Raw genomic sequence first — 144,179 nt, 5'->3', positions numbered from 1 at the left:
TTTTGGAAAATCACAAAAAATAAGCTCTGTGTTTAACAAAGGGTTATGACACTTACAGGTTTTGTCTATCAAGATAGTCTTTACAAGTTAACAACATTTATACATTTTGAAGCCTAAATAAAGCCGTCAGATATAAAAAGCTAACAGCTATAAATGGACTACAGCACACCATGGTCGCGGATCAACGTCACCACCACCAAGCTTACTCAATCTTTATTTAAAAAACAACTTCATTTAAAAACATGCTCGCTGATTATGATCTGCGCTGTTTATGAATACTTATCTACTTTTTCATGAGAAATGCTGTTCAAATGTCCCGTTTGTCATGATGACGTCTAAAGTCCCTGCCAAAGGAAGTAGTCCCTTTTAGCAACTTGTTAGCAACCGCCGTTTTTAAGACACAATAGAGGTTTAAAAAAAAAAAAAGTCACTAGTGGGTTTTAACTAGTGTGTTTTATGTCATAGATCAAAACATGAAAAATATTTAGAGGCTTTGTTAACCACAGACCTTAATTCAGGCTATTTAGCAAAAACCCATTCAAAAACCCACAGACTTCGGGGCGATGGAACCAGAAGCCCTAAAATGCTAACTCGCTTCCAGGTTTTGCATACAAAAACACGTCATTTCGGAGGTAATCTATTCCCATTGGTTGTTTGTTCACAGAATTCTGGGAAATTACATTAAGGTAACCTGGGATCTCTGGGGGAAAAGAAAGAGGTCTCAAAAGCTACTTTAATAGTGCTGAGGTATTGGTATGTCAAGTCATGTCACATTTATATAGGTACCATATATATATATATATATATATAGTTATAACAGAGACACCGGAGGCAGGAATAAAAGCAGTTAAGATGTTTATTGAGCAAACAGCAGAGCAAAACGGGTGGTGAATGAAGTGGTGGAAGATCTCAGAGGTGGAATGAGAGATAATACTGTCCTTGTAGTTGTTGCAGATGAATGAAGATGGAGACGCTGGAGAAGGTAGATGGAAACACTCACACACACTGGCAGGTAGACACACGAGGAGACTGGAGACAATGGAGACGAAGGAGATGATGAGGTTGGGTAAGTATCGCTTTGGGAGTCCTTGAGGTAAGTTTACAACTGGTGTAACACAAACGAGACCGGACAGTGAGTGTGTGTGTGAGTGTGGGGTTTAAGTGCTGGTGTTGATGACTGATGTGATGAGCTTCAGGTGGCGGTGATTAGTACGCTGGTGATTGGGTGCGCGGGTACTGAAGTGAGGTGGAACCTGACGTGTCTGTGACAGTACCCCCCCTCCCACGGCCCGCTCCTGAGGGCCGAGGACCCCGACGTCGTGGTGGTCGTCCTCGAGGTCGTGGGGCAGGCCTGTCTGGGTGGTTGGTGTGGAAAGCCTGTAACAGAGCAGGATCAAGGATATCATTCTTGGGGACCCATGAGCGTTCTTCGGGGCCGTAGCCCTCCCAGTCCACCAGGTATTCCAAGAGACCACCACGGCGCCTGGAGTCCAGGATCTCTCGTACCACGTAAGCAGTTCCATCGTCCAGGATGAGTGGAAGGGGGGGCTCGACGGCTGCCACGTCAGGTTCTGTGGAGGGAAGAACAGAAGGGTGGTGAGGTTTTAATAGTGACACGTGGAAGGTGGGATGAATTCTTTTGTACTGTGCAGGGAGTTGTAACCGGTAGGTGACGGGGTTGATCTGTCGCAGGATGGTGAATGGGCCAATGAAGCGGGGACTCAGCTTCTTGCAGGGCAGGCGCATCCTGATGTCCCTGGTGGACAGCCAGACCTTCTGCCCCGGTTGGTAGGTTGGAGCGTGGGAGCGCCGAAGGTCGGCTGTCATCTTGCGCCTGCGCAGGGCTCTCTGCAACTGGTGGTGAGCTGAGTCCCATACCCTCTCGCCCTCCCGAAACCAGTAGTCGACGGCAGGAACGTTGAAGGGTTCCCCGTTCCAGGGGAACAGTGGGGGTTGGAAACCGAGTACGCATTGGAAAGGTGTTAATCCAGTGGTGGCTTGACGGAGGGAGTTCTGGGCGTACTCGGCCCAACCCAGGTACTGGTTCCAGGAGTTCTGGTGGCCGTGACAGAAGGTACGCAGGAAGCGGCCGATCTCCTGGATCTTCCGTTCCGTCTGCCCGTTCGACTGAGGATGGTATCCAGACGATAGGCTGACGGTCACACCCAGGAGCGAGAAGAAAGCCTTCCAGACTCGGGAGATAAATTGAGGTCCTCTATCAGAGACAATGTCCTCGGGGATTCCATAATGACGGAAGACATGGTTGAACATTAACTCGGCTGTGGTCATGGCTGTGGGTAGACCTTCCAGGGGAATGAGTCGGCAGGCCTTTGAGAAACGGTCTACGACGACTAGAATGCATAGAATACTAGAATACTTACTAGAATGCTCAGACTCTGGGAGGTCGGTGACGAAGTCGACCCCCAGGTGTGACCAGGGCCTCTCAGGAACGGGCAGAGGATGGAGCTTGCCGGTGGGAAGATGGCGTGGGCTCTTGGAGATGGCGCACTCCCTGCAGCCCTGAACGTACCTTCTGACGTCGTTGGCCATGTTTGGCCACCAGAAGCGCTGTTTGAGCAGCGAGAGGGTCTCATTGACCCCCGGGTGACCAGTGCCAAGTGAAGAGTGAACGGAGTGCAGGAGTGGAGTGCGTCGTGTCCGGGTGATGTAACGCAAGCCCTGGGGGCAACCCGGCGGAGTTCGTGAGGAGGCATTGGAGGAGGGGAGTGTCTCTTCTGACCACTCGATGGGACTCATAAATATGGATTCGGGCAGGATGGTGTCAGGGTCTTCGTTCCTTTCCTCGGGTGCATGGAGACGTGAGAGAGCGTCAGCTTTGAGATTTTTGGAGCCTGGACGGTAGGATATTGTAGTTGAATCTTGAAAAGAACATCGCCCATCTGGCTTGGCGAGGGTTGAGTCGTTTGGCAGCCTTTAGGTACTCGAGGTTTTTTCAGTGAGTACCTGGAACGGATGGTTAGCTCCCTCCAGCCAATGCCTCCACTCTTCAAGGGCGAGCTTGACAGCCAGGAGTTCCCGGTCCCCGATGTCGTAATTAACCTCCGCCGGGTTGAGCTTGCGGGAGAAGAAGGCACATGGATGGAGCCTACTTGGATTCCCCTGCTGCTGTGATAGGACCGCTCCCACTCCGGTGGTGGAGGCGTCCACCTCAACGACGAATGGCAGGTCTGGATTGGGGTGGACGAGGAGGGGTCTGGATTGGGGTGGACGAGGAGGGGAGCGGTGGTGAAGGCTTTCTTGAGGTGTTCAAAAGCTTCGTTGGCAGGTTGGGACCAGGACAGAGACTTGGGCTGATGACGGAGTAGGTTGGTGAGTGGACTGACGATGGTGCTGTAGTTCTTGATGAAACGGCGGTAAAAGTTGGAGAAACCTAGGAAGCGTTGGAGTTCTTTTATGGTACTTGGGGTTGGCCAGTTCTGGATGGCGGAAACCTTCCCCTCGTCCATCCGGATGCCACTGTGATCTATCACGTATCCCAGGAAGTGGACAGAGGGCTGATGGAATGAGCACTTCTCTGCTTTCAGGAATAGATGGAACTGCCATAAGTGTTGGAGGACCTCCGCAACGTGGTGGCGATGTTCGGCCAGGCTCCGGGAGTAAATAAGGATGTCATCTATATACACTAGGACGGACTTGTGGAGGAACTCCCGGAGCACCTCATGGATGAAGTCCTGGAATACGGAGGGGGCGTTGACCAGGCCATACGGCATAACGAGGTACTCGTAGTGGCCGGTGGGCGTGACGAGGGCGGTCTTCCACTCGTCCCCCTCGCGTATCCGGATGAGGCTATACGCGCTGCGGAGGTCCAGCTTCGTGAACACAGTGGCACCACGGAGGTGTTCCAGGGCCGCTGGGACGAGGGGAAGTGGGTACCTGAACTTGACGGTTTTCTTGTTTAAGGAGCGATAATCGATGCAGGGCCGCAAGCCTCCGTCCTTCTTGGCCACGAAAAAGAAGCTTGAAGCAGCAGGGGAAGTAGACGGGCGGATGTATCCTTGGTTAAGGGCCTCTTTGATATATTCCTCCATGGCCTTCTCCTCCGGTACTGACAGGGGGTATATGCGTCCCCTAGGCACTGGTTCACCCGGCAACAGATCGATGGCGCAGTCCCATGGCCGGTGTGGAGGAAGCTTGGAGGCGCGTTGCGGGCAGAAGACGTTACTGAAGTGGGCATAATCGGGTGGAATGTCGACGAGCGCTTATTCACAGGACTTTCGATGGAGGTTGCGTTAATGGAGATGTCTTTGGAGAGAGGAGATCTTGGAGTAGGAAGGTCTGGGAAGCAGCTGTAGAAGCAGTGGTCGCCCCACTTCAGAACTTCGCCCGTGCGCCAGGAGATGGTGGGGTTGTGTTGTTCCAACCATGGACGCCCTAGAACCACGTCAGCGGTGGATTCCTCCAGAACCAGCAGATGGATGTTCTCAGTGTGGAAGATACCCACTTGCAGCTGAAGCGGTCCAGTCATCCGTCGGATCATCCTTCGGCTCAGGGGTTTGCCCGTGATGGAGTGGACCTTGTAAACATTCGGAGAAGGCGAGGTCTTGAGCCGAGGTGTCGACAGAGGGCGCCGGAGATGAAATTTCCTGCTGACCCTGAATCGAGGAGCGCCACCACTGAAATAGAAGCATTAGCCGCAGTAAGGTTTACTACAGTAGAGAGTGGTTTCATTTTTTGGATTGAGGGAATGATGGCACTCACCACGGGTCGAGGAGGACGAATTGGGCATGTGGAGATTACATGCCCAGGGGAACCACAATATAGACATAGATTCAGGGTCAGCCGTCTCTGTCTTTCTGTAGAAGATAAGCAGGAGTTATCCACTTGCATTGGTTCACTTGCTGGTTCTGGGGAGCTGACGGGTTCGAACCGACAGAGGAGTGTGGTGGTTGGTGGCTGGCTCTGGTGCTCTAGGAGGCACGACTGCATACGAGAACCCACGCGGATGGCGAGTTGGATGAAGCGTTCGAGTCCTAGGGAGTCCTCGTATGCAGCGAGATGCAACCGCACGTTGGGCTCCAGCCCTTGTCGAAAGGTGGTGATGAGGGCTTGTTCGTTCCAACCACTGGTTGCGGCTAGCGTTCGAAACTGCAAGGCATAATCATTAACACTCTTATTTCCTTGTTTAAGGTTGTACAATTTCTCACCAGTAGACGAGTCGGTCAGGGGTTTTCCAAAGACTTCTCTGAAGTGAGAGACGAATGCAGGGTATGATTTTACGACAGAGCTTCCTTGAGTCCAGAGAGAATCCGCCCATAGAAGGGCCTTACCTTGCAGTTGTGATATTATAAACGCTACTTTAGCCGTGTCGGTGGGGTAGAGGTGCGGTTGCATCTCCAGAACCAACTCACACTGCAGAAGGAATCCGCTGCAGTGAGGGCGCCGGTTTGGCCATGGGACTGGCGGTGAAGACTGGAGAAGCAGCCGTGGCGGTGGATGCGGAAGCGGCAGCGGCGGTGGGTGCTGGTGATGGTGATGGTGGTTGTGAGGTGAGTGCTCGACGTAAAACGTCCACGAGCTCCTGAAAGGGATCCTGTTGGCTCATGCTGATGCTTAGCTGTTTTGGTCCGGTCTTCTGTTATAACAGAGACACCGGAGGCAGGAATAAAAGCAGTTAAGATGTTTATTGAGCAAACAGCAGAGCAAAACGGGTGGTGAACGAAGTGGTGGAAGATCTCAGAGGTGGAATGAGAGATAATACTGTCCTTGTAGTTGTTGCAGATGAATGAAGATGGAGACGCTGGAGAAGGTAGATGGAAACACTCACACACACTGGCAGGTAGACACACGAGGAGACTGGAGACAATGGAGACGAAGGAGATGATGAGGTTGGGTAAGTATCGCTTTGGGAGTCCTTGAGGTAAGTTTACAACTGGTGTAACACAAACGAGACCGGACAGTGAGTGTGTGTGAGTGTGGGGTTTAAGTGCTGGTGTTGATGACTGATGTGATGAGCTTCAGGTGGCGGTGATTAGTACGCTGGTGATTGGGTGCGCGGGTACTGAAGTGAGGTGGAACCTGACGTGTCTGTGACATATATACCTTTATTATATATATATATATATATATATATATATATATACACCTTTATTTATATATATATATATATATATATATATATATATATATATATATATATATATATATATATATATACCTTTATTATATTTATATAATATAGATTGTTTCAAAGCAGATTCACAGTAATAAAGAATAAAATAACTGAATCAACTTCATCAAATATGAGTAATTCAAATTTTACTGTAAAGCAGCTCTAAAAAGATGACAGTGTATGTGCATGAGCAATGTAAGGCAATCAATTGCCATACAGTACTCCACCACTGAGGGCATTTAGAGAGCTCAGCCACAAGCACTCATAGCATAATGGTATTTGATTTCAGTTCTGCATTTTCTGAGCTTTCAAAGTGCTGGTTCTTTAAAGCGAAATGAAAGCACCTGTGGAGTTGCAGTGACTAGGGTCAGGAACAGTAGTTTTAAAACTCCCATGACCTGTGAATTCTGTTCGGCAAAAGCGGCTAACGTGGAGTGAATGATGGCGTAAGAGTTTATTAAAGGTGCAGTAAGTGATTTCCGAGAAAAACTGTTGATATTTGAAATCATCCCAAACAAACACACCCCTCCCTTCATTGCTCTGCCCCCCAAAATACATGAACACGCAATGTAAGAGTGGATGTCTCTTTATCAGAAGCAAAGCAAAATAAAGCTTTGCGAAAAGTAAAGCAAAGATTATGAATGAACCACAAGGAAGAAAAAAAATGAACATACAGTACACAAGAGTTTATACAAGCAAGAGTTTGTTAGTCACCAGCAACACACACTCAAAACCAGTGTTACTCAGAGCAGAAACGACGCAACCTCTGCATCCGTTTTCAGGCCTTCCCGCTTAGGTCTCTCCTGCGCTGAAAAGCTTTTCTAATATTAACGCGGATCCTAAAGCTCTTGTCTGATCATAACCCTTTCTTTTTCCAGTGACCTTTTCTCTTTTGTAATGTCTCTCAGCCATCTCTCTTTCTACAGTATTTTTTCAAATCTCCCTGTTGCTCACTCTCTCTCCTCCCCTATCATGAGTGGACATGCCCCCTACTGCTGCTTGGCTACATGCGTGTTGTGGTGCTCATTCCAATCCACTTTCAACAGTGCTTTTCAGAAATTCCTTACTGCACCTTTAAATGACTCACTTTCTAGCTGTTGCAGCAGGAGCATATGGTCTACCTAACAATGTTCACACTTGCCTTCTAAGAACTAACGAGTCCACCTGTGACTTGGTGTCACCATGGTGACAACCTTGTTACCCATTTCTGTAATTGCCTAGTTGTACAACCAGCTGACATATCTGCCCTCTAGGGAAAAGGGTTTCAAAGGCTTTTTGTATCAACAAAAGAACTGTTGGGAGTGGCACTAACTGTCAGGTGCAGGACTGTCACTCACAGTTGTTTGCGGGGGTTAACGGAGCCAGCATCAATCTCTCTGTCAAATTCAGTGCAGAGGTCATCCAGGGTGCCATCATTGCCGAACGCACCCCACTCCATGTTCACACACATGCGACCCTCGTCACCATCCACCAGCTCCAAGTGCCGCATCTCCTCCATGTAGCACACATTGGTGCCCGTCCCTGTAAAACACACTAATTTGTTTACATTGAAGATTCCTGTAAATTTTGCATGTTGCATGCAAACATGTGCTGCATTTTAAAGGAGCACCCAGTAATTTCTCCCTCATTAAAAATGTTTACACAAATAATTAAAAAAAAAATAATAATGTACACTTCCATGAAATTAAGACTCCAGTCATATTAGTAGCCTAATAATAGCAGTTTTGTCTTATTTTAAATAAACAAACTGGAATTTCTAACAAGATTTTAGGCAGTTTTAAAGCCCTATGGGTAACATTACTTGAAGAGAACTGAACTGAGAACATAACAGGGTTTTCATCCTATTTGACCAATGTATTTCCATGACATTTTCAGTAGAAAGTAAGTAAATTTTATTTATAGAGCACATTTAACTTCAGCTTACACTGACCAAAGTGCTGTACAAAACAATCATAAAATACAATAAAATATAAATGAAATAAAATAAATAACATTAACAAAGAAAACAATTACTAATCCATAATTTAATAACCGGGAAAGGCTAGGGAATAAAAGTAGGTCTTAAGTCTAGACTTAAAAACAAAGATAGAGGAAGCACTCTTAATGTCAGGTGGCAGTTGATTCCATAAATGTGGAGCAGCAACTGCAAAGGCTCTGTCACCTTTTGATTTTAGACGTGACCATGGGACATGCAAGAGAGCTTTATTGGCAGATCTGAGGGAACTAGGAGCTGAGTTCAAATAAATAAGATCAGAGATATAGGATGGTGCTTGTCCATTAAGAGCTTAAAAAACAATCAGCAAAATTTTTAATTGAATTCTAAAAAAGACAGGAAGCCAGTGAAGAGAAACGTACTCGGTTACTAACGTAACCTCGGTTCCCTGAGATACGGAACGAGTACTGCGTATGGGGAAAGGTCTCCCTTTTTACCCCGCTGCTGAAGCCTTTTTCAATAACGCAGTGTAACTGCATCGTCATTGGTTCACTCATAGACAAGTTGTTGAACCGATGACGACGCGGCATAGCTGCGCGGCCTATGGCGACAAAGCGCGCGAATATTCCCGCCGAAATGGGCGGGGTTACGGGCTATATAAGCAGGCGTTTCGCCATATGATTTCAGTGTAATCGACTGAAGCGACGACCCTGAAGCCGCAGCCTCGTGGCACGGCAAGTGACGCAGTACTCGTTACGTATCTCAGGGAACCGAGGTTACGTTAGTAACCGAGTACGTTCCCTTTCGATACTTCACTCGTACTGCGTATGGGGAACGAATTCAACCACGCCGTGCCACGGCTGGGAACGATACAGCCTGAATTTGGACACATGGAAGGGGGTCCAAGAAAACAAGTGAGAAGGCAAAGCCTTAATCGAACCCTCTGGTTACACTTTATGGAAATAATTCCTGGGGTTGTGTGAGGCGGAACTCACTAGAGGCCGCTAAATCACACTGAAAGAACACGAGCTTGCAAGGTCGGGACATCGAGATGATAGAATCTGACAAAAGTGGACGGCGAAGACCAGCCGGCCGCCTCACAGATGTCTTGAATGGAAACTCCGTTGGACCAAGCCCACGGGGAAGCCATTCCTCTAGTGGAGTGGGCCCTGACTCCTATGGGGCAGTCTGCACCCAGAGAGGAGTAGCACAGGTTAATAGCGTCCACTATCCAACGGGAGAGGCGCTGTTTTGAGACCGGAGACCCCTTGGTGCGGCCACCAAAACAGACAAAGAGCTGATCCGACTGCCTGAAAGGCTGCGATCGCTGCACATAGGTCCTCAATGCCCTAACTGGGCAGAGTAGCTCCAGCTCTCGTTCGTCCGCCGAGGGAGGAAGAGCAGAAAGCGAGATGACCTGAGCTCTAAACGGGGTTGAGAGCACCTTAGGAACGTAGCCATGCCTAGGTTTGAGAACAACCTTTGAGTCTCCTGGCCCAAATTCAAGGCATGCAGGGCTCACAGAGAGGGCATGCAAATCGCCAACGCGCTTAACCGATGCTAGTGCTAACAGCAGATCGGTCTTCAGCGTTAAGGGTCTGAGATCGGCTGAACCCATTGGCTCAAAGTGGGGTCCCTTTAAGGCTCTGAGGACCAGAGAGAGGTCCCAAGTGGGAACGGTGAGGGGGCGAGGAGGATTCAATCGCCTAGCGCCCCTCAGGAAACAGATCACAAGGCCGTTACGTCCCACTGATTGGCCAGCAATGGGAGCATGGAAAGCTGCAATAGCTGCTACGTAAACCTTAACAGTAGAAGGGGTGCGCCCCATTTCTAAGCATTCTTGGAGGAAAGACAGTATGGAGGATTCGTCACTCTCCACGGGGTCTATGTTGCGTGAAGAACACCAATCAACAAAGACCGCCCATTTCTGGTCATAGAGGCGTCTCGTGGACGGAGCTCTAGCCTGAGAAATGGTATTTAGAACGTCCCCGGGGAGGCTGGACGGCTCCCATCGAGGGACCAGAGGTGCAGAGCCCAAAGCTCTGGCTGTGGGTGCCAGATCGTTCTGTTTGCCTGAGAGAGGAGGTCCCGTCTCAGGGGAATAGGCCACGGGGCTCTCAGGGAGAGCTTGAACAGCTCTGAGGACCAAACCTGGTTCCTCCAGAGCGGGGCTACCAGAAGGACTCTGTGTTGGTCTTCTCTGATGCGCCTGATAACCTGAGGGATCAGTGCGATCGGAGGAAAGGCGTAAAGGAGCGTGCTGGGCCATGTATGGGCCAGAGCATCGACTTCCTTCGAGAAGAATGTTGGGCAATGAGAGTTGTCTTCTGAGGCGAAGAGGTCTATCTCTGCCTTCCCGAAGAACTCCCAAATCCTGAGGACTACTTGGGAGTGGAGCATCCACTCGTCGGAGGGGACGTTGCTCCGTGACAACATGTCTGCGCCCAGATTGTTCCTGCCAGGAACATGAGTGGCTCTGAGCGACTGAAGCCTCGGAAGAGCCCATTCCATCCAGACGTTTCCAAGAGCCCATTCCAGGAACCCGGAACTTCAACCAGTACTGAAGAGGCCGCATCCGAAGAAGGCCGAGCTTCAGCACCGGGGAGGCGGAAGCCATCAGCCCTAGTAGCCTCTGGAAAAACTTCAGAGGAAGACAGGCTTTGTTCTTGATTGAGGTCGCGAGCTGCTGAATCGCTAGAGCACGCTCCGGCGAGACTACTGCCGACATACGGACTGAGTCGAAAACTGCCCCCAGAAACGAAATTCGCTGGGTAGGGCACAGCGAGCTCTTGGCTAGGTTGACCCTGAGACCCAGACATTGTAAATGGCTGAGGAGCACGGATCTGTGGTGTTCCAGCTCAACTCGCGAACGGGCTAGGATGAGCCAGTCGTCGAGATAATTCAGGACCCGGATTCCCATCTGCCTCAGAGGGGAAAGCGCCGTGTCCATGCACTTGGTGAAAGTGCGAGGAGCCAGAGACAGCCCGAAGGGCAGGACCGTATATTGGTACGCCACCCCCTCGTATGCGAATCTCAAGAATCGTCTGTGACGGGGGGCTATCTGGATGTGAAAGTACGCATCCTTCAGGTCCAGCGAGCAAAACCAGTCCTCGGGGCAAATGTGCGCGAGGATCTGATTCAGCGTCAGCATTTTGAACTTCCGTCTCATGAGGGAGTGATTCAAAAGTCTGAGATCTAGAATGGGTCTGAGACCACCATCCTTCTTGGGGACCAGAAAATAGCGGCTGTAAAAGCCTGACTCGCTCTCTGTCGGGGAGACTATTTCCACAGCTCCCTTCTTTAGCAATGTCATAACTTCGGCCCGGAGGACATGTGCGTCGTCTGGATTGACCGAGGTCTGAAGCACCCCGCCGAAGCGAGGGGGCCGTCTTGCAAACTGGAGCGAGTAGCCCTGGGTTACGATCCCCATAACCCAATCCGACACATCGGGGATGGCCCTCCAGGCCTTGGCCCGAGTGGCGAGGGGTTGAATGATATCGGATGACGGACCACCGTTGAGGGGGTCGTACACCGAGAGGGGTGGAAGAGGAAATTTGCTCTTTTTGAGATGAGGTAAAATATTGTTCGCCGTGAACGGCGTTTGGGGCGAGGCGAGGCGGAGGGGAAATTACTCGTGGGAGCTTTTGGGGCTGTCCGGTCGCAGCAGGACGATCCCCCATCCTCTTCCTTCCTGACGAATCAGGATGACTTCGGAGGCACCGGGTCCAGCACAATCTTGGGCCGGGGTCCCTGGTGTCTCGGGAAGGGAGGGCGCATCGCAGGGCGTGAGCGCTGACGATGCTCCTGGGGCGGCGCCGCCTGTGTTACGGGTGGGGCTGGCTTGTTCTGCTGAGCCGGCGCAGTCCTGGGGCGGCTGGACGCAGAAGCAGAGCTGGAGCGCTTTGGCAAGAAATGTCTCATAGCCTGAGACGATTTCTGCGCAGCAGTAAAGCGCTCAGTGAAGCCGTCCACTGCAGGCCCGAAGAGACCAGAGGGAGAGACCGGGGCATCTAAGAAGGCCGTCTTGTCTAGGTCCTTGATCTCCGTTAGGTTGAGCCACAGGTGGCGCTCCAAAACTACCAGGCTGGCCATGGAATGCCCGATGGCCTGGGCCGTGGCCTTCGTAGCTCGCAGGGCAAGGTCGGTGGCGCTGCGAAGATCTTTGAAAGCCGGCGCGTCAATCCCAGACTCATCCAGGGAGCGGAGGAGTTTGGCCTGGAAGACCTGAAATATGGCCATAGTATGAAGCGCGGAGGCAGCCTGGCCCGCCGAGGTGTAAGCCTGTCCGGAGGAACGCGGGAGCTGGGCCGGCGTGAGCTCGTCTGACTCCGGGCGCTGAGTCGCTCTACCCCGCTGTCTCTTCCTGGCCGGTTCGCGGGAGGAAGAAGACGGAAGGGCGCGAGCGGCGAGATCGCCTTCCGTGTAGAAGGCGACCCGCGAGCGCAGGGAACTGAGACTCATGCACTCGCAGTGCGGGCATGAGTCCCCAGCAAGCGCGCCGTCCGCATGGGGCTTGCCCAGGCAGGCGACGCACTCGGCGTGACCATCGCTATCGTGCAGGGGGGCCCTGCACGTAGCACATGAGTGACGGGGCATCGTGAGACGCCGGTGCCGTGAAAACGGCAGTTGGGTGGCTCTTTTAGAGCGGCGAGGACCGCGGAAGCTCTTTTAGGAGCGGTGAAAACCGCTGAAATCGCTCTTTTAGAGCGGCATTAAGCCGCGGGTGAAGCTCTCAGGCGGCGCGCCGCATGGCGGCAGGGGACACACAGGAAGCGGCCGGGAGCGGGAAGCGGGAGGCGGCGGCTCAACGACGGCGCTGAGGCTGCAGTCAGTGAGGGCGCCGCCGCTGTCCTCAACTGGCGAGTCCAGGCGAGTCCGCTGCGGGAGCCTCTTCAGACGGCGGCGAGAGCTGTCAGGAAGGCGGCGAGCTTCTTCGGCTTCAGGCGGAGATCAGCGAAGAGATGTAGAGGTCGTCGCTGAAGGAGAAAACACTGAAATCCTATGGCGAAACGCCTGCTTATATAGCCCGTAAACCCCGCCCATTTCGGCGGGAATATTCGCGCGCTTTGTCGCCATAGGCCGCGCAGCTATGCCGCGTCGTCATTGGTTCAACAACTTGTCTATGAGTGAACCAATGACGATGCAGTTACACTGCGTTATTGAAAAAGGCTTCAGCAGCAGGGAAAAAGGGAGACCTTTCCCCATACGCAGTACGAGTGAAGTATCGAAAGGGAACTAAAATTGGACTGATATGATGACGTGTTTTTGTACTAGTTCACAGTCTAGCTGCTGCATTCTGGACCATCTGCAAACCTGTCAATGAAGATTGAGGAAGACCAAGGTACAGCGAATTACAATAGTCCAGTCGTGATGTGATAAATGCATGAATAACTTTCTCCAAATCTTGAAAGGAAAGTGTTGATTTAAGTCTGGAAATGATTCTCAGTTGATAGTAGCTGTTTTTAACAACTGAGCTAATTTGTTTTTCAAGACAAAGCTCAGAGTCAAAGATAACACCTAATTTTTTTGCATGTGACTTAACATATGGAGTAAGATTGTCTAAGCAATTGGCTATAGAATTCCTGTTTTTGGAGGGTCCAAAAATAATCACCTAAGTTTTCTCATTGTTAAGCTGGAGGAAATTATTTGCCATCCAGCATTTAATATCCTCAAGACAGTCCATGAGAGGCTGCAGAGAATCTCTAGTTTTCAATGGAAGGTACAACTAAGAATCATCAGCATAGAAATGAAATTTTGTATTTTCTACTTATGTTGCCAAGAGGAAGCATGTACACTTTTAACAAAGCTGTTTCAGTACTATGATGAGTTGTGAAACCTGATTGAAATGGTTCAAGAACCTGAGTCAATTTTAAAAAGGAAGTAACTGTGATAGGACAACTTTTTCCATAACTTTTGAAAGAAATGGTAATTTTGAAATAGGACGATAATTATTCAAACACTTCACATCAGCATTGGGCTTTTTAAGCAATGGCTGGACAACTGCATGCTTTAAAAACGCAGGGACATTGCCAGAGACTAAGCAGGAATTAATTATCATTTGAATGCTAGGACCAATAGTATCAAAAGAACCTTTAATGATGTCTGAGGGAATAACATTGTGGGGTGAAGTTGTAGTTAATGATTAAGTACTTAAAAGTATTTCATGTATATGTAGGATTTAATGTATAAGTACTTAAAAGTGAGATGAGACGCCAAAATTAGAAACCCAACCCTCTGGCCTTCTTCGTTTAGGTGTCACACTTACCTTCTTTACGGTCAGAAGTGACCGAAGCCTTGGAAAGTAACTTTTTTGTTCCTCAGGAAAACCAATGTAATATATTCTTGTTCTATAATATTTTTTGATTATTATATAAAATTTTGAGGGTATTTTATGATACTATGCAATATTTATACAATTTTTATTAACTATTTTTCCCCATTGAAAATAATACAAAATTATTAATATATGTTAATTAATATTAATAATATATGTTATTTCTAACATATTTTTAAATTATTTTTCAATTAAAGCAGTATTCCATGTTAAAATAGAGACAAGGCATTTAAAATAAAATTTTTTGAAGGTAGATTAGTGCCATTTGGTGAGAGTAAAAAAAGAAAAACTTATGCAATGCCATGTCGTAACCACTAGATTCCCATAGAGCTCTATATAAAATTCTCTAGTGGTTTTTGGACACAAACACTTATTTTTATTAAGTTTTGGATATGGATTTAAACTTAGACATTCTCAAAGACTACTTTTTGTCAAGGTTTAGATTTTATTTTTTTTTTTTATGTTGATTTGAAGCGTCGGTTTTTGCATTAATTTTACTACAGTCAAACCTGAACATAGAGGGCGCCATTTTGTTACACGTAACATCAAAATTCAATAAAAAATAACAAAAATGAACAGGTGTGTTTTATAACAGCTTAAAAAATCTGTGTTTGATCTGATTTCATCCTCTTATTTGAGTTTTGGCTCAATTTTACCATACTATTACAGCCACACTGTGTCTATTTTGCACTCTTGGCATTTCAGAGTGTCCCCCCTTCAGTGCTGCACACTTTGTTTCTGCACAGTGTCTGATTTGTAGTTTATACCAACAAAAGATTCTCTGAGTTGTTGTATTTTTTCGTATTTCCCATTCATTTCCTATGTCGGTCATTTCTGACCGAAAAGAAGGTAAGTGTGACTATTTTTTTACGATGCCTTAACATGTCCGAATCATGTCCTTGATTTTTTTGTGTGTTCATATTGGTAATGCTACAAAAGTCACCAAGTGTCATCTCATTCAGACAAAGCTACAATTTTTAACAATTCAAAATATAAAATCTTTCGGTCAGAACTGACCGAAGAAGGCCAGAGGGTTAAAATTGCATAATAGGGGCTCTTCAATTACATTTTTAAAGTATAATGCAAAAGTATATGCCCTTTTCACTGAACCATACTTCAAACAAACATCATCTGATAGTCTCTTATCCAATGGGAAGAAACCAAAGTAATTGAAATGTCTTGCAGAGTGAAGTGGTACAAATCCATCATCATGTCCCGTGATAAGAATGACCTTTATCAGTTGTCTTTGCTTTACGTATTTGTACTAGTAAAGCAGATAACAAAACTGGGAAGTTCAACAAAATGCCAAAGGTATGATGCATGTTGGGTGGGTCTGTTCTGATCCTAATCCTAGTGATACAATATAACATTCATTTTTCTCTATTACTTTTACAAAGACTTGAACGGTGCAGTCTATTCATGATTTGTGATTAGTGACATTTCTAGTCAAGGCATTTCTTTCTGTTAATATTCTAAAATGAATGCAAATGCAAACAAACTAAATACCGCACATCTTCTGCAATGCAGTTCCTCTTAAAAATCCCCCGCAGTCTGTGTGTTTTCTAAGCACTATCTCAACGGATTCCTACAAATCCTTAAATAATAAAAACACATGTTCAAAGGTGCAGGCAGGAGAATTTACTTCATTAGATCTTCATGATGTTCAAATATATTATATCAATTGTACGCTCAACAGTGCTGGTCTGGCTTTGTGGAAGATGACAAGGTAAGTCTTGGGTAAGATTGTTTTATTAGCCCAGCTATCATAAGCCGACTGCAGTCTCTCAACACTGTCTTTGAATTCAAAATAAACCTGCTGCCTTCAAATATGCATTAAAACTTAATGAATTACTGAATAAACTATATTTAAATATATTAAATACTGTGGCTCCGTTGCGCATTCCTCTGCTAGCTATACATATATATATATATATATATATATATATATATATATATATATATATATATATATATACAAACGGAAAATAAACAGAAATAAACTCCAAAAATTCAGCTGTTCCCACTCTTCAGCTGTATTTCCACATCACCATAATTTAGCCCACTGTAATTTTCATCTAATGTGAGAGAGTGTTAAAATGATGTACAAATTAGAGTACAATATCTGAGGCTGTGCATGGCACACAAAGTTGTTGTGAAAGACACGGGGGACACCCGCTCTAGCCTCTATAATTACATGTATTTGACACACTATTGGGGAAAATGAATCAAAACAATTAGTTAGTGGAGTGTAAGGATTGTAATTTTCAAGATGCCGCCAAAATAATTTTTGTTAGGCAATAATAATAGGCCTGAGCAGGCTATAAAATGTGTCCTTTAGTATTCCGTCAGCCAATAACCTGAACAAATGAAATGACAGAACAAATGGTCTGTGTCTGAATAAAACAACTTTCATTCACACCAAGCAGATTATTTGCCTGACAATAATTGCTGACACCCTGGTTCAGAGGAAAAAAGGACTACTTTCAAATAACTATAAAGAAATTAAGAAGAAATAATCAAACTACAAGGAATATAAATACAATAGTGCAAAGATATAAATAAACTTGTTTTTTGATAGGTCTAGTTTTCAGGCACAGAAATTGAATAAATTAATCAAATGTAAAATGACACTGCACATAATCACTGTACAAATTAAATAAAGATTAATCCTTGTTAAAGTTACAAACGTTATTCAGTCAAGAGCAGCGAGTGATTGTTTTTGTCTTTTGTTGTTTGATTAACATTAAAAACACAGACAGGAGCAGGAATATTAGGTTACTGTCACTTTAAGGCGTAATGCACGGATCCAGTACTGATACTATACACATGCATTGTCTCTCTCGACTATTTACATTCATTTATGACATAACTTACTATATTTGTATGTCAAAACGGGAATGTTGGCATGATTTGTGCGTGCAATTTTTAACTAGCCTATTATTTTATTGCGGTTATGTAGCAGCCAACTTTGCATGTGTGGATGATACCACAAAATAAAATAAAATAAATAAGCAAACAGATAAACAAATAAATTTATTAAATAAAATCTGTAAAATTTTAAAGCTCAAAGTTCAATGCCAAGCGAGATATTTTATTTTATTTAACAGAAGTCGCCTACATCGAATGGCCAGTTTGGACTACATCCCTCTACTTCCTTCTTTAATGACGTCACTAAAACAGTTTTTTGACTAACCTCCGGCCACAGGAATGCACAAAAAAGGGGGCGTGGTCTTGTTGCGCTCCCACGGAGAAGAGCAAGAGTTGCGTTTGTAGAGTGTGTTTGTCGCCATGTCGTCGAAACGGTGTTATTTTCATCCCACAGTCCAATCACCTTTGTTTGGCCTTCCTGTACTTAGAGATCAATGGTTACAATTTATGTTTAACTCGGTTCCCGAAAATTATAATTGTGGTATCCTTACTGCAATAGTTAAAGGTGCCCTAGATTGTTTTTTTACAAGATGTAATATAAGTCCTAGGTGTCCCCCTGAATGTGTCTGTGAAGTTTCAGCTCAAAATACCCCATAGATTTTTTTAAATTACATTTTTTAACTGCCTATTTTAGGGCATCATTAACTATGCACTGATTTTTTCAGCACGGCCCCTTTAAGAGATGCGCTACCTCTGCCCCACGAGCTCTCGAATATATATACATCGCATAAACACAGTTCACACAGCTAATATAACCCTCTAATGGATCTTTACAAGATGTTCGTCATGCATGCTGTATGCATGCTTCAAATTATGTGAGTAAAGTATTTATTTAGATGGTTACGTTTGATTCTGTGTGAGTTTGAGGCTGTGCTCTGTGGCTAACGTCTAATTCTACACTGTTGGAGATATTTATAAAGAATGAAGTTGTGTTTATGAATTATACAGACTGCACGTGTTTAAAAATGAAAATAGCAACGACTCTCGTCTCCGTGAATACAGTAAGAAATGATGGTAACTTTAACCACATTTAGCAGTGTATTAGCAACATGCTAACGAAACATTTAGAAAGACAATTTACAAATATCACTAAAAATATCATGATATCATGGATCATATCAGTTATTATTGTTCCATCTGACATTTTTCGCTTGTTCTTGCTTGCTTACCTAGTCTGTGCACAGATCCAGCCATTAATACTGCCTTTCCTTGTCTAATGCGTCGAATGGGCTGGCATTATGCAAATATTGGGGTCATACATATTAATGATCCCGACTGTTACGTAACAGTCGGTGTTATGTTGAGATCTGAGTGTTTTCCGGAAGTCTTTTAAACAAATGAGATTTACATAAGAATGAGGAAACAATGGAGTTTGAAACTCACTGTATGTCTTTTCCATGTACTGAACTCTTGTTATTCAACAATGCCGAGGTAAATTCAAATTCTGATTCTAGGGCACCTTTAATGTTGGACTGCAGTGCACATAATGGCCACAAGAGGGGACTATGTTTATGTATATGGCTGTTTTCCGTATGAGGTACTCTTCTGAGTGAGTGCTAACGTTGTACATTTTCTGTCGCTGCTTGTGGAGATTAAAGAGTTCAGTCTCTCGGGAATTATTGTCTTTTGTGTTCATTCGGCACAACACCACAATAATCCACATGTAAAACTATGTGCAGCACACGTTATGGTAAGAGGCGTGACCTTTCCGGGCAAGATGCGCTAAGCTGCTGTCGAATCACAACACAGGAACCGCTGGCACAATCAGAACTCATTATGTATTTCTGAAGGAGGGACTTCATAGAACAAGGAAGTCATCAGCCCGTTTTTATGACAGTGGAAACAGCGGTATACAGATAAGTAAATTATGTTTTTTTACACACGAAACATGAACACATGTTATATTGCACACTATAAACACATTCAAAGCTTCAAAAAAACACGAAAAACAGGATCTTTAAAATGTGAAATGGTATTACAATTTAAAATAATTGTGCTCTATTTTAACATATTTTAAAATGTAATTTATTCCTGTGAAGCAAAGCTGAATTTTCAGCATCATTACTCAAGGCTTCAGTGTCACATGATCCTTCAGAAATCATTTTAATATGCTGATTTGATGCTTAAGAATGTTAATTTATTTATTATTATCAATGTTGAAAACAATTTTTTGTGGAAACTGTGAAACATTTTTTGGTAACACTTTACAATAACAGTACATGAATAACCATGAACTAATACCTGAGTTAATAGTTACTTCAACATGAACTCATGATTAGTTAAGATATGAACTAATGAAGAGTGATCCTTAACTACGACAGGAGTCATAGGGATTCATGCATGAAAACAGAAGCTTTAACTATGCGTTAATACATGTTTGATAATTAATGCATTAATTAACATTTAGGGTAAACTAAATCAGTCTCTATAAGAAGGAATAATACATATTTGGACTTTGAAATAAATTTAAACAATTTATTATTGTCAGAATTTAAACTATTGACATCAGCAGCTTCATTATAAACATTACTGAAAGGCACAGGATTAGTTTGCCATTATTTTCACTGACCCTCCTTATTAAACATATAAAATACTAAATACACTATTAATTTATCTTAAAAGGTCTTAATTAGTTTTGTGATATTCTTTCCTATCAAACTAAACTACTGTGACTTACATCAGTTCCTGAGGAATCGGTTCCCAAAAAAATAACCAAACAGGAAACATGAACTAAGGTCAGGGAACGTTTGCTGGGATCAGAATCAGAAGTTCACTCTCCATCCAGACGCAGGCCGTGATCATACTGTACCTCCATTCTCTGACTTTTTGAAAAGTCACACAACATCACTTAACTGGGCTGAATACTTATATAGTTGTGTTAGTACAAGTGTATTTGATAGTAAGTTAATGATAATCATGAGCTGAATTTGGTAAGTAGTTAACAGTGAATTAATTATGATTGTGCCCCCTCAAGTAAAGTCATGACATAAGTATTCATTAACAAGCCATTAGTTGATGTTAGTATATGCTTAGCTAATAATGAGTTAATTATGATTGTGCCCCCTCAAGTAAAGTCATGACATAATTATGCATTAACAAGCCATTAGTTGATGTTAGTATATGGTTAGTTAATAATGAATTAATTATGATTGTGCCCCCTCAAGTAAAGTCATGACATGATGCACATATCACACATCATTAACTAATATATGAATAAATACTATAGAGTGCCATCCTTATTCCTTTACACCCCGGTACAAAAAACTAAAATAAAAAGTATTTGTATTTTATTTTTATTTATTTAATTAAACATATATGGACTTGAAAGCAAGCCATAAACATACCTGTAAAGACACAAATAAGGCACATTTACATGTAAAATAGCGCATGTCCACAAGCTAATGCTAATCAAAGCATATACATTTAAATGACAAAAATACAAATACAGTTAATAACTGCACATAACCTCCTGAAAATCCCAATGAAACATACATGTAAATATGTCTTTAATTATTAATTCGGCTTACCAAAGCAGTCAACATTTATTAGTTTAAAATGCCAGCAACACAACAAACGTGCCAAGAGAACACCTTGCGTGCGCCACTAATGAGTGTCCCGCCAGAAACAAACCCTTCATACTTTAGTTCCGGGAATAAACTATGACTATTTAGCTATATGACTAAATATAAATGAACTGTAAAAATCAGAAAACAGTTTAGATCAAATTAAATTTATTAGTGGTAGTTAGTCTATTTTCCACATTTGATTAGACAGATCTATGTAATTAATGGCTAAATAATCATGTGCCATTGCAATTATTTGTCACAAAGCTGCAGATGGCAGATTATGATATTACAGTGTAAATTATGACAGTATTAAATCACGTTTAATTCAAATTCAGAGTACTTCTTGTTTACTCTTATGGAGGCTGATTTATTTAGTTTACCCCTAAATGTTAATTAATGCATTAATTATCAAACATGTATTAATGCGTAGTTAAGGCTGCTGTTTTCATGCATGAATCCTTATGACTCCTGTCGTAGTTAAGGATCACTCTTCATTAGTTCATGATTAGTTCATATCTTATCTAATCATGAGTTCATGTGGAAGTAACTATTAATTTAGGTATTAGTTCATGGTTATTCATGTACTGTTATTGTAAAGTGTTACCCATTTTTTAAAAGAACAACATTTATCTGAAACAGTAAAGTCTTTCAGTGTTACAAAAACATTCAGTCAATTTTGATTAACTTAACGCATCTTTGTTGAATATAATAAAGGATTAATTTCTTTCAGAAAAAAATCCCAACCCCAAACTTTTGAATGGTAGTGTATATGCTACCAATGAGTATTTGCATCTATCAATGGATTCAGTTGATAAACCTTTTTTAAATGAAAGTAGAAGCACAATTATATATACTGCCTTACAGACATTTTAAGCATCGTTAGGACTGTACAAGAAAGACTATGGCCAAGTCCCAAATGGCACCCTAAACACCGTCTTCCTATGAATTCAAAGGTGTGTATCGAGAGTGCATATTGACCCCAAAGGGGGCGCTTGCGAGCAGCCTTCTGAAACCTGAAATGACAAATGAGACACCCAATGGTCTTGTGGACTTCGCGATCACATGCATGCAGTGGCAATTGTAAGTAAGTGCATATGTGTGTGTAAGTGCATAAGAGTGCTGTTTGGGACAGGTCCTATTAAACCAGTGGCTTTAGCATATAAAAGCATGACACACTGACTCATACACTCACCCCTCTCTTCTTGATGGCTTTTCTCAAAAGGCCCACAACATCTCTCCCCTCCACTCCACTCGCCTTAAATCCTTTGGTCCATGACACCAGAAAACTCTGTACAGAAATAAGGGCAACCATGGAAACATGGCATTCTCTGTGAAGAGCTGCTAATTTTAGTGTTTTCTTCCCCCTTTAATATTTTCGTCTCACCTCATCTAGTTTGGTCTGCTGGCAAGGAAATGAAAATGTAAAGCCTAGTGGCAGCTTCCTCTCTTTGATGCCCATTTTTTTAAGGAAATTGAACAGGCATTTAGCTATGTAATCGAAGAGCTGGAAAAGAAAAGAAAAAAAGAAAGGATTATTTTAAAACTGATTTAAATACTCTGCATAGCTTAGATTAAAGGAATAGTTCACCCAAAAATGAAAATTCTGTCATTAATTACTCACCCTCATGTCGTTCCAAATTCGTAAGGCTTTCATTCATCTTCGGAACACAAATTAAGATATTTTTGATGAAATCTGAGAGCTTTCTGTCCCTCTGTTGACAGCTACACAACTACCACTTTGATGCTTCAAAAAGTTCATAAAGAGATTGTAAAAATAATCCATATGAATTGAGCTGTTCAGTCCATATTTTCTGAAGAGACTGTCACTTTATATGATGAACAGATTAAATTTAGGATTTTATTCACATACAAAACAATGATCAGCGAATATAAACAGAAGCCCAACTGAACCTGCTTGTACGTGAGAAATCTCTTGCGGAAATTCAAATGTGCTGCGTAACGCGAGAATGAACCTCATTGGTTCAAGCAAACATTCTTGAGCTTCAGTTTACCACAACTGATGTATGAGTTGATGAATGTTTATATGTGAATAAAAGCCTAAATTCAATCTGTTAATCTATGAAGCGATTGTGTCTCTTTAGAAAACTTGGAATAAACCACTCAATTCATATGGATTAGTTTTACAATCTCTTTATGAACTTTTTGAAGTGTCAAAGTGTCAGTTGCTTAGCCGTCACCGGAGGAAAGCTCTTAGATTTCATCAAAAATATCTTAATTTCTGTTCTGAAGATGAATGAAAGTCTTACAGGTTTTGAGGGTGAGTAAATGATGACAGAATTTTCACTTTTGGGTGATCTATCCCTTTAAGGATCCGTTACAGTCAAAAGTGACCTTATGTCTAAATGTAGCCCAATATGTTCAATAGCTAACTAATTAGGTGGATAAAAAGTCTATGTACAAGAACCAAGGTAATCTTTCAAAGTGCAATTAGTCCAAAGGTGTCATTTTTCATCTCTTAATTTAACTCATATTTAACTAAATCTCATCTCATATTTAACTAAAGTGGAAACAAGCCTCAGAGAAGCTCTTGAAAGTGAAAAGTTCCCATGTGAAAATCTATTGGGTACAGACACTAAGTTGTGCAGAATCCTCAGGTCATACATTCCATTTTGAAATTACAAAGCCATAATGCCATGGAGTGTGAGGAGCCAGGTGCAACTCATCATCTTCTGCCAGCTGTACCTTCCCCCTCCTGGTCATGCACTCTTATAAAGGACTCTTGTGGCTGAATTGAAATGTCCAAACAGTGAACACATCCACTGCCAAAACTAACACAGAAAAGTAGGGATGAAGTATGTCGGAAAACATTGGTCTTTCACCAGATATGATTCAGTTCCCAGCTACCTAAGAGACACTTTTCTGCATTTTTCATTCAACACAACAATTAATTTATTTAGTTTTTAGCCTAAACTAAATTGCATAACACATTGCATAACAGCATATTTATAAAAAATAAAACATAAGAACAAAACAAATTGACATTGACAAATTTTATAAATTTAGGATTGAACCATATGAAATGTGTTTGAGTGTTAAAGCTGCTGTCCACAGTTTTTCCTCTTTGTCGCCATCTCTGTTTGAAACATGCGATTGCAGTCATATGCGGAACAGTTATCTGTACGTGCGTTGTGCCTCAGCACAGCTCGTCAGCGCGGATGAATCTAATGCTTGCTGTCAGTCAGCGCACCAGTGTGGATGCTGAACTTCAGAATCACAGATTCTACGTCTTGAAAGTATGACCAATATAAGAATTTTCACGGGTAAATATCATCTGAACAAGTAAGTAACATTTCTGCCACTTTTGTTTTGACCAACTGAGGAAAAAAGTATTAGGCCTACAATAAATCACGCTGCCAATGATGATTAAATCTAACGATCGCTTAGCTCGGACAAAGTCCCTTTAAGAAGTCATTTCACTCGGCGGCCATCTTTGAAATGCCTCTCGGGCATCCTGGGCATCATGCAGCTCCTATCTCTTTGAATGGGGAAACATCAGATTCTCCAAAATTGTTCGTCAACCTTACGATTAAATTTGATATTTGAAATCACCAATGAAATCTAACAACAACCGACTCATAAATTTAGTTTCTAAACGCTCGAATCATGACAAAAAAACTATTTTTTTTTTCAGGCTGGATCAAGCTAATGCGCATGCGCAGACCTAAATGCGCGTCTCTTGGGAGGCGCGCGGCTGACTGTTTCTATAGAAACCGGTGATTCTAACGGCCGCTGAAGTGACGCGATGACTTTACCAGTCGGCGATTGGCTCTTGGCTTTAGAAGGCGGGACTTATTCCGCCATATTGCGCGTTACACTTTCTCCCATTCAAAACAATACGAGTGACACGTCTTGTGTTATTCTATAGTCTTTGGCTCGGATCATGCCAAACCGTGCAAATTATTATTACTGTTATATTGTTCTCAAATTGTTATTGTTAACAACATCAGCACTGCGTGACTGTGTATTTAGTGTGTATTAGCGTTACCTGTAGATTTCAATTTCTGTATCCACACCACAGTCCAAAGTCTTTTGCTTTTCGTCTACGGCTGAATCTCGATTGTCACTGATGATTGTCATTTGGACCTTTCTGGATTACAATCCACCATCAAAATGATAAGTTTAATTATTTCGGCTGCTGTGAGAAAAGGCTATAAATGTGCCGCTACCGGCGGCTGATATATATATAACTGACTAGCCTCTCGACGGGACTCCTTCCTTTGTTTATGGACGTGACGTAATCTCCAGTGCCCAAGGAAGTCGACCGGAAGTTGAAGTCGGCTGCGTGCCGCCATCTTGTAGCAGAACTTCACTTGCGTTAGCATCCCATTGACTCCCATTCATTTTGGCGTCACTTTGACAGCGAATAACTTTACATCTGAGGCGTTTAAAGACTTTTTAAAGTTTTTGTAAAAATAGACTAACGATTGCGTCATAACCACTCGACTCTCTGTCGCACAGTAGAGAAATTACCGTACAGACAGGAGGAGAAGCTCGCAGGCAATAGTATGCATTAACTTAATATGGCGTACTGGTGTTACATTTTAAAATACTATACAAAATAATTAATCAAAATACTAACTACTGCTCACTCACGCGAAAGTACTCCGCACTCAAGCTCGCCGTCTCTGCAAGATTAACAATGTCAGTTTGCACGTACAGCTACTAGAAGATTTACATCTGTCAGACAGGTTGCGGACGTCATCAAGCTTAGTGTGAGTCTGCGTGTCAGAAACGGAAGTGCTAAAAATCGCTAAAAATGGGCTTCCCTTGTCTCAATTGAGTTCCAATGGGGTCGCTGTGTCCATTTCTTTTACTGTCTATGGTAAAGACGCACAGAGGAACTGCTGCATGCTTGAATTTCCAGCAGAAATCCGCCATGTCGCTCTTATTATAAAACATTATTACAAGCTTACTGTTCTGAATCGAGATAATTAGATCGTTTTGAACACTGGCTGGTTATGTACTTGTTCAAAGGTTGATTTTCGATCATTTTTAATCAAAAAAAGTTGTGGACTGCAGCTTTAAATAAAAAATATTCATTATGTGCATTAAAATGATTTTCTTATGATGCACATTCATTTGGCCTTTGTCTAAACTGGTCATTTTATGCAGACATATGGTGTTTTGCACTGCAAGCGAGTAGAACAAAAGTATTCAATACATCTTACCTATTGTAAGATGAAATATGAAAAATATTGAAACCTTTAATTAATTCATATGAATCCATTTCTACATCTTCATAATCAGATTGAAAAAAAAGGTATGCAGTCAGAGTTAATGCAGTTAACTTTGCAATTTTCAATTAACTTAGAGTTGGTTGAACCTCCTTATTGAAACAGGCCCCTGGTTTCACAGACAGAGCATAGATTAAGCCAGGATCAGGCCTTAGTTTAAGTAGCTTTTATAAACATGCCTAATTAAAAACATTACTGGTGTGCATCTTCTTGAGACAAAACAATGGCACTGACATATTTTAAGATAGGTCAGTGCAAGTTGCTTTCAGTTAAAACAGCTCAAACATACATTTTAGTCTGGGACTAGCTTAAGCCATGAAACTGGGGCGAATAACATGTAGGTTTTATAAGCATAGCTTAAAGGGTTCACCCAAAAATGAAAATAATGTCATTAATTACTCACCCTCATGCCGTTCCACACCTGTAAGACCTTCGTTAATCTTCGGAACACAAATTAAGTTATTTTTGTTGAAATCCGATGGCCCAGTGAGGCCTCCATAGCTAGCAATGACATTTCCTCTCTCAAGATCCATTAATGTACTAAAAACATATTTAAATCAGTTCATGTGAGTACAGTGGTTCAATATTAATATTATAAAGCGACAAGAATATTTTTGGTGCGCCAAAAAAACAAAATAACGACTTATTTAGTGATGGCCGATTTCAAAACACAGCTTCATGAAGCTTGAAAAGCGTTCATATCCTGTGGGAATCTGTTGGCATCAGGTTCCATGTGGGTCAAGTCATGGGTGGAGGTATATTGTTGTCTTTAGCTTGACCCAAATAGTGATTATCCTGTGGAACACAACTGTTCTGTCCTGGAAGTGTTGTTCCTTTTTGTTTGAGATGTGATGAAGAAATGATTGATCCAGGTGTGTTATTATCACCCGTCACTGTTTCAGCAAGTAATTTAAGATACTATTGAATATAAATGTGTATAATATATATATATATATATATATATATATATATATATATATATATATATATATATATATATATATATTATGCAATTTATATAAGAACAGTTGTTTGTTCAATCACATCATTTTTAACAGTTTGATATTATGGAAAAGAAATGACAAAATAAAAAAAAATACATATATACGGCAAATGATCAATGTAAAACTTTAATCACAAAATAAACAAACAACAAAACGAAAAGTAAAGCAGCAGTCAGACGACTGTCGCATACAAACAAAAAATCACCATCATAAAGTCCAGGCCTGGTCCTCTCTCGTCCTTCACTGTCATCTCTCCTCCTTTCATCATTCCGAAGCTCCTCCATGTTTTATGACATTACTTCCTAAAATTAGGTCAGCATTTTGTATTGAGTGAGTATTCTTGCTTCTATGAGTTTGGACAGGGATTGCGTACTCATAGTGCAGGCCATAGACACACTGTCAAGAGAAAACAAAATGGCAGCACCATGGGTGAAAACATACAGATTAAGGGGCGGTAATATTATAATAAGTTCCCTTTCCTGCATCACAAGGGCGGCGAAATCGGAGCAGCTCTTTTTTCACATGCTTGCAGAGAAAGGCTTACCAAAACAAAGTTACTGGGTTGTGCTTTTTCACACTTGCAGGCAGAGAGCACGAGCTTATTTGTATTTAAAGAGACATACACCAAATCAGTGCACTTTTTTTCTCTCTTTTTTTCCTCCCACCCAAAAATAGGCAGATAAATCATGGTATAATAAAAAATAAAAAAAATCCATGGGGTATTTTGAGCTGAAACTTCTGACACATTCTGGGGACACCTGAGATTTGTATTACATCTTGTTAAAAGGGACATACTAGGTCACCTTTAAAAAAACAAAACAAAATACTGTTCATGGTCTACCCTATTGTATTCATCAGGGCTGTGTTTCCCAAAAGCATTGTGAGACCAGGTTGTTCCTCAGCTCCATTTTCATTTTATTTATTTGGCCCAGTCAAAGGTGTTCTGAATTTTTGCCTGTTAATGGTGTCATCTGCTGCTCCGCTCAGGTGAGGAGCCTGAACAGCATGTTTTCATACCTTCGCCGTATTGTGCCAGTGATGCCACGAGATCGAAAGCCCAGTAAAGTGGACATGCTGAAGGCTGAGACGGAGTACATCCGGCTCCTCTCAGCAGTCCTCAATCACTCCTCTGCCACTGTGAGTCAAAACCCCATGTCATTTCCTTTTGTCCTAGAAGATATTACAAGAATGGTCTTGCCATATGCAGTACGAGTGCAAAATACATGATGCCTTTTTTTGTTTGGTGTGTGTGTGGCAGGGAAATGGAAATGCAAATGTTTTCCTCGACACTGGAATCAACTACTCAAGCAGTGAGACTGACTGTTCTGATCTCTGGAGCATTGAGGATGTGAGTTCACTTTGACCTTTTTTCCTTCAATCCTTATTTTGCCCTGCATGCTATCGCTGTATCGTTTGCCTCCATCTCCTTCTCAGGCGCTGGAGTTGAAACCCTTTCTATCTGAGGGCGTGAGCGTGGCTACCCCACTGGTCACCATGGCGACAGGAGCGGAGGATGACATTGATCTCAACAACATGACAGTACAGTGTGTCGTACCAATGTACATTGTTCAGGTTGGCTCAGAGCAAACCGTAGTAACAAGTACAATCTCGTCTTAGACGCACACCTTCTTTTGGTGCCTTGAATCACTCACTTTTTTTCTATATGTGACTTTAAGGTCTTCAGTTTATGCTATTTGTGCCCTTTATCTCTAATATTACTAAAATATTTGAAATGTCAGCCAAGATGAGGATTGATAGCTGACTTGATGCTGAGCTCTCATGAGACTATTTCGTTGGATTATTTATTCATAAATGTAAACTCCTTTAATTATAGGAGTAAAATCTATATAAAGTTTGTTTTGAGTCTTTTCAGCTGCTTTATGGTTTACAAATTTGAATAAATTGTAAATACTAATTGTGTGAGGAATATACATTTTTACAGAAAATGAATTTTCTTTTTAACATGAAGATTAAAAGGCATATGTCAATGTCAAATAAGGATGTTTAAGATGATCTTAGATTACAAGTCTTTGCAGGTTTAATTAATATTGCTTTAAGACTTTCTATGAAAAAGTGCTGTAAATCTAAATTATTGTGGTGGAAACAAGATTCCATATGTTTCAGCTTTGTAAAGCTGTTTGTGTTTTTTACATTGATATGTCTAAGGAAAAGTTTTTGTTTTTGTGACTTCACAATTATGCATGATTACAAATCTCTTCCTCCATTTTTGTACTTTTTAAATTGGGGAAAATGGGTCCTCTATAGGCTGTATGCAGAACGTCATGAACAAACAGAAAAACAGGTCTCATTGCATCTGTTTGTCAGAGAACATGTTGACAGTAGTAGCTTATGAACTGATGGCAATAACTTAAGTCCATAGATAATCAGCTAACCTAGTTAGTTATTTTTTATTTTTGGTGTTTTATTTGATTTAAATATCTAAATGTTAGTGAGAGGAAGGGGGAAAAAACAATCTGCATATGCAATGGACATCATCAGTTATGTTTGTTTGTTTCTTTTAAAGGTATCTTGAGCAAAACGGCTCTATATTTAACGAAGCCTGTTCAAAAGACCTGAACCAGAAGCCATGCGACCGGTTTTACAGAATCCGGAAGTTTGTTGTGCATATACCCAAATAGCACCCTAAACCCTCACAGTCTTCCTCTGAGTCCGCACTTTCGTGACGTAATGCCGCTTTGACTGCCGGGTCCAGTCCTTTGCGTAGCTCGTGAACTTGTGGGCTCACCTGAAGTGTACATTGAGGGCGCATAGTGTCTGCAAAGGGGTGCTCACAACCACCCTTCTGAAACCTAAAATGATGAATGGGACACCCTATGGGCTCGTGAACTTTGTAAGTCCACAAGACCGAAAGTGCTATGAAGTGTTCCATTTGGGATTTGGCCTACCAGCGTCAGTTGCATCACTTCACTGTCATTCATAAATCCTCCCCTGTGGCCTTATGGGATAGGAAAGTATCCATCATATGTGGTTGGAGCTAGAAGGGATACAGCTAGGGGCCAGATTGTCCTACTAGGGCTTACTGGGCGTGTGCACGCGGACATTAATATTGTGTCATTTTTTCTATGCTGAATAACAGTTACATTAATGCAAAAACAGTAGTAAGGGTAGGTATAAGCTTGGGGTAGGTGTAGATGTTAAACACAACCATCTTTCATCAATGCACTTTTACGTCGCCCTGGTTGTTTTTGGCGATTAGGACAATTTGAAACATCGAAAATACATTTTGGTCCTCTTCCGGGTCTGTTGTCAATCCGCGTTCATGACTCCTCTTCTTCTTTTTTCCTGTTTTACGGCGGTTGGCATCCAGCTTATTGGTGCATTACAGCCCCCTTCTGCTCCGGATTGTGGTTCACGACTCCGCAGTGACACTGCTGATGTAAGACATTGCTGACGTGTTATCCGGTGTGCCCGAGCTTCGTTTACAGTCTGAGGGAGACGCATGCTGTATTCAAGCTACATTGTTTGTATTTTGGTATTGCTATATTTTTTAAAATGGTGCGTAAGTGTGCATGTCACGGATGTCCTAATCGCCAAAAACAACCACGGCGACGTAAAAGTGCATTACCAACGCCAACAGATGAAAGGATTCAATGGAATCAATTCAATGGAAAGGATTCCGGAAGAGAATACAATGCTGAATAAAGTCGTAGTTTTTGTTATTTTTGGACCAAAATGTATTTCGATGCTTCAAAAAATTCTAACTAACCCACTGATGTCACATGGACTACTTTGATGATGTTTTTATTACCTTTCTGGACATGGACAGTATACCGTACACACACTTTCAATGGAGGGACAGAAAGCTCTCGGACTAAATCTAAAATATCTTAAACTGTGTTCCGAAGATGAACGGAGGTCTTACGGGTTTGGAACGACATGAGGGTGAGTCATTAATGACATAATTTTCATTTTTGGTTGAACTAACCCTTTAATATTCCCTGAAAACAAGCCTTAAGCCTTGTTTTTAGTGGAAAACAAGATGATCATGCAGTTTAAAATAATGTTGGAGAAATAATAACTGGCGATTTACCATTATTTGGCTTGACGCCGGAGGGATCTGGTGCAGGTGACGGCTCAAAATGAAGATCTGGCTCCAGATCAGGTGGAGTGACAAAAGACTCCACAACATCCACAGCACTACTGTGGCACTAGCAGTGGAAAGGACTCTTCAGAGCCTTCCATAGCCTTTTGAGGAAGGAACCAATTCCTTTCCATTTCCAACATTCTGTAGGTTTTTCTGAAATGAAGAAAAAACTATTCGAAACATCTCTGACATCAAATTAAGCAATGATATAATGACATAACTTATATTCTGTCAAATTCTTATCTTTTACAAATCCAAAGTAATGATAAATTTTGCTGAGCAACAGGAAATATGACTGCCCGGAAAATAACTTGAAGCAGTTATGCATGAAATGGATTTTGCTATCTGTAGACTGCCCAGCTTTATTTCAATCTCCTGTGTTGGTCTCTTGTTCACAGGAGAAGACTTCATGGTACCATGAGCAGTTAGGCCATATGAAGATCAAATGGACAATTTTCTTCACATTAATGCAGTCAATCAATCATTGTACAACATCATACCATAAAAAATGAAAAACTAAAGCACTCACTTTCCTCTTTCACCCATCATGTGAGCCATCGACATAATCCAAACTGTAATACAAAATACAATACAATTGTAAGACTAGATATTCCTGCTAAGACAAAAACTGAGATCAAGTGCCCTGCAATAAAGCTCATCTGGAGAGAAGATCTACACCCCTTGCACTTCGAATCCGAACACATTCATTATAACATTACAACTTAATTTTGACGTTTTCTTTAATACATATGAGATTTATTAAACATTATTATTATTAATACGTGGAATTATTCGTATCTGAAGTCGTCATTATTCATAATTGAGCAATAAAGCTTACAAAATGTGTAACTAAAATATCTTAATTTGTGTTCTGAAGATTAACGAAGGATTTATGGGTGTGGAACGGCATGAAAGTGAATAATAAATAATATTTTCATTTTTGGGTGAACTAACCCTTTAAGGGGACAGTTTACCCAAAAATGACAATTCTGTCATCATTTACTCACCTTCAAGTTATTCCAAACCTGTATAAGTTTCTTTCTTCTGCTAAACACAAAATAAGGTATTTTAAAGAATGTTGGTAACCAGACAATTGACGGCACCCATTGACTCCCCTAGTATTTTTTTCCCACACTATGGAAGTCAATGGTTTCCATCAACTGTCTGGTTACCAACATTCTTTAAAATATCTTCTTTTGTTTTTAGGAGTAGGAAGAAATTCATATAAGTTTGGAACAACTTGAGGGTGAGTAAATGATGACAGAATTTTCATTTTTGGGTGAACTGTCCCTTTAACAGCTGTTAATACCTGTAAATTGCTGATTCACTGAACATGCAATGGTTTTAAAAGTTTGATTGAATAAAACATATTTTTGACAAGAACATTGTCTGGATTGTCTTTTGATTTGCAGGTATTCTGTCATCATTAATATTACTTCCTATAAGTTTATATACCGTAATAACTATATATATATTTGCAGTAATATTTAGCAGTAATAAATCAATATTTATATTACAGTACAATAATATTAATTACAGCAGAAGAGAACTTAAAGTAGAAAATGCAGTAAAAAATACAGTACAGTACTGTTTTGTAGAATTACAGTACTGTTCTTGTGTACTGTAAATTGAATTACTGTAAATCAAAATACAGTAACTTGCTGGCAACCCTGCTGCCAGTACTGTACTGTAAAAATACAGGAAAATCGTTAACAGTGTAGGCTATCATAAACTTGCGCTAAGACCCATAATCCCCCCCTGCCTAAATGTACAGCTACTGTTGAACAGAAAAGAATAAAGAAAATGAAAAAAAATTGATACCGGTTTGGAACCACACGAGGGTGAGTAAATGATGACAGAATTTTCATTTTGGGTGAACTATTCCTTTAATATCAGAAAGCACCAGCAGGTGGAGCCAGTGGCCGCGTCTTCTACCCACAGCTGCATCATTCAGCAGGGAAAGACATCCAGAATAAATCATCTGTGATCGACAAATCCACGCTATTCAATGCCCTGCGGTGGAAAAAAAAAACTCTTTTCGTTTCATATACGCGTGCTCGTATTTTTGCACTACAGGCGAACAAACTCAAGGTTCTTGTAAAAAATACGAGCAGGATCTGGATGTAGACAGTGAGGAGGTCATGAATTTGGCAGGCGTGGTCGTGGGCTGGTCCAGCCTGCAATAAACGTCAAAAACAGAGGGGATGCGGAGGTCTAGGAAAACACAGACCCAAAACAATACCATTCATACTGGAAAACAAGACTAATTATCGATTGCTTGGTGCACGCGGCTGTTTTGACACATTACATTGTAGATTCAAAGTGCGACTGTGTGCGTAAAGGACAAAGAGGAGAGGATGTTGTAAGGTAAGCATCTCTTGCCTCATTTCATTTTTTCATCACTATTTCATTCAATAGTTGAGATTTCCCTGGGATTTAATCAATAGTGAATGAACATGTGTATGGAGGAATTTTGGACCCCACGCGTCCAACACAATCATGGTGACAGTGCTGCCTATGTGATGCTAGACTGCCATGATAGAGTTCACGAATATAATACTAAGATACATTACACTATAACCAGAAACCGTAATAGAGGTTAAACACTCACTCAGAACTGAAGAAAATGGAACCAGAATATGTTAAGATTATACTGTAAATATGCTTGTTTGTGGTGTAATCTGAATATTAGCCTACTATTGGTAAACGGGATTGTATTTTATTAATAAGGCGCCTTGGAGCTTTGTTTTCATTTAAGCGTTAGTGATAGTTCGAGGGCATGATGCTTCCAACTTTCAGGCGTCATAATATTGGGAGTCTGCGCGTAGACTGGAAAACGCTTGGTAATCCTTTTTTTTTGGGAGGGAGTAGTAAGCAAGCTTATGTCGTCTGTGCTGTTTTGATATGAGATTTTGTGCTCTGTAAAATGTCATGCCCCCTTCAAAATTCTTTAATTTTTCCAGTGGCCTCCTCTTGTACTGATGCCCGGAGGCTGAGCCCCGCGCTGCTGGTGCTGATGCAGCGGGGCTCGTGTTTGTTGCTAAGCAGCCGCGTACAGGCCCAGAGCACCGGCTATCGCACAAAACAATCGACACGTCTCGGTTTATTATGCTTTATAAATTAATGAATGAATTAATGAATGCCTTTTTGACGAGAAAGCAGCCTTTTTAGTATCATTTTTAACAGTTAAGATGATGCTTTTGTCACCAGCTGATGCATGTCTACCCCCTCTCATAGCAGTTCAAAGGGTGTTGTTTTCTGTAGAAGAAGTGGGCGTGACACATGAGTCTTTCCCCCTGGATTATGAGCCCTAGAGAGAAAGAGAGGGTGGCACAGGCCATCTCTGCTCAATTTCCAGCAGTACTAAAAATCCTAATACTTCTGATAAATAGGCTAGACAATATGACCCTTTTTTATTGTGCTCGGCTGGCTGACTACTTTTCCTTTTAATGACCTTTTTGTTGCATCAAGAATTAATGGATATTACCATAATGTATTCATTTAATTTGCTGTGTTTCCATGAGGTTCAGCTGCAGGGGTGAAGGAATGATTTGCAAAATTATGAGGGATGTATTATCGAGGGGTGGGTGTAATGGACTTTCCCTTTTTGCAATACAGATTTTAACTAAATTAAAAATCATAATCTTTATTTAAAAAAAGAGAGAGAAAAAAAGAAAACAGATTTTTTTAAAACTTTTTTTCTGTCAGTCGAACCCATTTAACTTAAAATATTAAAGTACCCCCTAATATTTTAAGTTAATTGAATTTGACCACCCATGTTCATGGTTCTCAGAATTTAGTTAATAAAATTTTTCATTTTTATTTAGCTAATTATTTAGCTCCTTAATCAAGTCACAGCCCCCTGCAGTTCCCCAGGATGGCATACCCTGGGATAAAATATTTGTAAAAAATAAACAAGCTTGGTTAAAAACAACCCAAGTTGGGTTGAAAATGGACAAACCCAGCAATTGGCTTGTTTTAACCCAGTGAATGGGTTGTTTTAACCCAATGGTTGAGTTAAATGTTTGCTCAACCTGCTGGGTAGTTTTAAATCAACTATTGTTTAAAACTTAAAATGAGCCTAAAGTTTGTTGGATATGAACATTATTAATACATTTAATGAATAATTGACCCTTCGCCAGGAGTTTGATTGACAAGCGATCTAACCAATCATAACGCTGAATCCGCCATTTTGTCCGACAAAGCAGTCAGGGGAGTTAGCAGATTAACATAGGTGGACTTGATATTGAAAAAAGGTGTGTACTGACATCTTTCCGCTATTAAAACAACATTCCTTAATTTCCTTATGATGTTCATTCATGTTTATTTGATGCTGGAAATGAACTAGTAGGAAGAGATGATCGGTTCCGCAATGTATTTTTCACTGCGTGAGAACATGATGTGTGGCGAGAGATCGGCATGGCTTGTCGTACATAGCAAGAGTAACTAAAGTGGGCGGTCTTTGCGAACGGTCAATTAAACAAACATTTATTAAATTGCTTATTAATAAATGTTCACCTTTTGATTATTATTGTTGCCTCTAGTAATTATGTGTCTGATTTTTAATTTCCAACCTATTTTGAGTTCATTCTAATAATATAGCAAATCTTAAAGTTAGGTTAAATACCCACCACGTTGGGCAAACATTTAACCCAACCGCTGTTTGTCCATTTTCAACCCAACTTTGGTTGTTTTTAACTCAGCATTTTTGTGTAGGATTTAAATATTTATTAATAAATAAATAAACAAATATATTTAAAGTAAATAAATGTAATTTTACATGCACTTTAATGTTGACTGTCTGTCTTTATCCCTGTCTTCTGTATCTTTTTTGTGGTTACAATAAATGACATTACAGCATTAGTGCCGTTTATATGTTCATGTTGTCCCATTAAAAAAAAAAAATCCATCATGGAAAACGATTTTGACAAGTGTGTACACAATCTTGCCTCTTAAAGGGATAGTTCTCCCAAAAATGAAAATTCTGTCATCATTTACTCACCCTCATGTTGTTCCAAACCTGTATGAGTTTCTTCTGTTGAACACAAGAGAAGATAATTGAAGAATGTTTGTAATCAAACAGTTGACGGTAGCTATTAACTTCCATAGTATTTTTTTTTCCTACTACGGAAGTCAAAAGCTACCATCAACCGTTTGATTACCAACATTATCTTCTTAAAGTATTAGTTTACTTTCAAATGAAAATTAGCCCAAGCTTTACTCACCCTCAAGCCATCCTAGGTGTATATGACTTTCTTCTTTCTGATGAACACAATCTAAGATATTGTAATAAATATCCTTACGCATCCGTGCTTTATAATGGCAGTGAACGTGACACACAAGTATGAGCTGAAGAAAGTGCTTCCATCCTCTGGAGGGTTAATAAAGGCCTTCTGAAGCTAAGTGATGAAGTTAAAAAATCCATATTTAACAAGTTATGAAGTAAAATATCTAGCTTCCGCTAGACCGCCTTCCTTATTAAAGTTACGAAAAAAGTATAAACTGGCGTCACCTCAGTTACACTTTTTCCGTAAGTTGAATAGAGAAGGCGTAGGACGTAGTGTAAGCTTTTTGAACTTCAAGAGTTCACTTTCTTCATACGATGAATACAGAAGGCGGTGATATTTTACTTCAAAAGTTTTATTTCAAAGTAAATATGGACACAAACACATCTCTTCGCTTCAGAAGTCCTTTATTAACCCCCCGGAGCCATGTGAAGTACATGTTTATGATGGATGGAAGCACTTTCTTCAGCTCATACTCGTGTGTCAAGTTCACTGCCATAATAAAGCTTGGATGCGTCAGGATATTTATTAATATATCTCAGATTGTGTTCATCAGAAAGAAGAAAGTCATATACACCTAGGATGGCTTGAGGGTGAGTAAAGCTTGGGCTAATTTTCATTTGAAAGTGAACTAATCCTTTAAAATATCTTCTTTTGTGTTCAACAGAAGAAAGAAACTCAGATTTGGAACAACTTGAGGGACTATCCCTTTACGACCAAAAAAATGTTCAAACAGAGAAAAAAACATCTATGCATTGTGTGTGTATTTAGGATGGAAACAGACACAGAGAGAGGGTAGACAGAACACCCATTTTAAAACTCATTTTTATTCTTTCCTGAAAATGTTTCAGTTCATGGTAGGTTTGCTTATTTTGTGCATGGGTCAGTGAGTTCTCAGTGCATTATACAGAAGTGAGTGCACCCAGAACCACATGTTAACTTAATTATAAGATTCTTTTCAAATCAATCCAGCATCACTTTAACCATTATACATCTCCCTAATGTACATCTCTCTCTCCCCCCACTTCCTACAAGCATTAAGATCTTTCAGTGGGGGAGAAAACCCTCATCCGGTCAGGAAAGCTCTGTTTCAGACCAATCAATAAGTAACAGACACATGTACATGTCTTTCATCCCTCCTCAGCTTGACATCAAAATCCTACTGTAGCAAAAGCCAAAGCTCTTCAAGTTTTTGAGATTAAAGTCTAGGTTGAAGACAGTAATAAGTGCAGACTGATGGTAGTTTGCTGTTATAGCAGCAGGACCTGATTAATTTGGATCCACTAGAGTAGAAATCTGTGCTTGAAACTGATCCAGGGACAGCACAGGGCGGCGCCGGTTTGGTGTCTGGATCCAAAGGGGCCCCACTCATTATACACTCTCCCCAGAGAGAGGACCTCTTAGTAGGGGTCCCAGAGCACCTGAGCCCCTGACAGACTAGCAAACACAAAGGTGCTCTGACTGCTAGTGCATTAACTCAGACACTTTGGATATGTCTGTGCTTTATTTTGGATGAAAAAAAAAAAAAAAAAAATCAGAATGACATTTATAAGTTTAGCATATTACAGTTCTTTTTTTCAGCAAGAATGCATTAAAGGATTAGTTCACTTTCAAATGCCCAAGCTTTACTCATCCTAGGTGTATATGACTTTCTTCTTTCTGATCAACATAATCTGAGAAATATTAATAAATATCCTGATGCATCCGAGTGTTATAATTGCAGTGAATGGGACCAGTGAGTATGAGCTGAAGAAAGTGCTTCCATCCACATCCATCCATCATAAACATATTCCACACAGCTCCGGAGGGTTAATAAAGGCCTTCTGAAGTGAAGTGATGCATTTGTGTAAAAAAAAAAAAAAAACATATTTAAACAAGTTATGAAGTAAAATATCTAGCTTCCACCAGACCGCTTTCCGTATTCAACGTACGAAGTTCAAAAAGCTTACGCTATGTCCTACGCCTTCCCTATTCAACTTATGGAAAAGGTGTAACTGACTTGACGCCAGTTTACACTTTCTTACTTTCTTCATAACATGAATATGGAAGGCGGTCTGGTGGAATCTACATATTTTACTTCATAACTTGTTAAATATGGATTTTTTTTATTTTTACACAAACGCATCGTTTTGCTTCAGAAGGCCTTTATTAATCCTCCGGAGCTGTGTGGAATATGTTTATGATGGATGGATGTGGATGGAAGCACTTTCTTCAGCTCATACTCATTGGTCCCATTCACTGCCATTATAAAGCTCAGATACGTCAGGATATTTATTAACATTTTTTCGAAAATGTTCATCAGAAAGGAGAAAGTCATATACACCTAGGATGGCTTGAGGGTGAGTAAAGCTTGGGCTAATTTTCATTTGAAAGTGAACTAATCCTTTAATTTGAACAAAAGTGACAGTAAAGGCATTTATAATTACAAAATATTTCTATTTCAAATAAACTGTTGTTTTGAACGTTCTATTAATTAAGAAAAACAAAGCAGCACAACTGTTTAAAACATTAACAATATTCAGAAATGTTTCTTGAACACCAAATCAGCATATCAAAATAGTTTCTGAAGGTCATGTGACACTGAAGATTGTAGTAATGATGCTGAATATTTACTGATCTTACTACATCCTTTACACACATGACATGATCACCAATGTTGGGGAAAGTTACTTTTAAAAGTAATACATTACAATATTGTGTTACTCCCTAAAAAAAGTAACTAATGGCATTACTTAGTTACTTTTTATTGAAAGTAATGCATTACATTACTTTTGCGTTACTTTTTCTCATCTGGGCTGGGCTGGGCTGGGCTGTTTGTTTGCTTGTTTTTATAACAACAAAAAAAGTTATATTTTTGGCAAATGTAAAGGCCCCTTCACACCAAGGCTGCGTTCCAGTTCATCTTCTAAATGCCCTTCCCTCGCTAACTTCCCTCAGTCTCATTAACTCGGATGTACGTCATTGCTTACGTTGCATGAGTGCACACTACTGGCAAAATCCTTGCAATGGGCTGAATTGGAGCATCCTAAGCCCTTGATCACTTGGAATCTGCTATGGAGTTGATTTATTATTTAATTTTTCCCCTTTTCAGAATTGTTTAAAGCAGCATTCTATATGTATATATGTGTTTTAAATGTTTAAAAAAACAATTAATATATCATAGAGTTGTTTGTGGTGGGGTAAATTAAACGTGATATGCGGTGATGTCACAATCGTGTGACATTGTGGGTTATGGAGCTGCCTGAAGTGTACATATGAAGTAGGGTCAAAATCGAGGGAGCAAGGGTCTATCCATATAAACTTCCCTCGTCCACTTCACGAAGTGGAACGCACTTCAAAATGGCAGCAGGGATTCCCCCGAGGGGAAGTGTTTAGGGAAGTTCGCAAGTGCGTGTCTAAAACTGCGGTGCGTGTCTAAAAGTGGAATGCAGCCCTCAAGTGAAATGAATAAGACTCAGGCTGAAGGAAATGCAAATTCACGGCTGTACAGTAGAGGGCGCAGCTCAAACAAACAAACCTTTCAGCTGCCCAGGTGAAAAAAAGGTACACTTCTATAATGTACTTAAAGCTGCTGTCCGCGATTTTTGGCCCTCTAGCGGTTAATAAACAGAACTGCACGCGTCTTGCGGAGGAACATTCTAGCCGGAGCTACTTTTCTCTGTGTATGTCTATGGCGAGTCATGCAGTTACTGTGATACTCTGAAATAGTCTGAATATAAACACTTATTATAATTGTACCATAATGATTCAGGATAAGACAAAAACACGGTTTGGAAAATGGATTCATGTTGTATATTCTCATTATATAATATTTGTAAATTGTTAACACAAAAAAGTTGCGGACTGCAGCTTTAAAGTGCTCTATTTTCATTTTTCACACACTAATTTTGTACTTAATTTACTAAAAATTCTTCTTTAGTACTTCTTAAAGTAATCTTAAGAACATCTAAGTGTACTCAACTGTGCTGTTTTGAGACAGCATGAAATATGAACTAAAATGTGCTTTTAACATACTATTTCTGTATTTAAAAAATATATTTAGCTACCACTTGTAGTACACTATGGTTTCAAATGTACTATAAGTGGTATCTAAATACATTTTTTAAATACAGACATAGTATTAAAAGCACATTTTAGTTCATATTTCATGCTGTCTCAAAATAGCACAGTTGAGTACACTTGTACAGATGTTCTTAAGATTATTAGAAGTACTAAAGAAGATTTTTTAGTATATTAAGTACAAAATTAGTGCACGAAAATAGGGCACTTTAAGTATATAATAGAAATGTATTTTTTTTCACCTGGGTGTGCTGCCATTCTGGAATACAGAAGAATAGAACTTATGAGAAGTAGTAAATGAGTAAATGTAAGCTCACATTACTCATCTAGAACTGGTCTTAGAATAACCATCACACAATGCCACTGCACTTACTCCCGATTTCTCTCAACATGGGGGCCGGAGAGGTGTCAGTAAATGAATGAGAAACAAAGTAACTTGCATTATTTATTTGAAAAAGTAACTTGGATATTTTGTTGTAAATTTGATTTGGATTGAGATCTGGTGACTGTGGAGGCCATTTGAGTATATTGAACTCATTGTCATGCTCAAGAAACGAGTTTGAGATTATTTGAGCTTTGTGACATGGTGTGTTATCCATCCATCAGAAGATGGGTACACTGTGCTCATACAGAGATAAACATGAACAGCAACAATACTCAGGCTGTGGCGTTTAAACGATGCTCAGTTGGTACTAAGGACCCAAAGTGTGCCAAGAAAATATCCCCCACACCATTACACACACCACCACCAGCCTGAACTGTTGATACAAGGCTGGATGGATCCATGCTTTCTTGTTGTTTACTCCAAATTCTGACCCTACCATCTGAGTGTCTTCTGTTGTTCAATTTTGGTGAGCCTGTGTGAATAGCCTTAGTTTCCTGTTCTTAGCTGACAGGAGTTGCACCCGGTGTGTCTTCTGCTGCTGTAGCCCATCAGCTTCAAGGTTCGACTTGTGCATTCAAAGATGCTCTTTTGCATACCTTGGTTCTGATCTGGTTATTTGTTAGAGTTAATGTTGCCTTTCTATTAGCTCGAACCAGTCTAACCATTCTCCTCTGGCCCCTGGCATCAACAAGGCATTTGCTATGAAATTTTCTGTATTTGCTATGTGCTGTGGTTGCTACAGTGTTTTGACTGATTGCTAAATGTTTTTGTTACTTATCTGAATTAAATGAGTCCACCACCAAGCCTCATGCATTTTGTTTTTTTCATCCAACATGTTTAAAGCTAAGGTGTAAGTCTGATTGTAATATCCTTAACAACAATAATAATTGTTTTCAAACAGACAAATACTGTAATTCCATCCCAAATGAAAGGATTAGTTCACTTTTTAAAAAAAATTCCTGATAATTTACTCATCCCCATGTCATCCAAGATGTCCATGTCCTTCTTTCTTCTTTCTTTCTTCAGTCGAAAATAAATTAAAGGTTTAGTTTACCCAAAAATGAAAATTCGGTCATTTATTACTCACCCTCATGCCGTTCCACACCCGTAAGACCTTCGTTCATCTTCGGAACACAAATTAAGATATTTTTGTTGAAATCCGATGGCTCTGTGAGGCCTGCATAGGAAGCAATGACATTTCCTCTCTCAAGATCCATAAAGGTACTAAAAACATATCTAAATCAGTTCATGTGAGTACAGTGGTTCAATATTAATATTAGAAAGCGACAAGAATATTTTTGGTGCGCCAAAAAAAAACAACGACTTATATAGTGATGGCCGATTTCAAAACACTGCTTCAGGAAGATTCGGAGCACAAATGAATCAGTGTGTCGAATCAGCGGTTCGGAGCACGTGATTTCAGCAGTTTGGCGGTTTGACACACGATCCGAATCATGATTCAATACACTGATTCATTATGCTCCAAAGCTTCCTGAAGCAGTGTTTTGAAATCAGCCATCACTATATATACTATATATGCTTTATAATATTAATATTGAACCACTGTACTAACATGAACCATGAACCGATTTAAATATGTTTTTACTACATAAATGGATCTTGAGAGGGGAAATGTCATTGCTGGCTATGGAGGCCTCACTGAGCCATCAGATTTCAACAAAAATATCTTAATTTGTGTTCCGAAGATGAACGAAGGTCTTCCGGGTGTGGAACGGCATGAGGGTGAGTAATAAATGACAGAATTTTCATTTTTGGATGAACTAACCCTCTAAGGTTTTTGATGAAAACATTGCAGGATTATTCTCTTTATAGTGGACTTTAATGGCCTCAGAATGGTTGAAGGTCAAAATTACATTTTCAGTGCAGCTTAAACGATACCAAACGATACCTTGAAACGATCGTTGAAAAATAAAAAATGTAAATATATATGCTTTATATAAACAAATGATTGTCTTCCAAGTGCTTCCACCAAAACTGCTCTTTCGTATTATTCAAAAAGCTTACTCTATACTTCCTACGCCTTCCCAACTGTACTTATGGAAAAAAATGGAACTGGCGCTGCGTTTGTTTCATAAGTAGAATTGGGAAGGCATAGGACATAGAGCATAAGCTTTTTGAAGCATACGAAAGTGCGGTTTTGGCGGAAGCACTTGGAAGGCAATCATTTGATTATATAAAGCATATACATTTACATTTTTTTTTAAAATGACCAATCGTTTCACTAGATAAGACCCTTATTCCTCATCTGGAATCGTTTAAAGCCTTTGAAGCTGCACTGAAACTGTAATTTTGACCTTCATTTCTTTTCGACTGAAGAAAGAAAGACATTAAGATCTTGGGTGACATGGGAGTGAGTAAATTATCAGGGAAATTTTATTTGAAAGTGAACTAATCCTTTAACACCATTGCTTGAGTCAGTGTAGCCGGTTTGTCAAACAAACCGAGCAATGTTTTGAAAGCACCACACAGCTAAAGTGGTTATACTTTTGACAACTGAACTTACAAGTGGTTTACTTATAATTGCCTTGCAGGTTAAACCAAGATAAGTGTGTATAGGTTAACACCAAAGAAAATTGCATCACCTTTTAAGCATTAAAGTTCAGACATGGTTGAATATTCAGTTCAGGTGATGTTTCTGGTTCACTGCCATCATTTTATTGTGCAGGCTGAAGGAGCATTTATTTATAGCATGCGTATGTGAATAGAAGTACAATGAGAGAGAAATAAAAGATAATTAGAATCAAGGTCTTAGATTATGTGCTGTCAATCATCTGTTATACATCCTGGAACAGTGATAGACTGATTTCTCTAAATGTAATTTCTTAAATAGACCTCCCTTGACTAAAAAAGCAAACTAATCGATCACATTTACTAATGCACATAAAGAACTGCATATTGCTGTCAGCACTTTTTACTCTGTGTATTTAGATATATGACAGTTAGTGCGGCCCCCAGATGACTTTGGGTGTGGTGTGCAGAAATACTTATCTAGTATTTGCAGGACTGCCTGTGTGCTTTTGCATGTGTCTATTATTAATATGCACACATGACTATATGTTCTCATATGCACATATATGTAAAATAACTTTCCCATGATGTGCATTGGGATCTTTCATTACCATAACTCCAGATTATAACTGAATTATTAAAATATTGTATTTCTTTTTTTGTCCAATCCCCCCATCTAGCACTCTCGCCTGGTCCAGCTTTGCCTATCCTTTCCCTTTTCTCTGTTTTCTTTCTATCCTTCTTCTCCTCTATTCCACACTGGGGAAAAGAAGATGAGTAGGTCTCCCACCCCTAAAGGGACTCCGGTCCAGCATAGTCCTGTAGACGGGGAATGTCTGGAGGGAGAAATGGTCCAGTCTCCCCAGCAGTCAACGCCGTCCAGCAGCCTCAAGAAACGTGTTTCCAGTCTCCTGCAAAGCCCTGTGAGTAAATGAAGTGTGCACTAATGAATGAAGCAAGTATATTTGCATTTGAGAAATGACACAGATTTGTGTTCATAGCCTTATGGCTTAAAAGAGCACAACGCTGATTGTCTACTTTTTCAGCAGCTTTGATTCCGGAAGGATTTTTCCCATTGATTTTCTCCATAGGGATTCAAGATCCCACCAACCACTGCTGAGATGAATCGCAAATTGATTCCGAGTAAAAATGTGTCTGAAAACCTGAACAAAAAGACAATATTAAAGCAGATTACATCATTATTAATAATGAAAATTAAGTTAATTTTAATATTCACTGTAAACAGTTGGCAAAACTCAAAAAAATTGAGGTGATCTGTCACATCAAATATTTTAAGTTAAGAAATTCAAAGTTTCGTACTCATACATTTTAATTGCTCTTAACTTTTAAATTTGTGATTAAGTTAATTCATACATTAAACTTAAAATTATCATGTAATCTCAATTTATATTTTTAGTAGTGGAAATTTAGCTATAATAAGCTAATTTAGCCTAATGCTAATTGGTAATATAATGCTTTGATAACATTAGCATAGCATAGCAATCACTGAAAGAATACGGCAATATAAAACATTTATGATACCTGTTCTCAAACTAAGCCCATGCTCCACTTGTAACCATGATCTTGCACAAAAAATACATTATATAATAAGTGTCATGGCAAAGCATAATGGGAAATAGAAATCTCAGCCCAGTTTCAGGTAAATTTAAGTTTGTCTGAATTAAAAGGCAAGGCAATTTATTTATTTATTTATTTATTTAAAAGAAACAAGTTCATAAAATTCAAAACAAATGAAACCATTCAGTTTACTTCAAATGTGATAATTTCGTGAACTCAAAAGAAAAAGAAAGTTCAGTTAATTTGATTGAATTAATTTGTTTATTAATTAATTAATTAATTTTGAGTGTTAGGGTTACAGTGTTATTTACATTTCAATAATAATATTAATATATGAATATATGAAATATTATTATTATTTGAAATTACTGGTAGTATTATTTGAAGAAACGTACTCTGTTTTCCTCATATATATTATATATTTTCATTACAACATTTGAGTCAGAGAAAAAAAAATCTGAACAGAAAGACAAAAATCAACTACTTAATTGAATCACAATAACTACAGTACGATAGAAAACTGCTGTTTGAAGTTCATTGAAGTGCATTCTAATATATAAGTAGTTTAACAGTGAATGGGATTTTTACTTTCAGAATCCTGCTTTTGCGCTCTAATGGGAATGATATGATAATGAGTGAGGTTGTAGAAGTGAACAGGCATTCAAGTGGCTGCTATAAGCTTTCAAAAAGCTCAGTGAAACAGCATATCTCCCATCCGCAGAGGACCCACATTGGTTTGCCTCCTTTTATTCGTCTGTTCTGTCCACCCTTTAATGTCCTGTCTCCAATCCCTATATGTCCTCTCTCCCCTTCCCCCTCATTAGGTTCCCAAAGATATGATTATCTCCACAGCTCAGATATAATCTGCCCTGAATCACCACTGACAGCTGCAGCTGGAGAGAGAGAGAGAGAGAGAGAGAGAGAGAGAGAGAGAGGGAGAGAAAGAGAGCAGGGGAGGAGAAAGCATAGATAGTGCAGGGAGTTTTAGGTGTTGGTTCAAAACAAAAAAAAACAAAAAAAAAACAAAAAACACTCAGAGTGGAGGGAACGTGTTGAATGAAGAACAGAACTGAAGAGCTCAACGTTCCATATGAGGATGATTAATTCTCTCTTTCTCTGTTGTGGACTGTACTGGAACCTGCAACTCAAATATTCTTCCTGCTGTTTGTTTCCGTATGTTCATAAATGTATTGTTTTATCTGGGCTTTATGTCTGTTATACTGTGTTTGTGTGTGACATTATGGTTGAAGCAGTGACAGTTGAATGCTTAATTTAAAACTTTTAAAACTCTTTCAGATTCTTGTTTGATTATTACAGTGCTTAAACTATATTGGTATTCCTCAAACATTCTTTTAATAAACTTTATTATAAACTCCTGACCTTCAGTGTTAAACATATGCAGTTAATTCAGCCTGAACCACTTAAAGCACACCATTCAAACTTTGTTTTGAAGATTTGTTCAGTTGTTTATTGTTAGTTTTTGTAAACATTACACTTTTTATGAACTTTAAGATTAAACGTTAAAAAGTATCAGTGTTAGTCTTCTATTGATTCAGCATAGAATTCAGTATTCAAAATTTAAACCGCATAATTGTAAGATTTGCTTAGTGAATTATTATGGGTTTCCTTCCTTACATCTTTTTGCATGCTTAACCATGATTGCTTAAGTTATTCTTGCATATATATATATATTTATATATATATATATATATATATATATATATATATATATATATATATATATATTACTCTGCAAAGATTGTCACAATATGTGTTGATTATTATATATATAAAAAAAGACTCTAAGCTCTAACGCAGAATGTAGAACCAATGCCTAAAAGCTAAACTTTTGAAACTTTCATACTGTTCTTTTGCTAGATTGCAAGCACTAGTACAATATTTTCTTCAGGAAATGTACAATTTTAAATTAAGTTTTTAACATTAATTATAGAATGTACACTGCCATTCAAAAGTGTGGGGTCAGTTATTTTTTAAAGAAATTAATAATTATATTCAAAAGTGACAGTAAAGACTTTTAAATTGCAATTGTAAATCGTAAATATTTAAAATGAATGTGGTACTTTTGAACATTCTATTCATCAAAGATTGCTGAAAAAAAAATTATTATGGTTTTCCCAAAAATAATAAGCAGCAGAACTGTTTTCAACATTGATAATAATAAGAAATGTTTCTTGAGCAGCAAATTAGAATATTAGAATGATTTCTGAAGGATCATGTGACACTGAAGACTGGAGTAATGCTGAAAATGTATTAAAAACTGCTAAAATATATTAAGTTATTTTAAATTGTAATTTTAAAATATTACTATTTTTACTGTTATTTTGACAGTGGACCATGCAAAAGATGCAAAAAGGGTTACCAATCACATTCTGTAATAATTTTTTTCCTGATAGGCTATACACTTTTTTACCTAAAACGCTGCATTTAAAAAAAAAAAAAATCATGGACATGTTATCAACCCATTTTCCTTTATTTGTGTGTACTAGTGCATTGTGTTGCTAAATGACTGAATCTTATTTGTGTGTGTTAGTCTTTTAGAGAGGAGCTGGATGTGTTGATTCAGGAGCAGATGAAGAAAGGAGGAAGTTCCTCCAATCTGTGGGCTCTCAGACAGATCGTGGACTTCATGGCCACTCACGGATCTCCGGCCGCCCTGCCCGTCGCTCCATCCAGTACGTAACACATGACGTAATTTAACTACACTCTTAAAAATAAAGGTTCTTTATTGGCATTGATGGTTCAATGAATGTCATGATTATTTCATAGGATTATGTCCTATGATTATTTCTGTGTTACAGTAATTCACATTATCAAAGAAGTACTGGGATAAAAGTTTACAGTTCGGATATAAACACTGATGTCTACAGTACCTGAAAGTACAAAACAATGCAATACAATGTTAATTTATAAAGCACATTTGAAAACAACCAAAGCTGACCAACGTTCTGTACAAAAGTTATATGTGACGTATCACAAAATAACATTCGCTTCAAATAAAGATTGTATCAATTACATCACACTAGGTGGCGACAAGTGACTGTTAACTCTTTCCCCGCCATTGAAGGATTTTTCTGGCTTTCTGTTTTTTCACTGTTATACGGTAGGGGGGGCGCTATTATATATTTTCTGAAAGAGCAGAGAATCTCTGGATCAAAACACATACAAAAAGGAGCAGAAACAAGCAATAAAGCATTAATTATGCATGTTGTAGTCTGAAAAAAATGCATTCAAAATATTGCTTTTTTTATGAAACTTACCCACATTCAAGTGTTGATATAAAAATATGCATGAACCTAGAATAAAACTGAGTTCTATTTGTTTAAAAGCAAATATTCTTTCGATAAATTGCATGTTCAGATATTCATACAGTAAAATATTCCAGGGGCCATTCAGTTTTTGTGAAAAATGCTGGCGATGACTGGCAACTTTAAAAAATAAAAATAAAAACCTGGCGGGGAAAGAGTTAAAAAAATGTCTTTGTGATTTAATCATTCATTCAAGAGATTTTTTTTTTCAAATATGCTGATTCATCCAGTAATGAAGCAAGTGAATGTCAGCAATCAACATTTTGGGCCCTATAATACACCCGGCACAATGCGACGCAAGGCGCAGCGCAAGTGTGTTTGCTAGTTTGCATCTGGCGCCGTTCGCATTTTCCCGTTGGGCGCCATGTCCTTAAATTAGTAAATGCATTTGCGCCAGTTAGTGTGCCCATGCTAACTAAAAAAGAGGTGTTGGTCTAAAAGGTGAAGAAAGGAGTTGGTCTTTTTTAGAGGTGCTGGTCTAAAAAAGAGGTGTGTTCAGGCGCATTGCTATTTTAAGGAGCTGAAAATAGACTGCGCCATAGACCAACTCAAACCTGGTCTAAAGTCTAAAGTCAATGGCGCAATATTTTTTTGTTAGAGCACATTGGTAAAAAAACTGCGCCTCTGGGCGCGTCCATAGTGCGCGGTGACTTTGCTTATTACACACAGGGATGCGCATCACACAAACATGCCAAATATTAAAAACAAAAGGATTACAGTGTAAAAGAATATTATTGTGTAGGCTACATAAATATAAAAATGTATGATAAATAGTCAATGGGTCTCATTCATGAAACATTCGTAAATATACGAGTAAATATGCGAGTGATTTGCGCGTAAAGAGACTTTCCGAAAACTCTCCTCCTGATTCACAAATACTTCGTAAACGTCAGAAGTGATAGTGAAATGTGTGTGTGTTAATGAATTCCAATCAGTCGTAAATGGGACGCGCGTGCACGCTCATTCTCAATTACCATAAATCCCGCCCATTAAATCCGACTGACAACTATATATGGGCATCATATTATGACACCAAATGAAGGATTTTGGCCATTTTATAGGAAACAAGTTCCATAGTTTGCCCAGCCCTATTGAAATCAATTCATTATTTGATTAAAATGCTCCGTTTTGCAGATGCTATAGTTGCGTTCACGCGGCCTCGTAATTCCTGTAGTTACAAGATTCTAGCTTGTAAAAAGCGTTCACGTCCTCGTAGAGTTCGTAATTACAGTTTGTAAGCTGGGAGTTTTCTGAAAGCTCCCACATGTAACATGTGGCCACTATACCACCTGACCGCTGAAGATTGATTTATTAGGCGTTGATAGTGGTGCCATGGAAACGCATAATTTCCAGTCCAAGGACCAAAAAGTACGTGAACAGCTCCGTATATAACGTCATTTCAAGATAGCGGTAAATACAAGGTGACGTGAATGCAGCTTATTACTGGCACTCACAACAAAAGTAAAAAGAAAAAACGTATGTAATTACTATATATAATATTTTTTCAAAATGCTGTGTAAATATGTACCTTATTAAGGTGAATTAAAATGCAGCCTTATTAATGAGCAAAACGTTCAGATGTTAAACGCACTATTTACGTGTGACTGGGAGCAGGTGTAGATTTCTTTCGTACCAACTAACATTTGGAAAATACATACGAATGAATCCGAAAATTTACGCCAGAACCACATTACACACGATTTACACAAAAATTCGTTCTGCTCTTGTTTCATGAATGAGACCCATTGCGTGTATTAGAATTAGGCTACCTATTTTCAATTCAGCCTATTACTACTTATAATGATGAACGAAATTGGCTAATTAATTGAACAATCGTGCCAATACACGCACATATATATATTAAATGACTCATCGCGCAGAGCTATTTGAAAGCCTGCATTTGCAAGCCCGCTTAAACTTCGCGCACGAGCAGATCGGTTTCTTCGCTTGAAAAGCGTTCAGCTTTTCCGCCAACAAATTCCGCCATGTAAATAGCAATCCGCCATGGCGCGAGCGCATCTCACTCTTAAAGGGAATGGGAGATGACACTCTGATTGGTTTATTGAACGTTACGCCCATTACTCATTAAGAGAATAGGGACAACCCATTTCAAAAATGCGCCCCGGCGCACGGACCGTTTTTCCGTCGTTAAAATAGCAAAAGTGGATTTTGACACGTCCTGAGTGCACCTGCGCCGTGCGCTTTACACGTTAAAATAGGGCCCTATGTCAGAACCTCTTTAAATTACATGTTATTGTTATGTTGTCTATTCAGAATCTTTGGAGAATCATGATCTCTATTTTAAACAAACAAACAAAAAATTGTGATTCTCAATTTATCCAGAATCATGCAGCTGTAATTTACATGATTAAAATGTAAATGTAAAAAATGGTTCTTTCAAAGGATTAGTTCACTTTCAAATTAAAATTTCCCCAAGCTTTACTCACCCTCAAGCCATCCTAGGTGTTTATGACTTTCTTCTTTCTGATGAACACAATTGGAGTAATAAATATCCTGATGCATCCAAGCTTGATAATGGCAGTGAACGGGAAACGAGTATAAAGCTCAAGAAAGTGCATCCATCCATCATAAACATATTCCACACGGCTCCTGGGGGGTTAATAAAGCGATGCGTTTGTGTAAGAAAACTATCCATATTTAACAAGTTACAAAGTAAAATATCTAGCTTCCGCCAGACCGCCTTCCTTATTCAACTTAGGAAGAAGGTGTAACTGATGTGACATCAGTTAGGCTTTCTTCCTAAGTTGAATAAGGAATGGATGCACTTTCTTGAGCTTCATACTCGTTATTTCCCATTCACTGCCATTTATAAAGCTTGGATGCATCAGGATATTTATTAATATATCTCCGATTGTGTTCATCAGAAAGAAGAAAGTCATATACACCTAGTATGGCTTGCGGGTGGCTTGCATATCATTCTTTTATTCAGACACATCAGTTTTAGTTTCAATCTTAATGAATTTATTTCAGACAGTGAATTCAGTAAAACTGAACTGCTCACAGTTTCTTTCATAAAAAGGCTGTTGGGCCACTTCAACTGTAGTAGACTAACTAGTGCTGCTCTTTTTACACAGTCTTCCATGACTAAGACTTTCATTGACACACACTTGAGCTGTTTCTCTTGTTCCTTATTCCTGTACAGCCGTTACCATGGTGACCCCCATTAATGATCTGCATGGATGGGAGCCGGGCTCCATGGTGAAGGGGGAGAGACTGATGCGCTGCAAGCTGGCTAGCGTACACCGTCTGGTGGATCTGTACGGTTGGGCCCAGCTGGCCAACACGTGCCTCACAGTAAGGAAACATGACCCATAAAGACTTCTGTCAGTAGGCCAAGGCTCCTGAAAAGTGCTCCCTGCACACTGATCAGACAACTTTTATCTAAGAGCTTAATTGATTAAACAGGCTGTAATGAAGGTTGAAAGTAAATGTGATTTATTCGATTGTTAAAACGTGCCCTACTGTTCAGAAGTTTGGGGTCTGAGATTATTATGCTCACCACGGCTGCATGTATATACAGTAAAAAAGTAATATTATTACAATTTAGAAGAACAGTTTTCTATTTTAATATAATTTAAAATGTATTCATGTCGAATTTTACTGTCACATGATCCTTTAGTGCTCAAGAAAAATCCACACTGAGACTTCTTGTCGCATTCAGCATTTATTTAAAATAAAAATCTTTTGTAACATTATAAATGTCTTTAATGTCACTTTCAATCAATTAAATGTATCGTTGCTGAATAAAAGTATACATTTCTTTTAAAAAAAAAATCTTACTGACCCTAAACTTTTGAATGCAGTGTATGTGTCTGCTTATTAACGGTTATATAACCTGTGCTTATGATAATAAAAAAAGTACACTCTAAAAAATGCTGGGTTAAAAACAACCCAAGTTGGGTTGAAAATGGACAAACCCAGCAGTTGGGTTGTTTTAACTCAGCGGTAGGGTTTAATGTTTGCCCAACCTGCTGGGTAGTTTTATTTAACTCAACTATTGTTTAAAAATTACTGTATTGTTTAATTAAAATTAACCTAAAGTATGTTGAAAATGAACATTTATTAATGTTCAATGAATAATTATTAAACAATAAAAAAATTATTAAATTGCTTATTAATAAACTATTAAACTATTAAATTTATATTAAATTTATATTAAAGCTTATTAATAAACATTCACCTTTTGTCTATTATTGTTGCCTCTAATTGCATCTGGTTTTTAATTTCCCAACTATTTTGGGTTCATTTTAAGCTAGCCATATAGCAATTTTTAAACAATAGTTGATTTAAATAAAACTACCCAGCAGGTTGGGCAAACATTTAACCCAACCGCTGGGTTAAAACAACCCAATCACTAGGTTTGTCCATTTTCAACCCAACTTGGGTTGTTTTTAACCCAGCATTTTTTAGAGTGTAAGCTCACATATAGTGCACTTATAATAACTGCACACAGCTTCCAGTCTATCACTTCTGGGGCACATTAAGCTGATTACTGAATACTGAATAAGCTTTGCTGCATTAACATTAGCATACTTATTCATGTCTCCTATCTCTCCTTCGCTCAGCCTATAGGGATTTGAGTGTTTTAAAAAGCCTATCCTAATCGGATGTGATTTTGTGATGTGGTAACAAGGTTACTGGTTTGATCTTCACAAGAAGTGTGAAAACCAAGACTCTTAAAGAGATAGTTCACTTCTGTCATTACTTGCCCTCATGTCATTTTAAACCCTTAGGACTTATTTTCTTTCATGGAACACAAAAAAAGATATTAAGCAGAATGCTGATGCTATTTCATTTCTAACAAGTTATTCAAATGTGATTAAAACATAACATGAAAAGTTAGGACTTGTCAGTCTAACTATAGCTTTGTGTGAAACACAGACAGAAATGTAAGTCAGTATCTCTGAAAATCTTATGAAAAGCTGTACCGGTTTTGTAGGACATGAGGATGAGTAAATGTCAGATTTTTTCATTCATGGGTTGAACTATCCCTTTAACCTAAGGTTGCTCCAGGGAGATTGTTCCTGTAAGTGTACTGTAAGTTGTTGCTTTGAATAAAATCGTCTCTTTCTTTCTGCAGATGCGTGTTAGTAAAGAACAGGAACATTTCCTCGTGTTGCCAAACGGTCTGACCTACGGGGAGGTGACTGCGTCGAGTCTGGTGAGAGACTGTCCAAGCGCACACACACACACACATACACACACACACCCTAAACTTGTTCCTCGTGTGTCCTGCAAGATGTCTCCTGATGATAGCGTTTCACTGTGCTAAAGCATTCAAATGAAGGTCACTAGAAAAAGGAGTGTCGTCTCAGTTTGTATTATTTGCTGATAAAAACTGAAAGATTCAGTGTGGTCAACATTTTTATGGACATATTTTGTACATTGTTGCAAAAATAAGTTATTAGAAATGGTTACTCATGAAAATATTTCTCGTGTCAATGCATGTGTACAAATTGTATCATAAATTGTGACTTGTAATGGAAAAATAAGAAAAAATGCAGTTCAAAGCTTTGGTCAACTGGGATAATTGGAGTAATGTATATATTTTATATATTATATTTATTTTTATACTTTATATTTATACATAATGGAATAGTAGAACATTATGTGCACATCCTGATTTTGCAGAGTTAGCCGCATTTCTGGTTCAACATATTTTGTTGATCTTGGAACAACATTCCTGTCCAAAAATGTAGTCCTAACCATATACCTACCCCTAAACCTACTGTAACCCTGCCCATAGCTTATCCCTAAAATCAGAGGGAAATGATGAATTGATGAATAAGCCTTAAAGGAACACTCCACTTTTTTTGAAAATAGGCTCATTTTCCAACTCCCCTAGAGTTAAACAGTTGAGTTTTACCGTTTTCGAATCCATTCAGCCGATCTCCAGTTCTGGCGGTACCACTTTTAGCATAGCTTAGCATAGTTCATTGAATCTGATTAGACCGTTAGCATCGCTCTTAAAAATGACCAAAGAGTTTTGATGTTTTTTCCTATTTAAAACTTGACTCTTCTGTAGTTACATCATGTACTAAGACTGGCGGAAAATAAAAAGTTGTGATTTTCTAGGCTGATATGGCTAGGAACTATACTCTCATTCAGGCGTAATAATCAAGGAACTTTGCTGCTGTATCATGGCTGCAGCAGTGCAATGATATTACGCAGCACCCGTGAGCCCCTGCTTGCACAGGGAACGTGCCTTGCAACCATGGAGACGTTTGTGAGAGACGCTGCGTAATATCATTGCACCTGCTGCAGCCATGATACGGCAGCAAAGTTCCTTGATTATTACGCCTGAATGAGAGTATAGTTGGAAAATGAGCCTATTTTCAAAAAAAGTGGAGTGTTCCTTTAACTTGACATAAACTGTCAACCGATTAGATTGGAAGGTTGTTCCAGGATCAACAAAGATGTTGATCCAGGAACATGTTGCAATGGCTGAAATCAGGTTCAGCAAATTATACAGTGGTATCTCATTTTTAAGATATGTTTCGAGAAAGGTCTTTCATAATGCCAACCAGTATGTTGATTCATTAGATTAATGCAATTTTAAAATGATCAGCAGATGGAAATTCAGTAATGTGATCAGATTTAGGATGATCTAAATGAATCACATTGAATTATTGTTTTTAAAGGATTTTTTCAGGTGTTCAAGTGAAAGCTTGATCAAACCATGTTCTCTCTATGATGTCCAGGTGAAGGTGAATATTCTCGGGGAGGTGGTAGAGAAAGGCAGCACTACTCTGGGAGTGGATCTCTCTGCGTTCAGCCTGCATTCTGCCATCTATTCTGCTCGACCGGACGTCCGCTGCCTGCTGCACCTCCACACTCCAGCCACAGCTGCGGTACGTCACATATTTGGCTACGAAAAGTCCCCATTGCTGAAACAGTAATGTACTGTGGAAGAAAAGGCCATTGTTTTCTAGAGTTTCTTGAGTCTCTGATCAAAAAGACATTTAAGCAAATATATTTAATAGTTATATATCTATCTATCTACACACAAATGACTAATATCTATTAATCTTTTAAATGTATTTCTATATTCTGAGGTCCTTCCACTGACCGCAAAAATATTTATTCCATTATTAATAGGAATTATTATTATTCTGATTATTTTAGAAGCATTGTTGAAGATACTTCATTCTGCATTCTCTCATTTCTCTTAAAGGGATAGTTCGCCCAAACATTCTGTCATTATTTACTCACCCTCAAGTTGTTCCAAACCTGTATAAATGTCTTTGTTCTGCTGAACACAAAGGAAGATATTTGGAAGAGTGTTTGTAACCAAGCAGATCTCCACCCCCATTGACTACCATAGTAGGGAAAAAAAATACTATGGCAGTCAATAGGGGACAAGATCTGCTTGGTTACAAATATCTTCTATATCTATCTATATTTATACAGGTTTGGAACAACTTGAGGGTGGGTAAATGATGACAGAATTTTCATTTTTGGGTGAACTATCTCTTTAATTGGTGCTCCACTATTAATCTTTCATGTAGGTATCAGCCATGAAGTGTGGCCTGCTACCGCTATCCCATGAGGCTTTGCTGGTGGGCGAGGTAGCTTATTATGACTATAATGGAGTAATGGAGGAAGAAGAGGACCGGGTGGAACTCCAGAAGAGCCTCGGGCCTACATGCAAGGTTAGATCCTACATTACAGAGACTCACCTCAGAACATGATGTTGTGAGGCCCGTAAGGTCGAAAAAGGGGTGATGAAATATTTGTGCACTGGGAAACATCTACCTGATTCTAATAGTTGTTATTGTACAGGTGTTGGTGTTGAGGAACCATGGAATCGTGGCACTGGGTGAGTCGGTGGAGGAGGCCTTTTACACAATCTACCACATCCAGACCGCCTGTCAAACACAGGTAGGCAAAAAAAAAAAAAATTCAGCCCTTCCCATGAGGGCAAAATATGGAAGAGTAGATTAGTGGGACAGTAGGACAGAGGGAGTGAGGGTGAAGAAAGAGAATACTAAGACAAGAGCCAGTGAAAGGGTGTGTGCAAGAGAACACGCAGAATAGTAATATTTGTAGTATAAATATGCATATTACTATATATATATATGTTTATGTTTTTGTTTATCATAATATAATTATTTATAGTAAATATACACCATATTTTAAAAAAGTGGTCAGTAAGTTTTTTTTTTATATATTATATATTTAAAAAGAAGTATTATGTTTCAAGGCTGCATTTATTTGATCAAAAATACTGTAAAAACAGTGAAATATTATTACAATTTAAAAGATAAGTTCTCTATTTTCAATATATTTTAAGACATCATTTATTCCTGTGATGACAAAGCAGAATTTTCAGCATCATTACTCCAGTTTTCAGTGTCACATGATCCTTTAGAAATCGTTTTAATGTGCTGATTTGGTGCTCTCAAACTGCTTAATATTTTGGTGGAAACCATGGTACATTTTATTCTCAATATTGTTTAATTAATAGAAATATCAAAAGAACAGCATTTATTTGAAATAGAAATCTTTTGAAATAGAAATGTATTCTTTATATTCTATATTTCTGTCCATTTTAAACAAATTTAAGTATTCATTTCCTTTCTTTTTACTGACCCCAAATTTTTGAACTGTAGTGTAAATATTTATAGTAAATTTAAATTTTTTTAGTTTTTCCAGTTTTTGCTTTGCTATACATTTCATCAGCTACATATAATGCTCTGTGAGTGATTTGTGTACAGTAAAAATGGCCATGTATTTGGCCATTCACGCAGAACGCATTTTTGCGGTCAGTCAAGCAAGAGACGCGTTTTTTGTTGAACCTATTTTAACTTGAGCGACCATGTTTTTAGAATGCCGCGTCATGCACGAGATGCTGCAAAAGACAAGAGACACAAGCACACCGATCAAACGTCTGTCTTAGCTTGTGTTTACATTGAAAAACAATGGAAAAGTAGCACAGTGGAATGCAAAAATGTGTTCTGTGTGAATTGCCCCTAAAACATCTACTAATACCAATGAAAGTAGGGGGTGGTAGAGAAAGGCAGCACTACTCTGGGAGTGGATCCCTGCAAAGACAATAAAAAGGATTGTGAAGACTGAAAAAAGTGCACAGGGTTGAGAATAGCTGTATTGTTAGCTGTGCAGTGTAACTTCAGAATGCTGTTTGTCCACACTGAGTCATGCTGCAGTCTTGTTCTGTCCTGGCAGGTGGCAGCACTGTGCAGCGCTGGAGGGGAACAAAACCTAATCATGCTGGACCGCAACATTCACAGGCCCGTCTCCACAGGCACTGTGGGTTGGGCTGGATCCACCTTCGGCCCCATGCACAAGAGCAGGCTGGGAGAACATGAGTTTGAAGCGTTGATGAGGACGCTGGACAATCTGGTAAGTTGATTTCAATTGATAAAGGATTCAGTCTCTCTAAACCCCCCCTTTTCAGAGAGCATGCTCTGCTCTGATTGGTCAGATGGCCCAGTATGTTGTGATTGGTCTACGGTCATTACCATATCTGAATTTCAGCTCTGGAGGCACTTGATACAGTGATTTTCGCAGCACAGAAAACAGTACATTATTGGCATGATTGTGTTTATTGCGATTTTATGTGCAGCTGAGAGTTATGAAGTCAGAACTGCATGATATAAAGACTTTTCTCACAATTGCAAGTTTTCGGAGGAAAAAAGGCAGAATTGTGAGATAAAAAGTCCTACCTTTTACCTTTTTTTTTCATTACGGAAACAATCTTCCATATACTGTAGACCAGAGCAATTTACCTAATTGTAATTGTATTGCCATTAGACTTGACTTTAGAACATTTGATCATCATTCTACAGGGTTACCGTACAGGATACGCCTACCGTTTCCCAGTGCTGTTGGAGCGCTCCAGAACCAGAAGAGAGGTGGAGGTACCTGCCACCGTCACGTCATTTTCTTTTCATGAGGATGGGGTTCAACCCCACCCCCGTCTCCATCCCCACACCCAGAGACAACAGCAGAAGACTAGATGGCTGAACACCCCAAATGTCTATCAGAAAGTCAACCAGGACCAGGCCAGTCCGGGACATCGGACTACGGTGAGAGAGATTTTATAGAACTGGTGTAAGCTTTATATAACTTGAGTATCCAAAATTTCTATTCTAATAATGAGTTCTGAGCTTTAATTATTAGTACTGACTGCCAAGTCTTGTACATACTTAGAGTTAGAGATTCAGACAATACTAATAACTAGCCTGAGTATTAAATTTTGGCATGTAACTCATGCAACACTCCTCAAAATGTGTGACCTAAGTTGACCAGACTTCTGATATTGAAACAAGGAACATTTCCTAGTAAAGTTGTCAAAATATCATTTGAAATCTAACTTATCTATGAATTAAAAAATGGGGACAATACATTTAACTATTTTTACTAATGCAATGTTTGTGTTTTTTAATTGTCGGGTGATGATAGCGGGTCAAACAAACCATAACTGATTTTAATACAATTTATCAAAATCACTCTATGAAAAATAGAAAATGGTAACCATTGCAAATAGCAAAGCAGTATTATATTTTAATACAATTATGTCTTTGCAAAAATAAAAATATGAGAGCATATGAGAAATAAAACTGTATTTAATAAATATTTGTATTCATTTTCTAATTGTTTTATATTTTCATTTTTACAAACTGAATATACTGTACACAGTTATTACAGTTTTTTTTTTTAACTTTTCAAATGTTATTTTATGTTTGTGCTTTTGGACATGGATCTTTACTTTCCCTAATTAGACTTATTATTTTGCATTATAGGCTCATCTTTGATGACTGATGATCATAGTGGTCTGCTTTCATCCATGTTAAGTTCTTCACTGCTAAAGTATCAGCATAATCAGTAATCAGTGTAGCTTGCAGCGTATTGTAATAATCAGAGTAGTTTTGTCTTCTGAAAATGAATTGAAAATGTGAATGACTAAGTCAGAGAGTGTGTTGCAGTTCAGAAATAGTCTGACTGTGAATCATAGGATATTATTGGTAGAATAATGGCGTATTCGTTTCATCACTGTGATTGGACTACAGTTTCGCTGTCTCTTCTACCACCATGCTACACCCACCTCCCTTTCTGCTTCTCTGCAATGCAGGGGAGATATTTTATTGTCATAAATCACACTGCAGTGCTTGCACTGCCCTCTGCTGGTTTCTTTTGGACCTGTTACAGATTTCCCTTATATTGTCTCTCTCAGTTATCTTTTTAACATCAGGCTGGAATGATTGGCAGGAATGATTGGCATGCTTTCAATCGAGCAGCTGAATTCATACTCTGTTGATTTCTTCTTTTTTAGTGGCAGAAGGCAGAGGAAATTGCACAGGCTAGTGGACGGGCCATTAAGATTGAGAATCCAAACCAGTTTGTTCCTCTGTTCACCAACCCACAGGAGGTGCTTGAGACTAGAAATAAGGTACAGTAAGCTTTGTCTGTCATTGGGTTTAAATTTTTGGGTTTAAAACGCATCATTACTCCAGTCTTCAGTGTCACATGATCCTTCAGACATCATTCTAATATGCTGATTTGCTGCTCAAGAAACTTTTCTCATTATTACCAGTGTTGAAAACAGTTGTGCTGCTTAATATTTTTGCATAAACTGTGATACATTTCTGCAATACTCAGAGACCAGTAGGTGGAGAAAGATAGTATAAATAGGATACTGATGACTAAGATTTCAGAGTGAAGTGTGCTAGTTTTGCTCATTACAATGGCCATTGTCTCTTAATGGATCGTGCTTACAAATTATTCAGCATGTATCATTTTTTTCAAGAAAAAATACATATTTTATCATAATCAGTTACTATCATTTTTTGTTGTTGCATGACCATTCAAACTGCCAACAGAACTGAGAGCAGATTTCAATATTATGGCAGAGAATTGCAGTCTCACCAATAGTGCGAGACAGAGTGTTTGTAGTGACAGAAGTTTTGCAACATGTAGTTTCAGTTTCACCATCAGGACCAAGATGGCGGTGAAGGGAGGAGGGAATAGTCACAGGGAGAGGAGAATAATCGCAGAGAGAAAAAGACAAGAAGAGAAGAAATGGACGATGATTGGTCAGACAAAGGCAAAACATAATTAAAGTTTAATGAATAGAAAGTTCAAAAACACAGCATTTATTTGAATTAGACTTTTTTTTAACAATGTAACTGTCCAGACTTTTGAACAGTAGTGAAATTCAAATTAAGCTCTTATTGTATTTATTATTGTATTAAAGGGATAGTTCACCCAAAAATTAAATTATCCAATGATTTACTCACCCTCAAGCCATCCAAGGTGTATATCTTCTTTCAGACGAACACATTTGGAGTTATATTAAAATATATCCTGGCTCTTCCGAGCTTTATAATGGCAGTGAATTAGGTGTTGTGTTTTGAAGCCCAAAAAAGTGCATACATCCATCATAAAAGTAATCCACACAGCTCCAGGGGGTTAATAAGGCCTTCTGCGTTTTGTAAGAAAAATATCCATATTTAAAACTTGCAGACAGCCGTACACATTGATTTACGCCAAAAGAGTAACCTCTGCAACAAATTCAAGCTCCTGTTCTCTTATATCGAAATCCTCTAACATTTCTCTTTAAATATTCTCATTTTAGACTTCTAGCTCTTGACCGGTGTTTTGTTTTGCTCTATCCTCTCCGCTTCCGCGTTTGTCAGTGCATCATGCATTGGGTCAGGGGTTACTCTTCCACCATGAATCAATGCATATGGCTGTCTGCCATTTATAAAGTTTTAAATATGGATATTTTTCTTACAAAAACCCATTGCTTCGCTTCAGAAGGCCTTTATTAACCCCCCGGAGCCATGTGGATTACTTTTATGGTGGATGGATGCACTTTTTTGGGCTTCAAAATACAATGCGCCATTCACTAGCATTATCAGGCTTAGAAGAGCCTTGATATTTTTTAATACAACTTTAATTGTGTTCGTCTGAAAGAAGATAGTCGTATACACCTAGGATGGCTTGAGGGTGGGTAAATCATGGGATAATTTCATTTTGGGTGAACTATCCCTTTAAGTACATTTCCATATATAATATTTAAATTAATATGCATTAATTAGATGCTTAAAAGAAAGCCAAACATTGATTAGTAGTATCAATGAAGGAGTGTAACTGGACTTATGCATAGCAGAGAGCAGCAAATACTTTATAAGATGATAAATAACTTTTTTAGACTATAAAATACTACCTTACATCATAATTTTATAAAGAAAGTTTATGATAAATAAACTTAGAATAGATGTTTAGTTGTTAGTAGTTGTTTAGTTTAGGTGACATTCAGTTTGGAAGAAAAATAAAAAAATGATACAGAAACAAGACTACAATATATATGCACAAAAAGAGAATATGTCAAGTACGTCTTATTGCAGCTATGTCTACATAGCACAAAATACACTAGAAAGCTTAGGGTGATTGATTTTATTTTATTTTATTATTTATATTTCAGATAAGGGAGCAGAATCGTCAGGACATGAAAACAGCTGGACCCCAGTCTCAAGTGTTAGCCAGCGTCATCACAGACAACAGTCCACCGGTAGGATCACAGAGTTCAGTTCACCCAAATTCAGTTCATATATACTCAAAACAAGATAATATATAATAATACACTTAAAACAATTAAAACATATCCCCTATTCTCCTACAATTGGTTTACATGCATCCAAGGGCAAAAAACGTTTTAATTTTCTCATTATATATATGTAGCCTACATCGCAGCATCACATCTTTTCTCACAGTGTCTGAAACTGTTCAATAAAGGATTAAGGGTGCGTTCACACTTGTAGTTCGGTTCGTTTGGTTCATTTGGTCCGGACCAAAGAAGAAAAAAAAACTTTTAGTCCCGGTCCGATTAGCGTTCAGATTGGCAATTTTATCACCGAACCAAAAGATATATCGAACCTTAAGGCATAGGGATACATTCACAACGTGATTTGTCGGATTTTATGACGTTTTGCCTATTTTGAGACGGAACTTACCGAACATCCAAAACAATGCGGTGTGCTGAGGTAAATGCGCTCGTTGTGTGTGCGTAGCTTGCATGTGATGGTATTTTGGCCAGCTGGGAACTAGTGAAGAGCTTGTAAAATTTGTAAAGTAGTCAAAACAGCGGCAGGAATCCATCCGTCACACACACAAACGATCTGCTGCATGGAGACGCACGTCTGATGCCTGTTATGGGCAAACTCACGACTATGACAAGAAAAACCGACATGCTTGAAGATTCTTTCCATTTTAGGGTCTCAACTTCCTTTTTGGTTCGTTTACATGTATTTGGTCCGTGTTGCGTTCATATATCATTTGAACCGCACCAGAGTTCGTTTGGAAGCGGACCGAGACCCATCTTTTCAGCGGTCTCGGTCCGCTTGTTTGGTGCGCACCAGGGTTCGGATGGCAGCGTTCACATATGTTCAAATGAACCGCACTAACCGAGCAAACCCCTCCTTTTCAAGAGCTTCCTATGCTCTTATTGGTCAGATGACCCAGTCTTTTGTGATTGGTCTACCTACTTAAAGCGCATGTCAGAAAATAAACGGCTAGTTCCATACCTAAATTTCAGCTCTGAAAGCTTCCTCAGCACTTGATACACACTGATACGACAGTAACAATGGCGTATCATTTCAAGCACTAGTACTTTTTGGAAGTGCATGCAATGTGGATTTGCTTTCACAGTGCAGAAAACAGCGACTTCTTAACTCTTACAGGCCTCAGCTACAACTACATTGTTTGAGGGCGGGTCAAAGTAGACGTTCACAGGTAGCCATTGAAGACCATAGGCGGGCATTATGCAATTTTTTTTTTTTACAAAACAACCTAGGTTCATGCAGGAAGTAATGCTGTCTTCATGTGCTATCGGAATTATCATAAATACATATTTCCTAGTCCAAATTGGACATGAACCCTCTGAAATCATTTTGATACCTAACTTTTTCAATTTCATGGTGGAGGGGACAACAATTGCTGCTGTGACTGGTATTCTTTATTAGTTTTTTCCACAATAGCCACATTACATTGTCTTGTTGTTAAAATAGTGCATATTTACATATATGAATAACCATTTGAAGCATATTGTAGCCTATATTTTATACACGGTGAAAGCATGTATTTTACAGAAATTCCAAAATCGTCAGCAAGCTGACTATCTAGATAGTGCGATTAATGTTTATGTGGTTATCAATGAATGGAACGCTATATTTCATTAAAAATTTAATATCTTCAATACATTATGGCTTTAATAAGATTTCCCCAAGAAATATTCAAAAATAAACTTGGTGTCCTCCATGATTCTTATTCTGTCTGAGAACAAAGCACTTGAACTCACCAAGCTTGTAATTACGACTTCAGAAGTGGGTAGGAAATTTCCGATAGCATGTGGAGGCAGCTGGAATTACTGACGACTCATTTCAGGCAGTTCAGAATCGGTTCTTTCTTTTGGGAGACAATAACTCCATTAATCATGCACTTTGATCTTTGAAACACAAACAGCTAGACTACATGAAAGATAATATCCAAAAAAGCATAATAGGAGCACTTTAAAACAAGATTAATCTAATAAGAAGGAAAATGTGTTTTCAGAGAATTTATCTTGAATTAGATTTGTTTTTCTTTTGTCAAATAGTTTTTCTACTTTAAGTATAAATCTAAAAAATGTAGTGGATGTTTAGATATTTTTTTACTGGAAAACAAGAAAAACTAAGAAATTATTATATTTTTTTGTAGTGTAGACTTAAAGTACAAAAAAAAAAAAAAAAAAAAAATAAATATATATATATATATATATATATATATATATATATATATATATAAAATTGTTCAAGGCAGTTCTGTTTAATAAAATACATATTTTAATCCTTAATGACTAATGAGCACTTTTCATTGATCAGAATCCATTTCTAAATACTTTTTGTTGTGAGCATGTGTTCATTATGTGAACATGATTGTTCTGCTTCCAGTCTCCAGAGACTGTTGAGCCCCCAGTTCCACCGGAACCGGAGACTCCGAATCCCTTCAATGAGCTGACGGATCAGGAGCTGGAGGAATACCGCAAGGAGGTTCAACGCAAACAACACGGCCAGGACGGTACGAGCTGATAGTGTCTTAACAAGACTTAAGCAGTGTAGTTTAGTCCCACATTTTCTTATTGTAACCTATTGATTTCTGACCTAAGTATTGATGTTTCATTGATTTTCTCACTGGATTAAAGAAGAGAATTCAATAAACCTCCTGACTTATACAGTAGGTTATCCTGACTTACACATCCTTAGACAAATATTTACTTGGTGTCACTGCTACTGAATACCAACGCTTTGCTTTTTATTTTATTATCCCTTCTTAAGAATGAACGTTTGGAGTGATATATATTTTTTAATTAAGGAAATACAGAATGCATGTATTTAATACTTTGAAGTGTGCCTTGAAAATAAATGAATTAAAGTTTTTGAATTTCAGTATCTTTCCAGAAACTGCTAACTTGAGGTTTTGTGTCCCAACATCATTTCTTCATGGTTCAGCACCTGAGCACTGATCTTTTTCCACTGTGTCATGTCTGACAAACCTTCATACACACACTAAAATCTAAGAACACCTTTACAGTTACTACCATTGTTGGGGATGTTACTTGTCCACTACAAACTATCAATGATTTAAAGTAGTTAAACTATAGTTTAGATGGTTAAGCAGGTTACATCAGTAAGTAGCATCTACACTACTGTTCAAAAGTTTGGGGTCAGTAAAGTATCATTTTTGTTGTTTTTGAAGTCCCACCAAAGCTGCATTTATTTGATCAAAAATACAGTAAAAACTGTAATATTGTAAAATATTATTACAAAAGACTCCAGTTTTCAGTGTCACATGATCCTTCAGAAATCATTCTATTATGCTTATTTTGTGCTCAAGAAATTTTTTTATTCCTTCCTTCCTTCCAGGATTTATTGATAAAAAGAACAGCATTTATTTAAAATAGAAATATTTTGTAACATTATAAATGTCTTTACCGTCACTTTTTATCCTTTGCTGAATAAAAATATTATTTTACTGTCCCCAAACATTTGAAGGGTACTGTGTATGTGTGTGTGTATATATATATATATATGGTACAAAAATGAGGATCTTTAAACAATTGTATTAAATACAAATTTACACCTTATAAACACTTAAAGCAGCATTTAACTGTATATTTATTATTTATTAGTTATATAGTTATTAATTTAGCAGCATCGCTATTTTTAATAAATGACTCCTCAACACTGGGTATTACTCACTCTGCACCTCCTCCTTATCTCCCTCTATTTCTGTTTCCTCTCCTTTTCTTCCCCCTAACCTAAAGGTGTGGAGGAGGTGGTGAATGACACGGGGACTTCCCCGACTACCTCCCCCATAAAGACTCCACCGTCAGGTGAGACCCGGTGGTGCTTCACCTCACACCTGTGCATGTGAACATGACACTGCTGAAACACCTGCTATGGTCCCACATGCTGATCTGTGTGTTGCATCATCATCTTCTGGTTGACAACCCCTGTTACTAAAAGCTAAATAAAATGTAGTGTTTGTTTGTTTCGGTAACACTTTACAATAAGGTATGATTAGTTAACCTTAGTTAATGCATCAGTAACTAACAATGAGCAATACATTTGTTACAGTATTCATTAATCTTCGTTTATGTTAGTTAATAATAATACTACAGATCTTCTTAAGGTCCATTAAATAATATTAACAGAAACAACTTTTGATTTGAATAATGTATTAGTAAATGTTGAAATAAATAATAATAATAAATGCTTTAGAAGTATTTGTCATTATTAATGCTAACTAATGTAGTTAACAAATGGAACCTTATTGTAAAGTGTTACAGTTATTCTCCATATGCCCTCAAGTAGATTTGTTTATTTTATAATCTGATATCAATACATAATGATCTTAAAGGAATAGTTTACCCAGAAATGACTATTCTGTCATGTTGTTCCATGTGCATAAATTGCTAACACTTTACAAAAAGGTTTAATTTGTTAACATTGGTTAATCACATTAATTAACATGAACTAACAATGAACAATACAGCATTTATTAATTTTAGTGTTAATCTCAGCATTGACATTATATTTTTAAGATAAAAGTTGTAACTGTTAACATAGCTAATGCAATATGAACTAACATGAACATTTTAACTAACTAACATTAACTGTGTTAACCATGTTATGTTAACTAAAATTAAGAAGGTTTAATAAATGTTGTAAACATATTGTTAGTTCATGTTAGTTAATGCATTAATGATAAAGTTAGTAAAATGGCTTCACAAACAAAATTGATTAGGAATTGTGGGAATTGATTGGATGGTTGTGGGTTGCTATTAGTGGATCTCACGTGAGTGACAGGTTGTCCCGCCCTCACGGCAGTAAACACGTCGTCAGAGAATTTTGATTAAAGATTTCAAGGGCTCATTGATTTTTAAAAATAATGTGTACGGATAAATTATTTATAATAAAAATTGCAATATTGCACAAAAAAAAAAGAAGAATTGTCAATTTTGATTTAATTGTTACTTTAACAAATGAGACCATATTGTAAAGTGTTACCCATATACTGGTATTTTCAATTAAATTTTTTTTGAAGAATCTAAGAATAACAGGAATGACATGAGAATGAACAGATTCTCTTTTGGGTGAATGATGCCTTTAAAAGGTTAGTTCATCCAAAAATAAAAATTCTGTCATTAATTACTGACCTTAATTTCATTCCAATACCGTAAGACCTTCATTCATCTTTGGAAAACAAATTAAGATATTTTTGATGAAATCCAAGGGTTTCTGAACCACACATAGGCAGCAACTTCATTGAACCTTTCAAGGTCCAGAAAGATAGTAAAGACATTGTTAAAATAGTCAACATGACTGCAGTGGTTCAACCTTAATGTTATGAAGGGACGAGAATACTTTTTGTGCGCAAAAACAAAATAAAAATAATGACTATTCAACATTTTTTCTCTTCTATGTCAGTCTCCTACGCTGTTGACATAGTGAACGCAGTGCAGCACTTCCATGTTTACGTCCAAACTTCGGCTCAGTATTGGCCGACGCTGTACATGTGAGCAGCACGACATATGTGTGTGATGCTGATGCAGGAGCAGGCCAACAATGAGTCAGCGTTCTGACGTAGAACCCAGAATCGCTGCACTGCGTCAACAGCGTAGAAGACTGACATAGAAGAGAAAAAAATTGTTTAATAAAGTCGTTATTTTTGTTTTGTTTTTGCACACAAAAAGTATTCTCATCGCTTCATAACATTAAGGTTGAACCACTGTAGTCACATGGACTATTTTAACGATGTTTTTACTACATTTCTGGACCTCAGAATTTGCAATGACGTTGCTGCCAATGTGTGGTTCAGAAATCCCTTGGATTTCATCAAAAATTTCTTAATTTGTGTTCCAAAGATGAAGATCTTACAGGTTTGGGGTGACATGAGGGTGAGGGTGAACTAACCCTTTAACTGGGAGGGTAATGTACAGTAACATGGGATGTCTGTATTCAAGTCTGTGTCAGTGTTTTCATTTGTTTATATGTGACATTTTCAGCTCTGTACTGTGGCCTCCATCTGTCTTCACACCTTGTCTGTCTGTCTGTCTCTGTCCTTGTATTATAATTTGTAGGACAATCGTTTGGTACTGAGATCTTGTCTCACTAGTGAGTATATAGAAAGACATTGCACACAACTTGAACGAGCATGTTGACCAAAACTGTAATGTCATAGCAGCTGCTTCTGTGCCATGGTTTAACCTCTAAACATCCTAACAACTGCTTAACTGCTTTGTTTTTTCTTTTCTTTATTATTTTTACTGTACTATTTCTTTTCCATTTTTATTTCAATTGCATTCGCATTCAGATGGGAAAACCACAGATGCTGTGCAGAACGATAAAGGTGATGAGAAGAAACAGCAGGAGGAGCTAGAAAAACAAATGAAGGCTCTGTCCACCACTGACACTTCAGAAACCACACCCTCGGCTCCGCCCACTGCTCCGCCCAACAAGCCTGCAGGCAACACCCCAGAGGGCTCACCTTCCAAATCTCCTTCAAAGAAAAAAAAGAAGTTCAAGGCCCCCTGTTTCTTAAAGAAAAGCAAGAAACAGAAAGAGAAAACAGAAGCTTGAACGTTCTCAAAGTGTTCTTCACTAATACTTACAAACACATCTTCACATCCACTGTGTATCCGTCTACTGATCTTTACATGCCATACGAGTTTTTGATTATGGTTTTGTGACTTGAAACATGTTTTCGGTACACTCTGTCCACGCCGATGCAAATTTCACAATGCTTCACTAATGCACACTGAATATGACCCTTCCCCTTGCTTTAAAATGAATTGCACTTAGTACACGCATAGAAAAAAAGAATGTGGCATTGAGTAAGCATTGATTGTTCATGTCTATCGATTCTGATTGTTGCTCATTATCATGTTTATATAATTACGTGTGGCATAACTGTTGACTAAAATCTTTTTTTAACTACCATAAACATCCTCACTTTATTAATAGCAGGGATAAACTAACTGAAAATGTACCATTCACTGGAAATCATGATCGCAGTAGCTTGCAAACAATACATGTCAAAAGGCCAAAATAAGCAAGATCATGGCTTGTTGCTGCAAAGAAAACCAACTGTAAATGCACGACTTTATTCCACTTGTTTTTTTATTGGTATTATTTATTATCTTTATTTTGTATGTATGTATGCTGGACACTTTGTTGCAGTTGTAATTATTTTTATGATCAGTCTCGGTTATTTAAATGCATTTGTGTGTATATTAGCTGGTTTATAAACTTGATTCCATGTCAATATTAGAATGTAAAATGCTAGGATTGGATGAACCATTCATTAAAGATCACATTCCTGTAAAGTTGTTGTAGTCTGTCTTTGGGGTGGATTTCGAAACAAGACTTAGGGATAGTTCACCCAAAAATAAAATTCAGTCATTAATTACTCACCCTTGTGTTCTTTTCCAAACCCTAAGACTTGTGTTCATCTTTGGAATTACGTTTTTCTTCCTTTCTTTCTTTCTTTCTTTCTTTCTTTCTTTCTTTATTTTTGCGTGAACTAACTCTTTATTGTGTATTGTAGACATTCTAGTCATTTTCAAGTACAAACATGTTGCAAAAAGTTTATATTTCATGTTAATGTATCTCAGAAGTATTTAACTGAAAACAGATATGCAAATATATACATTTTCTTTTCACATTCCAACTACAACCCGAATTCGGAAAAGTTGGGACGTTTTTTAAATTTGAATAAAATGAAAACTAAATGACTTTCAGATAACATGATCCAATATTTTATTCACAATAGAACATAGATAACAAATGTTTAAACTGAGAAATTTTACAATTTTATGCACAAAATGAGCTCATTTCAAATTAGATGCCTGCTACAGGTCTCAAAATAGTTGGGACGGGGGCATATTTACCATGGTGTAGCATGTCCTCTTCTTTTCAAAACAGTGTGAAGATGTCTGGGCATTTCTGGAGTTTTGGTGTTGGAATTTGGTCCCATTTTTCCCTGATATAGGTTTCCAGCTGCTGAAGAGTTTGTGGTTTTCTGACGTTTTTCATTTAATGTTGCTCCAAAACCTTTATATACCCTTTAGCATTCATAGTGCCTTCCAAAACATGCAAGCTGTCCATACCGTATGCACTTATGCACCCCATACCATCAGAGATTCTGGATTTTGAACTGAATGCTGATAAAACGCTGGAAGGTCTCCTTCTTTAGCCCAGAGGACACAGCGTCTGTGGTTTCTAACAAGAATGTCAAATTTGGACTCGTCTGACCATATAACTCTTTTCCACTTTGAAACAGTCCATTTTAAATGAGCCTTGGCCCACAGGACACAACAGCACTTCTGGACCATGTTCAATTATTTCTTCCTTTTTGCATGATAGAGCTTTAGTTGGCATCTGCAGATGGCACGGCGGATTGTGTTTACCGACAGTGGTTTCTGGAAGTATTCCTGGGTCCATTTAGTAATGTCATTGACAGTGATACAGTGTCGTCTGAGGGCCCGAAGACCATGGGCATCCAATAAAGTTCTTCTGCCTTGTCCCTTACACACAGAGATTTCTCCAGTTTCTCTGAATCTTTTTTTAATGATGTTATGCACTGTAGATGATGAGATTTGCAAAGCCTTGGCAATTTGATGTTGAGGAACATTGTTTTTAAAGTATTCCACAATCTTTTTTATGCACTCTTTCACAGCTCTATCTGTCTTTACCTCTGAGAGACTCTGGCTCTCCAAGACATCCCTTTTATAGCTAATCATGTTACAGACCTGATATCAGTTAACTTAATTAGTTGCTAGACGTTCTCCCAGCTGAATATTTTCAAAATGTCTTGCTTTTTCAGGCATTTGTTGCCCCCATGCCAACTTTTTTGAGATTTCATAAAATTTGAAATGAGCTCATTTTGTGCATAAAAGTGTAAAATTTCTCTGTTTAAACATTTGTTATGTTATCTATGTTCTATTGTGAATAAAATATTGGCTCATGTGATTTGAAAGTCTTTTAGTTTTCATTTTATTCCAATTTAAAAAACGTCCCAACGTCCTTTTCCGGAATTTGGGTTGTATATTCAGTGAGGGGAGCGTAATTTGTGGTAGGAACTATTTTCACGGAACACTTGAAGGTTTGTTTTTCCGGATTGCTTTTTGTGGCGCACAGTTGATGGCGACCAGCAGACGATTGAGTCTGGAAATTTCTGGAAGTTTGTGAAAGTGCTGTTTGAAAGAAAGGAGTCTACTTCATACTGATTTAATAATGGGGAGAAGCAGGAGCCGAACACCACCACGACGAGGTTTGTATTCAATTATTTCTTTAAATATATGGGTGGTAGCGTGTGGCTGGTTATTGTTGCTAACATCACAGCTGGCGAACATTAATTACACAAAAAACTGATCAAATTATCTTGCTCATCATGCTCTTTCTATGATTTAAATGTTTCTACATCCCAATGTAATACAGATAACCGTTTTGCAAGTGGAATTATTAAACTATTTTAGCATTAATACATATACATTTTAGCATTTCATTAGTTGCTTAACTATCTTTTTATGTCACATTGATTGTTTTTGTTCATTGTTATTTATTAACGTCTTATTACTATAAAATATTTCTTTTGTTTTTTAATGTTTATTTTATTTCACAAACAATGCAAGTATTGTAACATCAGTGGCATCTCAAAAAAATTGTTCACACTAAATTGATTATAGCATTACAATTATTTTTATAATGGAATAAATATTAAAGAAATGAAAATAATCTGGTTAGTGTGGTAATTAGATTGTTATATGCATATTGAAAATTAATTTTTTAAATTGTTAATTATTCAGTTTAGCTTTTTTAAATACTGGTTGACCTTGTGCTAATACTTATTTATAATTAATACGAATGTAAAGAACCAGATGAAGGGCACAATAGACTTTTCAGGCAGCTGGCAAATTGATATATTCAAACACAAAAGTTTTTTTTTTTTGTTCCAACCTTTTGTTGGTAATGGCTTACTGATTTCTCACTCCAGAGAGACGGCGTTCACGCTCAACCTCGCGAGATCGTGAGAGGAGGCGCAGGGAACGCGAGAGGTCCCGCGACAGAGACCGACGAAGGTCACGCTCACGCTCCCCCCAAAGACGCAGATCCAGGTGAGCTTGTGGCTTCAGACACTCACTGTACATATTTGATTAGTGAAAAAGATAACAGGCCTGTTAATATGGTTAGATAAAAAGTGGAGCTCTGGGCTCAATGTTTAGTTTTTGATAACCCCTCCTCCAGCTGTGTGCCTGTCTTGTTTATGTAGGTCTCCACGGCGACACCGCTCCTCCTCCCTGTCTCCAGTGCGGCAGAAGGACCGACGGGACGATGACAGGAAGGAAGTTAAAGACAAACCAGCAAAGGTCCATCAGATATCAGGTGGGGTGCTTTGTTTTATCCTTCAATAAAGTGCTGCAGTAGTGGCGTACTGTTGTAGGCCAACCCTGAAGTTCGCATCACCCTGGTTCCCTTGAAAAAGAAATAGGATTTTTCCATTTACTTTTGGATTACTGCAGAAAATAAGCTCTGTGACCAACAAAAGTTTATTCTTGCACATTTTTATCATAATCACAAACAGCTTTTATGAATTTTGAAGACTAAATGCAATCGTCAGAAGTAAAAAGCTAAACATATAAGGCTATAAACAAACTACACCACAATTGCATGAGTTCAGTGTCACCACACTAAGCTTTCGACAACTCCTTCAGTTTTTTTTTTGTTTGTTTTTTTCCTTAATCCTGTAAATTTGAGTTGGAATAGTTTGCAAGAGCGTGATTAGAAACCCACCGATGCTGTGAAAAGGGACTAGTGAGTAGATGAGTTTACCTATTTGGCTGATGAAGATAATGTCCATGACAATCTCTGTAGTTTCATTTAGCCACTTGTCAGCAACTGCTTTTGACATAAAAGCTTTAATGTTCACCCAAAAATTATCCCATGATTTACTCACCCTCAAGCCATGCTAGGTGTATATGATCTTCTTCTGAACACAATCGGAGTTATATTAAATAATATCCTGGCTCTTCCCAGCTTTGTAATGACATTGAATAGTGTTTTTGAAGTTCCAAAAAGCACATCCATCATAAAAGGAATCCAGTGGGTTAATAAATGCCTTCTGAAGAGAAGTGATGGGATTTTGTAAGAAAAATATGCACAAACACTCCGAACGCAGTCGGAGTTAAATAATATTCTGACTCTTCCCAGATTTGTAATGCCATTGAATAGTGTCCTAGTTTTCAAAGCCCCTAAAAGTGCATAAAACTTTATAAACTATAATCACTGGTGTCCGGCAACGGCTGTACATGCATTCATGAGAAACTTGCATGGTTTCCTTGAGAGGCATCTATTCTCACCTTAGCTTACGCTACACCTACATCATACGTTAGGTCAGAGGTCACCCTTCCGCTGGAACTCCACTCTCTCATGAATGCACCTACAGCCGTTTCCGGAAGTGTTTATAGTTTTAAATATGGATATTTTTCTCACAAAAACCCATCGCTTCGCTTCAGAAGGCATTTATTAATCCACTGGAGTCGTATGGATTACTTTTATGATGGATGGATGTGCTTTTTGGAGCTTTGAAAACTAGAACACTATTCAATGCCATTACAAATTTGGGAAGAGCCAGGATATTATTTAAACCCTTAGCATTTCTAATTCTCTTTTGAATGGTATGTGTACCACAAGCGGTACATTGGAGCGCTGTTAGATTAATGTAACTCCGATTGTGTTCGGCTGAAAGAAGAAAGTCATATACACTTAGGATGGCTTGAGGGTGAATAAATTATGGGATCATTTTCATTGTGGGGTGAAGTATCCCTTTAAGAGTGTATTACTGGTGTATTTTATGTAGTAGAATAAAATGTGAAAATATCTTGATCTTGTGTTCACCATAGACCTAATTCCAGGCATGTAACCAAAAGCCCATTGACTTCAGGACGACGGAACTGGAAGTGCTAAAACGCTAACTAATTTCTAGGTTTTGGCCTACAAAAATACGCCATCACTTCAGCACTCCTTAAAGTCCCATATAGGATTTGCATTATGCTGGGTTCAGACTACACAATTTGTTACGATAGTCACTCTGTCAGATTATGCGTTGCCATTGACTCCTAAATTCTTATTGTGTCATGGACAAGACTGTGCATTGGTTCCCGATCATTCATCATTTGCCATCTTTAATGACGTGCGTGATGTCATTGAGAACGTGGAACAGGTGACTGACTTCCAGAAACGGGCATAAACAAACAATAGCAACAGAGTTGCTGTGTTTAGGACTGGCTGTCTTATCATCAGAAAAGCACATAATTCCACCAAGCAGCACCAATACCATCATCTCTCTTTCGTTTCACCATGTTTGAAAGCTGTGTACAGAAGAGCTTTTCTGTTCCCATTTGGTCAACATCACAGATGTAACAAAGCCGGTCTTGGAGGACTGAAAAAAAATGCTAGAAAGTCATATGCTAATGCTAACATGCTAGTCTTTTTGTCAGAACTTTGTCGTTGGTTGTTGTCTACTATGAGAAGCATGTTTCCGAGACTCTACATCAAACGGATTGTGCTGAAATTGTTCTGATATTGTGTAGTCTGAACCCACCATTAGCCATTCTCTGTATCTTAAGTTTTTCCCACTTAGAATCATTAAAGGTGCCCTAGAATCAAAAATTGAATTTACCTTGGCATAGTTGAATAACAAGAGTTCAGTACATGGAAAAGACATACATTGATTTAAAGGGCCGCAGCCTGAATCGGTGCATAGTTAATGATGCCCCATAATAGGCAGTTAAAAAAATTAATTTAAAAAAATTCTATGGGGTATTTTGAGCTGAAACTTCAGACACATTCAGGGGACACCTTAGACTTATATTACATCTTGTAAAAACTGGTTCTAGGGCACCTTTAAAACAGTCAAAGCGAAGTAAAATTTTGTCAGGAAGATGTGAAAATAATCTAAAGTCAATGACCCATCAAATTTTACTGCTTACTTTATTGATAAAGTTAAAGTATACAATTTGTCACATGCACATTGTGTGCAGGCAGCAATACGTATTTTTTTATTTTATTTTTTTTTTTTTCCAGGTCAGCTACACATTCCTACTATTGTGCATGATTCATCAGTTCATGTTATTCCAAAGAAGTTATCTTTCATAATCATTCATCAGATGTTTTAACTTGATTTGCCTCTGAAATAACTGAACCACCTAAACCGTGCAAAAAATGTTGAAATTATGTTAATCAACGAATCTTTCCCAAGACCTCAATTTAGTTCCCAAACAATAATGTAATAAATGTTATGGCAGTAATAGCAAATAAACAAGGCTGTTAAAAAATACAGTAAAAACTGTAATATTGTGAAATATTACTACAATTTAAAATAGCCATTTTCTATTTGAATATATTTTAAAAAGTAATTTATTCCTGTGATGCAAAGCTAAATTTTCAGCACCATTACTCCAGTCTTCAGTGTCACATGATCCTTCAGAAATCATTCTAATATGCTGATTTCTTGCTCAAGAAACATTTATTATAATCAATGCTGAAAACAGCTGTGCTGCTTAATATTTTTGTGGAAACATTGATACAATATTCTTCAATGAATAGAAAGTGTAAAAGAACACATTTATTTGAAATAGAAATCTTTTGTAACATTATAAATGTCTTTATGGTCACTTTTGATCAGTTTAATATGTCCTTGCTGAATAAAAGTAAAAAAAACTTCCTGGTTCCAGACTTGAATGGTTGTGTTCATACATCAAGATGTTCTCGTGGTTGAACTTGACCTTCGGCCTACACTTCTCAGTCAGAAATCCTCCTTAATTGTCAAACTACATAAGTAAAATGGGTTGTGATTGTGAATGCCTTTTCGATATCATGGTGCTGAGAACTGGCTCTGAATGTACCCACGCGTGACACTTTTAAACTGATGCCCTTTCTTATCTGATTGCTTGTGCAGCTGAGGACATGCAGGGAAAGACTGAAGAGGAAATCGAGATGATGAAACTGATGGGCTTTGGATCCTTTGACAGCACAAAGGTAAGGTCACTTTCTTTACTGCTAAATCATGTTAGATTACATCCTACAAGGACAACCAAAGATGTACTTTGCACTTTGTAATAATATGTACAGAGTTTTATCTTTTTATACTTGAATTATGTGAAATAATGGCAATGTATTGTTGTCAGTCACATAGTTTAGTATGTGCATTGGCTGTTTTCTTTGGTCATCATGGGTAAAAGTACACAGTGTTCCACAAGCTGCTTGCTGCTTTCTTAAAATGACAAAACTGATCTTACAAATAACCACAAGATGGCACAGCTAGACAGTGCATGCTACAAAAATATCCTGTTTAAAACCAATTAAAATTGAAGGTAAAATCATAAGTATTGTGTGCTGTAATATTCCTCCCTATTTTTTTTTTTTTTTTTATGCAGAATCATTTTTACATTGTTTAAACAATGTCTGGTATATGATTGTTGTTTTTAATCAACAGGGCAAAAAGAAGGAAGGAAATGTCGCTGCGTTTGCAATTAATGTGTCACAGAAGAGAAAATACAGGTCTGTGTATTTACAGTATTTGTTTTCTGAAATTAAGCACTGTTCATCTGCTCAAACCCCAGATCCTCCATTTTGATATTTGCTCAGTGATTTGCAATTCCGGGCTTTAATTTTGTAATTTAACCCCTTAGCATTCCTGTAAAATTTGCCTAAAATGCCTAAAAAAGGCATACCCGAAGTAAATTACATGCTGTTCTTGAAGCATTTGAAGTATTTGCATGGTTTTGGTCTCTTTTGAACAGTATGTGTACCGCAGGCGGTACAGTGCAACGTTAACATGTTAATCCTTTTTTATATGTATAAACGGCATTTGTTGTGAGAAAATTAACTTCTTAAGTTAATATCCCAGCAACAGCACCGTATTTGGCCAATCACCTCTGCAGGTACTGCACAACTAAATGACGAACCTTCTCATTGGTGGGCAGTGATGTAATGTTTTGCTGCAGGAAGGAGATCAATGATGTAATCATATTTCTCTTGCAGGCAATACATGAACAGGAAAGGTGGTTTCAACAGACCCTTGGATTTCATTGCTTGATGGAGTCGTCAGGAGCCATGTTTTAACGACTGTGACTTTTTGATGAAACGTGCATTTGTTTATGTAAATATGTGTTCCAGAGATTTTTCCTTGTTTTGTTTTTCAGTCAGTGTCTGTAATTGTAGTTTAGTTTGTAGTAGCTAATTTTAAAAATATTGTGGATACTTTGCCTTGAATATCGTATTCAGCAAAAATCTTGCAGTACTAAATAAATGGGAACTCTTGTTGAATGTTTTTGTCCATTATTGTGCAATTTTAGCATAATTGTGTTTGATAAATATGACAATTCAAATGGGCTATTACTTATTTTAATTGTGCTTAATTGGTCTAAAAACAACCAGATAATAATGGAATTATTTTTATTTCTTTATCTTTTTTAAAACGTACATAACATGTGAAGTCATTTTAACCATCAGCATGTACAAGGGAGGTGTGTCTGTTATGAGTTCCGGAACATTTTAGAGGCGTCCAATCACAGGCGACAGTGCTGTGGCGGTCCAGCCAATCATAGCATAACAACAATACACGATTTGCATAATAATCCATTTTGGCTCAGGAGCAAATGCCAGAATACTACGGCACAGGTTGTACCCTCGCTCCAAAATGGCGCTCCAGTGTTGCTTAGTTGCACCATTATCTTGCGGAATCGCATTACAGCACTCATACATTCACGCTTTATAATGCACCTCAGCCATTGGTCCTTTCTAGACACGATCAGTTAGATTGACAGCAAACGCATCCAATGAGATGACCGCTTCCTGTATCGTCCATCCAATAGTATCGCAGGTTCTCCAGAAAGCCTGACAGGCGTACAGTAACATGACAGCAGCTAGCAAACATCATCTGCCTGGCTGAACGACGTTATGGTTTCGCTAGCTGTGTGTTTTTGTCCTATTTTTGATTAATTTTTCCTCAGTTGCACACAGCCACAGCTTAGCATGTGCAACTAGAGCTGTTTAATAAGTAGCCAGATCGTCTGTCACGCTTGAAATATCGAAACCAGCGATTGTTTGGACTTTTGGAGGCCGTGTATTGTATTTTAAAGCCTATTTTCAACGCAATTTTTTTCAACGGTCAAAATCAAGGTTTTTTCCTTTTTTTGTTATACGACATAATATTGCCTACCACCTCGCTGGACAGGCATATCAAAACGTTTTTTTTTTACAACAACAACAACAACAAGGAATTGGGGTTGAACGAGCCAGCAACCAGCACAGCAGCACCAAAGCTAAAAAAAAAAATTAACAAAAAATATCACCAGCTGCTCAAATACACTTTTTTTGTGTGACAAGCTATACAATCTGGCAACCAGTACCCTCATCAGATCGGTCTGACCGAGCTGTCAATCCAGTATTTTTTGCCTCTCTTTTTTTCCCAGACTCGACGATGGTCTCTAGTTAGCAGCGTTTGCTGTCAGTATCACAGCCTAAAAATTGACCAAGTGCAGAACTAATGCTGTGAGCTCTTATCTGTTTGACAGCTCATCTATAAAAGTCTTTAGACCTTCCTGAGTGTCACCACTTACATGCTTTCAGGAAGAGTTGCCAGATTTTGCCAACCTGGAAGGTTTTGTTGATGTTGTTGTTCGTGTCGTGTTTTTCTCACAATTTTAACATTTGTTGTCCAATATCTCGTTTAATATGAACAGGACTAGTTAATTTAGTTATTTTTTGGCAGCTGAGGGACATTTTTATTCGTTTTTTTTATCATACAGCTATTTGGAAACCAGCGTGTTTATTTGTTAAGATTTTTCTTACTCCCCATTTTTTACACATTTTATCAACAAGCCCCATATCTAGACATTTCCCTCGCTGCCTTATACTAAAAAAAATATTTTGTAAAATCGTCTGACTGGATTTTTCTTATTCTAAACGCTGGAGGAGGAAGAAGCGTGAAGGAACGAAAGGCTGCTGCTTGTTTTTTTTCCTCGTTTATTTCTGACCCCTTTTTATCGGTGTTTATTGCCTAAAATGACGGCTATTGAGAAACTACAGATGTTGATCGAAGCAGCTGAATATCTTGATCGAAGAGAAAGAGGTAAAGTGACGTATTATATATATACACACAATCATAGACATATATTATTATATTTTGGCATGCAAATTAATCCTGACACTGTTGCTACGGTGCTTGTCTGCTATATATATAAATATATAAAAAAGGGGCTTCGACCTATTTATTAGAAATCAATGCATGATATGCAGTCGGGTTTTTTTCCGTTGTTATGACATTTGGGGAAGATCAAGACATGGAGAAGTGGCCACTTCAGCTGTCTGAGACTGTGTGCTGGTCAGTCACCATGCACTTGTCTTTTACAGGGGACACTAATGTGTTGTTAACGCTCTCTAGGGATAAAACCCAAGCGAATATGGCATATATATATATTTTTAATGGTGCTTGGTGACATATTTGTGTGCATATGTGGAAGTGAAATGCATTTTTCAAGCACTGCTGTTGGTTTACAGTGGAGGGTTTCCTGGTGCATCCCCCTTCCCCCCTATCTGTTGTGGTTCGGCTGGCTACTGGGTTTACTCCAGTTCAGATGACATCATTGACCCAAAAGCAAGACATTTGTCAAGAAATTGTTCCATTATATTGTATAGCATAACCACTTTTCTCCCAGGAACTAAAAAAGTGGTCAATATTTGTAATCAATCGCTTTGATTTTCAGGTAGTCGATGTGCTTTTGTGGTCTAATAATGAGCTTCTAAATGTCTCTGTTTGAATCTGCAGAAGCGGAGCACGGCTATGCCTCCATGTTACCCTTCACCAGCAACAAAGAGAGGGATGGCTTGAAACGAAAAATCAAAAGCAAGAAGAATTGCAGCAGCAGGTACTTCCACCTAGTTTCTACAAAAAAAACGAATCCATGGTAGCATCATGACAGATCTGTTAGTGTACACTGCATGTATTTTCTCCCTCCAAATCCCAATACGCCCTCTAACCAGGAACATGATTCACACACATCACTTGAAAGGGTCGTGTGTCCCGTGAGTGATTTCTAAATTAGCAGACCTGAACATATCTGCGCCGTGTGTGTACGTGACACAAACACACCCACTGATTCATCCCCGTGCAGATGCAGTCAGAACACGCCATCCCACATTCAACATGGAGAGAGACGTACACTCACATGCTGCTCGATTCTTCCCTGTGACTCTCACCACCCACGTCCCACAGTCACAATTTACTCACTCACTACTCAACACCTCAGATTTCATCAGCATCATCCGATTAGTGTGCCCGGAACTGTCCGTCGCCTGTCAGTGTGTGAAATCAGTTGCCTTAAATATTTTTCAAAGTAGAGCTGATTACTGTTTTGTTTATTGTAAATTGCTTGTTTACCACCTATTATTAGGCAGTGCTGTTTTTTATGTTTACATCAGTAGTGAAACGTTCAAACTTATGATTGTTAGTTTTGTTGTGTTAGCATTGAATTTGGCAGTAATTACGCATATCAGTATGAGGTTAAATTAAAATTACATTTAAAAAGTCATCAAAAGACCATCCGGTAGCAGAGCAGACATGGTCACAATGAATGCTTTAAAGTCAGCATGAAATTAAATTCACCCCATTTTCTGAATGCATATTATACCTCTTCTTGTGAACAATGAATCCATGCATGTTGATTTAAAAAAAAAAATGGATCTGGTAATGTTTAATTAAAATGTCATAACTGGAGCTTCTCTCTGGTGACACTCGTAGTCTGCTTAAACCCCACAAACTCGCGTTCATCTTCAAAGTCCAATCAACATCAATGCTTCGAAAAAGGAAGTCCCTGTCCTCTTCTTTTTTTCTGATAATCCACTACACTCAGATGTACATCACAAAACCAAAGAAATGCCTCTTCTGTTTCATTGCAGCTTTAAGGCGAAAATCATCAGTATTCCAGCTTTATGCCAGCTTTATCTCTTTTCTGAACATGATGTGAGCCATGTATCTTAAACTCCACTTTCTAGGAAATGTTCTGTTACATTATGTTCTAAACAGGCAACTCTAACCAGCTGCAGTCATTACAGGAGTTTTTGTTTGGTTGCTCGGTTTTCAATTGAGTGCATTCGTTTTTGGTGGCCTTTATTCCGGTAGTATTTTTCCCATAGGGATTTTGAAAAAAGCTTTTGTTATAAGCCATGTACCAAACCAACCAGCTACAAACTGATCACAACATCGCAAATTCTGACTTGAAGCAAAAAATGTATTTGAAAATCAGACAAAAACAGCTTTAATGAGGGGAAAGAACTACAATCCCATGAAGCATTATTTTCATCAAGAGGTGCATCAATTTTTGGTCAAGATCTTGTACTGACAATGCAAGAGATGAGCATATCCCAAAGATTTTCAATGAATTTAAAGGGATAGTTCACCCAAACATTAAAATTATTCCATGATTTACTCACCCTCAGACAAACACAATCGGAGATATATTTAAAAAATATCCTTTAGTCCTCCAAGGTTTATAATGGTTGTGAGTGGTAACCCAAATTCTGAAAAAGACTGCATCCATACAACTCAAGGAGGTTAATAAAAGCCCTTTGAAGCGAATTGATGCGTTTGTGTAAGATAAGTGTCCTTATTTAAAACTTTATAAAGTAAAATAACAAGCTTCTGGCTCGACAGCCATATGCATTTGAGGTACGTCCAAAAAACGCTTACTTGACGACGTAGTACACAATGCCATGCTATGCTTTTTGTCTTCAGAATTTGTGTTACCATACACAACCATTATAAACCTTGGAGGACTAAGGATTTTTTAAAATATATCTCCGATTTTGTTCGTCTGAAAGAAGATATACACCTAGGATGTCTTGAGGGTGAGTTTTTTTGTGTGAACTATCCCTTTAAGGCAGGACTCAGGTGCCAATTCATGTTTGAAAATGATTCTTCATGGTCCCTCCCAACCATTCTTTCACAATTTGAGCCTGATGAATCTTGGCTTTGTCATCCTACCCATGATATATCTTCCTAAATGGTTGTTTAAGAAATAAAAAGCTACACACTCCATTAATTAGGGTTAAAAGAACTGTTGCCAAACATATAATGTGCTAGAAACATAATAATCACAGCAATAATGATCCAGTCATAGACTCTTAAGTATTTACCAAATTTAAATCCAAACAGCGACTTTTTTTCTTTTTTTTTTCTTTTTTTTGGCCGTGCAGTATATATAATAAATGCTTCATGAGAAAAGTTAGCACTAAAGAGTTATTTTGATGAGATTCTCTGATTGGTGGAGATTTCTTTGCAGAATCATGGGTAATGTAGTTTTTTACCAGGAATTCTGCTGTTAAACACAGCTGAATCACAGCTGAAATAATATAAATAATACAGGTATATGCTTTTGTTAAAGCCATCAACCATTGTTTAACAACCTTGATGCGTACAGTAGGTCTGTCTTTAAAGGTTAATCAGTTTTCATTCAAAATCTATTCCCTTATATAGAAAATTAATGGGAATTTTACTTACAGTACCTCACTGTTGTGCTATATTTTTTATGACTTTGCATTGATTAGCCCCACCCACAGTGAAATCTCATTGATCCATATACACATAACTGTATATTAAACATCAGATATGTTCTTATTGGCTAATTACATGTCTGGTTAGGATGCAGTGTTACACTGAATCTGACTGGTCTGATAAAGGTAAGCAGGGCTTTAGGGACAGATAAACTTTATTCTTACACTAAGGGGAGATCTTTTAACTGTAGATGATTGACAGCACACATTGCTGTCATACTTTGCATATGATACTGATTCACAGCCACAAGGTCCCTCTTAAACAGGTCAGCATAGGGTCACATAAGCTGCTGCTTCTGAATCATGGAGATGAACCATTTTAGGAATATGACCTTGGATAAAAGTCTAGTTATTGTGTGACCCTGCATGCTAAGAACAGTCCCCAAGTCTAAACTGTGTTTGTGTGGCTTGTAACTGGATATTAAGACCTAACAAGGAGCACTGGGTTTGTAGCTATTTATATACAGGCTTATGGGGTGTACAGAGGAAGTTGTTGTATGAATGTTGGTTTAGTTTATAAAGAAAACACAGGAGCTGTCTTTTTAATGTAACAGGTCTCTAGACATGCCATTGCAGAGTACAAGTAATCACTCAACATTTGTTGCTGTCATCTTATAATAAGGGATCGTATTTAATCCATCCTTGCTGAATAAAAGTATGAGTTTATTTTAAAAAAAAATCTCACTGACACCAAACAGTATGTATAGTTACCTTACCAGGAAATCAAAATTGACAATTTTTTATGTTTTACAAAATGTTGCAGTGTTTATTATAAATGATTTATTGGTGCACATCTTTTTTTTTATTCATATGGCCTTGTAATCTTTAATTAAAAACATTAACCTCCCCTCCCCCTCCAAATGTTCTCTGTTCTCTTCATGACGTGAGTCTGCGGAGGGTGGGAATAAATATCCTCCACAACTGAGCAATGACCAACTTCCTATGATTTAATCAATTCACAAATATGAAATCAAGTTCCGCCCAAAATTTTTTCTCACCCCAGAAGCCGTCACAACAGAGAAGAAAAGACTATCGTGACTTCCAATTCATGCTGACTTAAAAGGGATAGTTCACCCAAAAATGAAAGATCTGTCATCATTTACTCACCCTGAAGTTGTTCCAAACCTGTATGAATTTCTTTCTTCTGCTGAGCACAAAAGAAGATATTTTGAAGAATGTCAGTAACTGAACAGTTGATGGGCCCCACTGACTTCCCTTGCCCATCAACTGTTTGGTTACCCATATTCTTCAAAATATCTCTTGTGATCAGCAGAAGAAAGAAACAACTTGAGGGTGGGTAAATGATGACAGATCTCTTATTTTTGGGTGAACTATCCCTTTAACAGTAGCGTATAAAAAATATGGCTAGTTAGACATTTTGTGGCATCAAAGCTATAGTCCTGTTCCACTCTTTGGCTCAGCAGTTTAAACACGATATGAAACCATGATGTGTTCATCCTCCATTAACTGCTATAGACATGAAAAGATGTCTTTAATTTCTGTAAATTATATGTTGCAATATTTTATTTGCATATTGCATATGCAATGCATGTTGCATTTCTTTTAAGAATAGCAGGTGTTGGAAAGCAAGTGGGTGCAAAATGACTTGCTATTACAAAAAAAACTTGATCATAATCTGGCTGCATTTAAAAAAAAAAGAAAAAAGATCAAACTAGTATATCAAGAAGTTTTGTTGCACCACATGCATCAGAAATCATTCGCACAGCCTGCAAGTAACCTACATTCACTACACCAGCACTGGTGTTAATGCATCATGCATGAAGCGCTTTTGCTCTAGAACACAACCAGTGTTTCTGCACTGAATAAACTCCTCACATCTCTCCAACTGCATGCCTGACTCATAAGACGGCTCTCCCGTCCATTCACACCACTTGGAGGATGGAAAGTCATTCAGTCGCTTGAGCCATGAGTGTGCATTCGATGACAGAGCTACTGAAAAGCATCTCAGGAATGCTGTTTACGTTGAGTGTGTGTGTTGTGTAAAACCTTTATTATATGTAGGTCAGGTGGATCTCCCACATAGTGGATCTCCCTTGCAAACCTGCCTTCCCCTCCAGCTTTACGTGGTTGCATTTCCTGATGGATCGTGGGGGAAGGGTGGCAGTGTGTGTCCCTGATCTGTATATGTGTGAGAGTGGTGGGCTGGTGCCTCCTCTCCCCCTCCCCCTCATCTCTTCTCCTCGATCCAGGCAACCAGCGCAGCTTGAACACCCCCATTATATATATGACAGTGCTCCTCCTACCTCTCGCTTATATTCAGACGGTATGTGGGCTAATGCACACAGCAGCAGTCGTGGGTTCTCCTCTTGTTCCTATATGAATGTGTGCACTGGTGCCATATTTTAAGTCCTTTTTGTATTCACTATGCTGTTCTAATGCTGTGTGGGTAACACAGTGTTATGCCTTTGAGCCATTACAAGATGAACTGGATGTATATGCAGCTAATCGGACCAGATATCTTGTAAGAAACTGGCCTTTTATGTGTTGGAACAGGTGGTCTGGCAAGTACAGTAGCAACGAGGGGAGTCAGCTTGGCGTTGCACAGTGATACGAGCTGTTATGTCACTGGTATCCGTCGATCCCCCACACCAACCCCCCAAAATCCACCTCCTTAGCGAGATGCCAGCTGAGCAGATCAGCTGATCTCTTTGCATGGGCGCACTAATGTTAGAAAGCTTGTTTATAAATGTAACCAGCCAGTCTCAAAACATTCAGAAAGAGCAATTATGGACCTTAGTCAAGGTAGACTTGTCCGTATATCCTTCACAGCTTTGTCAAATTAAATATGTTGTCTACACAGATAAAGGGCCATAAACGATAAGAAGCGTTTTTGAAGTTTTCTTTAAGGGAGTACAGTTACTGTGAGACTCTGAGATGAGAAGTCCTCTGCTCCAACACCGGAGGTATTTTGAGAGTGAGGGTTACTGCCGAAGGGGTCATGAGGTCAGTTTGAAGGATAGATGAATGAGAGGGAGATGATACGATCCTTCTGAGTTCTCATTCTGCTGTTTGCAGTGATCTAACCCTGACCCATGCTCTAGTGCCCATGTAAGCTCTTGGACAGGTAGCATTCCAAGTTGCAGGTCCACCTTCTACATTTTATACAGTTCCAATCCACTAATTTGATTGGGCAAGAGTGTTGAGTTGCTGATATACAGAAATGCTGCCTTTAAATTTCCTGGGAAAGTTCTTTCTTTTTCATTTCGGAAATCGTTATCATAATTATGATTTTTTTTTTTTTTTTTTTTTTTGCTAGAATTTAATATCATACATTTAATGTCTTATTTCCACTACTGTTCTAAAATTTTGGGTCGGTTCAAAAGAAATTACTACTTTTATTCAGCAAGGACCAGGGGTGTAATAATATATCATGTCACAATATATCGCAAAACAAAAATGCAACAATATGTATCGTGGATAGTGATAGTATGTACTGTGGATAGTTCACCAAAACTGAAAATTACTGCGTGAGAAAATTCAAGTTTACAGAGTTTTAGTGTACTACATTAAACTGCTATATATACTGTTGTTATACTGTTGAATATAATGTAAAATAATGCAATGGGGGAATATTTGTGGGTCCTGATAATGCCAAATGTCTTGTGTTACCAGTAAAAAGTGGCCTACATTATTTTAAATATATCTAGTTAGTGACAGAGTGCAAGCATATTTGTCTAAAATAATTCTGTATTTTCAACTTCAGAATCATTACTCTGTTGTCAACATTGTCATGTGTATTGCAGCACCAATTCCAAGTCTATACATTTCCACCTCCAGTGTAATACCAAATTTAGCATTTTAATCAAAAGTACTTTTTTGTATCATAATAATATCAGTATATCGTTATATGTATCGAATCGTGACATGAGGATATCGTTACACCCCTAGCAAGGACACATTAAAATTGATCAAAAGAGACAAAATACATGTACAAGTTACAATGACACAAAAATATAAAAAAAAAATGCTCTTCTTTTAAACTTTTTATTCATCAAATAATCCTGATCAAAATAAGAAATGTCACCTGAGCACCAGATTAGCGTGGCTGCTGAAAATTCAGCTTTGTCATTATAGAAATAAATTACATTTTAAAATATATTCAAACAGGCAAGGCAATTTTATTTATATAGCACGTTTCATACACAATGGTAATTCAAAATGCTTTACATAAAGAGGAAACAAATACATTAAAATAAAACTGGAATGCATAAAAAAGAAAGAAAAATAACAGTAAAAGCAGAGAATATCCCTGTCTGGATGGAAGGGTCAGGGTGTTTCAGTCAGAATATTTGTATCCACCAGGGCTAACTTAACTTTGTCAATAGAAAATAGAAAACTGTCATTTTATATTGTAATAATATTTCACAATACTACTGTTTTTACGGCATTTTTGCTCAAATAATTGAGCATAAGAGACTTCTTTCAGAATTGTTTAAAAAAGTCTTACCAACTCCAAGCATTTGAACGAAATTGTAAATTTTATCTTTTTCACTTCCCAACAAAGAAAGGAAGCTTTTTAGCAAGACTACAGTAAACTGAAAAGCAAGAGATGTGCCTTAGGTGTATAAGTAACTCCAGATTCACACATACTCCATTTGCAGTGCGTGTGCAGGAGCAGCACATGCTCGTGTGCTTTCGCATGTGCCGTGATTGCAGTGCGCAACTGATCCGTGGCTATATAGCACAAACACAACATTTATTCATTATTTTTATTTCAAATCCAAAAGTTGTTACTAAAAAAAAAGTTTTGCCAGCATTGAGATTCTATTTGTACATAGTACAGTTATACAATCACAGTTATACAAAAGACTTATTCACGTTTAAACACACTAAATTTAAACAAAATATTATTCAATGCATTACTTCTATAAAATTTTATATATTAAGTTGCTCAAGCAAGGGGAAAACATTTAAATACAGACTCTTTCTTATATTAAAATCACAAACATTTTAAAAAGAAAACTTACAATTGAAAAAAACAAATGACTTTCATGCCTTTTCTTTTTAATTTAAATCTTTATATAAGAAATTCTGTGGGTCATACAGAACTCTTTTTTTTTTTTTCACCCCCACAAAGAGACGAGTGCCACCGTCCATTATGCCTCCTTATTGAGGTAAGGTGTAATTTACCTTGCTTTACCCTGGGCAAAAAGCCATATGTTGGCTGTGAAACACAGTAGAGTTTTATTATATGCATTTATGGTGAAAGTACTACATATTCATGCTAATACATAAGTTAATTTTTTATGCGAACAGTGCGCTGTCACTTTAATTCAGCGTGAGCAGCACAGCAAAAACAGACTGTGCATAAATGATCGCTCCTGCAACGCAACGCTCCTGGAACGCATTGCTGGACCGCATCCGTGTGCCTTGTGTACACTCTAACCTATTAAAATGGGCACAGAAAAAAAACACATGTCAAGAACCTGGCGTAAAGCTTAATTTGCGTTTTATTATTCTTGTGGTGCCTTTGAGAATAATGGGATGTGTCATATTTTCAACTGTAAGTAAAATGCAAATCTAAATTGTACAGTCAGCATTCACATTTTAAATGGAAAACAAGCTCCCAGTGGTAGCTATGACATTGTGGTGCATTCATGTGTGCTAATCTCATGAATTTTATCATCAGTTTATTATGACTTTAAGGCAGCAAAAACGATATTGGACTTATTGTCTATTGAGCTCTTGTTTTCCCTCATCTTTCTCTCCTCTGCTTTGCCTCTCTTTCACTTCTCTGTTGATCTAGAAATGGCCTCTGTGAAGCGAGCCTTCATTCACATGGTGTGTGAGGACTCTACCCCCCACCACCGTCTTGTGTCTCAGGCTTGTGTTTCTAGTTACTGTTGCTAAGCAGGGCCAAGGGCCTCTATGTATTTTGTGAACGTAGCGAGAGAGAGAGAGAGAGAGAGAGAGAGACACACAGAGGACAGAGTACATTTGCGATCAGCAATTAGCATTTTGGCAACTCCTGCATCCACTAAACAAGCCCAGAGGCCCTTAAAGTTTTGGAGTTTGTTCCTATGTAGCCTTTACAACACGTACACACACAGACACCAGTTCACCTTTGTACTGAACATTCAAATCAGAAGTGAGCACAGTGGTCTCTGTGTGCCTTTCAGTCCTAAGAACATGGAGGTGATGTTGGAGCCTTAGCCTGTCCATTAGTTCAGGGGGGTTTAAAAACCAGAGTCCCCAAATATATCCCCTTGTAAGGGGAGTTATTTATTTAATTTTTATGTTTAAAAAACAATATATTATGTTGTGCGAAAAATATGTGATATCATGGAGATGACATTTATTTCCCCCTAAAATATAATAATTGGCTTCTAAATTGTCATTTTGTTAAATAACATTGACAAAATATTAAAATATTGTCTGTAAAATATTTATAATAGTTGTTAGTCTATATAATATTTATATTCTTAATATATGCCTAAACATTTGATTTATTATTTTAATATTAAAATATTACTTTAAAATATTTTTATTTTTAAACTCATTTAAAATTTGCTTTAATTTCCTGTGTCATTTCCTCTATCTGACTGAATATAAAAACTATTTTTTAAAATGTTTCTATTAAAACTGCTGATATAATGCTAAGTTGTTGTGGGCAGTTGCCAGGGCATTACTGCATGGTTGCTAGGGTGTTTTGTGTAGTTGCTAGGTGGTTCAAATCAAGACAGCCTTCCCTCAATTCTCTGTAACATTCTGGTCTGTTGGATTCTTTTGCTCATTTTATCATCCACCAGACAAAAATTGTGAGCCTGATCATTTAGAAAAGTATTAACGACCGTCTCCTTTACAAACAGGGGTGCGTTTCCCAAAAGCATCGTTAGCCAACTAACATCGCAAGTCCCGTCGTTACTTATATAGTTCAACGATTTGGTGTTTCCCGAAACCACAGTTCAAAGGAACATTCGCAAACTGCATCGCAAACTTATGTGGTTGGAACGACAGCTCTCGAGCTGTGGTTAGAAGCATATTTCTTGTTTTTATGACATGTGGACTTAATAAATCATTATCTTGAGCAAAATAAGCAAGCTGACATTAAGTACAATGTATCTTTTATTTAGAATATATATAAATGTCATTTATATATTTTAGTTTGTCAAGAGATTTAAAGCACCGTTTTTGAAGAGTGCGCATGTGCGTACGGGCTCTAGTATGTCAGAACAAGCATTTGATTTAATCTGGAAATAAAAAAAAACTGGGGAAAATGAGAACTAGTCCTCTAATGCCATGTCCGTAATTTATAGCAGAAATTCTACCATTAATTCGATCTCAAACGAATTCATTTAAAGAAGTTATTACTCCACCACCTGCGTGACGTCATTCACCAACGTGGTTGAACGACAAGTTTGCGACAATACGGTTTCGGGAAATTGTTGATTTGTTCAACGGTGCATCGTACTATGGTAGTTCAGCAGCGAGTTACATCGTTGTTCGGGAAACGCACCCCTGCACGATTTAAAGGGATAGTTCACCCCAAAATTAAAATTCTGTCATTAATTACTCACCCGGATGTCGTTTCAAACCCGTAAGACTTTCTTTACTCTTCGGAACACAAAGATCTTTTTGACAGCTACATAACTACCAATTTGACACTTCAAAAAGTTCATAAAGAGATCATACAACGAATCCATATTAATTGAGTGGTTTAGTCCAAACTTGATCGCTTTATAGGATAAACAGATTTAACTGATCAATGAACATAAACAAAAGCTCAACCAAAACTGCTTGAGAACAAACCTCTTGCGGAAGCTCAAACGTGCTGCGCAACACGAGAATGAACCTCATTGGTTCCCGCACGCATCAAGCATACATGCCTGAGCTTCCCTTTACCACAACTGATCTGTGAATGATGAATATTTATATGTGAATAAAGGCCTAAATTCAGTCTGTTCATCATATAAAGCAACCGTGTCTCTTGAGAAAATTTGGATTAAACCGCTCAATTCATATGGATTAATTTTACAATCTCTTTATGAACTTTTTGAAAGGTCAAAGTGGTAGTTGTGTAGCTGTCACCAGAGGGACAGAAAGCTCTCAGATTTTAACCTAAATTTACGAAACTATCTGCTATCAATGCCAAGCTCATGGGTTTGATTACCAGTGAATGCATGAACTGATAAAATGTAATGCAAGTCGTTTTAGATAAAAACGTCTGCCAAATGCATAAATGTAAATGTTAATAAAAAAGACTAAGCACTTAATTCCTAACATCTTCCTCTTTCTGTCTCTGCAGGTCTACACACAACGAGATGGAGAAGAACAGGTATGTTCATAACCTTCATGCTATTGTCACAGTTGTTAGTTCTTATCTATAAGCTTGCAGGATTATACCTCATTACACCCTTGCTGATAAGATTAAGATTAAACTTCTGTAATTAAAAGCTAAACGACCAGGGAATGTGACCGAATGCCATATTTCAGACTTTTTGGAGCCGTTTCTTTTCACGTGTGTCCACTAGCACCCAGATGTTGCTCAGAGATAAGTATTAAGGTCAGTGAATCGGCTGATGTATACATTCAGCTTTGACCTAGAGATAAACCCTCAATAAATGGGTGACCTGAAATATCGAATGTGAAAGATCTCGCTAATGAACCAGGCTTAACGTCTCCGTCACCAGCGCGATGTGGTTTGGGTAACACGCACCGAGCTCTGAGCTCATCTTGCCCGAACGCGTTGAATAATACATGCTGTCAGGCTTAGCAATAAGCAAAACCAGGGTGTCTGGACTTTGACTTTACACTCCTAACAATGCACACAGCTTAAGATGCACTCCCCGCCCATTCGTGCCTAGCGAAGTGTGTCTCTTGCATACATCAGACTGAAGCTCTGAGGTCACAGTGCTCTGGACAACTGATCTGCTATTCATTTCTGAAGAGTGGCTTTCATCTACGGTTTAGAAAAATCCAGCCAAAGAAGGAAAACGAGGCTCCCCATGTCTATGCTTTTGTTTCACACTGGCTCAAAATGGAGTCCAGTGTTGATATTCATAAAGCAACTCGAGTGGGAGTGCATTTGGGATGCAGATTTGAATAAATGGCCAACATGTCTGATGTGAGACCAGCACAGCTGTGTTTTGATGATTCATGTGGCCGTGAACTTCACTGGTTCAAAAAAATATAACAAGGCTAGTACTGTGGCCTAGTAGTTATTCAACATTAAGCCATGGCGCCTGTGCAGATGATGCAACAAGTGATGATGCAAATGATGCAAGTTTGAATCTGACTTTTTCCCGATTCCATTCCCACTGTTTCTCTCTTACTTAATAAGGACTTTATTTCTTTCATTTTATTTCATTATGATTTTCTCCCATCCAAGTACTAACCAGGGCCGACCCTGCTTAGTTTCTGAGATTGGACGAGATCGGGCATGCTCAGGGTGGTGTGACCGTAAGCCATTATGATTTTCTTGTATTGTTTTATTTTTATTTATTTCATGTATGAGTGAATTAATTACTGTGAATTAATTTGTCATTAATTCCGTAAAAAAGCTGAATTAAATTATTTTGGATGTTTAGATTTGTTCTCTTCAAAGAAGGAGTAACTAGAAGTAAAATCGAATAAACAAAGACCACAATAGGGCTTTTCACACTTGAAATAGTTAATCCTGGGCCATTCTAAACCCTGGGTGAATGGAATCCTGGGTTACACATTGCTCATAATTTACCCAGGGTTAACAATTAGTCCTGGGTATTCATAAGCTTACGTTTCACATTGTACATTCCTAAACCCTGGGTTAACCTTTTTATTTGCATATTTGCATTGTCAGTGTCATTGATTGGATGAATGCAGAATATGCAACATGTTAACATTTAAAGCACTAGCATTGCACATCCTTGTGTTGCTGACTGTACTATCGAGTTTATTCTGAATGGACATTTCAGACTATAAAGGTAAGAATGAAACGGTCTCTTCTTCACTCAGATTGTCGCGATTTCTCTCAGCATTTGACATTTTTCCTCTCAAATGCTGAATTTACTGTTTATATACAATGCGCAGTGTTTCCGTGATTGTCCAAAGCATGTGATTATGAGAAAACCTGATTGGTTGTCTGTTGCTAAGCGTCTAGTTGTAACATTCTAACACTGCATTGTTTCACACTGTACAGGTTTGGCACCACAATGCGGGGTTAACCCGGGTAAAAAGCTGTGCTAACCCTGCTTCTAAATTACAAGTGTAGAATGTTCCTTTACTCAGGTTAACAGCAGTGTTTAGAATGAAGATAACCCGGAGTAAAACGCAGTGTGAAAAGCCCTAATGTGCTATGAATATTTCTGGACAGCTTATGTTGTAAGCTACGTCAGTTACATAATTGTTCGACTCCCAAGTCGGTACTGTGATTGGTTAGCAGATATACACGACTGTTTAAAAATTTATTTTTTATTTTGAATTTTTGAATAGAAATGCTCTTCTTTTGTTCTGAATCAAAAAGTCCTGCTAAAGATGTAGCACTGTTGTAGCACATTGATTATCATAAGAAATGTTTCTTGAGCACCAAATCATTAAAGTATTTCTGAATCATGTAATGGCTGCTGAAAATTCACCTTTGCCATCACAGGTAGAGAAAACAAATAGAAAACAGTTATTTTAAATTGTAATAATATTACACGACTGTTTTTACTGTATTATTGATCAAATACTAATTGTACTAAATACAACATACTAATTGTACTAATTTTACTCCTACTGTACCAGATTCTTATTGTGGAATAGCGATATATGATTTCCCTAAATATGAATTTGATTCCTTCTTCAATGCAAATCTATTTTTGGATGGTTTTTTACAATTTTTTTCACCCATGTTATTTTCCATCAAGTGGAAAATGTCTGAATGTTTGTGAAAAGTTGAGCAATTTTGTTTGCACCTGACTCATAGTTTAGCTTTGTGACATTTAAAATCTCACCTGAAATGCCCCTCAGAAAACCTGGGGCATATCAGTCAGTGTCTTATATAATGACACACCTGTATTATGTGAAACTGTTACATTTGTCCCAGTGACCTCAATGTCACACATGGCATACATTTTTTCCCTGCACCAGTTATGGGCCAAATGTCATACACACACTCACCCTATAGGCAGAGGGAAAGGCTGTTTTTATAGTTTAACAGTGCAGGGTTGCAGAGAATATGCAAACAACTGCTGTAAACAATGTTCTTTCAGTCAACAGGAGCCACAATAGCAGACACACACCATCTCAAACATAAGCACAGGTTAAATTTGCCTGCGAGGCGGTGTGTTTGTTTGTCTCAAGATTGACTTCGCATAGCCGTGGCCTGTTTGTCTTGAGAGAGGGTTTAGATCTGTAACCTGAGCTCCAGGCCGCTACACAGGCCTTGGCATGTACTGTTCTCCAGTGGGGTTAAGACAATTACTTAGAGGTCAGAAGTCAAAGCCGGGAGAGGATGGTGATTTGTGCTAAAAGTCATATGGTCGAATAGAGAGAGGCTGACCTGTTTAAAGGATCATGGTAGAACAGATATAGGGTGTCCCACAGAACTGGGGTGTTTTGTTTTGTTTTGTTTTTTGGTAGAGACACTGCATGCTGTGACTCTGGACAGGGAATATCCTGTTTCATATGCAATACCATTCAAAAGCTTGGGGTTGCTTGAATTTTTAAAAAACGTTTTTAAAAGAGGTCTCTAATGCTCACCAATGCTGTATTTATTCGATCAAAAATGCAGCAATATAGTGAAATATTATTACTATTTAAAATAACAGTTTTATATTTAAATGGAAAAGCTGAATTTTCAGCATTTCTCCAGTCTTCACTGTCACATGATCCTTCAGAAATAATTTTAAGAAACATTTGTTGAAAACAGTTGTGCTGATTAATATTTTTGTGAGACCAATTTTCTTTTAGGATTCTTTTATTAATAGTTCAAAGTATAATGCATCCTTAAAATAAAAATATTGACTTCTTAAAAATATATCTTAATGACCCTAAAGTTTCAAACACTATGTATGAGGAGAGAAAACGGATGAGAAAGAGAAACGAATCTGAGCGTACTGTGACTGACCCTGTGACAGCAACACCCATTGTGTGTAAATGGCGGACTGCATACACAGTCTGTATTTGCTTAACAAACACCAGGCCACTTAGGTTATGTCACCACTTTGGTGGCAAATTCTGAAGTTATGTAATAGTATTCCCGACCTTCGGACCACTTAACCTCGCACTGTATGTAAGCGTCGAGCAGTGGTGCAAACATTCCCCTTTGTCTGGGTGTGTTCTCCAGCACGTGTTGCTGGAGAGGCAGGTGTACACACAACCTTGTTCTTTGGCAGTATGATATTGCTCTCATTTACCCTGTGTTTGCACATTCATTTAATAATTTGCTTTGAACTGGCCTTGAACTGCTGCAGCAATATTTAAAAGGTTAGTTTACCCAAAAATGAAAATTCTGTCATTAATTTACCCTTATGTCGCTCCAAACCTGCAAGACCTTTGTTCATCTTCGGAACACAAATGAAGATATTTTTGATGAAATCCGAGAGGGTTTTTTATCTCCCAAGAAAGCAATGATGATCCGGCCAATAATGACAGAAATTAAATTTTTGGGTGAACACTTTAAGAGAAACATAGTTGGACACTATTTCATATCAGTGTTTTTACAATGTTTCACAGTGGTGATATGAAGGGTTTTTTTCACATTATACTATTATATTATAGCATATTTTAGTGTGCATTTTGGTACAACTGGAACCTAGTTTTTTTGTAGGTTATGAATCTTGTTGCTACAAGGTTGGAATAGTATTTTAGTTCTTTTTTTCCAGTAGTTTGTTTGTGACCACACGATTTGCGTGATCTTCTCAACATTTGAATATGTCAAAATGACACCTTTCATTTTACATCCTCTTGTTATATTATGCATATATAAATTATTGGTAACACTTTACAATAAGGTCTCATTCGTTAATGTATTAACTACCATGAGCTAACAATGAGATATACATTTGTTACAGTATCTATTAATCTTTGTAAATGTTAGTTAATAAAAATCCAGTTGTTCAGTGTTTGTTCATGTTAGTTCACAGTGCATTAACTAATGATAACAAATACATTATTTGATTTCCATGATGTACTAGTAAAAGTTGAAATTAACATTAACTAAGATTAATAAATGCTGTAGAAGTATTGTTCATTCTTAGTTCATGACAACAAGTAGTTAACTAATGAACCTTATTGTAAAGTGTTACTAAATTATTACATGCTTAACTATAGTGGCTTACGAAGAGCTGCCCACAGTCAACACGTACACACTTATCTGTTGGCAGAACACGCATTGCTAATATGCAGACGTTGATATGCAGCCGCTGAGCAGCAGCAGTAAAATAGTTGGGTTGTGACCCACGCCTCCATACAAATACAGCAGCAAAGCAAAGCAGTCTGCAGTTTCTGGCAGGTTGCATAACAGGTCATGTGGCCGCTGGCACCTATCATCACCACACCCCAGCAGCTGTGAATCCCGTTCGCACACAGGAGAGAGGAAGGAAGTTAGAGTAGCATTTGGGGGAATAAACTTAATGATCCTTATTTAAATAACAGGTGTATTTGTTGTATTCGTACCATGTGAATGCCAGCATAATAATGTCTTGATGTTATATTCATTGGCTTATTCACTGGCATGTTAGGCATTTCACATTATTAAATAGGATCTATTATGCCCTTTTTCAAAGTTTTAATTGTTTTTTTGGGGTCTACTTGAATAGGTTTTCCTGCTTGAATGTTCAAAAACACATAATTTTTCACATATTTTACATTGTTGCAGCACCTCTCTGTCAGTGACGCTCTGTTTAGTTCCTGTCTTTATGAAGCCCCTCCTTCCAAAAAAAACAATATGCTCTCATTGGTTGGACTGGTCGACCACATTGAGCGCCCCTTAGCATAACCGCGAGTTTCAACACACTAATGCAACTCAAGCAAAATAGGACCCCTTTAAAACAATAGTTCATCCAACATTTTTGTTGCAAATCTTTGACTTTTTCTTCTGTGTAACAGATTTTTTGAAGAAAATAGTTTGTGCTTTGTTTTTTATCCCATGCAGTTATAATGAACAGAAACTGAACCTTTCGAGCTTCAAAAATGACACAGAATTATGATGAAACTAGTCGGTATGATTCATGCACTATATTCCAAGTCTTTTGAATTCTTCCTTTACTTTTATGTGCGGAACAAACTGAAATGTATTAAATTTGCAGTCACATTCTTCTTGTTTATATCATTCATGTTGTTTCTACTGCTTATTGAATATGTTGTTGTAGTTGCATTGCTTTTATGACTCACTCTCTTTCTCTCTTTTCCCCACATCAACCACCCAGGAGGGCACATTTAAGACTGTGTTTGGAACGCTTGAAATCCCTCGTGCCCTTAGGACCAGACTCAAACAGGCACACAACCCTCAGCCTACTTATGAAGGCTAAGGGATACATCAAGGTATGTGCCAACATCCCCTTGGTAGTTAATATTGTTTGGTGGCATTAAAGCACAAAAAGATTCTCAGAAGACTGAAATGCAGTGATCCGAAGTGCTTAAAACTTCATGTGAGCTGCTTAACAGGGTTTTTCCAGGGTCAAAATTGGTCTTTGGTGGTGGCGGATGAACACTGTCATTCACACACACAGTACAAAGTACCCTACCCATGTGAACTGTGAGCCCAGTACTGACAATAAATCCAAAATAAATGCAGTTTGTAATATTAACTTATCATATTTATTCATGAAATAAAAATAATCACTGTCAGGACTGATCATAAAACAAAGTGCTTAGAACTATTTTATATTTAAAAATCTGTACATTTATATGTAAAAAAATCACTGAGTGACTGATTAGTAACTGAAAAGTTAGTAATAAAATGTCCAATATATAACACATTACATAGAAAAAGTGGCAGGTGTATTATTTTGCAAGTTACAATGAAAGGATTTGTGAGCATGCAGAACTTGCACTCAACAAAACCACTCTAAAACTCTTCTAAAACACAAGATTGGCCATTTCGTTCATAGGCTCAACATATATGTCTGTGATTGGCTTCAAAGCTCAATGCTGCAAAAACTGGTTGTAAATAGAAACCTTTGACGCTCTTCACAGAGCGCTTACACAAACACTCGCAGGAGTGTTTTAAAGCAGCTGGCTATCATCACATTAATCTAATAAATTAACAAATAAATATTTGGCAGAACAAAGATTCATTTTGGCAGGCACCAAAAACCCTGCTTAATTAAATTTATAAAATCTTATAATATTCACAATAAACAATTTAGTAACACTTTATAATATGGTTCCATTTGTTGACATTAGTTAACATTAAAGGAATAGTTTACCCAAAAATGAAAATTCTGTCATCATTTACTCATCCTCAAGTTATTTCAAACCTTTGAGACTTTTTTTCAAAAGCCTGAGGCTCAAATCTAGCAACTTTTTGGACAAACCTTATCTAGATTCCGTGACTCGCCCACTGATCTATATTTTTATTTATATAGATCAGTGGACTCGCCAGTATGACGTCATCTAGCGACATTTAACGACCAGTTTTAGCTACTTTCAGCTGAAAGCAAGTCTTTATAAATGAATAAAAGTATTCATTTCTTTAAAAAAATCTTGTGTCTTTGCAGAGGTTGGAAGATAGCGAGCGGAAGGCCCAGCACACTATAGACCAGCTGCAAAGAGAACAAAGGCACCTGCGCAGACGCCTGGAGCAGCTGGGTGTGGAACGCACACGTATGGACAGCATGGGCTCCACCATCTCTTCGGATAAATCCGACTCTGACCAAGGTATGTATTCCCGTTTATGGTCACTTTTTTGCATATCCAATTGGAATCTGATCATATTTAGAAAGTGTGAATGACAAAAAAATCACATGAAAATTATTTTTTCTAATCCATTTCAAGCTACATTCACATGTGGTTTGAAATGTAATTCAAATGTCATTTCTGGAAATCTCTGTCAGTCTGACAGTTCTGATCAGATTTCGCATAGCTTTTCTGTCTATTTCACTTTCTCAAAATGTAAACACATCAGATGTCATTGCAGAACAGGTAGTGTTGCGTTGTTGTCTATGTGCAGGTCACACAGAAAATTATAATATAATGGAGACATCTCCATGGTCCAATGATGAGGTGTTTTCACTTCTTTCATTGTGTGGTGGAAACGGCAGCATGGAATAAAGCCGTGCGTGTTAGCCTCCTACATTTCTGCTGCTGCTTCATGACATGTAGTAGTCCAGTGCAGCAGCTACACATTGTCATATTGTTAGGCATCAAACATGTTTCAAACCGGTCCAACCTGTCCATACCAACACAACATCATTGCCATAGAAACCAAAAACCAACACAGATAATGTGTCAAACGAAAAAGCACCATGGGACACACAAATTCGATATGAACAGTTGCGATACATGGTGTGGACAGTCAATAATTTAGATCAGAATCCAATCAGATTCCCAAATAATCAGAATTAGCTGACTGCTTTAACATAGTCTTAGAGACTTCAAAAATTATCAGATAACACGTGGTTTAGCATGCATGTTCCAATTCAACCGATGACAGTTCCTACATTTCTCCCGAACTGTTTGTATTAATAAAACTGAGAAAATATATATTTAAACTGGCAGAACCAGACACATACATTCATGTATGGGTTTTGGTACTTTAATAATTAAGGATTTGGGCTGGTAAACAAAAATCACATGTTTAATCCCATATAATAGTTGCCCATTAATTTGATTTGTGAATTAAACTCTAGTTTCGACCAAAGATTCACTCCGAGTGTGAAAACAGTCTTTAAAAGACTTGCCATATTCTACCTAGAAAAAAAGATGTATGAGCGGCTCACATGACATCACATCCCATGTAGAATTATAGTCACATATGTGCTTAAGTATAAAACCACAGTTTTAAAGGAGGAAATGAAAAAGTAGATATTGCTTCAAACATGTTTCAGTATTATTACATTTTAAAGGGTTAGTTCATCAAAAATGACAATTCTGTCATTTACTCACCTTCATGTCATTCCAAACCTGTCAGTTGTTTGTTCATCTTTTGATTTAGAAAACTTGATTTTGAGTCCAAATTTTCTGAAGAGACTCTTTATGAACAGATTTAATTTGTTCATTTTTTGGTTGAACTTACCCTTTAAACATTGGATATAAGACTGTAATTCAAAGCATTTTGATATATTTTTCCTCATGATTTCATTCTTTGGGATTTTCAGTGGCCAGAGCCAATACTCTCAAAATACCAGCCAACTAAATGGTCTGGTTGTTATATCAGTTTATCAGTACATTTGTGGGTGCACCTCATGTTACCTGAGCATGATGAAAAATTTGCAATTGCAAATCATTACAGAATGTCACACATTCCACCTGCCATATTCTTGAAAATTAGGCAAGGTGAGTTTATTTCATACACAATGGTAATTCAAAGTACTTTACATTAAAAAATAATCATAACAAAAAAACAATAATGTTATGTTTAAAATGTTTTAAAAAGAAATAATAAAAGAGGAGAAAAAATAAATAAGATGATACAGTGCAATCAGTAGGATGCAGCACAGTGCTCATTCAGTTTGGATTTAAATGTAAATGTAAGTAAATGTAAAATATTAATTACAAAGCAAACATGAATACAAGGGGTGTGACGAGACAGGTAGCTCACAAGACAAGATGAGACGCGAGATTGAGTTCATGAGAACGAGACGAGGTTTATACACACTATTTTTTTAAGAAATCCTCAAAGATGAAATACATAATTAGAAAAATAATCTGCAGTTGTATTTGAAATGTTTTAACTAATCATCTTGTAATTAATGTCAGTTCAGTTGTACTTTCTGAGTATGAATTATCATATGCAGTAAAAGACAACAATACTCAAGCACTGTAAAACGTTTTGCCGCAAACTGGCTTCTCTCCTGTATGAATTCATACGAGTCTCTTCAGACGTTACTGTACATGATTTATGAGCTTGTACAACTTTTGACCTCCTAACTGAACTCCTTTCCACAAACTGATCATATAAATAAAAAGAGTATAAATAAAAATGATAAAACTTTACAATAAGGTCTCATTTATTAACATTAATGTAGTCTATTAACCAACATCAACAATGAGCAATATCTTTGCTACAGTATTCATTAATCTTTGTTAATGTTAGTTAAACATAAAAATAGTCATTCATGGTTAGTTCATGATAGTGCGTTAAGTAATGTTAACAAATACAACTTTTGATTTTAACAATGTATTAGTAAATGTTGAAATTAACATTAATTAAAATGGTGTAGAAGTATTGTTCTTCCTTAGTTCATGTAAAGTTAACTAACATTAACTAATGAAACCTTATTGTAAAGTGTTACCATAAAAATAAATAACAGTTTTCTTTAAGTCTTAAGTGAAATCAATAAGTGCAACCATAATCAAAGCACTCTCTCAATATTCAAAGTGCAAAAACAGACCAAATTTTTCTTTAAGCATGATACAGAGCTGAGAGACTGCACAGCCCAGCCTAAGATAGCTTTCATATTGGGAGATATTTGCATGCATCAGGGTGCCGCTTTCAAATGCGGGGTACTGACATCACATTTGAACACGCGCTCACGTTTACTTTTACTTTCGCAATCGTGTGTACTCTGTAAATATGGAGCGGCAGCGACCGTTATCCAACTGAATTAAATGATTTTTTATTTCTATAAAAAGCTAAATAACAGTGGAGGCGTAGTGTAAACGTAGCTGTGACATATTCTTTCCTAATTTCACCCTCACACTATCACGAGACTGCTTTTCGCCTCAACGAGAAATCACAATTTAATCTCGCAACACGAGATCTCGTCACACCCCTAATGAATACAGATAGGAAAATTGACTGCAGAATACACAAAAGTCAAACAAATGTGGATAGATGGTAAATGTAAAGCTATAGAACAAACAAGGGAACTGAACTGTTTGCTTTTGCAACATGTCGAAACGTGTACTGCTTATTTAGTACACATTAAACAGAAATGGTGAAGTAGGAATTGTATTCCTTTATTTTAATAATTCTTGTTTTTATGCATTTGTCACATTGTCGTACATGCATTATTTACCTTGAAAACAACCAGATCTATTTGAGGCTTCTAAGAACACTTTAAAAATACCCAAAAGCCCTTTGCTTGTAAAAGGTTTTTTAGTGGAAATGCTTCTACCTCAAACCGGTTGTCATTTGCAGACTGTACACTCCCATACACCATCACGCACAAGATTCAGGTTCACTTGCGGACACACAGTGGAAGTTGGATGATCACACAGGAAGCTCTCATGGTTTTTCTCAGAATTCAGACAAATAATTGTCTTGGGGAGTTTATTTTGTATATGCTGTGGCCTGTCCTACAAACAGATGGCACGTAGACAGATTGTAGCATGCAGCACTATGATGAATGCTTTAACACATAAATTGGAATGTTGCCATGGAGATAATGGGCCAGATTGACTAAACGTAGCACACTTCAAAATGCACATGAAAATGCTATAACCTTAAAAAACAATTGATTGAAAACAAGTCTTAAACTAAATTACAGCTCACACCATGCAGTTTCCACGTAATTATAAATGATATGCATGTGAATAGATTTTTTAACATTAAAGGAAAAAATGCAGCATAAAACTGGATGAGTGTACTATGTGTATGTGACACAAGAGGAGCATTATCAAGGAAAATGTGGCAGATGATGTTAATATGAATGTTCATTAGGCAAGCTGAATGACACATCAAAGAAATACTAGATCGCTCCCTTTATGAAAGACACACTGTCAGACATGTGTGTTAACATCTTCCATCAAACCTTTGTGGTTTGTGTTATTGTTCAAGCAAAGTGTCTTTTGTTTTTACATTTACATTTAGCCTAGAGCTGCATAACAACTATTGTGATAATAATCCATTAACCTATTGATTATTTGAATAATCGGGGAAAAACTACAACCAATAAATGACTAAACTATGAATAATAATAAAGAAAAACAACAGGTAATTGCTTCTGTTAAGTGTAAATAATATAATGTAATATAATATAATAAATAGTTTTATAAATAATTTAAATTATCTATTTGTAAATTATAATATAACATAATATAATACATATCTTGATAAATTATATATTTTTTAATAATAATAATTTCTAACATAATATAATGCAATATGATATAATATAGTATAATATGTTAATATAAAATGATCTTGTGCTTTGAAACACCTTTGTACCTTTTTTTTTTTTTTTTTTTTCACAGAAATGCATTTTTTTTCCATTATTGTATAGTGGAATTCACCATCTGTGCATTCACTGTTCATTCAGTATATACGTGCTAGCACCATGCTCTACCAGTTTTATTAGGGCCTTTGATTCAGATATCTAATCAAAATTAATCTCATATAATTTTTCATAGTTTTTGTAGATTTTCATAATTGTTTGCTTTCACTCTGCAATTAACTACTGAAAAAGAAGGAATATATGCCAAACAATCCTAAGAATATGAAGTATAAATAATATAAATTGTATTATAATATAATATATATAGTTATAATATAATATAATATAATATAATATAATATAATATAATATAATATAATATAATATAATATAATATAATATAATATAATATAATATAATAATATGTTAAAATAAAATGATCTTTCACTTGGATTTCAACACCTTTGTAGATACATTTTTTCCACTATTGTATAGTAAAGTCACTTATAGCGCATCCCTGTGCATGGTCCATAGACCCGACTTACTGTTAAAGTCCCCCTGAAATCAAAATCTACGTTTTTTTAGCTTTTAGTATTAATATGTTAGCCTTAAGGCAGGGGTCTCAAACTCAAATTGGCTGGGGGCTGTTGCTGTGATTGACACCTCATAGGAGGGCCATTTTAATATTCAAGCACAAGAAAGCGCAAAATTTCTGAAAATGTACTTTTCTTTGCATTATTTCTCATTTACTTCAAATTTCATTTCTAAACTATTTTCTTAACAAAAACATTTAAACAGCAGTGTCTCTATCATACGGTTTAAACAGTTTCCCTTAAATAACATCAAAATCTTGCACTGAACAACACTGTACTGAACAAATGCAATCCCTGAATACATTTGTACACAATTCTATTTCTTGCCAGACACCTGGCAGAGCTTGCTCACACAGCTAAGCCACATTTGTCCAAGATGCCGTTTCATCAGTAACGTTTATTGGAAGCATTGGACGCGTTTCGTTGGTTTAAATCGATGCTCGCGACTTGCGCAAGTGCTTTTACTGTAATTTAGGCAAGCACGCTCATAATAGAAGCGACGCGGTCGCGACGTGCATGTGGTGCGGCGTGCTCGTTTTTCCAGGCACGCCTATGCCGCGGCGAGATGAAAACATCACAGCTTTTCATGTGACAAGGACCAACCGATGAGCTTCGGCCTTTCCTCAACAACATCGAAAGCTCAGCTGATTATAGCTGTACAGGGCGGGTTTTTATTTCTCATCACCATAAATATATATAGTAGTAGCACTAATGCAAAGACTAGAAATCAAATTTTCTTTTGTTGAAACTTCATTATCGTGAAGCACAGTTCATGGTTCCATAGCAATGACAGACGCCACGGGAGCGCAAGTCCTTTGAAAAGGAGGAGAAAGCGGCACAGCTGCTTATGTGACGCGATATGTGAATGGCCCCTTAGAACGGCGACTTTTTCTTTGAGCAAATAATAAAAATATTGTCTACCATCAAGGGGCATTGAAGTAAAATAGTCCTGTACTCACATCGTGAAGCAAACCACCAAAATAACAGCAGAGAATCGCCGTTTGTAATCTTCCTATGAAGAGACTGTCGGATCAACGCTCTGCTACATTTCTCTCAGATAAGGTAAATGCTTAACACAATCGGAGTCACTGTGATTGTGCATTGTTATATTGGAGTAACAGTCGTGCGAGAGACGGGTAACGTTAGATCAGATAGAGTTTGAAAGCTGCTTGCCGTCGCTTCTCTATAGTCATCGTGTTATACCCGCCAATAGCGAGCAAGGTGGATAAGCCCGTCTGTGATCGGTTCCCGCAAAAGTGTAACAGCGCAGCAGAAGTGAATGCACGGGTTTCCAGACTGAGTTGCAGAGCGAAATCAAATCGCCGGCAGATCAGGCTGGGTTTACCCAGACTACAGTATACTAGCATCATGCTCATAAGATGTTCTTTTCTTGTGTTTGCATTGCAGAAGAGGTGGATGTTGACGTGGAAGGAACAGACTATCTGCTGGGAGACCTGGAGTGGAGCACCAGCAGCGTAAGCGACTCGGACGAGCGGGGAAGCTTGCGCAGTAGCTGCAGCGATGAAGGCTATTCCAGTGCCAGTCTCCGTCGCCTCGCCAACCCTCAGGAGAAGAGCCCAGCGCTGGGCTGCAGTCTATAAGAGCACAGATCACCCCGGTTCCTCAGCCGCTCATCTCCCACCACTTCAACCTGAACCTCCAATCATCTTCAGCCAGGTCCTCCTCTAATACTTGAACGGTGTTGTCTCCTTCATGACCGAAACAATGAAAAGGTCTTTCCCTTGCTCTGACAAATCCAGTCTATGCGTGCGAGTGCGAGTCAAGAGGAGGAAGCACGGAGAAAGTATTGGAATTTGGATGTGCCACCCACCATCCAGACCTCATATATGCAGCACTAACTGGGAGAAAAGGCCGACCCGTCGTCACCAAACCACACCAATCCGATCTTCCCACCCATTTGCCTTTGCTCCCACCCCACCATCCTGGAGAGAGGCACACGATTTGGGACATTCTCATTCCCGAAAGACCCTCAAAAGACCCTTAAAGACCTCATAGCCAGATGAAGAATGTGTACCATACCACACCCACTGCCTAGTCACTGTCGCACTCTGGGACAATCGAACCCAGGCTGTCTTACGCAGCCCTTTACGTTCCTTCAATCAAAAACTGAACCGTCCAGACACAGGGCTGGGTCATCTGACCAGTTAGCTAACCAACCAGAGCATGGTATTTTGCACTTAGATGACAACGTCCGAAGGAGTGGCCTTTTTACACTCGTCTGAAGCCAGCTTTGCCTCGTCCCGCGTAATAACCAAGGACCGGATTTGGAAAAGCTGCGAGATCAGAGCAAAAGGGTTACTTCTACCGTACAGGCAAGGATCGCTTTGTGTCAAAAGATGTGCTGTCATGTCGTTTTGTTTTCTAAAACGTCTCTCCGAAGGGACTGCAGCTACTTTAGTGATGTATCAGACGTAGTGTGTTAGCTAGTCTTAAACAAAAAATATCTACCTGCACTGTCTAATACCCGACACTCCCGTCACCGCACGGGCAGAAATCACTGACGTGTTGTTGTTTCCTCTTTTTGTTTTACCCAGCAAGCACTCATAATACTCATGCTGTGCGAAATCATCAGGGCGGTAGCAATACACCCCTCAACTGGACTTACCGACGGATCCCTAAACGAGAAAATCTCTGTTTGTTGTAGTTTTTTAAGCATATGCTATACTTTAAATGCCACCCCTGTCCTGCCATCTTGAATTTTAGTACTACAACCAAGGGGCGAAACGACTGAAGCGTTTGCAGCATGAGATTCTTCGAATGGTTTGTGGGTTGGGTTTATGAAACGGGGGTGGGAAGAGGGTTGACGTCTGGATCTCAGGTATCTCTTCCTCTCTCTCTAAGGACAGTGGCGTTTTTTGTGTGTGTTGCATCTTCTTCATGTTTGTCCGTTTTTTTCCTTTTTTTCTCTCGACTGTTTAGCCCTAGAAGTACAAGGGCAATTCTAGAAGCACATTCCATGGTATAGCAGAGCTTTGCGTTATTGCATGGACTGCAGACACTGATACAAAGGTCTGAGGCTTCAGATTACCTACTGTAGGAGCGACTGAGCCCTCTCTGCTCCTGCGCCATCAGGCTCATTGTAAGAGTGTGAGTGTGTGTGTTTGTCGGTGACTGCAGCACTGCATTGCAGTTTCACTCCTGCTACCCAGCTATTTACCATTTCAGCTAAATGTAGTCATGATGTGTATATAGTTCACAGAAAAAGAGAGATATCTACCCTATATGTACGTATATCGATGAAGTATTTATATTTGATCTACATTATATGTTAAAACATAGACTATAAATATATATATATATATATATATATATATATATATATGAGAATATATTTAAGTAGTGTTTGCCTTAGTTGCTTCAGTTCTCCTTATCGTTAGTTTCGTGTAGTTGATTTGCACTATATATAGAAACTTATAAATATATACCTATTTTACACATGCTGAATTCTAACTCTGTGCTCGTAGAGCCAAAAAAAAACTTTATTTTTTCCTGCACAAAATGAAAGTGTGTCGATTTAAAAACAAAAAACAAAAAAAACATAAAGTAATATAAACTGCATTAAAAAAATATGATTGGGCGTATTTGTTAGTTTGTTGGTGGCACTGCGATTGTGGAAAGTGGGTGATCAGTAGCCTGTTATTATCGTGCCTGATCGGACTAGGGAGAAGCGTTTTCCTATAACACTAGTGAGTCAAGTGGGTTCTGTAAGGAGCCTAGTGAAGGATCTGTTTGTTTGAATGTACTGTTGCATCACAAAGTGACATCTTGAATTGTAGAATATATAATTTTTTAGACTGATGCACCAAAAATGGAATTTAAACGAATCGGATTGTTCATTCTTTACATATGGAATGCTGCTGTTGGGTAGTTTTAAAAATCTTAAATCCCAAAAAAATAAATAAATAAATAAAAAGTATAAAATTGTGTGAGTTGTAGCCATGAGAGCATTAGAGCACCGTGTATTTTGGAAAGGGGGGAGGGTGGTGTGTACTGTGTATATATACATGTTTGCTAGTTTGTGACGTCACTGTCCACAGACAGAGAGAAAGGGTTCGATTTTTCTTCTATTTTTTTTTTTTTTTTTCTCTTTGGGAGGGCAAGGGGTTTGGGGCTGTATGCCTTTTGTATTGTTATGCTTTTTGTCTTGTTTCTATTTGTTAAAAAGTGTTTTAAAAAGTGCAAACAAAAAGTGAACTTCCTTCTCAAGATTGTGTCTTGTTAAAAATTGGTGTCTTGAAGTTTTTCACAACCGACTCCCAACGAAGTAGACTCTGCTTTCTGTGTAGTTCAACCTTTTTTCCCTCCCGACTTTCTGAGTCTGCGTCACTCCTCTCATATGCCGTCTTCTGTGAACACCAGTGGCGGGACATAGCTAACGTGTTGCACTTATGAATGTTACGTGAAAGACTATATGGTGCTGTCACTCACACAGATGTGAATTCCCGCTTTAACACGAACCCTTACTTTGTCCCGGTGCTGCGCTTGTCACAGTCAATGATGTCACCGCGGGGGGTAGATGTACTTCTTTTGATTTGTATATATTGGTTATGTACCGTACATAGAGTACGAAACGGCTAAAGCCTTAAGACATACAAATGTATGAAAACAATAGATGTTATCAGAAACTGATGGCTGAAATGAACCCATCGCCAGTCATTCCCACTTATCGTGACTGCGTCTCAGGTGTTTCACACCTTTCCAAATATACATAAAGACACAAACGTGTGCGTGCACACACTCACCCTTGAACATATACTGCCTCTTGTAAGCTAAACGAAAGAGGCTTATGTCTGTTTTACATCCAATCAAAAATGGACATTTCTATGCTGTTACTTTTTAAGAATTGGGCTACTTTGATGTTGACTGCTAAATATGTGGTTAAAAGGAATGAACTTAAAATAAAAAATAAAAAAAAATGAAAATGTAGAGACTCTGTTTCTGTTCACTATTTTAAAAATGTATCTTTTGTAGTTTTGATTGATTCAGTGGCAATAATAGTCGTGGAGATCTGTAATACCTAATAATACTAAAGTTTTCAATGCTAAAGTTCATCTCAGTGACTGTTAATTCATTGACGCCTGCAGGTGCAGAAGTATGTGATTTTGGATTCTGCCACGTTTGCGTACTTAAAGGTGCAATAAGTGATTTCTGAGAAACACTGTTGATATTTGAAATCAACCCAAACAAACACACCCCTCCCTTCGTTGCTCCGCCCCCAAAATGCACGAACATTCAATTCAAGAGTGGATGACTCTTTATTTTTGTGAACAATTGTTTTTATTGAATAATCATTTAAATAAAAAGGATACAACATCAGAATGCAGCCCCCCACCCCCACTCAGCCACCCACCAGGTGCACTTATACTGTGCTGAGAAATTACAAGATATTGCAGTGACAAAAGTATAGAGTGAATTACCTAAATCAAGAATTAAAATAAAAATAATAATAAATATATAAAATACATGGATGTAAAATACATTAATAATTTTACATCAAAAAGAAGAAAGGATTTAACAACATCAAAAGTAGCACTCCAAGTCTTTAAAGTCTTTGACTGTACTCCATGAATGCAAGCTGTTGACAGCTCCAAAGAAATGATGTCCAGCAAAGATAAGGCCCATACACACCTGCTCATCGAATGTGGAGGAATCCAACCACTGACTAACATTTTCTTAGCGGCAGTGAAAGCAGCTAAAAGTAAGTTTCTCCGTTGCGAAGACAATGGCAAGTTCTCCAGTTCTGGAGTTAAAAACATATCTTTATCTAACAAGAATTATATGTCATGAGCAAGCTGAGAATAGAAAGAAATAAGTGCAGAACATTCCCAGAAAAAAAAACTGCAAACATGTACCTAGTGCTCTCTGCGGACACAAATTACAGTTGACAGATGCATATTGAAACGTTTTAAAGGAGACAGTCTATGCAGTAGTTTCCAATGGATCATCTGATGATTATCCTTAGATAAAAAAGTGGCTTGTATGTGTGGATGTCTCTTTATAATTGCAAAGCAAATTAAAGATGATGAACAAACGACAAGAAAGAACAAAAAATGAACATACAGTACACATGTATACAAGCAAGAGTTTGACGTAAGTTGCCAGCAGCACAGCTTCAACCAATGACACTCAAAACTGTCCTGTAATTATCATTACAACAGCATATCTTGTTTCTGTGAAACCTCACATATGGTATGGAACAGAAAAAAACAACCTCTGCGTCCATTTTCAGTCCTTTCCGGTTCCCGCTTAGGTCTCTCCAGCACTGGAAATCTTTTCTAATAATAACACTGGTCTTAATGCCTGATCATAACCCTTCTTTTCCCAGTGATATTCCTCTGACTTTTTCTCTTTTGTAATGTCTCTCAGCCATCCCTCTTTCTACTTGCTTTCTTCAATGGACAAAAAAAAAAAAAAAATGAAGATGCTTCCAAATGAATAATCTCCATTCATTTCCATTTACAGTTAATGTAATGCCATGCCCCCAAACCAGTTGTACAAACCCACAACTGATTCTAAAGATTTCATTGGTCATGTCATTGCCTACAAGACACTGAAACAAATACTAACCCCTAACCTTAACCTTACTGTAGCCTTGGTAGCACATTCTGAGATAATAATAATATTACTGCTTGTTGCAGTTGGATCTATCCATGATTTTATTAACTCTGAACTGAATTCATGAACTCTGATACATCACACCAACAAATCCTGATTTTCCTCTTGCAGTTGTTAGTTGCTTATGGTAGGACATTATAATGTAGGGGGAGGGGATTTTGTAATGCCAGTTTGATGTTTTTGGAAAAAAAAAACTAATATACAAGATGAGACATCAAATATTTTGGTCCTAAAAGTGAAAAAAGCATATACCTGCTTCATGTTTTGGAGTATGCCATCATATAGATAACATCAAAACAAACATGCATGGACTAAAAGCCACAATTCTATTGTGATTTTATGAGGATTTGACTAGTGGGCTAAACCACCATAGATATTGAGGGGGACAAGTACCCTTTCCTCTGAACTGTTGCCAGGCGTATAATAATTATCGTATTTGTATGATAATTTTGACCTGTACGATGAATGTCCCATAAGGTACAATTTCAGAATTTTGTGACACTTCAAATGATGGTCGTTGTAATCATAGGACTTCAATCTAATCTCACTTTAAGCCTTTTCGGCCAATTATCGAGGAGAATGACTTTCACGAGCACAAGTTAACGTTCCTGCCGCAGCGCTTTTAGGTCAGTTGTTTCCCACTAAGTTAGTTATGTATAGACCCCTTAATCGCCTACGTCACTGTGACGTCACCGCTCTAGCTGGAGGCAAAACATAAATAAGAACTAATAGCGGGCGCGCTAAAAGTTTGAGGTTTTGACTTTAAAATGTCGTCTTGTTGTGTTTTTGGCTGCCAGAATAGAAGGAACAGGACTTTTGGTTCAAAACTAAAGTTTTACCTTCACAGAAATCAAAAAGATAATTGTGGTTGAAAGCAATACGGCGTACAGACTGGACGGAGATGATCATAAATAATGCTCGTGTTTGCAGTGCACACTTCATATCAGGTAAAATAATCAATGAATATGTAATGGTGTGTTGGTTTTATCTAGTACAAATCAGCAAGTTTCTGTTTTATAGGTGAAAAGTCGCCAACTTTCAGTGCACTAGCTAGCTTAAATGTTAAACAAACATACAGCGATAGATGTGTGTGCCATCCTTTGAATAGTCTCTTAAAATAATCCACATTGCTAATCATAATTAGCCCAGAGATAGGTTACTTAGACAATAAACCTTGACAAAATTCCCCGAACCACCCGAAAGTAATTCATATGTTGTCTAGGAAATATCCAAAACTTAAGTTAATTTACAAAAATAGCTGTCACGGTCCCGCAGAGTCAGTGACTGTACATATTCGGACAGTTCTGAACCTTCTTCTGCATCTATGTTTAATAAATCCCTCCTAAAACATGCTAGCTTACGCTTGTCAACATTGAGTCCAGCGTCTCTTTTTGCCTCCAGCTAAGCCCCGCCCACCAGAAAACATTGCAATGTTTACAAACTTTTAAGGGGTCTATATATTGCGGTAATTTGCAGGTCATGTCAAAAAGTTGTTGGTCTACATAAATCAGGGGCGGTTTTTTCATTAGGGTAATTGGGCGACGCACCACCAAAGTGAGAAAGGGACGGATTTTTCAATCACATTCAACCACAGAGTTACGTTAGCTGTCACTGCTAGACTGTTTGTTCTGCCTCTGGATATAGTCCAATCAGCGTCGAGTCACGCTCCGTGGAGTACCGCCTCTTTTTGGGCGATTTCAGTCTGGTCGAGATTTGCCCCGAGTGCTCCCATAGACTTCCATTCAAAAAACTTTTTTTTCGAACTGCAGGCACTGCAATGCATTCTCTATGGGTTCCGGGAGGGCTCGCACTAACGTGCTTTCGTCATCATACGTAACCTTAACTTGTGTAGCGATTGGTGCAAACAAACATACCGCTATTAATAATATTTTTTTAAGATGAAGTGACATCCAATAATTTCCTCAGTGCATGTTTACATTTCACAGGTATATTCTCCATCTGCAAATGTTAGAAAGTCGAGAAAATATTTCCATTTTGCAGCCAGGCGTGGACGAGCCTTCAGCAAGCACAAACTTCCGTGAACGAGCGCCGCCGCGCGCATGCGCGCCAAACAGACGGAGTTCAATCTGAGTCAAATACATTTTGCTAAAAATATTTGTTGTTGAAAATTTGTTTTTGTTGGCGAACATAATTATGCCATATGTAGAATTTCTAAAATACAACAGTGTATTTGTACAATAGCAGTAACTGTGTAAAGTGACTGTTAATAGTGACTGGTAACATAATAATAATTAGTCTGTTCTATTGTTTTTATTTATTTTCATTTTTAGTTTAGTGTATTTAACTTCTGCTTTAAAAAACATTTTGTTTTTAGATTGTAAAGTTAGAATATTAGAATATAGCCTAGGCCTAATGTGATTTGACCCCCTTTTTTTGCACATAATATATCATATACTACACAGTTACATTCATGTTTGGTTTTTATAGCCTTCAATATGAACATTGTTTCTAGGACAATCTTGGGCAGAATGTGAATTAAAAAAAAAAAAATTAAATACAGATATATATTTTTAGATCCCAGCCCTATGGCATGCTTTAAATATTGATTTTTTCCACTTTTTAGATAATCAATAATGATACATGATTATATCACTTGTTAAATGATTATTTAACAACTAGCCTATTCATTCCTGCATTTATATATTAAAAAAAAAATAAAAAGTTGCGCCCCACCAAAAGATTTTTGCACCAGCCGCCACTGACATAAATATCTGTATTCTGTACTTTTGTTTAATCAAGTCACCTTTATTTATATAGCGCTTTTTACAATGCAGATTGTGTCAAAGTAGCCTATAGCTGTACAGCAACTAGAAGAAAATAGTGTGATGTCCAGCTTAAGTTCAGTACTTATTCATTCCATTGTAAAAATCATTAGTTTACTTCATTTATCTATACTAAAACTCATGTACGATCATTTTCATCCAAATACGATAATTTTGAGCTTCTGGTACGATACTTGGGTCCAATTTGGCAACACTGCCCTGAACCCATTTTTCAATTCTTGCACTGCTCTGCTGCACTCCATTACGCAGTGCTCTGTATGTTGTTAAGATTACAAAAAAATGCTTAAAGTTAATTTTTAGTCTGGTCTCCTCAGGGGTCTGACTGAACTCGTCAGTGTTAAAATGATTGAGATGGCCAATCAAATCAAAGTAGGCAGGGTTTACTGTTTTCAGAAGCAGAGCGTAAATTCCAGAGCAAATCAACAATTTAATGTTGAAAGAGGATGAGGTAAGATGTAAATAGTGAAACATTTAATAAACATTTAGTCAACTGTTTTATGATAAAAATGTTAAACGACTGACCGTAACATCCAGTGATGCAACCCAGCAAACAACTTGGACGTTTAATGAACGCTGACATCCCTCCGACACGTCTCGTCAAGGTTGACAAATAGTTTCAAAATGAAATTTGAATGGACGTCTTTGACGTTATCTTATTAATTAATCAATTAATTATTATGTATTGAACTACACATAGCTAAAAGTCAAAGTAACAAATACATGCAACCCCAGACAATTGTAGACATGTACAAACGTATCTGAATGCATTTTAGTAAATGTTCTGGTGTTACATATATTTTTACCGATTTATGTCATCCTACCATGACTATTTTTGGCCAGGGACACAATGTTGCCATCAGACCTGTGTTTGCTGGGAAACTACTCGACTTTTTTCTCAAATATGGCTGTTTTAAATTAAAGAATTATTTCACTTTCAAATAAAATTTTCCTTACAATTTACTCCCCCCCATGTCATCCAAGATGTTCATGTCTTTCTTTCTTCAGTCGAAAAAAAATTAAGGTTTTTGATGAAAACATTCCAGGATTATTCTCCTTATAGTGGACTTCGATGGAGCCAAAACGGTTAAAGGTCAAAATTACAGTTTCAGCGCAGCTTCAAAAGGCTTTAAACGATACCAGACAAGGAATAAGGGTCTTATCTAGAGAAACCATCGCTCATTTTCTAAAAAAAAAAATAATAATAATTTGGAATCAGGTTTGTATTTGTATATGCAAAAAAAAAAAAAAAAGTCAAAGTTTGAACTAATTGTTATATATTTGCACTAGCATGTTGTATATGACAATTTAGTTCAAACTTTGACCTGTGGAGGGCATTAATATGCTTAGCAGTGTGGGAATTCTAATACAGAAGAAGAAGAAGAGAGCTAGTTCAAGATGAGCATTTATGGTTAAAGCGTATATAATTTTTCATTTTTTTTAGAAAATGAGCGATGGTTTCTCTAGATAAGATCCTTATTTCTCGCCTGGGATCGCTGTAAACTGTAATTTTGGCCTTCAACCGTTTTGGCTCCATTGAAGTCCACTATATGGAGAAAAATCCTGGAATGTTTTCATCAAAAACCTTTTCGAATTTCTTTTTGACTGAAGAGAGAAGGACATGGACATCTTGGATGACATGGGGATGGGTAAATTATCAGGAAAATTTTATTTGAAAGTTAACTAATCCTTTAAAGCAACACCATGGAACATTTGCTCACGGTTCCCCCATGTGGTTGATAAGCGCAATTGTCTGTTACCAGTGTCGTAAATACTGTAAAAAAGAACAATAGAATGTTAGCCTTCTTTTTTCTTTTGCTTGCATAGTTTAACATGACCATACAACCGCTTAAAATGTTATCTGAACTAATCAAAAAAAATATACAAGACAAACTAAAATATTAAAATACAAAAAAAATTGTTATATATTATAAAAAAATACTAAAATAAAAAAATACAATTAACTTTTTCATATAAAATAATGGCATTTTTTAATAATTAAAAATAAATATTTTTTGCGTTTGACGTCAAACACCACAAAACACATGCTATACAGCATAGTTCAAAACATAATAATAATTAATAATTTCTGAACATTGACTCTCGGTCTTTATTCACCTTTTCTCATGGTTTATCAATAGAATTCATAAAAGTATAGAATAGCATAGTTCTAATAGGGGGACATAACGCAGTGTTACAATGTGCCCCACATTGCTCAACTGGGATAAAAAAATAACTTGAGTAAGAAATATAATTTTGCTATGGTTAAATGTTCTTCCAAAGATTTTTTTTTTTAATTTTGGTGCAATTTTTTCTCTATATATATTGCTGGTATGGCAACTAGTAAATGCAAAAAAAGTTTTGTCATGCTGGCATTTGTGGAAAGTTTTAAACCATGTGTGTTACAACTAGCCACGCGTTACTTTGTGCCCTGCTCTCTCCCTATCGATTTCAAGGATACTACACATTAGTAAAATTTTATTTTCTTTGTCTACAGATGAACTTTTTTTGCGGCCGCGGTACATTATAAAAGTAGCCCAGAAAAATATGGAAGTAAGATAATGCCAAATGTTTTTGAAATAAAAAGCTTGTTGAATTGCACTATTTGAAAAAAAATATGCATTACATTAGCTGTGCTTGCATTTAGATGCACTGTATTTTTAAGGCTTGCATTTTTATGGGATGAAATTCAACACAATCGTATATTTAAGCTGTGAATATTTCAATTAAAAATATTTCACACACATTTTCATTATTAAAAATTCAATAATTCATATTCACCTTTCAAATTTCACTTCCAAAATATTCATTCTGTTTAAAAATACAACCTATAAAATTCGACTAGCAATTTTCAGTCCATTTTATTTCGCTTTACAAATTCGCTTCCACAAATTCAGTGGTTCAAATTCGGCAGAAAATTCAACATTTCACATCCGGGAACTGCAGGAAGAGCAGTAGAGTGCCGATGCATCATCTCTATCTGCTGTTAGTCTGCTTCACCAGCAGGTGCCGCTAGCGGCTGTTTAGGAAGACCAAAGCAACGCTAGTAAATCATCATTCATTCATAAAAACGGATTTACAGAATTAGAGCAAGCATAAGTGAATATGTGATGATTATCAGGGCCAGTATAAATGCAGAAATGCTGATAAAGACACAAAAAACTGCATTTATGTTTAATTCAGTGTATTTACGCTTACTTTCCCAGTGTAGCTACAGCTTTCTCTCCAGTGAACAAGATAACGTTATTGCCCGATGCTGGTGTACAGAGCAAACGTTAAATCTGAGATAGACATATATTTCTCTCTGTTGTTTAGTTCCCTTAACTTTATATCGCGGCGCTGTGTTGTAATACTAGGGCTTCCCTCATCTGTCATAGGATTGCCCTGCCATCAGGACATATAAACTCTTAACACAGCTTAATGGACTCGTACAGTGATATAAAAGACCAAACTCGCACCTCATTTGTGATGTAGGTTAGACTATATAGGCTCCAAGAAAGCAGATACTGGCATAAAGTTGATTTGACGCTGAACGTTTGATTATGATACTCGCAAATTTAGGGACCGTCTCTAAAGTTACGACATTCTGTATTCACGTTTCTACCTTCAATTGCATTTAAAGAGAATGACTTAGTCACAAAACCAACTGTAAATTGTTCATCTAGCTGTCAGGTATAATGCAAACCTTTTAGATTTTTGATGTTTATTATAATAAAAGGTAACACTTTATATTAAATAGTTGATATGAACGAACAATGAACTGCACTTCTACAGCACTTACTAATCTTTGTTAATTCCAGCATTTAATAATACATTACTAAAACCAAGAGTTGTATTTGTCAACTTTAGTTAATGCACAGTGAAGTAACATGAACAATGAACTGCTGTATTTTTATTAATGTTAACAAAGATTAACAAATACAACAACAAATGTGTTGCTCATGGATAGTTCACATTAGTTAATACATTATGAACCTTACTGTAAAGTGTTTCCAAATAAACTGTCAAGTAATATGTAAAGATTGCTATGTATTTCACTACTGTATTGGATTATACAAAAAAATGCCATAACTTAAAGCTCAATAGCATATGATGAGAATGATTTAGTCACCAAAACTACCTGTGAAGTGTTCATCTATAGGTGCCAGGTCAAAGAGTGATGCACCCTTCTCTCTCTCTCTCTCTCTCTCTCTCTCTCTCTCTCTCTCTCACACACACACACACACACACACACACACACACACACACATATTCAAACACACTCAACTCAAAGTACATGCACATATACTTTTTCGGTAACACTTTACATTAAGGTTCCCTTTGTAAAGGGTTTATAAAGGTGTTTGTTAATGAGTAATAAGTCATTTACAAATGCATTATAAATCATTAATAATGCAGTTATAACTGCATGAATAAAAAGGCGACTTTAATGCAATACCTGCCAAATAGTGAGCCGTTTTTAACTCACATGTTATAAATGCTTAATAAATGTAGTTATTAACATATTTAACTCAAAACCAGATTCCTGGTTTATTTTATGATGCAGCAAAAATTGACTATCATAATTAGACTGAAGGTTGTTGTATTTGTGCTTTCTTATTAATATCTCATGACTGCCACTTGTCTTACTATGTTGCTTACAAGAAGTTTTTGTCTTACCCATGATACTCTCCAAAAAGGTCATGATGCCTCTCCACAGCAGTGTATAAAAACAAAATTATTGTTTTTTAAAGACAAAATTCCAACTTTATTTTGAAAATAAAACAAAAGATAATAACCATAACTTGATTAGATATTAAAGTCTGCGTGAACCGGAAGTTGCAAACGACTCTTCTCCAGTGTTGTGACGTATTTCCAAGTGAAACAGAATATTGAATAGAGGGCAGAGTTTTACTTTAGTGCTCCTCCTTTCCATCTCTCGCACTCCTCCTCTCCATATCTCACTCATAGCAGACGAACGGTTGCAGAAGAGTGCTTTACACGTTTTCAACCCAAGCCGTCAAACTGACGTTATCAGAGAAGGAACGCCATTCCAGACCAGAAGTAACTTTTCAGATTTTGATTAAAGATTACTGCGGCAAACAAGTTTTTTCTGTGTTTTAACTTGCACGGATTCATTGTTCACCACAAGACCCGTAATATGACCAGTAATAATATTAATGTAAAGTGAAAACCTGTGAACCATTTATTAATGAGTTATGAACATTAACAACCTATGAAAAGGAACCTTAATGTAAAGTGGAAACCTGTTAACCATTTATTAATGAGTTATGAACATTAACAACCTATGAAAAGGAACCTTAATGTAAAGTGGAAACCTGTTAACCATTTATTAATGAGTTATGAACATTAACAACCTATGAAAAGGAACCTTAATGTAAAGTGAAAACCTGCGAACCATTTATTAATGAGTTATGAACATTAACAACCTATGAAAAGGAACCTTAATGTAAAGTGGAAACCTGTTAACCATTTATTAATGAGTTATGAACATTAACAACCTATGAAAAGGAACCTTAATGTAAAGTGGAAACCTGTTAACCATTTATTAATGAGTTATGAACATTAACAACCTATGAAAAGGAACCTTAATGTAAAGTGGAAACCTGTTAACCATTTATTAATCAGTTATGAACATTAACAACCTATGAAAAGAAACCTTAATGTAAAGTGGAACTCATTTAATGAGTTATAAACATTAATTACCTATTAAAGTGAACCTTAATGTAGTGTGAACACACGTTAATCATGTATTTATTCATTATTAATGTACACAGAAGATAATATCTTTTTCAGATGAAATATTTTATTTTTGATGAATGTCTCAGTAAACACAACTTTAAACTTGAAAAAAATAAAAAATCTTTTACAGCACAAAGTTACAGAGCATGACTTCTCATGAAAAGTGGCTTATGCAGGTAAACTTAAATTAAAACATTCAGAGAAACAATCAAGTATTCAGAAAAGATAATAAACATCACACCTATAAGCCAAACATATTTGATACAAGCTGAATAAAGGCACCTAAATATGTATTTTTTTTAATTAACAGTTGTGTAAACCATTAAATCAATGACCTAATGCACCATTACAGAACATTAGCAGCATATTAATATGCATTTAATAGATATTTCTGATATGATAAAGGCCACTGTAACTTGAGTACGTTATTTGGCTTTGGTCATCCGTACAGTACATGCGCGGGTGCGCCGGAGCGGTTATTTGTTTAAGATAACTACAAACTAACACAGCGATTACTAATATAATATAAACACTAGAAAAACAAAGTCTGCGATTTCACCTCAGTTAGCTTACCCATCAAATCAGTAAACACAAATTCCCTTCAACGCATGTTGGAACAGTACTGTGTAACTTCTTCTCAAAAGTGGCAAGGCTTTATTGAATGCTCACTAGCGCCAACTCCTGTCACACGCCAGAATCAACACGCATAGTGATGAGAACCCGAAAGAGAATAATAAAGTATATAGCCTACTACTACTGCGTATAATAATAATAATAATAATAATAATAATAATTATAAATAGAAGAAGAATGCATTGCTCATTATACATTATTGTCACATTTGGTGTAAAGAGCAGTCAGGGAGCAGGATTCAGATGAAGCATTTTTTTTATTATGAAGAAAGTTATAGAAAACTAGACATGACAATAATATATTAGGCTATACTAATATGTACCTTTTATATATACTCTTTATATACTTATATACTCTGTATACTTATATACTCTTTCAGGGTTACATCACTAAGCATGCGTGTTCTGGCGTGTGACAGGAGTTGGCGCTAGTGAGCATCCAATAAAGCCTTGCCACTATCATGAGAAGAAGTCATGCAGTTACCAGGGCATGCTCTAAAGTAAAATTTGTGTTTAAAGTTACTGATTTGATGGGTAAGCTAACTGAAGTGACATTGCAGACTATGTTTTTCAAGTGTTTATATTATAATCGCTGTGTTAGTTTGTATATTATATGTTTATTTGCGGTGTTAGCTTTTTATATTAAATAAATAACTGCTCTGGCACTCCCACAAAGTTACAGTATCCTTTATCATGATATCAAGAATAATTATTAATTGCTTATTAATATTTCAACAATAAAATATGTCACCAGGAAAAAAACAAAAGAGATCTGCGTCTGCTTTAATAAACACGATGCACACTACATTAAGGTTCACACAGGTTATTAATATTCGTAACTCATTAATAAATGGTTCACAGGTTTTCACTTTACATTAAGGTTCCTTTTCATAGGTTGTTAATGTTCATAACTCATTAATAAATGGTTAACAGGTTTCCACTTTACATTAAGGTTCCTTTTCATAGGTTGTTAATGTTCATAACTCATTAATAAATGGTTAACAGGTTTCCACTTTACATTAAGGTTCCTTTTCATAGGTTGTTAATGTTCATAACTCATTAATACATGGTTAACAGGTTTCCACTTTACATTAAGGTTCCTTTTCATAGGTTGTTAATGTTCATAACTCATTAATAAATGGTTAACAAGTTTCCACTTTACATTAAGGTTCCTTTTCATAGGTTGTTAATGTTCATAACTCATTAATAAATGGTTAACAGGTTTCCACTTTACATTAAGGTTCCTTTTCATAGGTTGTTAATGTTCATAACTCATTAATAAATGGTTAACAGGTTTCCACTTTACATTAAGGTTCCTTTTCATAGGTTGTTAATGTTCATAACTCATTAATAAATGGTTAACAAGTTTCCACTTTACATTAAGGTTCCTTTTCATAGGTTGTTAATGTTCATAACTCATTAATAAATGGTTCGCAGGTTTTCACTTTACATTAAGGTTCCTTTTCATAGGTTGTTAATGTTCATAACTCATTAATAAATGGTTAACAGGTTTCCACTTTACATTAAGGTTCCTTTTCATAGGTTGTTAATGTTCATAACTCATTAATAAATGGTTAACAGGTTTCCACTTTACATTAAGGTTCCTTTTCATAGGTTGTTAATGTTCATAACTCATTAATAAATGGTTAACAGGTTTCCACTTTACATTAAGGTTCCTTTTCATAGGTTGTTAATGTTCATAACTCATTAATAAATGGTTCACGGGTTTCCACTCTACATTAAGGTTCCTTTTCATAGGTTGTTAATGTTCATAACTCATTAATAAATGGTTCACAGGTTTTCACTTTACATTAATATTATTACTGGTCATATTACGGGTCTTGTGGTGAACAATGAATCCGTGCAAGTTAAAACACAGAAAAAACTTGTTTGCCGCAGTAATCTTTAATCAAAATCTGAAAAGTTACTTCTGGTCTGGAATGGCGTTCCTTCTCTGATAACGTCAGTTTGACGGCTTGGGTTGAAAACGTGTAAAGCACTCTTCTGCAACCGTTCGTCTGCTATGAGTGAGATATGGAGAGGAGGAGTGCGAGAGATGGAAAGGAGGAGCACTAAAGTAAAACTCTGCCCTCTATTCAATATTCTGTTTCACTTGGAAATACGTCACAACACTGGAGAAGAGTCGTTTGCAACTTCCGGTTCACACAGACTTTAATATCTAATCAAGTTATGGTTATTATCTTTTGTTTTATTTTAAAAATAAAGTTCGAATTTTGTCTTTAAAAAACAATAATTTTGTTTTTATACACTGCTGTGGAGAGGCATCATGACCTTTTTGGAGAGTATCATGGGTAAGACAAAAACTTCTGGTAAGCAATAGTAAGACAAGTGGCAGTCATGAGATATTAATAAGAAAGCACAAATACAACAACCTTCAGTCTAATTATGATAGTCAATTTTTGCTGCATCATAAAATAAACCAGGAATCTGGTTTTGAGTTAAATATGTTAATAAATACATTTATTAAGCATTTATAACATGTGAGTTAAAAACGGCTCACTATTTGGCAGGTATTGCATTAAAGTCGCCTTTTTATTCATGCAGTTATAACTGCATTATTAATGATTTATAATGCATTTGTAAATGACTTATTACTCATTAACAAACACCTTTATAAACCCTTTACAAAGGGAACCTTAATGTAAAGTGTTACCACTTTTTCTTTTTTTTACACATTCATCACACAATTAGTTCTACTTAGTTAATTTTATTTCTAAATTTTATTTAAAATTTGTATAAGCAGGATAATCTATGATCAGGTAAAATAAAAAATGAACAAAGTAAAAAAAAATAGTGTGATGAACGTGTAAAATAAATAAATAAATAAATAAATAAATAGTATATATATATATATATGCATGTACTTTGAGTGAGGTGTGTTTGTGTAGCTGACGCTGATGGGTCAGCTGTGGGTTATGTATGACTTTATTAATTTTCAAAAGGTTGTTTATTTTTTGTGATTTGGTGATTGTGTATTTCACTTTATGTATTGTACTTTATAATTATGTATTGTATTTTATTATTGTTAAATTCGGTTGTCTACCAGCTGAATGTGTCATGTGACTCTTCCTGATTTATTTCACCTGGAAGTATTGGCGCCAACAGTAAGGCGATGCATGAATTCAGACAAGCATGTTAGTGCTCCTGACTATTCTACTGCTGGTTACCAGGCATACACGGTAAAAAATGATAATATTTTGTATATTCTTTATTTGATTTGTGGTTTAGTGGTGTTGTGTGTAAGACTGTGTTTGTTGTTTTTGTTTGTGTTTAGTTTTCACGGTGTTCCATAACAAATAAAACGCATGGACATCAGTACTTTGGAATCGTGGATTGTTTAATAACCAGCCAGTAGTTACAGTGAAAACGTGGCCTATCCACCTTACCGAGGTTGGCGTCGATCCTTCGGCTTCGGTGTGCGGCCTGCCACTTCTGGGTTTCTGTGCACGGGCTGGCTACCTCCTGTGACGGACTGTTACAGATTTCAGCGTTCTGTTTGGCGATTGCATCCCGTGGTGGACTGTTACAGATTTCAGCGTTCCGTTTGGCGATTGCCTCCCGTGGTGGACTGTTACAGATTTCAGCGTTCAGTTTGGCGATTGCCTCCCGTGGTGGACTGTTACAGATTTCAGCGTTCAGTTTGGCGATTGCATCCCGTGGTGGACTGTTACAGATTTCAGTGTGCAAATTCTACTGCCGGTGGAGGATCTTTTTACACAGCCTTGATCCATTTGTTCATCCCCAGGTCAGACTGTGCAATATTTAAAAGCTATCTTTGGTAAATGATGGATGGTTTTACAAGTTAAAATGAAATGGTTATAAGATATAGATGCCCAGGACTATAGAATAAATAAATGAATACATGTCATGGTGTTAACTGGTAGTAGTTTAAGATGATATATTTTATGATTATTCATTTATGTATCAATTTTTATGTTTGTTAAGGAAACGTTTAATGAGTGTTAAGGGCATTGATCCAAGTGTGGATAATCAGTCTAAGAGTGTTTTACTGTTAACTACTGCCATTTTATTACTCATTTTGTACTAATTGTTAAAGTGCAAATTCTGAAAAGTGAAAATGTCAGTTCAGGGTGATCTAGCTGAGCAAAATGATTCTCTATTACAAGAGCAAGCTGTTTTAATTGTTGGGTTTGATACACCAGAGAATGAGATGATAGAGGGTGTTGTGAAAGATCGCCATGCATCATGTACAACATGCACAGAGAAATCTGAGGCAAGGTTTAAAGAGCTTAACTCTGATTTGTTGAAAACAAATGAAATTAGAAAATCCTCTCGTGATAAACGTTTAACACCAAAGATGCAGGAGTTAAAAGAGAAAGAACTGGCTCAAAAGGAAAAGAAGTTTAAAAATGCATATGAAAATTGGAAGATTCAAGTCAGAGATGTTCGTTCAAAATTAAAATATGAGTGCTCTGAAAGTGAATTGTGTGACATGATGGATGGGGTTGAAAAGCAAGAGTTGGAATTGAGAGAGTTGTATGATAACATGCGACTCCAAGCAGCACCAAGCCAAGAAATTAGGAGGAAAATTGATGCATGTTCAGCTGTAACGGCAGACTTGGTGAAATTAATGAGGGTACGCTTGGTGGAAGATGGCATGGAGTTTGACGCTGAGGCTGAGAGAGCAAGATTACGCATGCTACTGGACTGTGAGTATGCTAGGTCCATATATGGATCCACCGTTTCTAGAGCCACAGTTATTAGTAATCATTCTAAACCCCCATCAGAGTCTGCAAGCATTTCAGCGAAAAGAGCAGAGACTGCTGCATTGTTGGCTGCAAAGAAAGCTGAAGTAGAAATGGAGGCTGACATTGATGCACAAAGACAGCAACTGAAGAAGCTTGAAAATCGCAGAGATATTGAAGTTATGGAAGCGAGGCTTCGAGTGTATACTGAGGAGGAATCAAGAGTGAAAAGTCAGCAGTGTGGATCAGCATGCAGTGATATGAGCATCCCTAGACCATTTGTTTCTAACACATCATGTTTGAACCAGCAAGTTACAAAAAGTGAAGTATCCTTAGTACAAGCGATACAAGGGTCAATGGCCCTATCTCAACTTCCTACTCCAGAACCCTTTGTATTCTCTGGTGATCCATTGAAGTTTTTAGAGTGGAGCACAACCTTTAAGGCTCTTATAGAAGGACGCTGCTCAAGTCCAGCAGATAGGCTGTTCTATTTACAGAAGTATATTGATGGTGAAGCAAGATCAGCTCTGGAAGGTAGCTTCTATAGGAAAGATGAACAGGCCTATCAACAAGCATGGGAGAAGTTGAATGCCAGATATGGTCACTCTTTTGTAGTGCAACGTGCCTTCAGAGAGAAACTTAATAGGTGGCCCAAGATTGGGGCGTCAGAGTATGTTAAGCTAAGAGAGTTTACTGACTTTCTGCAATCATGTAGTGACGCTATGCCGCACATTAAAGGTCTTCAGGTGCTGAATGATTGTGAGGAGAATCAGAGGATACTAACCAAGCTTCCAAACTGGGTGACGAGCAGGTGGAACCGTTATGTCACAGAACAGCTAGACCAAGATAAGGATTATCCAAGCTTTAGTGAGTTTGCTTCATTTGTCTCAAAGGAAGCACGCATAGCGATGCAATCCTGTGTCATCATTGCATGCATTAAAGATGTTTGAAGAGAAGCCACCTAAGGAGATAAAGCGTTCAAAAGCAAACACATTGGCAACTACTGCAGAGGCTTTAGATGCAGCATGTGCTACGGCCCAATCCAGTAATATTATTGAACCGAAGATTACATTGGGTAGCACGAATTCAGTTAAATGTATGTACTGTGATGAAAGTCATTTTATCCATAAATGTCAAAAACTGATGGAGAGAACTGCGGAGGAAAAGAGAAAGTTTGTTCTGGAGAATAAGTTGTGCTTTGCATGCTTGAGAAAGGGACATGGCTCTAAAGACTGCAGAAATAGGGCTGTGTGTGCTGTATGCAAGAAGCGCCATCAACCCTATTGCATGAAGACCGTCAACCAGAAGACCAGTCACCTATACAGAGAGCCTTGCAGGCTGAAGAGAATACATCTATATCATGCTGTGTGAATGGGGGAGAAGGCGGTATAACGTCTATGATTGTTCCAGTATGGGTGTCTTCATCTAACTCAGAGACTGAATTCTGTGTATATGCCTTATTAGACACTCAAAGTAGTCACACATTCGTCAATCAGGAAGTGTGTGAAAGCTTGCAGGCATCAATGGAACCAGTAAAATTAAAACTTTCCACTATGATGGGAAAAGACTCCATTGTGGAGAGTCAGAGAGTAAGTGGACTTAGAGTTAGAGGATTTTCTTCAGACAGTCCTATCTGCCTGCCTCCCGTTTATACAAGGGACTTCATTCCCTTTGAACGCACACATATTCCCACCTGTGAAACTGCTATGAAGTGGAAACATCTACAAGTGATTGTTGATGAGATGCCTGCACGGATGGATTGTGGAGTTGGTCTTTTGATTGGATATGATTGCTCTAGAGCACTGGCACCTCGACAGGTAATCACTGGCAGGGATGAAGAGCCTTATGCCATTAAGACTGACCTGGGCTGGAGCATCATAGGAGGAACACCACAGAGTGTGAGTTTCAAGGATGTTACTGGTTTATGCCATCGTATATCAGACAAGGAGCTTCCCCCTGTGACACCTGCTGCTGTTCTTAAAGCACTTGAGTTGGATTTTGTGGATACTCAGTTAGGAGAAAAGAGCATATCACAGGACGATGTTCAGTTTCTGCAGGTCGTAAAGGAAGGTGTCCATCAGAATGACTGTGGGCATCTTGAGATGCCCCTTCCTTTTAAAACACGTCCCCATCTTCCAAATAATAAGAAACTTGCATTAGGACGGCTGAAGTACCTTAAGAGAAAAATGGATAAGGATCCGCAATTTAAACAAGATTATATGAAATTCATGGAAGGTGTCTTCAAGGATGGTGATGCAGAAATGGCAGATGAACGACCAGATGTGGGAAATGTGTGGTATATTCCACACCAAGGTGTTTATCACCCTAGGAAACCAGATAAGATCAGGGTAGTCTTTGACTGTTCAGCCAAGTATGAAGGTACTGCCTTGAATGACCATCTATTAACTGGACCTGATCTTACTAATGGATTGACTGGAGTGCTTTGCCGTTTCCGTAAACACCTGATCGCTGTCATGTGTGACATTGAGAAAATGTTTCATAGATTTCATGTTATTAGAGAAGACCGGGATTATCTGCGGTTCCTGTGGTGGGCAAATGGAGACACGGACATAGAGCCCAGAGAATATCGTATGAAAGTACACCTCTTTGGAGCATCATCCTCTCCAGGCTGTGCCAATTATGGCTTAAAGTATCTTGCCAGTATGAATGAAAGTGAGTATCCCTTGGCTGCTAGTTTCATCAGAAATCATTTCTATGTAGATGATGGTCTCATAAGCTTGGAGTCTGTTGAGGTGGCAATCAAGCTGGTGAAAGAAGCTCAAGCCTTGTGTGCTAAAGGAAAGCTGCATCTTCATAAATTTATTTCTAACAACAGAGAAGTGCTGGAGTCCATTAGTGTGTGTGATCGTGCTGCTGAGGTGAAGAATGTTGACTTCCATCATGACTTTCTTCCAGTACAAAATGTCTTGGGAGTAAGATGGGATGTAGAGAGTGATACTTTCACCTTTAATGTTACTCTTGATGAGAAACCTGCCACACGACGTGGAATTCTCTCCATTGTGGCTTCTGTTTATGATCCATTGGGGTTCTTGGCTCCATTTGTTGTATCTGGCAAGAAGGTGCTGCAAGAAATGTGTCATAAGGGCATCGGTTGGGATGAACCATTACCCTCTGAGTTGAGGCCAAGGTGGGAGAATTGGTTGAATGATTTGCCCAACCTTGGAAAAATACAAATTCCAAGATGCTTTACACCTCCAAACTTTGGAAAGATCTTGAGAACTGAACTGCACCACTTTTCGGATGCTAGCAGTCAAGGTTATGGTCAGTGCTCCTACATCAGATTGGTGAGTGAAAGCAAAGTACACTGTGCCTTGGTGATGGGAAAGGCGAGAGTTGCTCCCGTAAAGGTTGTCACTATTCCAAGATTAGAGTTAACTGCAGCGGTGATTTCTGCAGCTGTGAGTATTATGCTGAAGGAGGAGCTGGCTCTTGGAGTCGACAGAGAATATTTTTGGACCGATTCACAAGTAGTCCTTGGTTATATCAACAATGAAGCTAGACGATTTCATGTCTTTGTTGCTAACCGTGTCCAAAGAATTCGGAGACCACTGATCCAAGACAGTGGTATTATATCAATACAGGAGAGAATCCCGCTGATCATGCCTCAAGAGGTCTCACGGTGAGCCAGGCTGATCAATTCAAACTGGCTCACAGGGCCCAGATTCCTTTGGGAGAAAGAAGTAGTTGCTAAACAAGGAACATCAGAATTGTCGGTGGGAGACCCTGAGGTCAAAGCTGTCCAAGTATTGAGGACTGAAACCATAGTGCAAGTGGATTTTCAACAGCAACTATCACGATTTTCAAAATGGTCTACAGCTGTGAATGTTATTGCCCGAATCCAAAGATTAGTAAAGAAGTTGAAGACATCAGAACCTTTAAGTGTGGAGGAAAGAAGGAGGGCTTCATTCACTCTCATTCAGCTTGCACAACAGGATGCCTTTAAGGAAGAATTGCATGCATTTAGCCAGGAATCTGGGAGGCTACCTCGTAACCATCCTCTGTATCAGCTTGATCCATTTATGCAAGATGGAATAATGAGGGTGGGAGGACGATTAAGGAAGGCATCTGCACCTTTTGAAGTACGGCATCCAGCAATCCTTCCTAGTGACGGTGTTGTCACATGCCTTATTCTGGCGCATTATCATCAAAAAATTCAACATCAAGGTAGGGGGCAGACTCTAAATGAACTGCGAGCCAATGGCTTTTGGATTATTGGCGGCAGCAAGGTGGTAGCCCAGTATATACGGCAATGTGTTCCTTGTAGGAGAGCTCGTAGGCCACCAGAACAACAACGGATGGCAGACTTGCCCCTTGACCGTATTGATCCCTCCCCGCCATTTACCTATTGTGGCATGGACTGTTTTGGTCCCTTTTACACCAAACAAGGTCGTAAGGTATATAAAAGGTATGGTCTCCTTTTCACTTGTCTCTGTTCAAGAGCTGTTCATATAGAGATGTTGGAAGACATGACAACTGATGCATTCATTAATGCTTTACGATGTTTCATTGCCATCCGTGGAGCTGTCAGACATATCAGATCAGATCAAGGAACTAACTTCGTAGGGGCAAAGAGCGAGTTGAAGAAGGCCTTAAAGAAGTGAGTGAAGAGAGAGTGGCAGCATATCTGGCAACTAAGGAGTGTGATTTTTGTCTGAATGCACCCAGTTCAAGTCATGCTGGAGGCGTCTGGGAGCGGCAGATTCGAACCACTAAAGGGGTAATGAACTTAGTTCTGGCACAAAGTGTTGGGAGATTAAATGATGCCTCTTTACGTACGTTCTTTTATGAAGCTATGTCTATAGTCAATAACCGTCCCTTGACAGTAGATGGCCTCAGTGATCCTACAAGCTTGGAGCCTCTTACTCCAAATCACCTGCTTACCATGAAGTCATCTGTTCCACTCCCTCCTCCTGGTACATTTGTCAAAGAAGATCTTTATGTAAAGAAACGGTGGAGGCAGGTGCAGTATTTGTGTGAACAGTTTTGGAGTAGATGGAGGATAGAATATCTCACTAATATCTCTCTCAGGCAAAAATGGCACACAGCAAGACGGAATGTGCAAGTTGGTGACATTGTCATCGTAAAGGAAGAGGAAGTTCCTCGTAATGAATGGAGGTTGGCTAGGGTCCTTGAAGTTTCCAAGGACAGTGATGGACTGGTGCGGAGAGCCATGATACAAATGGGGAATCGGGGGTTGGGAAAAAGGGGTGAACTCCTTACTAAACCCTCTATTGTCGAACGCCCGATCCAAAAGTTGGTAGTTCTTGTAGCCAAAAGTTGAATAAAATAAAATAAAATCGCTCTATCACTTTATTAGAATCTTAGTCCTATTGGTATCAGTTTGTATCTTGATCATGTGTCGATTTTGTGTTTAATATTGGTTAATATTAAATTATGTAATTTATATGGTGGACAAATTTGTTCATTTTAGTTCAAGAATATGTAATTATGAACTGTGGGGTTTTGAATCATGTTGGTTTGATTTTATGTATTGTGTCGATGAAATTACCATTGATTATGTGATTGTATTTATGATGTAGTAAATCAAAGGTAATTTGGTGGGAGTGTAGCTGACGCTGATGGGTCAGCTGTGGGTTATGTATGACTTTATTAATTTTCAAAAGGTTGTTTATTTTTTGTGATTTGGTGATTGTGTATTTCACTTTATGTATTGTACTTTATAATTATGTATTGTATTTTATTATTGTTAAATTCGGTTGTCTACCAGCTGAATGTGTCATGTGACTCTTCCTGATTTATTTCACCTGGAAGTATTGGCGCCAACAGTAAGGCGATGCATGAATTCAGACAAGCATGTTAGTGCTCCTGACTATTCTACTGCTGGTTACCAGGCATACACGGTAAAAAATGATAATATTTTGTATATTCTTTATTTGATTTGTGGTTTAGTGGTGTTGTGTGTAAGACTGTGTTTGTTGTTTTTGTTTGTGTTTAGTTTTCACGGTGTTCCATAACAAATAAAACGCATGGACATCAGTACTTTGGAATCGTGGATTGTTTAATAACCAGCCAGTAGTTACAGTTTGAATATGTATATGTGCATGTGTGTCTACAAGAGTTTGGTAGAAGGTAGAAACGTGAATACCAAATGTCGTAACTTTAGAGACGGTCCCTAAATTTGCGAGTATCATAATCAAACGTTCAGCGTCAAATCAACTTTATGCCAGTATCTGCTTTCTTGGAGCCTATATAGTCTAACCTACATCACAAATGAGGTGCGAGTTTGGTCTTTTATATCACTGTACGAGTCCATTAAGCTGTGTTAAGAGTTTATATGTCCTGATGGCAGGGCAATCCTATGACAGATGAGGGAAGCCCTAGTATTACAACACAGCGCCGCGATATAAAGTTAAGGAAACTAAACAACAGAGAGAAATATATGTCTATCTCAGATTTAACGTTTGATCTGTACACCAGCATCGGGCAATAACGTTATCTTGTTCACTGTACAGAAAGCTGTAGCTACACTGGGAAAGTAAGCGTAAATACACTGAATTAAACATAAATGCAGTTTTTGTGTCTTTATCACCTTTTCTGCATTTATACTGGCCCTGATAATCATCACATATTCACTTATGCTTGCTCTAATTCTGTAGATCCGTTTTTATGAATGAATGATGATTTACTAGCGTTGCTTTGGTCTTCCTAAACAGCCGCTAGCGGCACCTGCTGGTGAAGCAGACTAACAGCAGATAGAGATGATGCATCGGCACTCTACTGCTCTTCCTGCAGTTCCCGGATGTGAAATGTTGAATTTTCTGCCGAATTTGAACCACTGAATTTGTGGAAGCGAATTTGTAAAGCGAAATAAAATGGACTGAAAATTGATAGTTGAATTTTATAGGTTGTATTTTTAAACAGAATAAATATCTTGGAAGTGAAATTTGAAATGTGAATATGAATGATTGAATTTTTAATAATGAAAATGTGTGTGAAAAATGTGTGTGTATTTTTAATTGAAATATTCACAGCTTAAATATACGACCATGTTGAATTTCATCCCATAAAAATGCAAGCCTTAAAAATACAGTGCATCTAAATGCAAGTACAGCTAATGTAGTGCATATTTGTTTTCAGTTAGAGCAATTCAACAAGCTTTTTATTTCAAAAACATTTGGCATTAATTTACTTCCATAAAAAACGCTACTCATGGCTCTGCAACTGCATTTTCAAAACAGCCCAATTGTGCGTGAAAACCGTGACCCTAGCGACTATGCACCAAGGCTACGAGCAGGGTTGCCAGGTTTTCACAACAAAACCCACCCAATTGCTCCTCAAAACTAGCCCAAAACTAGCTCAATGGCATTTCAGATGGGTCCGGTTAAGAGTTGTTCTACCACTGAAATAATTTTAGAGACATTATATTAAGGTCGAAAAACTACATAGTGTTGCTTTGAGAAATTACGTGATTCATGTAATTGAGTTTGATGAGACAAGAAACTTTTATATTTTCGACATATTAGGCATACAAATAAAATTTCATGTGTTGGCATATTTTAATGCAAATATTATTTGCAAATTATTATTTCCCACAATTAGACCTAGAATTTTCTTCACTGTTCATCCACACCACAACCATGCTAACGGCACAGCGAAACAACATCGTTGGAATTTCAGAACATCGTTGGAATTTCAGAATGATTTTTTTTCCCCAGTTGATGAACAATAAAAACACTGACAGCCAATCAGAATCCATTCCACTTTAAAGAGCTCGAGCATTTAAAGGGGCTCTATGTAGGAATGACACCCAGTGGTCGAAATAGGTACTGCAGTCCAAATTCAAAATATTGTTTGCCCCTCCCCCCGACACAGGTTGCCAGTTTGAGGACACGCAACAAGAGCGAGCGCAACTGACAATGAAAGCTGAGGAGAATTGCACACTGTAAGCTGATGAGTTGATTTATCTGTGTTTTAATATGCTGTCATTCATAGAGATTTTAGCTTTATGCAGAGGCTGTTTAGGTCAGGTAGAATCTGCGATTCTCTAACCCAGTTTGTTTGCTGGTTTCCATGGCTACAATACGCAGTGTTCTCCGTCAACTGGCAATCTGTGATGTCCAAATACTATTGGATAATCCGGCAGCAGCAGTTTCACACAGACCAAAACAAAGACAGACATTCCGACACGGATCGCACATTTTCAAAGTAGAATATCTCGCTATAGCATTGTTTTTCTGAGAAACAAGTAGGTGAACTTAGCATGTTTCCTAAATATTTGCAAACATATTGGGGTATTTTTATGCTTTATTAAAGTGAAAGTCTTACATATAGCCACTTTAAAGTGGCAGACAACAAACCTGCAGCGCGCGCTTGTCAATAAACAGCATTATCGTTCGTTGGTGTGTGGACACTAATATAGTTATGGTTAGCCTATCTTTTATAGTTATAGTTCTTGGTGTGAACAGCTCTTGAAACTAGTCTGACTCTTCTGTAAATATTAAATGTGCCAGTTATGTGAATAAGTGGCCATTTTGCTGTCTGGCCCCACAGATCATCTATATGCCTTCGAGTCCATGAATATAGCCAGATAATACCTCAGCTGCCATTCAATAACTAGATCAGAGAGGGGAACGGAGGATGGAAGCATGAAGGGGGAAGGGTAGGTGTCGTTTTTAGACGGCACAAAAGTGGAAGCTATAGACCAGACTAAGAAAGAGAGATGAGTGCTATCAGGGTTTGTACAGCCTAGTTGGATTATGGCTGCCAAAGCTATAATGCTTAAAGGTCACCATAATGGACCCGTTTCCCTCCCCTCCCTCAGCGCGCTTCGTGTTTTCTGAGAAAAGTAAAAATAGCAGTATTATATGTATTTTAAAAAATAGCGTGTGCAGAGAGAAAAGGCATCCTCTCTGAATTTGTCTGCTCATCTTTAGCTGTTCATTCAGCCAGTGTTGAACTGTCACTAAACATCCTGATGTGACAAATGTACAGTTTTCATTTTGCCCTTTACTGGAAAAGAAAATTCTTAATGAATATTGTTTTCTAGCAAAATTTTCACCTGTTTATACAGTATATTTGTGTATTTAGTCTATAGTCTTTATATATTTGGTGTGGTTTATGCTTAAAATGTGCTTTGGATAAAAGCATCTGCTAAATTATTAAATGTAAACGTAAGACAGAAATGTTTGCTTAGTTATCTTGTTTTATGGATGGTTTACTGGAAAACAAAGATATTGATTGATTGATTGATTGATTTATTTCCTAGTGCACTTACTGTAGTCTCAAATAGAAAACTAGAGTGCAGAGGTAGAACAGAGGATTAGTAGCAATTTGTGGGTCAATATTTTTGACAGGAACTTGTCGTTAGTGCTGCTGTCTCTGGGTGGGTTTGCATGTGTTTGTTTGTGCTCGTGTGTATGGGTCAGAGTCTGTTTGACCCCTCGCTCCACCCTCAGCTGTCAGATTAAACAAATCCGGCAGCTTATCCAGAAGCCAACCGCAGCGACCTTCGCTTCTCCACATACACAGCAGCGTTCATTGCTGCCCTGATTAACACATGCCTGAATATGACTCTGATTTTTGAGAGGAAATCAACCCCCACTGTTTCTCAGTAGATTAGTAGGCCTACACTATTATATTTACTATCTTACTATCTTACCTACTATCTATCGTCTGTCTCTGTCTGCCCCTCTATCTATCTATCTATCTATCTATCTATCTATCTATCTATCTATCTATCTATCTATCTATCTATAATCAATTATCTAAAAGTAATATTCATTAGTAGTTAACGAGTGCAGATGAATGTGCTCAGGTGCGACATTACATCATATAAACATGAAAATGTCACACCACCTTCATGTTCAGTGAGGCGGGTGACACTCTCACCTTCACAATCAAACAGAGTGACAGATGATGGTGAACTGTTGTACGGTCAGTGTGAGTGGGCAGTGCGCCTCCTTCCTCCACAGTCATACAGGAAACAACATGGAGAAGCTGCCACAGGGCTGTGAGCTAACAGATGGAGAGCAGAGAGGCTGGATGTGGGCTGTGATCTCATGGGAGCAGAACTGAGGGGGAGCGAGAGGGAGACTTGAGGACTGGCAACAAAAGAAAGATCCACCCTCTGCACATGTGAGTCCACAGAGCACAGCGAGTAGATGAGTGAACACACTGCTTTACTGCCTTTGAAGCTCACAGATGGATTTGAGCAGTCATCCATACTGTATGTGTGAAACCCACGAAAACAAGCCTGTGTCATGTTACAGGGGAAAACATGATAGATAGATAGATAGATAGATAGATAGATAGATAGATAGATAGATAGATAGATAGATAGATAGATAGATAGATAGATAGATAGATAGATAGATAGATAGATAGATAGATAGATAGATAGATAGATAGATAGATAGATAGATAGATAGATAGATACAAATAATTATTGTATCGATTACATTATTGCTACAAGTCACTTAAAAATGTATTTGTCATTGAATAATTTATTCAAAAGATTCATTCAAAAATGCGGATTAATCCAGTAATCAAACAATTTAAGTATTTATGAATGATTCATTAAATCATTCGTTCAAACCATTTTTTAAAAATAATTCATTCAGATTAATTAAGATTTTGTCAGAACCTCTATGTTGTTTTGTTCATAATCATAGGAGAATCAGGATCTCTGTTTGAAACCAAAAAATCATGATTCTCAGTTTATCCAGAATCATAGATAGATAGATAGATAGACAGATAGATAGATAGATGAATGAAATAATTTACAAATCTCATAAACTTATGTTTTATTCACAATAGAATATAGATAACAAATCAAATATTGAAAGCAAGACATTTTGAAATGTCATGCCATATATTGGCTTATTTTGGATTTCATGAGAGCTACACATTCCAAAAAAGTAAATGCACAGTCGGTACGGAAAGTATTCAGACCCCCTTAAATTTTTCACTCTTTGTTATATTGCAGCCATTTGCTAAAATCATTTAAGTTCATTTTTTTCCTCATTAATGTACACACAGCACCTCATATTGACAGAAAAACACACAATTGTTGACATTTTTGCTGATTTATTAAAAAAGAAAAACTGAAATATCACATGGTCCTAAGTATTCAGACCCTTTGCTCAGTATTTAGTAGAAGCACCCTTTTGATCTAATCAAACCTTCGGCCCAGTCTGAGGTCCTGAGCACTCTGGAGAAGGTTTTCGTCCAGGATATCCCTGTGCTTGGCCACATTCATCTTTCCCTCGATTGCAACCAGTCGTCCTGTCCCTGCAGCTGAAAAACACCCCCACAGCATGATGCTGCCACCTCCATGCTTCACTGTTGGGACTGTATTGGACAGGTGATGAGCAGTGCCTGGTTTTCTCCACACATATCACTTAGAATTAAGGCCAAAAAGTTCCATCTTGGTCTCATTAGACCAGAGAATCTTATTTCTCACTATCTTGGAGTCCTTCAGGTGTGTTTTAGCAAACTCCATGCGGGCTTTCATGTGTCTTGCACTGAGGAGATGCTTCCGTCAGGCCATTCTGCCATAAAGCCCCGACTGGTGGAGGGCTGCAGTGATGAGTGACTTTCTACAACTTTCTCCCATCTCCCGACTGCGTCTCTTGAGCTCAGCTACAGTGATCTTTGGGTTCTTCTTTACCTCTCTCACCAAGGCTCTTCTCCCCTGATAGCTCAGTTTGGACGGCCAGCTCCCTTTAAGGATTATGGAGGCCACTGTGCTCTTAGAAACTTCATAGAAATTTTTTTTGTAACCTTGGCCAGATCTGTGCCTTGCCACAATTCTGTCTCTGAGCTCTTCAGGCAGTTCCTTTGACCTCATGATTCTCATTTGCTCTGACATGCACTGTGAGCTGTAAGGTCTTATATAGACAGGTGTGTGGCTTTCCTAATCAAGTCCAATCAGTCTAATCAAACACAGCTGGACTCAAATGAAGGCGTAGAACCATCTCAAGGATGATCAGAAGAAATGGACAGCACCTGAGTTAAATATATGAGTGTCACAGCAAAGGGTCTGAATACTTAGGACCATGTGATATTTCAGTTTTTCTTTTTTAATAAATCTGCAAAAATGTCAACAATTCTGTGTTTTTCTGTCAATATAGGGTGCTGTGTGTACATTTATGATGAAAAAAATGAACTTTTTAAAATGATTTTAGCAAATGGCTGCAATATAACAAAGAGTGAAAAATTTAAGGGGGTCTGAATACTTTCCGTACCCACTGTACATATAAGGAACAGCTGGCAACTTATTAGGTCAATTGGCAACATGATTGGGTATAAAAAGAGCCTCTCAAGAGTGGCAGTGTCTCTCAGAAGTCAAGATGGGCAGAGGATCACCAATTCCCCCAATGCTGCGGTGAAAAATAGTGGAGCAATATCAAAAAGGAGTTTCTCAGAGAAAAATTGCAAAGAGTTTGAAGTTATCATCATCTACAGTGCATGATATCATCCAAAGATTCAGAGAATCTGGAACAATCTCTGTGCGTAAGGGTCAAGGCAGGAAAACCATACTGGATGCCCGTGATCTTCGGCACTGCATCACATACAGGAATGCTACTGTAATGGAAATCACAACATGGGCTCAGGAATGCTTCAAGAAAACATTGTCGGTGAACACAATCCACCGTGCCATTCGCTGTTGCCAGCTAAAACTCTATAGGTCAAAAAAGAAGCCATATCTAAACATGATCCAGAAGCGCAGGCGTTTTCTCTGGGCCAAGGCTAATTTAAAATGGACTGTGGAAAAGTGGAAAACTGTTCTGTGGTCAGACGAATCAAAATTTGAAGTTCTTTTTGGAAAACTTGGATGCCATGTCCTTCGGACTAAAGAGGACAAGGACAAGCCAAGTTGTTATCAGCGCTCAGTTCAGAAGCCTGCATCTCTGATGGTATGGGGTTGCATGAGTGCGTGTGTCATGAGCAGCTTACACATCTGGAAAGGCACCATCAATGCTGAAAGGTATATCCAAGTTCTAGAACAACATATGCTCCCATCCAGACATTGTCTCTTTCAGGGAAGACCTTGCATTTTCCAACATGACAATGCCAGACAACATACTGCATCAATTACAACATCATGGCTGCATAGAAGAAGGATCTGGGTACTGAAATGGTCAGCCTGCAGTCCAGATCTTTCACCCATAGAAAACATTTGGCACATCATAAAGAGGAAGATGCGACAAAGAAGACCTAAGACAGTTGAGCAACTAGAAGCCTGTATTAGACAAGAATGGGACAACATTCCTATTCCTAAACTTGAGCAACTTGTCTCCTCAGTCCCCAGATGTTTGCAGACTTTTATAAAAAGAAGAGGAGATACCACACAGCGGAAAACATGGCCTTGTCCCAACTTTTTTGAGATGTGTTGATGCCGTGAAATTTAAAATCAACTTATTTTTCCCTTAAAATGATACATTTTCTCAGTTTAAACATTTGATATGTCATCTATGTTGTGTTCTGAATAAAATAGTGAAATTTGAAACTTCCATATCATTGCATTCTGTTTTTATTCACAATTTGTACAGTGTCCCAACTTTTTTGGAATCGGGTTTGTAGATAGATAGATATTCATTGATTGATTCGTTGATTTATTGCAATTGCCACTGCAACAGATAATACCATGATGTGTAATTACTAAAGATGTATGTATATAATAATTTTTGCCATTACAATAACAAAAGTTTTATTTTTGTTTGATATTTATTTGTTAATTTGTGACCTGATCCAGCAAAATGAGTCACAGTGACCCAAATTTCAAAATTGAATGTTTTGTATAATTTTGTATAAATTTTTGTATAATTGGAAAGATGAGACAATAAGCTTTAAAATGATATCCTAGTCAAAGTCATACCTTGAATGGTTTTAAAGATATACCCATTTGAATTATGGCCGTCTGCCCTCTTTTTCCAATTGAAAACCTGAGAAAATCGCTTTTAAAGTTTTTTGCCTGTTTTCTTTCAAAATCCATTGCATTTAAAGGGATAAACTATTTATTTTACAGCTTAATTTGACCAAAGACATTTTTATATATATATATATATATAAATGCTATTAAACCAGGCTGAAGCTCAAATAATTTGAAAGTATATACTTATTTGAATTAACCCTTTAAGACCTGAAGGCTTTTTTAGAGTTTTTTTTTTTTTTTTTATTATAATTTTTTTCTCTGAGCGACACACACAAAAGTAAAGACTCATAACTCCAAAACTGTAGCAAGGAGAGTCAAAAGGTAGATATCATTTGTTAGAAAACATTTTAAATTTTAAGAAAATATACATTCCATTACATTTGGACATTTTCTTGCTGAGAAACAGCTGATAAAAGACAAAAATACATATACTTTTTTAAAATAATTTTTCTTTTTTTTAATTTGATATGGAATAACTCAGGAACACAATAAGATCGCTAAAAAATTATTTTTTGGTTATGCTCTCCTATATGTGAGCTGCATCTGGTTCAAATTTCGTGGTGATAGCATAAAGAATAGTTTGAAAAATTGTTGTTCATTTTTTCCGCAGCCAGGTGGCGCCAACGGGCGGTAAACTCCAGTTTAGAGGTGCTTCTCAGCACTCTAGGAGTTTTTCAAAATGGTTAGACACATTAAAAAGATGAGATTCTAAGCTTTAAAATGGTATCTATTTTGTGTTATTCCACGTTGGAAAACGAACATGGATGGGTCCGGGAACATTGGATACACACTGCATCCCGGAGAGATGAGAGACATGCTTTTAGCCAAGTATGTTAAATCATTCCGTGAGTAATATCTTGTGATCAACACAATATATTATGTTGATTTTGGATTCGTTTTAATCTTGAGAATCTGCTTTAAATATTGATGTGCCATTTTTATGATCTATGTATTTTTGAGCACGTGAAATATACATACTTGTATTCAGTTAGCGGCTGTGCTGTTTTTGTTGTAAACGCACATTACTCAGACTCATTAGAGGGTGAAAACAACACAACAGAAGCACGTTGGAGGCTTGATATGAAAGCTTAAAGACTTTGGTTTTGTATGCAAAAAGAATTTTTGTGGTACCTGGATTCAATTTTTATTGGCTTTTAAAGAGAGACACGCAAATGGGAGTTTTATTTTATAAGGCGCGCTAGTCTGACAGGAGGATGGCTGGACCGATCGCGTGCCTGTCAGTCGAAACGGGGCTTCCCATTGTTAAAAATCAGCGTTTAGGTCAGTGTGTCTACATTTCTAAGCTTTTTGATTGGTTCTATACAACGTGTAACACCATATTTGTAGAGCAGAGATAGACGTTTCAGGGGATGACGAGAGGAGTTGAGAAGTTCATTTTCAGCGAATTTAGTAAAAACCATGTCAAATTTAATATCCATTTAAATACCTTTACTCAATTATCTGGACTACGAAACTTTGGGAGATTATTTTTGAAAGTATGTTCTTTGAAATTAGCTTTAAAAAAAAAACAAAAAAAAACGATTTTTTCATTGTTTTTCCACATTATTGGCCCATATCTTAAAATAGAACGTTGCGACTTCCGACTCATTTCGGCAGATCGGGTCACATTTATTTATTTATTTGCATTACCATAATTATAATTGGTGCTTAATTTGCATGCATACACCAAGGTTATTAAAGTTAACTAAAATGAAAACCATTTTTGTTACTTGAAAAAACTCATTATGTCTAAAATGAATCAAACTTAAGGTGAATTAAAATGAATATAATAAAAATAAAATTAATATTAAAAAGTAACAATAAAAAACACAACAAAATTACTAAAACTTTAACTAAAATGAAAAAAAAAAAGACAACACCAAAACAAAACTATATATTCAGCCATGTGACCTGAATTTAACATAAGGCAGAAAGGCTTTAAAGTGTTCGATGACAATCACTTTCTTGATTTTCTTCAAAATCCGTTCTACAATAGTCTATTTAGAAACATTGTTTGTATTTCATCTCTATTTTAATCTTTAAGAGGATTTGCACAAGGTATTCCCTTCCTGGACACAAAGTCTCTATTTTAGTCTCAAGGAGGGCTTGAGAGTGATGGTCATGTGCACAGCAGTGTGTGTGTGTGTGTGTGTGTGTGCTTTTGTTTATATTACATTGTGGGGACCAAATGTCCCCACGATGTAATATAAACCTGAGTTCACCTACATCGTGGGGACCAGCCACCGGTCCCCACAATGTAAATTAATTAATAAAAATACTAAATGATGTTTTTGTGAGAAAATAAAGGTGTGCACAGTTTCCTGTGATGGTTAGGTTTAGGGGTAGGGGTAGGGTAGGGGGATAGAAATTACGGGATTTGTACAGTATAAAATGCATTGCACAATTCACAAAAACAAACGTGTGTGTGTGTGTGTGTGTGTGTGTATAGCTCAGAAGTCTGTTAAAGGTCCCGTTTTTTTTTTTTTTTTGAAGCTTTGATTGTGTTTATAGTGTGCAATATAACATGTGTTCATGTTTCGCGTGTAAAAAAACAAAACAAAAAAACAGTATTTTTCACATAATTTACTTATCTGTATACCGCTGTTTCCACTGTCATAAAAACGGGCTAATGACTACCTTTTTCTATGAAGTCCCTCCTTCAGAAATACGTAACGAGTTCTGATTGTGCCAGCGGTTCCTGTGTTGTGATTCGACAGCAGCTTAGCGCACCCAGAGCCATAGAGAGCGCACCTTGCCCAGAAAGGTCACGCCTCTTACCATAACGTGTGCTGCACATAGTTTTACATGTGGATTATTGTGGTGTTGTGCCGAATGAACACAAAAGACAATAATTCCCGAGAGACTGAACTCTTTAATCTCCACAAGCAGCGACAGCAAATGTACAACGTTAGCACTCACTCAGAAGAGTATCTCGTACGGAAAACAGCCATATACATAAACATAGTCCCCTCTTGTGGCCATTATGTGCACTGCAGTCCAACATTAACTATTGCAGTAAGGATACCACAATAATAATTATCGGGAATAAGTTAAACATAAATTGTAACCATTGATCTCTAAGTACAGCGTCCCTGGGAAGGCCAAACAAAGGTGATTGGACTGCGGGATGAAAACACCGTTTCGACGACATGGCGACAAACACACTCTACAAACGCAACTCCTGTGGGCGGAGGTTAGTCAAAAAACTGTTTTAGTGACGTCATTAAAGAAGGAAGTAGAGGGATGTAGTCCAAACTGGCCGTTCGATGTAGGCGACTTCTGTTAAATAAAATATCTCGCTTGGCATTGAACTTTGAGCTTTAAAATTTTACAGATTTTATTTATACTCTAACAACAACATTACACACTAACTAAAGTTTGAAACATGGGATCACGAAGAACGGGACCTTTAACACAGTGTCATCTGTTTAACCAGCTAAAACATTTAGGGGTGAGCTGTTTGTCTCTGTGCTTATACATAGTGGGATGGGGTTTCCCATAATAGATACCAAACAACAGACAGTTTAAGACATATACAGAAAAATTCCATTCCATTATGGGGATGAGATCATATTTTGTGACACATAAATTGCATGTAAATAATATCTTGCAACAAATATATTGCAATAAAAAGTCACAAATGTTTTTGACATTTGTCTCAGAAAATGACACAAGGAGCCTTTATTGAAGCTAAGGCCACATTCTAGCTGTTGAGCAGAGTATACAAGTCCCTGTCTGATTTCATGAGTATATAACTCCCTCTAGTGGTTGATTTATAGAAATACTGACAGTCTCTCTCTCCGTCTCTCTCTCTACCCAGGTGAAAACAAAAGGTACACTTCTATAATGTATTTAAAGTGCTCTATTTTCGTGCACTAATTTTGTACTTAATATACTAATAGCTCTTCCTTAGTACTTCTTTAGATAATCTTAAGAACATCTAAGTGTACTCAACTGTGCTATTTTTAGACAGCATGAAATATGAACTAAAATGTGCTTTTAATATACTATTTCTGTATTTAAAAAATGTATTTAGATACCACTTGTAGTACACTATGGTTTCAAATGTACTATAAGTGGTATCTAAATACATTTTTTAAAATACAGGGATAGTAGCCTATATTAAAAGCACATTTTAGGTCATATTTCATGCTGTCTCAAAATAGCACAGTTGAGTACACTTAGATGTTCGTAAGATTATCTAAAGTAGTACTAAAGAACAATTTTTATATATATTAAGTACAAAATTAGTGCACTAAAATAGAGCACTTTAAGTACATTATAGAAATGTACTTTTTTTCACCTGGGTATCTCTCTGTCTGTCTGTTTTTGTTTTAATTAATTAATCGATTTATTTATTATATTGCTACATTAAGAATTGTCACAAATTAAAAATTCACCATCATCATAAAACTAGACTTACAGTCGCTAGGACTCGTTTCTCAGTACTTCAGTTTTTCAAAACTATTCACACAGTGGGCTCAATATCAGTCTATGTGGGCTAAACTGTGGATCTTGTAGTACACATTTGACCAGTAGCTGCCCTGAGCAATTCTGTTACTTTATTCTTCTTCTCTTTTTCTACTGCACATTCTATAAAATAATGAGTCACTTCTGTTGCACGCATTCAACATTCAACCAAAAATGTAGAATGGCTTACATGCATTACACTTACACTTTTACTGCAGTAAAATGAAGCAGAATTTTAAAAACTATGGATTTCATATTTTCTGCAGGTAGAACTGAAACATGACAAGTAATGCAGTTTTCATAAAGCCATCAACCGTTAGTATTTTGACAGTCATTGCTCTTTGATTGACTATATGTTCATGTTAGATAGAAAACTATGCTATGTTTTGACAGAACGGCTCGATTTTGAATCAGGTTCGCTGTGTTTTGATAGAGTTAGTATGTGTTGAAAAAGGTTTTTAGCATTTTGAAATTAAACTATTTGGCTAATACTGTGATGTAGCTGTGTTGCTGTGTTAAGAGTTTAGAAAAAGTACTTTAAGCATTGGTAAACGCTTGTTACCAATTGAAAAAAAAAAAACTGTAAGCTGATAAAATTAAGGAAAGAAGCACCTATTTAAAGGGAATTAGTTCAATTATGCTGTTTTATTGAGAGACACTGTTTGATTGTTAGTTCCCTTGGAAATGGAGAGTAAATATTAAAATGTTATGTTGTTTTGTGTGTTTTTGAGTTAAGGGAAACATTGGTTAATGTTAAATGTTCAGTTATGTTTGACATTTGAAGTTTTGATCATTACCATTGTGCAGAAGAGTAGAGGTTAGGTTGTGGATAACTGCATGTACTGATATGAAGCATGTAGCTTTGTTCAGTGAGCAATGGCTTTGCTAATACAAGTGCAGTAAATTGATTGTCTGGCTATCACCAGACCAAGCTCAAGTTAAAAATTGAACATTGGTCTGGGGAGTCTGTGTGTATTTTCTACTGCACAAGAGGCGTGATCAACGAGCATTATTCACGCAATTGGATAGTCCTTCGACCAATCAGATCAATGATCCGGATGACGTACTTGTTTGCAGAGCGTCGCGAAAACTCGAGACAGGTTTAGTTTGTATTGGTTTGTAGCATTGATCAGTGGTTTGCAGAAGCAGCAATGGCATCGAGTGATTTTTGCAGGTTGTGCAAAAAAAAAAAAAAAAAAGAAAGAGAAAGTGAGTGGTATTTACACCCACTTGAGCGATTTGATTGTTAAACTAAAGAAGTCATTCAGCATCGTTGAGAGGTTTAAAGGAACTGGATTGACGGTCGTGCTTGCCATCGCTTCTCTATCGGTCTTTGTCAGGTGACGTCACACTCGTGAAAACCGAAGTGCATTATGGGTGTCGCCGCCATTTGTGAGGTATCCAAACAATCTCTGTATCAGTGCAGAGTTGTTTCTTCTTTTGGCTTCTTTTTCATTGTAAAAAATGGCACACTTTTGTTGTGTGAAAAGCTACAATAATATGTCCCACGATAGAAAATGTCAAAAACTTTACTACGAGATTAGATTTAGTCGGTTTCCTACTTGAAAAAAGGCTGTACGGAGAGTATGTAGAGGCAGTAACAGAGGCGCCGGATCGCATGGGTTGCCGCGGTGAGATGCAAAACATCACTTTCGTCAAGATATCTCCATTCACGTATGCTACATTTTCTACATTTTCACAAAGGTGAGTTAGAGATTTCTGTTTTCTAAAGTAGCAAACGTTATAGCAACGCATTGTTTGGATTGTGCTATGAAACAATAGTCAATTTAAACTGAATCCC

General features: G+C 37.8%; 3 protein-coding genes across 6 annotated transcripts; all 3 read left to right on the top strand.

Annotated features, from left to right (window-relative positions):
* The first annotated feature begins 44,286 nt into the window (after positions 1-44,286).
* add2 (adducin 2 (beta)) lies at positions 44,287-69,203 on the top strand. Of its 3 annotated transcripts, XM_067406211.1 has the most exons (15): positions 44,287-44,436; positions 47,643-47,784; positions 51,581-51,732; positions 53,519-53,599; positions 55,140-55,289; positions 55,947-56,090; positions 56,221-56,319; positions 57,625-57,801; positions 58,248-58,487; positions 59,735-59,851; positions 61,889-61,975; positions 64,392-64,518; positions 65,765-65,833; positions 68,084-68,117; positions 68,317-68,444. In XM_067406211.1, coding segments are annotated over exons 1-15 (1,770 nt in total). In that variant the 3' UTR covers positions 68,318-68,444. The 3 variants fall into 3 exon arrangements, with proteins under 3 accessions (XP_067262312.1, XP_067262310.1, XP_067262311.1); XM_067406209.1 differs by lacking the exon at positions 68,084-68,117 and having other exon boundaries at positions 68,317-69,203; XM_067406210.1 differs by lacking the exons at positions 44,287-44,436; positions 68,084-68,117 and adding an exon at positions 46,114-46,264 and having other exon boundaries at positions 68,317-69,203.
* A 1,911-nt stretch (positions 69,204-71,114) lies between these two features.
* Positions 71,115-77,330, top strand: snrnp27 (small nuclear ribonucleoprotein 27 (U4/U6.U5)). 2 transcript variants are annotated; one of them, XM_067406962.1, is made up of 6 exons: positions 71,115-71,274; positions 71,998-72,118; positions 72,274-72,386; positions 75,961-76,040; positions 76,498-76,562; positions 77,046-77,330. In XM_067406962.1, exons 1-6 carry the CDS (start codon positions 71,238-71,240, stop codon positions 77,098-77,100), a joined length of 471 nt encoding a protein of 156 aa, XP_067263063.1. In that variant the 5' UTR covers positions 71,115-71,237; the 3' UTR covers positions 77,101-77,330. The 2 variants fall into 2 exon arrangements, with proteins under 2 accessions (XP_067263063.1, XP_067263062.1); XM_067406961.1 differs by having other exon boundaries at positions 76,498-77,330.
* Positions 77,331-77,924: 594 nt separating this feature from the next.
* On the top strand, positions 77,925-108,360 carry mxd1 (MAX dimerization protein 1). The gene is made up of 6 exons (XM_067406612.1): positions 77,925-79,137; positions 79,834-79,933; positions 90,883-90,912; positions 96,968-97,082; positions 98,261-98,420; positions 104,860-108,360. The coding sequence occupies exons 1-6, from the start codon at positions 79,071-79,073 to the stop codon at positions 105,051-105,053; spliced, it is 666 nt and encodes a 221-aa protein (XP_067262713.1). The 5' UTR covers positions 77,925-79,070; the 3' UTR covers positions 105,054-108,360.
* Positions 108,361-144,179: the final 35,819 nt, after the last annotated feature.

This window comes from Chanodichthys erythropterus, chromosome 13 (genome assembly GCF_024489055.1).
Source record: "Chanodichthys erythropterus isolate Z2021 chromosome 13, ASM2448905v1, whole genome shotgun sequence".
NCBI classification, from domain to species: Eukaryota; Metazoa; Chordata; class Actinopteri; order Cypriniformes; family Xenocyprididae; genus Chanodichthys; species Chanodichthys erythropterus.
This window is presented reverse-complemented; position numbering and strand designations above follow the sequence as displayed.

Bases quoted from the DNA above. Each gene is read 5' to 3' on its own strand.
- add2 (XM_067406209.1), top strand. From the start codon at position 44,287: ATGAGTAGGTCTCCCACCCCTAAAGGGACTCCGGTCCAGCATAGTCCT. The intron at 55,290-55,946 runs GTACGTCACATA...TCTTTCATGTAG, and splicing joins ACACTCCAGCCACAGCTGCG to GTATCAGCCATGAAGTGTGG. The intron at 61,976-64,391 runs GTAGGATCACAG...TTCTGCTTCCAG, and splicing joins TCACAGACAACAGTCCACCG to TCTCCAGAGACTGTTGAGCC.
- snrnp27 (XM_067406961.1), top strand. From the start codon at position 71,238: ATGGGGAGAAGCAGGAGCCGAACACCACCACGACGAG. The intron at 71,275-71,997 runs GTTTGTATTCAA...TTCTCACTCCAG, and splicing joins CCGAACACCACCACGACGAG to AGAGACGGCGTTCACGCTCA. The intron at 72,119-72,273 runs GTGAGCTTGTGG...TTGTTTATGTAG, and splicing joins CCCCAAAGACGCAGATCCAG to GTCTCCACGGCGACACCGCT.
- mxd1 (XM_067406612.1), top strand. From the start codon at position 79,071: ATGACGGCTATTGAGAAACTACAGATGTTGATCGAAGCAGCTGAATAT. The intron at 90,913-96,967 runs GTATGTTCATAA...TCAACCACCCAG, and splicing joins AACGAGATGGAGAAGAACAG to GAGGGCACATTTAAGACTGT. The intron at 98,421-104,859 runs GTATGTATTCCC...TTTGCATTGCAG, and splicing joins TAAATCCGACTCTGACCAAG to AAGAGGTGGATGTTGACGTG.